Source organism: Prosopis cineraria, unplaced genomic scaffold, assembly GCF_029017545.1.
Source record: "Prosopis cineraria cultivar Desert tree isolate PC_DT_omini unplaced genomic scaffold, ASM2901754v1 PC15, whole genome shotgun sequence".
NCBI classification, from domain to species: Eukaryota; Viridiplantae; Streptophyta; class Magnoliopsida; order Fabales; family Fabaceae; genus Prosopis; species Prosopis cineraria.
The window spans coordinates 2,781,997-2,923,460 of record NW_026555346.1 but is presented as its reverse complement, the minus strand read 5'-3'; the positions used below and the strand labels follow the sequence as shown (position 1 = coordinate 2,923,460).

The following is a 141,464-nucleotide window of genomic DNA, read 5'->3' as shown; positions in this document are numbered from 1 at the left end:
TCACCAATGCCCTCTTGCCCCCTATTTGTGTCATCATTCATGGTGGTTTTTCATTCCCACCTGATGGCAAAATGAGGTTATTAAGTCCTTATAGACATTGAAAGAGCAATTCAATTTTTGATAGATCTCACATTTACCATGGATACTAAGTAGTTGCACATAATCATGCATTACATATATTTTTTACGAATTTTTCTTCGTCATTCTAAATCTCTCTTTCATAAGTAATAAAATTGAAAGAACTTACTACACTTTATTTTTCACGAAGTTATGGTTTCATAGAGTTTGTTAGTTTTTGAAGTATTTATGGTAAATTGTATAATAATTTGTTAATTATTTTACAACTCTTCAAGTATATTAAAATTGAATGAAGAGGAAGATATATATTGTTGCTGTTCTTGAAATCAATGCAAATTAATTTTTCTTCACTCCACGTATATCTTGACTCTTAGGCAACTCTTTGTAAAATTTTGTTTTGAAAAGTATTCTTATAATAATTTACTCATAGTGATTCAAATTTCTTAATTCTCAATAACATTTTAATGATCTATCTTTAATTTTAAATTTTTAATTTGAAAATTTGAAAGTTTTAATTTATATATAATTGTGGAATGCTAGACTTGATCAACCACGGTGACTTCCCTTTGAGAGTGAAAACAAAACATAGTGAAGAAGATTGGTGGATGGCTAGGCTAAAAGTATGGAGAGGGAGGCTACCATTTGGTTTTGGGCATTCAGGGATTCATGATAAGTTCTTTATTTTTTTATTTTCATAATTCTGTGCTTGTCTTATTGGTTAATATTGTAACTTATTTTATTTAATTTTTTTCATCTATATTAGTTAATATTCTAAAATAATTTTATTTTAGGTTACAAAAATACAACATGCATAGCATGAATACCATACTAGTTAATAAAAAAACCAATTAAAAAGGTAATTGTTGCACTTGTCTTATTGGTTAATATTACAATTATTTTATTTAAATTTTTTTCATCTGTATTAGTTAATATTCTAAAATAATTTTATTTTAGGTTAAAAAGATATAACGTGCACAGCATGAATATCATACTAGTTAATTAAAAAGCCAATCAAAAAGGTAATCGAAGTAGTGAATTTGATTGCATGAAACTCACTTTTTTCACACCCTCAAACTGTCAATCGGGTAGATTGCTTGCTCATCATTTAAGAAAAAATTCATTTTAGGCCGCTTGACTCGACACAATAAAAAAAAAGTCCTTAAAGTTTGAATTTCATTGCAAACAAAGAGCAGTGAAATAAAATCAAAATACAAACTAAAATTATCTTATTTTTCCTAGTGAAAAATTAACTCTACGTACAAAAAATTCTGATAAAAAAATTAACTACTTGAGAATGAACAATTTTATTGTGAAAAATTAGCAGCTTTATTTGCTATGATGACAATAATTTAAATAAAAATAAGTGAAGCTATGCACAGCAATAACTCTTGTTGAAAAAATAATTATTTCAATACGAGAGACGAACAATTTCAGTATAAAAAATTTATAACTATTTTTACTGTAACAACAGCAGTAAGAATAAAATCAAGTGAAGTTATATATACAAGCAAATCTTGTAAGAAAAATAATTACTTCAGTATGGATAATAAACAACTACAATACAGAGAATTTACAATTATTTTTATCGCAAAAATAATAGTAAGAATGAAATCAAGTGAAATTATGTACATAAACAACTTTGTTAAAAAAATCAACCACTTTGTACAGGAAATGAATAATTTTAATATGAAAAATTTTCAAGTGTTTTTTAATAGGCTTAAGCCATTAGGGACAATGAAGTAATTTTAATTTTATTTCACTACCCCTAATCTGTAATGAAATTTTAGACTCCAAGGAGCTCTTTTTTTTATTATGGTTTGTTAAAGGATTTAGACTGAAATTTTCCCAGTGATTGAAACTGTAAAGTTGATTTCGTGTCATATTTGTTCCATGTTTCCAATTACATTGCTTCACTTCCAACCCTTTTGGTCAGGAATTTTGTACGTGACTGTTTGATAATTCAAATATATTGAATTGAATTGAACCCCAAAACGATATGTATAGGATATTTCCAAGATGAGTTGTGTGGAATTAAAATTCTTGAAACGAGTTCTGGCCAGGAAAAATTCTTGAAGCGGGTTCGTTGATAGTTAGCCCCGTCAAATGATCGATCTCATCTCCACATTCAACACTATATATGGCATATATCAACTGAGACAAACAAAGATCTAGATCACAACAGCTGTGATATGTTAATTAATTTAATCTCTTCATCACACGGTGTTCAATTAAAGCACTTGTCTAGTGGTACTTAATAAATTTGTTCCTCTATTACTTGTTCGGGCCAGAAAAAATTATGGGAAAATGATAGAAAATCATCCTAAAATATGCAAATAATTATGAGATCTTGTGAAATGTCATACTTTTTTTTCAAGTTCTTAGAGACCTTCCTAATATTAGTGATTTTTGATGAAATGATTAAAATACTCCCTAAAAAGTAAACTCTTACTAAAAAAAATAGTGATTAGTTTAATTTTTCAAGTAACGACCACTTTCCTTCTAGCAGTGATTAAAATTGAAGAAGCAATTATAACTTTCTTTGAGCAACTCCTTGCTGCTCACATTAAAAAAAGTTGTAATTACTTATTTTATTTTAATAATTGTTAGAAGAAATATAATGGTTACCTAAACCAAAATAGTTATTGATATTTATTGTGCTTAGACTTCAAGGAATAAAAATTTGCATAGAAAAAATTGCAATTACTTGTTTTGTTTAATCATTATTAGAATAAAAGTAATTAATATTTAAATTAAAGTAGTCATTTATATTTATCTCACTTGGATTGGACTTCATTAAATCAAAAATTGTATAGTAGAAGTTATAATTGCTTATTCTATTTTAATTATTTTTTAAATTAAAACAATTATGGATATTTACATTGAATTTCAATGAATAAAAAATTTATACATGAAAAGTTATAATTATTTATTTCGTTCTAGTCATTATAAAAAAATAATCATTGTCTAAACTAACATAGTCATTACTTTTTTAGGGGCTATAATTATTTTTTAATTGTAAAACAGAAGTATTGTAATCATTTTATAAAAAATTATTAATGTCAAGAGAGGTCTTTAAGAATTTAAAAAAAAATTATGGTATTTCACAAGATTTTATTACCATTTGCATATGTAAGGGGCATTTTCGTGCCATCCTCTTAAAAATAAATAAATAAATTTCTGACAACATAAATTTCTTGCACATCTATGATCATATTCCGATACAAAGTCCAAGCACCAATGTTTCTTGTCTTGTCATAGTTTAATTTAGGTATCAGCTGTATTGCCTAAGTATTAATTGGGCCAGCAATATATAGCAGTGTAGGTATACATGCAAACAACTCGATACTCTAAATTAAACATTAATCCTCACTGTCAGTCTTTTTCAGTATTTGCCCCAAAAACATATCACTTCTTGGTAAATCCCGTTCAATATTCTTTCCGTACCTTGTTACCCTAAATTAAACAAGCGGTGAAGTTTTCAAAATTAAACCGTGCCTTGAATTGTTACTTCCCTTTATAAAATATAAGATATTTTTTTAAGTTAGATATTTAAAAATATAAAATATTTTTAATTTTTAATATATAATTAATATATTTTAAAAAAATCATTAATGAATAAATTACTAGACCATTTACCTTTACTCCTCGCTAAATAAAGGAAAACATGAAAATATAATATAAGTTTAAAGCAAGAGGTAACTGACTTATTGAAAAGTATAATTAAATTTAAAAATATTTTATATTTTTTTAACGGACAGTGGATATCATAATTTGATACTAGTCAATCTACAACGACTCAATGGAATTTTGGAAAAGGTGGTCTTACACCCATATATAGTTGCCCACTTATATATGAGATTGTTGGCTTCTTTAATAATGAGCTAGGTACCTAATTCACGTTTATGTCGCCCAACGTGAGCCTCGAGGATCGATTCCTGCAGCCTGAATACTTTTTCTTTTTTTTTCCCTGAATTAACAATAGTCGTGTCATATTATAAAATTTTTGTGAAACATGATTTATCTTTTTAGCATTGTATCTATTCTAATGCAAGTAATAGTAGATAGGGTCCAACTATATGTGAAGGCACTTCTCCCCGCTTTTTGGTTGTATATTCTGGGGGCAAATAAACAGTGAGAAACAATTTAACGTGAGAGGTTCCAGCTGAATATATATGATTGATGAAGAAATTTAATTAATTACGCAATATTAATTAGGTTTAATAAAAACTCCCAGCCGCTTCATAGCAATAATTGAATTTGGCAGGAAGGGCAGGGCACGTACGTACACGCCTGGTGCATCCAGCCAAAGCAACGGTAATTTTTGAAATAAGGACAGAAAGCCAGATCAGAAGTGGAGCCTGAGGCAAGCAAGAAATAGCCGCAATGTAATAGTAGAAATAACCGACGGGATGAATTACAGGAGATAAGAATAATTAAGATGCGACCCATAAGCGTAGTACTCATTGATCATATACACGCACACAAATTAAAGATTATATAGATGTATGTAATGTATATTCCCTGCAGGATCCCTACTATATATCTGAATATTAAATAATTAAATGATAGCATGGGCGGCATAAGATAATTATGGAGTGGTAAAAATATGGCGCATATTGGGAAAGATAAATTGAATGATGAAAATAAAATAGTGAAGGATACAAATACATGACAATGATGAAAGGAACCAGATGCGAGTAAGGGTGGAGGAGAAGAGCGGAGCATAATTAAGAGCATTTTGGATTCAAGGGTGCTCCTTTAAAGAGACGCATCATTCTAATATCTTAAATAACAATATGGCCTCTCCCCATTCTCTCTATATAATCCTTCTCCCCATTACTCCCCACACCACACGCAGCTATTCTAATTCCCCTCCCTCCTCTCTCCCGCTCCGCTGTCGTTTTGCTTCTTCAATTACATATTCATTTCAAAGGTACGTGTGATCGCCAATCTTGCATCTTTTCTCTCCTTTACTGTTGTTTATTTCCTGCACTCGATTGCATTCTATGGCCAATGCGTTCCATTTTCCATTCCCAAAGACAATTACAACTAATTTATTTCTTCAAATTTCCCATCTATTAATGGATGTCATTGTCTTCCGATAAATCCTAAATTTCTCACTCTCGCTTTATTTAATTAGGGGCATTTGAAAAATATATATTTAATAGTGCAAGAAACGTCCAGTGATTTGTGTACCACCAAAACACCCGAACAAGTATTTAACATTTGAAGATGGAGGCAACATATATATATATATATATATATATTAAGTGAGCTATGTCTTAAAGCTCATTTGAGTTAGTACACGCCTTCAAACTTAAACAGCACTCACAAATTACTAGCTAACAATATTCTTATATTGATAGTGAAATTTGAATCAATGAGATTGTGATTCAGATGCTCATCAAGTTGATCATTTTTTGTTGGATCAACAAAACAGTTTCTAATACAAAGGTACTTGTGTCCAAATAAATTTAATGCTCTAGATGTCTTGCAATATGACTTACTATATGCAGGATCATGAAATATTTCAAAAATAGATGGCCTGTAACTGTAATAAAGATGGGAGGGAGCATCTATTTATTCCCACTCTTAATTCTAGTGAGGCGAGCTGCATGCTCTAGCACAGACTACGAAATTGGCAACGTGTGGGAAACAGATTGAAAATTATTAAAAATACCTGTATTTAACTTTTTTGGTGTCATCATCCGATTTCATTAGATAGAAGCAAGTGAAAGATACCCCAAAATCAAAAAAAGTCAACTCAAATTAGTATTTTTAGGCTCAAAAAAAAAAAAAAAAAGAAGCAAAGGAGTTCAACTTATCCTCGACCTCTTCCGAGTCTTGCCTTCCGTTAGTTACTATGTAGTTTGCAGTGGGTGTATTATACTCCCTCCTACGTTTTAAATTATAAAATACTTTTAAAAAAATTTTCACCATTCAATAAAATTTCTTAAATATAATTAATAATTTTATTTTTTAAATAAAAATATAATTTTTTTAAAATATTTTTATTTAATATATTAAGAAAATGGAAATTAAACAAAATGAGGAGGATAATATTAAAAAAAATTTATTTAATAAAATTTTTTATTTTTAAAAAATATTTATATTTTAAAATAGAGGGATTACTAGTATTATATCATTTGTTTTGTATTAATTGCTTTGAAAAAAAATAAAACAAAACAAAAGAAAGCACACACGGATTGAGTGACAGGGGCTGGAGAAGAAACAGTGTTTGGAGGTAATTGCGTCACGTGGTGTCCTCGTTGCCTGTTGAAGCCCCGTTCGGTCCTCCTTCCTCTCTCCCCCACTCTTTATTTATACCCCATCTTCCCTCTTCATTGCATCACAATCACAATTCACAACACGCCTCTCGCTGCTCTCTCATCTCTCTTCCGTCGTATCCTCCCACCTCCACACCACCACTTTGTCCTCAACCCACGCTCTCTCCCTCTCCCTCTTCCTCTCTGCGATTCTGTGAGTACTGTTGGGACGTGTGTCTGTGTCCTTCTCCCTCTGAACCAGGTTGATTCAACTGTGGGACACTCACTCCTCCTTCTCTCTAACTCATCAATTCAAACTTCCTCTTCCCTCCTCTGCGTCTTTTTTCACGCTCCCGTCTTGCTCCCGCACAGCTAACGCCCGGGGTGCCTTCCTCCCGCCTCCAACATGGTCGAGAACGGCACCACCACCAACCGTCCACCATTTGAAGTCTCCATTGACGTGGCTCATCAGGGCGGCTCCAAGTGCTTCGACGACGATGGCCGCCTAAAACGAACTGGTAACTTCCCCGATTTCTTCCCCCAAAACCCCCTGCCTCCTTGTTCGCGTGCTCGCTTATTTTTCTCATTGGTTCATTATGTTTTGTGTTCGAGAAAACAGGGACCGTGTGGACCGCGAGTGCCCACATCATCACCGCCGTCATAGGCTCCGGCGTGCTGTCCCTGGCCTGGGCCATCGCTCAACTTGGATGGATTGCGGGTCCGGCCGTGATGATTCTCTTCTCTTTCGTCACTTACTACACCTCCACTCTCCTCGCCGTCTGCTATCGTTCCGGCGACCCTTTAACTGGCAAGAGAAACTACACTTACATGGACGCCGTTCGATCGAACCTCGGTATGTTCAGCTTCTTCTGCCTGACTCGATTTATTTAATGTGTTGGTCCGTGTGAAAATTTCCAGCTTAGTTGGGTGGTTGTGTGCGTTCAGGCGGCTTTAAGGTCAAGATTTGCGGGCTGGTTCAGTATGTGAACCTTTTCGGAGTCGCCATCGGATACACTATTGCAGCTTCCATAAGCATGATGTAAGTATGGAATTGTAGTTATGTTTGGGAGAGCAAGATGTTAATTATTATGCTCATCGGCTCTTTTGGATTATTTTTTTAAACACAAAACAGGGCAATCAAAAAGTCTAACTGCATTCACGAGACCGGGAGCAAAGACGAGTGCACGATGAATGGTGATGCGTACATGATTGCATTTGGGATCGCGGAGATTATCGTGTCTCAAATTCCAGACTTCGATCAACTGTGGTGGCTATCCATTGTAGCTGCTATCATGTCCTTCACTTACTCAACCATTGGGCTGGGCCTCGGTGTTGCTCAGACTATTGGTATGATTCAATTACCAGTCTGATTACTACTCATAAATTTTACTTTTTTCCCCTAGTATTTTTAATTCTATTGGGGATGATGATCTCAATTACACTGATCATCTGTTCACAGAAAACAAGAGAATTAGAGGAAGCCTAACAGGGATAAGCGTGGGTTCTGTCGTGGGCTCTCAAATGGTGACGGAGACACAGAAAGTCTGGAGGAGTTTCCAAGCTCTGGGTGACATAGCCTTCGCTTACTCTTACTCAATGATCCTCATAGAAATCCAGGTATATTCTGTTCACTGCACTTTCAAGATTCATACCTGTGAACTCATTTTTGATGACGGAGAGTATGAAACTAAAAGAAGCATGTGACAAAAACAGGACACGGTGAAATCCCCGCCAGCGGAATCAAAAACAATGAAGAAGGCCACTTTTATCAGTGTTACAGTGACGACACTTTTCTACATGCTATGTGGTTGCTTCGGCTATGCTGCATTTGGGGACTCAAGCCCAGGAAACCTCCTCACTGGTTTCGGCTTCTACAAACCATATTGGCTCCTAGACATAGCCAATGCTGCCATAGTTATCCACCTAGTCGGTGCTTACCAAGTTTACTGCCAACCTCTCTTCTCTTTCATTGAGAAAGCAGCATCAGATAGATTCCCAGAAAGCAATTTCATCAACAGAGATATTGAAGTTCCTATCCCTGGTCTCCGATCACCCTACCAACTCAACCTCTTCCGATTGGTCTGGAGGACCATTTTTGTGATCATAACCACTGTGATATCGATGCTTCTCCCATTCTTCGGTGGCGTTGTGGGGTTTCTCGGAGCTCTTGGGTTTTGGCCCCTCACCGTGTATTTCCCGGTGGAGATGTACATAAACCAGAAGAGAATACCAAAGTGGAGCACCAAATGGATCTGCCTCCAAATGCTTAGTGTTGCTTGCCTCGTCATTTCTTTAGCAGCTGCTGCCGGTTCTATTGCCGATATTGTCTCTGAACTTAAGACTTACAAGCCATTTGTGGTCACCTTATAAACGACACATACAGTGATGATCGCCACAGATAAGAATTTCAGACACGAGAGAGAGAGAGAGATTTCAATTCTTGTTCATGTGTTTATATGAAACCTAGGATGGTGATCTTAGTGTTCGTTACTTAGTAGCCTTTCTTAATCACCGATCCTCTTATTTGTATTTTCTTCTCTTTTTCTCTTTCAAGCGTCCTCTAGCTCTGTAACTCCGCTATGCAATCCGATGTAAAATGCAAGAAATGGAGCATTACCTCAAAATCTCTTGCTCGCGTTTAAAATTTTCCTTCCAGTTGGTCGGTAACTTGATCACTTAACACGACTCTTATTATTGCTTCTTAAAATCCAATATGAAAAAAAAAACAGATTCAAATACTCTAAAATGGGTATTGGTAAATTTCAATAAAGTTTTTTTTTGAAGTATTTTTAATCATTTTATTATTTTTATAAAATGTACAATTTTCTTACAAAGTAAAGTTTTACATAAATTCATCAATGTTAAATTTAGAGGGTTTAAATACATTAAAAACGAGATTAATTAGACCCGTTGGTCTAGCTAATTGTAACATAAAAATGCAGACTGAAGTCAAGTGTGAATGAATTTTTCGCCAAATTCTTTTTGCAGATTCCAACTTGACAGTGTATAAATATGTACGGTTTTACATTAATAACGCACGTCAAGATATATACGACATATATCCACTATTGGTGGATATCAATAATTTCATTTTCTCAAAGCACTGCTTTTGAAGAAGGATTCAAACGGTAGATTAAAAAATTAAAGCGTCGAAGCTTAAAAAATTAAAAGAGCTAGCATAGTCCTGTGCAGCATCCTGCGATTTACTTATTTTGCATTGACAGGCATTCCCGAAAGAATAGAGGAGTTGAGAAAAGGACTCGAATTTTCCAGAAGCACATCGTAACCCTTCCCCCGCCCCCCCAACCCTTTTCTATTAAAAGAAAATAACACAATATATTCCATTAGGTGAATGATTGGTCAGGAAGATGGGCCAAGCCGCCAAGGAGAAGTTGGTTGATATGCAAGCACCAGTGTAGTTGACATTTGCATTTGATTATCAAAGGAAACTAATAAATGGCCAATATAATCAAGCACAGGTAAACGAAGACGCAACTACTTAGTTAATTCAATAGATAGAATCTCATTGCCCGCAAGAATGGAGCGTTCAGGAAAGCAAAACACTTGTAAGAAAGAAGAGAAGAAGAGAGAAAATGGCATCTTTATAAGATATACATCGAGAAAAGAATGAAAAGTGGTGCCTTCATATGCACCACTGAAAGTGCACATGTATGAAACACACATCATAATGAAATTGTAATTCGAAGACGGAGGGAATCGTATTCAATCTGGACCATCCATTGCACGCCGCATACCCAATCTCACTCACCTCCATCCAAACTTGAAAGCGATGCCTCACTGTTGCAGCCATATGTCTTACATGCTTAGGGTCACCTGCCCCTCTGCATACACAATAAGATAATATCTGAGAGAGTACTGAGTGGGGGTGGTGCTGATCTTGATCACCTTTTTATCCATGCAAGAGGATCCAACGTGCAAGAGGGCCGTTTTGATCTTGATTTCCAAAAGCAAGAAAAGAGCCAAGCAGGATATGGTGCTGTTGGTGGACCATTTTGGTCATTAGATATGTAAGTAATAACTAGGATGGATCAAGAGTCATGTGAAGTGGCACAGATTGAAAGTGATTCATATATGTACAACATGATAGGAAGGAACCCAGCATGTGGAGAGAGCCCTTTCTTTATTATATTTGAAAACAACAGCTTTGCTTTGTTGATCTTCGGTGATTTCCTAGTTGAGCTCTCCTCTCTTGGAGTTCATATTTGTAAAGGAATCTTCCTCTATGCAACCGGAGAAAGTCCCATGGGAATCCTCTTTCCATTATATTAAGTTAATGCCTTGTCCCTTTAGAGGGTTGACCTCTTAATGCCCATGGAAAGGAAATATACCTATTAGGCTATTACTATTAGTGACAAGTTCTCGCTTTCCCACAGCTTCTTCATTGGTGCATTAGAGGGAAAGAGGAAAAGAAATGGAATTTGGCCTTTTAAGATCACTAATTGGTAATTAATATAAAATTTGTTTGAAACAACCAGCAAGCTAGGAGTTACAGAAAGCCCTTGAAAGGGATAAAAAGAGGCTACACACACACACAAATGGTGGGGTGGCTACCGCCGGAAAGTCTGCCTGAGAAGTGGTGGGGCCTGACACTCAAGAATTCTGGAGTGCTGATTTTTCTACTCGCAGTGCTTCGCATGTTATTCTCTTTTTGACTATGAGGATTGTTAGTGGGTAAGTGGGCGATAGATAACTGAGTGGGACTATATGGGAAGTTTCTGAGCTCCATACTTGTTGGCTTTCAAGTGTGACTGCTTTATCTTTATGACCAATAAAGCCATTAATTATTGGTAATGGAGGATTAAACAAGAATCTCCAAACACCAAGGGAAAGCCCAGATTCATTGGCCGCTTTAATTTACAGCAGAATCCACTTTATATGCGCAAATGATGATTTCCAGCTAATACAATAGGCCGGAAATGACTATTTTATGGTACTCCCAGGGTCGGACTTCTGCTCTATTCCTCCTTCTTCATTGTGTCCCCCCCCCCGGGTCCCACTTATATGTATGTATATATGTCAATATCACAGCAAAATGTAGAACGAAGTGATAATTCATCATTGTATGATGAAAAATATCTTTTATTTTCACTTTAATATAAGATGATGATGGAATCGTGAATATCTCGTACATTTTTATCCAAATTTTATTTCCAGAACACTCGGAACAAAAATAATTTCAAGTAATGTTTGGATTTGAATTTTAAATTTTAAATATATATATATATATATATATTTAAATTTTTTATTTCTGTAGCATAACAAATTTCAAATAAAAAGAAAATGAAAATGGGAGGAGAGTGAGAAGGGAGTCATTTTGAACTTTTAAATAGCTAAGATGTATAGAAGTTTTGAAATTACAATATATATATATATATATAACATTTAAAATTTTTTAAAAATTCAAATAATAGATTTGGTGCAGTTTCAAATACCAATAGACCCAAACTCACTGTCAACACATTTGCCCAAATAAAACCACTCCTTGGCATACATCTCACCTAGACACACTCCTCCATAGTTCAGATCCCCTCCACCCCACCTTCCTTTCCCTTCTATCCATGCTTGTCTAGATCAATGGTTGAAATTTAATATCTGTAAAAATGATTTTTTTTTTCAATTTTCCCTCTATTGTAATTCTAATATAATTTTGATTTTAATAATTTATATGTATTTTTTATTTATTATAATTTAGTATTTGAATAATAATTTTATAAAATATTAAATTTTAACAACCCAAATATAATATAATAATCCCCACGACGTGAATAGGAAGGAATGCGCAGAGAATTTCTTGTAGTTGAGATGCTCCCCCTAATGAAAGTGGGCAGGAACTATTTTCAATTTAAATATTTATAAATTCATCAAATATTAAAAATAAAATGCATCAATTTTTTTTTAACTTCTAGCTCGTCCTTTTTATTATTGCATATTCAATGCCTAACAGCTCGAGAAGGTTGCAGATCATTTGGAGTGAAAGGAAAAAGAGAAAGAAAAAGAAAATGACCCTAAGGCCCTAGAAAATGTTTCTGAGGCTCTTTTAAAATTTGTCGCTGTTGCAATTTTGCCCCTCCGCCCCTTTTTTGCGTCTGGAGTTGGATCTGTCGATTTTCGCTTTTTTGTTTTTAGTGGGAACCTTTTGCAATTATTTATTTGAATATTTGTGGCAAATAGGCCAACATTGACACGCATTGACGAGGGGTCCACATAATCTTACACTTTAATTTTTCACTTGGGTCTCATGGCCCAAAGTAGCCAAGTGGTCCATATCTCTGACATCAATTATTTTTGCCAAGGCCCTGTCACTGTTAATTTCCCTATAAATTTATAAATATTTAATTTAATTCTTATCTCTACATTTTAAATGATACTATCATTATATTATTTTTGCATTTAAAAAATATATTCAGACAAATAAAACTAAAAGTTAAAAAATAAAGGATATATGATGTAACGTATGTTAATCATGAGAACTAAAATGAGTGCCAGATTATGAAAGCATATATAACATTTGAACAAAGTTGTAGAATCGAACAAAATAATTTATCTTTAACCATGCAAAACTTGACAAAATTTCACAGCACTGTGGCTAAAAGAGTAAACAAAGCCTTCATGGAAAGCCAAATAAATAACTAAATAATAGGAAAACTGAAAGACCCAAAAGAATTGAACTTCTCCGACATGATTTAAATCGTCTAGCATGCAAAATAATGAACAGCATTTTTTTGGGTGTTTTTTTTGGGAGAGTTGATCTGAGTGGTAAGCGACTCTGTTTCGCTTAAAGCAAAGTCTCGAGTCCGAACCTTGTGTATGCAGAAAATTCCTGCTAGAAGACTCATCCACCATGCCAGGTGCGCGACACAGGTCGGATCCGGATGTAATCGAGACAAAGCTTCGGTGAACCAGATGGGCTACCCAAAAAAAAAAATGCAGGTGGACACAGAAAGAGAAAGGTCTGGATTGAACTGCAGCCCACTTGAGAATAAGCATCTCTAAGATGAAGGATATAGATGGGAGAAAACAGACTGAAATGACGAGATATGGAATTCTAGTTGAAATTTGTTTTTCCAATTCCCATGCAATAAGCTTTAAACTCCCCAGTCGTATGGCACAATTGGAGGACTTTTATCGTAAAATCCACAATTTCCAGAGTCTCAAGTACCAACCATCTGCGAAAGCTAATGAAATGAGCAACTGTAGCTGTCAAACAATAACGGTGGATATATTTCCTGCCAACTAATTTCGATGCACGATCACACCCTCAATTTCGCAATAATTTAAGAGGGCTAATCAATCTAAATATGGTTCTCTATCAACATATAACCTGCTTAGCTTTTCAATAATGGATAGAAGAAAAACCACTTGCAATAAAATAACCAATCGAGGAATCATAATCACACAAATCACTACTTCAAAGCAAAAATCAATTGAAGAATTTCTATTGTTTCATCATATCAAGAGAAATATCATGACAATAGCTACAACTTGCAATCGAATGAATTCTCCCCTTTCCCACTATATATGTGTATGTATGTATGTATGTATCATGTATTTCTTTACGTCTGATAAGCTCTTGTTTACATGACGTAGGGGACTGGTTTAAATTTACAAAGAATCCTCAATCAACATTACTCTGCGTGACGATTTTCTCAGCCAACCGATGCCAAGAAATATTTATCCCAACAGTATAATAATCTATCAGCTGGCAGGTGAGTTAGTGCCAAGAAAGAAAAGGGGCTTGTCCTGGATAGGTATATTAATTCCCAAGAACAATTCAGCCAGGAGATCTAAGAAAGCTCTTCTGCATTGAACTTGTTCCAAGCTTCCTGTTTCGTAATCAGAGAAGTAAGAAATACAATAAAGGCAATAACCATAAATATGACACTCCAATATTAAATAATAAAAAAGAAATGTTGAAACAGTTTTTTTTTTTTTTTTTAATAGATTGAAGATTCAGGAGTCTGCTTGGATAACCACAGGACGTGCCCGATCTTCAATTGATGTCCAACAAACTCCAAACCATCATATATCGTTAACTAAAGTAATGTCCAGTTAATTTCTACAGCAGTAAAAAGGTAGAATATATTGGCCTGGGCTACACCAGTTTAGGGGAACGGATGAGATTAGTTCACTTCTGGCTCAAGACTCTTAAGGGCATTAGTAGCTATAAAATATATATATATATATATATATATAAGTGTGTTTAGATATGAAAGTGAACAATGCTAGCGACAGAAGCTAGGTAGATTTTCTAGTAAAACATCTAACATATCAGAAAACATAAATAGAATAGTGACATTTAACTTTATTTGGGGACAGGTAGAATAAATAAAGGACTCCTAAGCAAATTAAATTATTTCTTATTTATATAACATACCTTAAGGATGTCAAAAACCTTCTCTGCAATATATTTCTGTTCAAGACTAGCACCTTTTTGTTGAACTTTATCTGGGTGAACGCATAGTGTTGCTTTTCTATAAACTTTTTTGACAGAAGCAGAAGTAATAACATCTGTCAGAGACACCGGCTGCCAACCACATTCAGGCCAGAGCACCTGCTTATAAATTCAAGAGACAGTTATCACAGGAAACAATCATTTATCATGTCAAAATACAGCAACGAGATCTCCTTCAGTATTTGCAACTGCTAAACAGGCTTTTGAAGGTAAAAATATATGGAAGTAACGTTGTTTAGAAGCATCATAGTTTAGTTATTTATATAGTGCAGTCTTTTTCTGGGCTGAAATTCATATGGTGCAGTCTAGATTATCTTCCTCTACATCTAAAGCCCAATCATTTACCATCAGTGGACAAGCTAACACAAGAATGTCTCAACAGACTTTGGAAACAACTGAGGAGAGCATCAGCAAATCACAAAAATCATACACTATCTCAAGTTTCCTTGTAGAAGGATAAATGTATCTTTCTTGTCAAATAGTTATTCAACAATTAATCAGATCCGTTCATCCCTTCCTAAAAGATACTTCTGACTAGATTTTAATGCCATGAAATAGACGCATCTTATTCAATATATTTTATTTGGCCTGCCATTAATTTCACAAGTTACATACAATTTAAATATAAATTAAAGAGAAACAGAACATTCAATTTGCTCATCTATTCAATATACCCAACATGTAATCTACTGTTCCTTTGCATTTGTATCTTTTTCTATTCTGGAAGGAAATTTATCATCCTGCCTCACAATTCCTGGTGACCACTTTTCTGAAATCCAAGCCTTAAATAAATGAGTATACAAAAAGTCTGATGGATCCACATCCACTAAGCCATCACAGTCAAACCACCTGATGCCTCTATTTCCTTTTTTCATACCATGATAATCTGATTTCTTACAACAGCCGCTAAGAAAGCAAATCATACCACATTAAAAAGTACACATCTTCCCAAAGCACAGCAAAGATTTTACAAGCATGATAGCAAGAGAACACACATATTGCAATGTTGACAGCAAAGCCCGCATATTGCCTTCTTTCCCCGCAGTCCATTGCTTTATTTCAGCATCCAGAGTTCCAGCGATTCTCTGCCAAATTAAAATCAAATTCTACACTAAGAAAATGCAACAAAAATACCGGAATAAGAAAAACATAAGAATGAAAGGCATAACAAACCACCCACAAAATATGTCATGGAACCATACTGTTCAGATAATCTAGCAATTACAGAATCAATATCTGGAAAATGATACAATAATATCCCTTGGAAAAAAAATCTCTGTGAGTAAAACACCATAGAAACTTACACGCCTCTCTTCTTGCTCCATTGTGGTTTGTAGGTTCCGCTGCTTCATATCAGCCACTGCCTTTGCCTGAAAATATGACAACTAACTGAACAATAAATCACCCTAGCAAAAACCTTTTAAAGAAAAGCCTGTTCTTTTATGATGCTAAGTTTTAATGTCCGGTATATAGTTTGAAGTACGAAATACAGAGATGTCATGTGCTCCAGGTCCACAATTACAAAGATATTCTAGGCCAAAAATGGTCAAATGCACTTGTGCAAATATCTTATGCTGAGTCTCTAGTCTCTGCAAGACCAAATAATAAACAAGGCTAGGAAACAGGTAAAAAAACATAATTTTTGTAAAGATAATATTACACACCGCTCGCTCTTGTGTCCTTTGATGACGTCCCAGTCTTGCTTTTCGTCTTTCCTCGTTGTCCCCATCAACTTCGTCAAATTTGGATGATAAGGAGGCTTTTGCAACCAAAAGGAACAGATCAATATGCTGTGAAGTAAGATAGTCAATAGAAACTGATACACTCAAACAATAACTTACAATCAAACATCAGTGCAAGATCATCAAACGATGTTGACAACGAAGATTTCTTCATACTGGCTGTGGATCCCGATGGCACTCTTTGAGGCACTTCAGGTCTCCTTTTGTTTTGCATCCGGGCATCAAATGTTTGATCCTAAACAATGCATCAATTAAAAAATGAAAATAAAAAACTGGACTGAATATGATCTGCCAGTGTTGCCGAAACATTTAAACTCGTTATTTTAAAAGCTATTACCAATGTCGTGGCCCTTGACTTTGGTGCACTGCTTGATCGAGAACCCGTGCTGAAAAATGATTCAAGATCATCCACGGTTTTCATTTGATCCACTTTTGCAGAATCAGGAGCTGCTTTACTTTTGTTTGTCTTAGCCACTGACTTTTGTTTAATTTCACGAGCATGAATATGGGCTCTAGAACTATTCTGCACCTGGCCCATGGCAAATTTCTCAAGTTCATCTATTGATGATGATACAACTGAGCCGTTAACTGCATCATAAAAAATTATGGGAACTACTTATTGAAGTCAATGATTAGAGCCTACAACTGTTCATGGATCTTAACTTGAGCATTTAGAACAACCTTTATTTATATTTAAACCATTAGTAGGTTTTGGTGGAGGTCTCAATGATGGGGTATTGGAGCTGCCTCTTGTGCCTCCGTAATTATTTAACTTCCCCATCTGTTCTAGTGGGTCTGCGAATGATCTTGAAGACTCACTTGTTGAGGTTGTTTCAAATACCAAAAACGGGTCATCATGTGAAGTTATCGTCTGCTTCCTAGGCCTACTCACCTCGGTAGGTGCTTTACTGAAAAACCAAATAAGCATTAACGCAGTGTGATTAATCGGATGGTGACAGCCACAAATGGAAAAGTTTAGGGAAAATGCACATCTTCATTTGTAATTCATGTAATAAACAATTTAAATCACTTGCAGATGGAAAAGACATGTTATGTAATCAAAGCACACACACTATGTTATGTTTCCCTGCAAGATTATTATCAAAGCTGCATTTCTGCCGCATATATAATACATCCTTGACACATCTATCTTTCCAGGAGAGAAATGATCTTTTGGCATTTATTTTTCACACCTCTCAAATTTGCTGAGAAAACGATATTATGCTTGTAACTTGCGAAAAAATGTCACAGTTGTCAAATTTGTACAATTTGCTAGTTCCCGTGCTATTGCATGCCATTATTAGCTAGAAGTCAATATAAAAAATATTAAAAAAGGTGCTGCATTTACACCTCAAAACTTGGTGCGACAGAATAATTATGATTAATGAGAACGGAAAAAATTGTGCTAATCACCAGGGACCGCTACGCCAGGGGACATTCGTACCCCATGAAAAAATAGGAAGGTCTGGACTCCATGTTCTTATATCTTATCATATTCTCCAAAAAAATTATAGCACTAAAAATTTCCTTCAAAAAATATAATTATTCGAAGCTAAATTGTAAAAATTATTCACTTGTGATGTTATTATTAGAAAATCACACGCGAATAGAAGAATGAATAAGCGTACTATACCTATTGTTTGTAATACTGCTCCCACCAAATCCAGGTATCAAGTCATCAAACGCAGGTACCGGCTTGGCGAGCGACCCTTTCTTGTTAGAAATTTTGGATTTTGATTGCAGCGAACAAATTTTATCTAGTAAATCGACGATAGGAACATTCTGCTTGGTTGGCGAAGGAAATGCCGGAAGGCCGGGGTCAATTTTGGCAGGAATCGAGCTCTTAAGTTCAGGTATTCCACCAAATATCTCATCAACATAACTATTCGATGCTGAAGGCGTTGACACCGGATTATTCGACCCCATGAAAATTGGATCATAATCAGATGAATCGCCATCACCAGCATTCGATTGAGAGGCGGGTTTGTTTGGAACAGCAATCTCATCACCGAGACTCCCCCAATTCTGGGTTTTCTTATTGCCAATAGATCCAAAAGCTAAATTATGATCGTCGAGAAAAGAACCATAATCAAAAGAGGGATGTTGAGGAGATCTTGATCCATATTGGGCAGATTTGGAGTGTAGACTTGGATTGATGCCGAAATTTCCTGTTTGCGAGCCACCGCAATTTGTGGTTTGTTTCGCTGATGCCATAGGAGCCGATTTTCCTTGTGGCTTCAACCCATAACTTGCAGTTAACACACCAAACTGATCCATCTATGAGGAAAACCACATTCAACAGCTGGGAATCGATTAAACAAACACTAGGAAGAATATCAAAGGAAAAAGACGTTTGCTTGGCCAAAGAACAGCTGAATTTCTCCAGCTAGAACGTTCAGATGGTAACTTCAAGAAAAAAAAAATTAAAAAAAAAGGTCATGTATTTATATGGAAATCAGTAATGTGAGGCTCGGGATCCGAAAAACTTCAGCGAAGATGAGAGAAAGAAAGAGGGGGAAACGAAGTTCGTACAGTGACTAGGTTTTTTTCTCCCAGCTTCCTCAGATGGCGAAGCCGAATTGGCGGGAAGCCCGTGATAAAAAAGGAGAGAGCAGGCAAATTTTCCGGGATTATTGGAGGGGGAGAGGAGGAAATCCGATCAGCGGAGCTTCTATATTTCGCCCGCTCTGCCCTCCCGTTTTTCTGCAAAGTGTAAAGCCTAAATTCCCATGCCAGCAATTGATGCTTCTTCAACAACTAAAGAATAAAGTGACGGTGGACCTTGTCAATAAAATAACACGGAGAGAGAAATAGAGACGATGGTCGTGCGAACCTTACGCGTTGATCCGATAAATCAATGCGATATTTATTTTAATGTGTATATAGTATTTTAAATTATTTATTAAATAATTTTTTATTCAGAAAAAGAAATTATAATAAGTAATTCCTTCCAATTCTATTTATAAATTATTTTTATTAAATTTATTAATATCAATACAATAACAATACAAAAATTAATTATAAATAAAATTTTAAAACTAGCTTTTAAAATAAAAATACAAAGCGTATAATCAATTAATATGATATTATTTTTTAATATCTTTCTCTCCTATTTTAAGATCTTTATAATAAAAAAGAAAAAAAATTGATAATAAATAAAACAAAATTTTGGAAGATGAGCCAAAATGAATAAAGAGCGTTGGAGTTATAAAAGTAAAGGTATTTTAAAAATTTAGTCTTAAGATATAGACTCACCATCAGTTAAAGATTTATATTAAAGATAAAATTCAACTTTTAAAATGCGTTTAATAAAGCTGATCGGAAGGGGTATACTGGTATAGGAAGAACAGGTAATATAAAATAATAAAACACTTCAAATTCAGAATTTATAAAATCGATAAAAATTATCTAAATTTAGTGACATTATCCCGTCATGTCATTTCATTTGTTAATCATTTAACCACCAGAGGGCTAATTACAGCTTTATACGAAAATGAATCATTGAGTCTTTCCCTCCTGCAAGCCGGACATCCTGATTAAAAAAAGCCCTGAATATGAATATACATAGCCTCTACCCTTCAGTCGATAGTCTATTTTCTGTTTAAAAAAATAATTAAATATTTTTAATTAAACTTTACTCTTGAAAAAAATAAAATAAATAATTATTTTTAACTGATATTATCTTTTTATATTTTTTTTATTTAATAAAATATTTTATTTTAAAATGAATATAAATAATTTATTTATTATAATCACTCAAAAAAGAGTATATGACAGTCCCTAAAAAAGAGTATATTAATTAACTTTTTACAGTGAGTATATATATATATATATTTCATCCTCCCCACATCTTTTACATGTTTTAAGAAAATTTATTATATTATATTATTTTTTTAAAAAAATAATGAAGTTAATTATTTAACTAAAAAATATTACAATTTTGTTTGCAATATAGAGATACCTTATAAATTAAAAAATTAAATATAATTTTGTGTAAAGTTAAAAAAAATCCAAATTTTTGTTTATATTTTTATATTGAAATTGATGGTTATTATCATCATTATTTATCTATTGATTATTAAAAAATTCAAAATATCTAGATACTTTTTATTTTGTCAGCCTAAGTGTTTCTTTTTCTCTTCGAAGAAAACGATTTCTTGCACTATGCTGAAAATGTTTTGAGCTCGTATGAAAACCCAATTCAATAAATGTCGAAAGCCAATGTTAATTGATAGGAAACATATAACTTTCAATTTTTACACTTGATATGTGATTTGTTATTAATCTTTATATTTTATTTTTAGTGTTTTAAGTTCTTATAGTGTGCTCCATCTTCACTTTAAATCCTCATTGTAACATCTTAATTTAAATTTTAATAGTTAATTTGGGTTAATAGAAATTTTGAAAAATATTTAGAGGTAAGCAAATTAGTAGAAAATAATTATTAAATCTAACTTAAGATATAATTCTAAATTAAATTTTTTTAAAAAAAATAAATTAATTAATTAATTAAAAAATATATTATTAAACTATTATTATTATTATAAAAAAAAGAAAAAGGTATGAATAAAAAAAAGGGAGAAAAAGAAGTGAACTTTCGTGCTCTCCGATGCAATGGTTATGTTTATATAATAATAATAATAAAAAGAGAAAGAAAAGAGAGGAAAGAGGAAACAATAAAAAAAAAGTTGTGGGACCCACATTTATTTTTTAAAAAAGCCACCGTTCTGTTCTCATTTTCCTTCATTTCCTTCCTCTTTCGTGTGCGATCAGAGAGAGCGTCTGTGAGCGTGTGTCGCCGGTGCGAGAGATCTGAATTTTTAAGGTAAGAGTTTTTAATAGGATATTTAGGGTGTGATTTCAAGCTTTTCAAGATCAAGTATGTATTCTAAAAAAATTTTTTAGTGATCCTTCCTCTTTGGTTTCTGAGTTTGTGGTGGTAAAAAATTTAGGATTTGGAAGAGGGATGAATTTATGTTGAATAAATATAGTTTTTGAGGTTGTTAGTAGTATAATAAATGTTCTAGAGTATAAATTTATTGATAATCTTTAAATTTGTGGCTTATGGATCAAATTATAAATTAGATCTGAAAATATATGTTGATTTATTGAGGTTTAGATGATTATTTGGGATGAGAAATGAATTATTATGGCTATAGGATTATAATTCTAAACTAAAAACTCAATTTTTAATTTTTAAATATTTTAGTTGCGAATTTATAAAATAAAAAGAAAATTTTGATAATAGAAATTAGTTTAAAATTTAATTTTTAGATTATTAATGTTTATTGATGAGTAAAAGAGGAGTTAAAAATTTTTCTTAATAGTATTAACTCTAAATTTGTATAAAGATTGAGATTAGAAATTATGTCATATTTTTTAATTCTATTATTAGAATTATTTTATTAGTTTCAATAATTGAAACTAATATTTATAAATAATATGTTATTTGTAGATTGTGTTGTTGGTGAAAATTGTGGTAGGAGAGAAATTTATAAGGAATAATTTATTAAAAAAGCCACGAGGTAACCATACTTTTAATTTGTGATTAGTGTTACTTCATGTTAATTGGGTAATTATTGAGAAAATTATGAATTTTGTAATATTGTATAATTGTACAATATTATTATGAATTTATTTGATTATTGTGGGAGGTGTTGGGAGACTTGCTATTGTTGTTATATTTATATGCCACATGATACGCCCTTGTTGGAGCTCAATAGGTGGCTTGTAAGGGCTCGGGCTAATCTACCTTTGGCCGGGTAATTTAGCACCGAGTGAGGGCTACAGCTCGAGGTTAATTGAGGGATATAAGGATGGTTGTTTGTGTGTATTGTAATATTTCTTATATTTTGTTGGAATTATATTATTTTTTATTCCCACTTAGTAAGCACACACTTAACTATTTGTACATACAATCATAAATTGGTATTGGTTACTGGAACTTTTGAGTCTCATTATGTGGTTAACAATTTTCAGGAGAAGAGCCACGAGTGACACGTGGAGGAGTCCCAGAGGCTTAGTGGCATAGATCCACTATCTCTTTTGGGTATTTAATTTATGATTTATAATGTGTTATATTACTGATATTATGGCTTTTTGTTTATTGACAATTATATGAATATATAAATATAATTATGCCTTTCAAACTATTTATATTTTTGGTACACTTTAGATGACAGTAATTTTAATATTTGATTTACTTTGGATTTGTTAAAATGGCATGATTATGATGCCAAATAACTGGCTTGTTTTGAAAGTTAACTAAATTATTTATTTTACTTATTGGGAGTATAAGGATGGACAAATGTGATTTAGCCTAATGGCATGTGGGAGGTAAAAATTTATCTGAAATGTTGTATTGTGCAAATTTAAGCCAATTATAAAATATTTTTATATTGAATTTATTGATATAAAAATGTGTTGGATGGCTATAACCCAACTATGGTTGAGTTAAATTATTTAAAAAAAAAATTGGTGTGTTACAAATATACTTGACTCAATGGTACCAGGTTCAGCCTCAACTTTGTTATGTAAGAGAGGTTGGAGGATCGAATCTGGGGAGGCTCTCCGCAAGGGGAATAATCCTGCACACTACTGCGGGGAAGCTTCTGTCTCCTGATGCTCATCGTAAGGGGTGGGGTCGCCCTTGTTATGGGGCCTGGGGGGAGAGTGTTCAGCACCGCAAAAGACCTCGGAGAGGCGGGGTGCGCGGAGGGCTGTTACAGTAAAAACATTGAGGAAGGTGCTATTATACAGGGAGCTTAATGGTAAGGAAGCAAGGTGACCACTATTAATATATGACTATACATGCTTCATAATTTTTTAAGTGTATTTGTTTGCTTGGCAGTAAAAGTGTTAAGAAAAGTATGTTTTTATTGTTTAGAAAATATTCACCGAGTAGGATGATTATTGCATGTGTAAATAATGTATTTTGTTTGGATGTGACTTGTATTTGGATGTGTGTGCGTGTGCGCGCACGCGCGTGAACTATTTAGCTGTGTTTTTGTCTGGTTGCTTTGAAGCATAAGGTTGTTTGGAGAGGATGTTTTGTCTGGAGTAGACTCCTACCACGTGGTAAGCCCTTATTTAACTCAATAAGTAGCTCTTTAGCTTGGACCAACTTACATTTGGTCAGATAATTTTGTTTTAAGCATGCAGTTATGAGGGACACAGGGTGTTGTCATACTAAAATATCATTTGTTTGGTTTTTATTTGAATATCCATTATTTGGAAATCACTCTGTACCTCTCACTTAGCAATCGCATGATAGGTTGCATTACATGCATATTTGCATATTAATTTTGGATACTGAACCTTTTAAGTCCTACTCCTCATGGATAATGTTTTCATGAGGAATGGTTCAACCAAGGAAGCACCAAAAGCTTACTTTGGTATGAGTTGACACCAATTAGCCTATTCGGCCCTTTTTAGTCTAGTATATGTATGCTTGCCAGCTTTAGGGCATTATTTTGAAAATTGTGAGCATGTGACTCGTATTTGATATAACATGTAATTAATTGCCACAAGGTTATTTTTGTGACATTTGTAACTTCTAATTTATACTCTTGGGTGCCAGGTTTTAAAGTGAAAGACATCATGATTTTGTCCACATTATTGCAATTCTTATATGCAGTAGCCCAGTTATAAGATTTTCCATACGCGCGTGTCTTGTAATAAGGGGATATCATTGGTTGGTGTACGTTTAAGTTGGTCAAGTGTCCCATGCTGTGATTTGAAATTTTAGTGTTGGTTTTGAAATGTGGTTGGTATTTGAAAATAATGGTTTGAGTTTGTATGGATAAAATTCTTGTATGGAGGACTTTTGATACCAAACGAGAGCCAATATTTGAATTTCAAAATAAGCTTTGAGTGGACACTAAAATTACTTAAATTGGGATTGTGTGCCAAAAATTATGTACATCAAAAGTCTTAATTTTTGACAGTTACACAATGTATTAATATAGTAATGTGCGCCGCAATACACTTTACAAAGAAAATAACATCTTCTTTGTGCTATATGCTGACACGTGACATCCATCCTGTGACATATGGCCCAATTTTTTTTAGAAATACCTTGTTTCAAAAATTTACTTATAAAATGGACCATTTGAACCCTTTTATAATTTAGTTTTGGACAAATTAACCCATGAGAACCACGCTTCGCCCTTTATTCATTTGCGAAATGTTTATCAATAATTTACTACTTGTTTTTAATGGGATCATTAGATACACTTTATTATAAACTTTCCTTAAATTATCATGATAGAGCTATTTTGCTTGGGTTGATTCTCTCTACTAGGATAGATTCTTTTCTACCGCGGTAATCTAATAACAAAATGTTTTAATGTAAGAAAGACTATTTCTACCATGGCATTTTTTATGAAAATATCCCTCTTCCTCCTCTACTGTTCCTTTTAATTTCTTCACCACATCACAAACACATGTGATTCAAATGTTCTATGAAGAGGTCAAAGAGAATCTGAGACTGATCAAATGTGGCAGAAGGGAAGCAGAAGGTTTTCAAGTGCGACAAGAGTAGCCTCACCAAGTTTTGCTCTAATGGTTCAATTTCACTAGCCTCCACGTGATTATTCTCTTATGGAGGTATTGCATCACAGGTGGGTAAAAAAAAAAAAAGGGTGACGTGGATGCTGCCTAAAATGCTACCCGAGCGTGATTAAGTCAGTTAACAATTAAATGTCTAGATTTATTAATTCAAAATGACATTGTGCCATTTTTTAAATGTCAAGTATCGTGCCTTTAAATATTTTAACATATCAATTACATTTCGCCAAATATTTCATGAATGGATTGGCACTCTTAACTCTTTAAAAAATTGTCCTGAGAGAAAAGAGGTGGGACTACCACTCTGTCTCTGGTTAAGATGTTTAGTTTGCTGCAGTAGAGATTTTTTGTTTCAAGTGAAAGAAATTCATTTTCTTGTTAATGTATCTTGAATCTTATGAAAAAATCACATTAACATAACTACTTTCAATGAAAATTTACACTTTTGATTTTGATCAAATAATATTGAATATCATGTAACTGTATTAAAAAAAAATTGTCCATTGGCTATGTGATCCATCATCCACGTGCGATGATTGAGCTAATCAAACCCTCCCTAATGCTCCCTTGGGAGGAAGAGGATTTTATTCTTTTTTTGTAAAGGGCGAAAGAAAAAAAAGGGAGGGGGGAGGAAAGAAATCAGAGACTAAAATTGAAGAACAACAGAAGAAATCAGAGACTGAAATTGAAGAACAACAGAAGCAAGGGAGACAATTTTCCTCTTCACGTGCCAGGACAATGAAACTATAAACGTCTAGTTAACGAAATTCTGGCAATCTCCTCAATGGGAGAATAAATTTCACGCATTCTCTACCATACTTTGTGTAAGTATTATTTGAGAACTTCATCCTTTAACAAATACATAACATTCAAATACTATGCTTATTCTTTCATTATTATTTTTGTTTTATTCTGACATAAAAAACTCCCTGCATTACAGAGATTATTAAAATAAATATACACAATTCAAAAAATAAAGCAAAGCAAACTGCAATTGTAAAATTATAATAACTTCAGATGTTTTAAATTTAACGAGTCATTTTTTCGGAAAAAGGCAGTTAAGTCTTTTTTTGGGTGAAAAAAGGTAATTAAATCTTAGTTGTCAAAATTTAATCTATTTCGAATAGCCTAACAAGATAAGGGAGAAAAAAATACAGAGATACTAGGTTGATTACTCCTTTCCAGCTTCGATTTAACTTACTAGTCTGTTTAGGATTACAAAAGTTACTTTTAAATAGTTTACATATTTTATAAAGAGAGATTTCGCAGCCATTTGTTTCATTCTATTTTATAAAAAAATCAGTTAATTTTTTAAAAATTTATTTTGTGAGATTTTATTATGCTTGTTTAAAATTTTGAAAATATTCAAAATTCAAAAAAAGGAAGATTTTTAATTATTTAAAGAAGTTATAGGGTCCATTTGTTCAAGATTAAAAAAATAAATAATTTTTAAGTAGTTTAAAGATTTTATAAAAAAAGGTAAAGGTCCCATTTGTTTAGGATTAAAAAAAATAATCCTTCTATTAAAAAATATGACGTATTTTTAACTAAATTTTACTTTAATAAAGTAGTTATCTACTTTTAAACTAATCCTATCTTTTTATATTTACCTATACTAAATACCATACAATAAATATAAAGTCATTTATCAATAGGAATACTTTTAAAAAAGTAATTATTACACCTCAAAAAACTAAAAATGCCTTACATTTTTTAACATTCAATTCTTAAAAAAATACCTTATATTTTTGGATGGAGGAAGTAATTTTTAGATACTTTAGAGATTTATAAAAAGAGATTTAGTGCCCATTTGTTTAAGATTAAACATAAGTGATTTTTTGATAGTTTAGATATTTGGGTTAATGAGAAAAAGGATCTTGAACTATTGTTAAAAAAATCACCTTGGACCTTGAATTTTTAAAATATACAAAATAAATTTTAAAATTTTAAATTTATAATAAAATAAACTTTAACCGTTAATTTTTTTAACATCATTACTATCCACTTAGGTACTGTAACAGTCAAGGTAAAATTTGTTAAAAAATAAACTCTAAACAATACTTGTATGGACAATAACACTATAAAAAATTTAACGGTTAGAATTTATTTTATTATGAATTTAAAAATTTAAGATTTATTTTACATATTTTAAGAGTTAAAGGTCTAGAGAAATTTTTAAGTAAGAGTTTAAGATCTTATTTACTCATTAAATCTAGATATTTTATAGAAAGAGATTTATTGTGCAGTGTTTATAAAAAATAAACATTATTTTATGTTTGATTACAGTGATAAAAAATAATTATTACTTAGTTATTTTTAAATTTTATGCTATCATCCTTGATTTTTGTTTTTGTAAAAATAATTTATCATTATATTATTTTAAAAATTTATAATATTTTTACATATTTTACCTCTTTAAAACACTCTTTGTCATTTACAGCATTATATTATTTTTAGAAGTTACCAAAGTATCTTCTTAAAGTAATCAAGAATTTTTTTTCAAATTCTAATTATTTTTAAAAGTTTAAACAAATATAATAAAAACTCACATAAAACAAATGAGCTCAAACTTTATAGAGATTTTATAAAAAAAATAGACATTATTTTATATTTAGTTACAATAATAATAAAATAATTATTAGTTAGTAATTGTATTTTATGATATTTTTACATATCTCGCATCTTTAAAATATTATCTCTTTTTTACTGCATTAGATTATTTTTAGAAGCTACTCAAAGTGTGAGTAGCTTCTCAAAATAATAAAAAAAATTATTTTTTTAAATTCTGATTATTCACAAAAGTTAAAACAAACATAATAAAAACTTATCAAATAGATTGTTTTTCCAAAAAATGAGTGATTTTTCATGAAATAAATTAAAATAAATGGGCCATAATGCGATATATGAGAAAGAGAAAGTATTTTAAAGAAATAAAATATACAAAGATATCATACAATTTTAAAATAATATAATAATAAATTATTTATCATAAAACAAGAATCAAGTAGATATTATAAAATTTAAAAATAAATATCTAATAATTACTACCAAATATAAAAAAATATTTATTTTTTATAAAATCTCTATAAGATAAAAATTTTTTATAAAATTTTTAAATTATTTAAAAATTACTTATTTTTTAATGTTAAACAAATAAGCTTTGTAAAAATTTTATAAAAAAATATATATTATTTTATGTTTAGTTATAATTATTAAAAAAGTGATTATTAGATATTTATTTTTAAAATTATAATATCTTCTTTGATTTTTTATAAAAATAATTTGTTTTTTAATTATTTTAAAATTTTATGATATTTTTGTATATCCTACCCTTTTAAAATATTATCTCTCATCTGCCTTTTCACGAGTAACTTCAAAAATTTAAACAACCATTATAAAAATTTACAAAATAAATTTTGGAAAAATTATTTTGCCAATGCATATATTTTTCCTTCGTTTTTAATTAGACACCTGCGCTTTTGTTTTGTCCTTTTCACACACTCCTTTGTCTCTCCTCAATAAGCTCCGATAGCCGTTACAGATTGAAAAAATGGTTTAGAGCTGAATGGACTAGAAGACCCCAATTAATCTAAAACATTGAGGTAACATTGAAGACGCACACGATATTTCAAGCTCATTTTTTACTCCATTGAACCTCGACTTCGATCATTCTATAATCTATACTATAGCATTTTCCATCACAGAACGTCCAAGCGTCTTATTAAAACTCAGAGACGAACATTTAGGATTATTGAACGATGGAATGCAGCAGTACACCGAAACCTAACGTTGTAGTTTTTTACAGAAGGAGTCGTGTCACATAACAAGAAGCAGCAAAGAAGTTATAAGGAACAGACAAGCAATGAGAGAGAAGACTTTTTTAAAAAAAAAGTCGAATGAACGAAGTGCACGCATGAGAGTGAATCCCGACTTAATTGAAGCCCAGCAACGTAATTGAAGACAAATGCTCATTGCATGTATGATAAGATTAGTTTGTCGAAGTTTGCCTATGATGCATCCTTAAACCAAAAACACTAAGAGATGAAGCTGACCCATTCAAATCGATGGGGATTGCTGCACTTTTTGGTGAACAGAGATCACCCGATCGCATTTAGGTTGTTGGAGAATGAACGAAAATAGATTCAAATTAATCGCATGACAATCATCGCTTTGCAAAATTCCTAATCGTCCTAATCCACAATTTATCGGTCAATCGAAGATTGAAGCCTTGTTTTCTGCTGTAGAAGCATTATCGCATGGAGATCTTTCTTCCCCCTTTTCGAATTTAACGTCCGTTATCTCCCGTTTGCCCTTCAATGCACCTTCTAATTTGTAGGGGCCAATAGAACTAGCCAGCAGAAGTTAAAGGAGTGAATAAAATGCAAAAAAAAAAAAAAAAATGGTCTAGGTACCTAACTAAAAATCAGTGAAAAGTATAAGTACCAGAAAATTGGTTTTTTCCCATAATTTTTTTAAATAAGTATTTTTTTTTATAAAATAAGTTGAAAGAAGCTGCCCCTAATTTATTCACTTTTTTTTTACCGCCGGGTGCAAGGATGAAAATGAAAAACGGAAATAAAATGGCAGCAAAAATTACATCAGTTGAACAGCGTCCAGTTATATTTTTCATTTCCTCAACTAAGTTGTCAGCCACTCCTCATCGTAGAAACTGGTGTACTTCGACCGACAACTTTTGTTAATTGTTGACCGAGAATCCCCCCAACAAACATTTCGGCCAGATCAGTAACACCTGCAAATTGTTTTTTTAGTTTCTTACTTCCTCCACTCTCATCTATGACACACGTTTTAGGAATATTTATTTAATTTTATTTATAAATTACAGTGTAGTTTTTTAAGAAATTTTTAAAAAGATGTTTTTAAAATTATTTTTGAAAAAAATAATATAAAATTTCTTTTTAGATTTATTATAAAAAATTATATTTAAAATTTTACATATTTTTATTTTTTATATTTTTTACATTAATATCGATAAAGTTAATAAAAATAATTTATAAAAAAATTGGATAAATACATTTTAAAAGATTTGAATACATTTTCTTCAAAAAAACTGTTTTTTTTCCCCAATCTGTTAAAGTTGTTGGCAAAAAGATGCATTTAAATTGTTTACTTGCAAAGTCAAAGATGACCTCTAAGTAAAAAAAAAAAAAAAAGGATTACTTTCTAGATATACCCACGCTTTGAATAATTTAGAGAACATACGGGTTCAAACTTTGAAACCGCGAGGAGATTAAACAAAACAAAAAATCTAAAGGGAAACTAGACAAGTGCAAATACTTTGACTGATGAGAATGGTCTCCAAGCGGCATTGAGAAAACTACAAAAGAGAAAGGCCTGCGTAAGTTCCGGACTTGAGAGTCCATATTATATACTCCTCCTGTTGATGTTATAAAGCTTGATGTATCATTATCATCTCTATCTAAATTTATCAAGTACAACATTTAAATTTTTTTAATTAAATAGAAATATAATCTAAAGTTTATTTATATAAAAAATTTAAAATTTATTTTATTTTTAGATAAAGTTAATTAATTTAATCATCCTTTCAATGAATAGTTAGAGGACACATATATTAAATATAATTTTTTTTCTCTCAACGCTCCTGTTCAACTAACGTGCCCCAGCGTCGATGTCACAGCATGCCGGGGTTGACTGAAGAGATTAAGTATTTATAAAGGCTCACTTGGCCTAACACGAGCGTTTCTCTCTCAGTATCCTCCGTCAACAATGGCCAAGCCATTGATCTTCCTCTCCCTCCACACCTCCCTCATCTTCACCATCTCGCTTGCTGCTTCACCTCCTCCTCCTTCTTCCTCCTGTCCCTTTGATCTCACCTACGTCCTAACCTTCCCCTGGGACACTTCAACTTGCCTCCAACTTGACCCAAAAAATGGAACCCAACACTGCTGCCAAACCCTCCTCAGCCTCTTCGGGGTTGGACTTGCTCAGCACCTCAAAGATACCTCCGTCTTCGAACTTCCCGATGCAAACTCTTCCTCTTCTTGCCTCTCCGATTTTAGTACCAAGCTTGCAGCTCTGTCAATCCACGCCGATATGGTCTCTACTTGCTTCCATAACTCTACCCAGTTCGTTACCAATACCTCGAGCTGTGCAGGAATTGAAACCATCCAAGATTTTAATTCAAAGGTTGGCTTGATGTCACCTCTTGATACATCTTGTAATGGTGACCTCACGGGGCTAACTCGGTGCGGTATTTGCCTTGATGCTGGCTTGAAGGTCACTTCCCAATTGAGTGCTAGGGATCCAAACTCCACTAAATGTTTCTACTTCACAGTCTTATATGCTGCTGCTATTGTTAACAACTTTGGTCCTAAAGATGTTAGAACAGCTAGTTGCATACTTGGTATGCCTCTGTCTAGTGCTGGAAGGAAAGGGTCGTCTGACAGAGAACGTACTCTGAAGCTGAGTTTTGGGTTACTGGGCGCTGTTATTGGTATTCTTCTTGCTTTTGTTCTGATTATTATCTACAGGAAGTGGGATAGGAGGAGGAGGGAGAATATTTATCACAGGGAAGTTGTGAGCAGCGTGAGGGCCAGCGTTTTGCCTTACACTGGGGCGAAATGGTTTCATTTGTCAGAGCTTGAAAAAGCCACCGATAAGTTTTCGCAAAGGAATCTGATCGGTCAAGGATCTGATGGGATTGTGTACAAAGGGACTCTTCAGGATGGTGCTTTGGTAGCAGTTAAAGAGATTTTTGATTTGGAAACCAAAGGGGACGAGGAGTTTTGCTATGAAGTGGAGATCATCAGCAAAATAAAGCACAGGAATCTTGTTGCTCTTCGAGGTTGTTGTGTCACTAGTGACAACTCCAAAGGTAAAAGGAGATTTTTGGTTTATGATTACATGCCGAATGGTAGCCTCAGTTACCAATTATCCGTTTCCGGAGCTAACAGGCTAACATGGCCACAGAGAAAGAACATAATTCTCGATGTGGCTAAAGGGCTCGCTTATCTGCATTACGAAATCAAACCCCCAATTTATCACCGTGACATAAAGGCCACGAACATACTTCTAGACTCCGCAATGAAAGCTAAGGTGGCAGATTTTGGATTGGCCAAGCAAGGCAATGAAGGCCAGTCTCATCTCACCACAAGGGTTGCTGGCACCTATGGTTATTTAGCACCAGAGTATGCTCTCTACGGGCAACTAACCGAGAAAAGTGATGTTTATAGCTTTGGCATTCTGATTCTCGAAATCATGAGCGGAAGAAAGGTGCTTGACACTTCAAATTCATCGGTTCTTTTGATCACAGACTGGGCTTGGACGCATGCGAAATCAGGCAAGATAGAGGAAATATTGGACGAGTCAATAAGAGAAGGAGGGCCGAAGAGGATAATGGAGAGGTTTGTTTTCGTTGGGATTCTCTGTGCTCATGTGATGGTGGCTTTGAGGCCTACTATTTCTGAGGCCCTCAAGATGCTAGAAGGTGACATTGACATTCCCAATTTACCAGACAGACCAGTGCCTCTGGGCCACGAGTCCTTTCAATCTTCTCTTTTGTATGGCTTTCCAGGGAGTGGAAGATCTACACCGTTCAGTTCATCCGTTCAAGTGTGAGCGCAGTTTAGATTGGGTCAGAATTAATTTACATCTGGTCAGAAATTCACGCCCCCACCCACGATTTGAAAGTTCAATTTAACTTTCAAACGCGTGCTATATCCGACACAATTCTTTCCCTATTTTTTTTTAATACTGTAATTGTGGTGATCTTTGATACGAGCGAGAACGTATACAGAAGAAGGCATATTTGAATACGTTTCTATGTTACAGTCAAATTAAACTCGAACTGCAGAATCTACTTCTATATTTGAGCATGACTCGAATTATTTATTGCCATGAGTGTAACCCCAGAGATAAACGCTTGTCGTTTTTTTCACTTGCTGCTTAGTTGTAGTGGAGGACAACATGGCCCGATCAAACAATTGTCATCGTCAATAGTTACAACCAAACCAATTGTTTTACTTTTGCTTCAACGTATGTCCAATCTCTTAGATATGAAATTTCATGCCCCTACTGGATGTTTGTGGCCTCCAAAACTTTAATGTATTAATAAGAAGGTCGTCAAGTACTAAAGTGGGAAAGGAGAAGGATTTATGCATAATATAAAAACAGTACTCATTAATTATTCTCTTTTAAAATTATAAATAACATGACTTATTTCTTCACCTAAAAGTTTGGTTGTGATAAGATAAAATGGCATTTCTTTTTTAAAAAATGGAGAGAATATTTTATATTTAAAAAAATGAGTTAAATATTAAAGAATGAAAACTTTACTATAATTCACCAAACCTAACTTCAGAAGATTTAAATCACACACATTTATACATTAAAGATTTTTCAAGAGGAAATTATATCTTTCAAAAAACAATAAATGCCAATTGCTGATTACTAAGTTAGTTAAAAAGTTAAACTTTTTAAAATGTTCAGGTCAAAGTCTAATTGTATGTTTAGATTGCAAATTTTGCAATTGAAGTTAAAATTAATTGATGTTAGCAAATCAACATTAGGAAAAAAATTCATCTAAATGTGTCGAATTAGTCTTGGAATATTGATTGATCAAGTTTAAAAAAAAAATAATGATTATTTTATCAAATCTACATCCATTCTTAATTAGTCAAGAGTCTAGAGATTTTGAACAAAAGACGATGACCAGGCAAGCAAGGAACCCACAACAAGAAGATACTAAGGAGACAAGAACAAGACATGTAAGTAGATGACCAACCATGTAGGTTTGAGGGCTTGATGATGGATGACAAGAGGATCTCGCGACCTATATTGTATGAACGGGCGAGGGGCAAGTAGAGCAAGATTGAGGAGACACCAAGAGCCTTGAAGGAAAACACAACCTCCACGGGCAATGACAGCAATGAGCATGGACATTGTCAATGATAGCAATAAGAAGAGGTCGGATGCAATGGTTGGTGTTTAAAGGGTGAAGACGGCAAAAGTGAAGCAATGGGTGGGTGAGGTGAGAGGACAATGAGAGACAAATTTAATATAAAAAATATTAAATGTCCTAACTTGCTTCAAAATGAGCATTGAAAAGTTCCATCTATAACTTCTACTGAAACAGACATCTCCTCTAATGTTTTCTTTTTTTAATGTTTTTATGCCCAAATAAGACTTTTTATGTTGCAGCGGGCTTTTCCCCTAACCTAAGGTTAAGGGTCACTAAAAGCTAGCTCAAGGGCAATCCAAGCATAGCCAAATCTTTAATGGTTTACAAAGAGTGTTTTTTTTTTTTTTTAACAATCCATAATAAGCTCCACTCCATCATTGTCAATTGAATTAGTCTTACATGGCCATACTTCTTTTTTTTTACTCGGATTAGATATGTATAGAGAGGGATTAGGTAATTTCAATTGAACTGCCAACTACTCTAATGATTTTATTCTTTTTTATTTTTAAAAGAGTAATTAATATTTTTTATTGTTCAATATCTCTTTTTATTTGAGGCAATCTTGTTCAAAGTATGATTGGATACTAAGTGTGGGCACCTTTCTTAATGAGAATTTAAACCTTAATTATTCACATTGCTTAATTAGTGTTTTTGATTTATAATTTGTATACTTTTAACCTAATGAGCAAGAGGAAATAAAGAACAATGGACAAATGAATATTAATATATCTGCACTAAATTTTACTTCTATTTTAAGTTAATAATCATATTATGACTATGAATAATTATTTAATTATTATTTCAAGAACACATATTTAAAACATATTAATTATTCCATGAAAAATTATTAATCATCAATACTCAATCTAACATTTGAGTCATGAAACGATATTTCAATGGGAAAATGAGAGTCAAGTCTTAGAGGAGGTTAAGGGCAGTTAGGTTCCTGACAACTTTTTAAAAAAATTAAATGTAAATATTAATTTAAATAGTTATAAATTTAAAAATTTTAATTACAAATATGATATCTAAATTCTAAATATAACAATTAGTCTATAATTCAAATTCTTATTTATAATCATTTGAATTAATATTTACAGTTTATTTTACAAAAAACCTTGTCAAAAACTTACTTGTAATTAATTCATACTTTTGGGATGTTATTATCATTTTCTTTATTTTTATTGCTTTTAAAAAATGCACATAAAATTATAACTAAGTATAGATTGAGGAACATTTAAAAAATATTATCTTATTAAACTCGATCCTAAATTTTTTTTAAGTTTAGCTCAAATTATTAATTTTATTGCATAGCATGGTAAAGAAGATTGATAAATAAAAGAGAGAGAAAGCAGGGAACATAAAGGAGGGAGAGCAAGAGATTGGGACTTGCTTATAATATTTTATTCTAAAAAATACGATCTAAAATTTTCAAGAATAAAAATGATCCAAAATTAAATTCACAATGCTCATAGATTTCAAAAAAAAAAAAAGGTTGGAGGCAAAAACTTCTCAATCCATATAAAAAGTTTTAAAAAATGCAAACAATGAGACTTACATAATGGTTGTCAAGCACATTAACATGTGGGATTTAAAATGACTTATATAATAGTTATTCAAGACACAAATGATTTAAGGTATGTTTGGTTAAGTTGGGATGGCCAAAACCAATGTTGGAAAGTTAAAAACTTATTTGATCTTGTTTGGATTAAAAAAAGAAAGTGAATAGGTGTTCAGGGATAAACAAGGGCTTTTAACGAAGCCACCGAGCATTTAGATCTAGCTTAAATTTCTCATTGGATTTCTATCTCTTCATTTATCTTTAAGTGCTTGATCCTTCGCCCTGCCTCCAAACATTCACGAGTTTGAGCTCTTCACTTCCTTCTCATCGATGCAAATCTGACAGGAGATTATGCTTACTACCGTTGTCGCCATCTGATCTTTCGTTGGCTGTGCCTCAATGTCTCATCGATGCCTATCCTGTCTCAGTTTGCTCGCCTCGTCCCTTCTTTCTTCTCGTGTCATTGCTGAGCTCAACGCCACCATAAATATTTCCCAAATGTTGGCCTGAATCTGGGCTCTCCTTCGATTACCAGTGGCGACATGGAATGGAGGCAGTGAAATGGCTTCCGATGAATGGCCGAGAAAGAACACAAAAATGAAGTATTGAGAAAGTGAACAATTGGCTGAAGGATTGGGAAGCTCTGTCACTATCACAAGTCCAAGCCAAATCATTCGAGGATAAAATTTTATATTATATTATAATCATAATTAGTCATATATCTTAATTCATTGCTTTCCATGAGATAAATAATTTTGAAAAGCAGAAATCCTGCTTTGATTTTAATAACTTTCTATTTATTTTCTTAAATTTAAAATTTCTAATAGTTTTTTATTCATCAATGTATTTTATATTTGTATTTGACTAACACTACTATTAAATAATATTAAAATTAATAAAAATTAAGTTTTACAGTAAAGCACGAGCTAGATCATTTTTTAAGAGTCATTGAATTAATTACTCAAATTATGATTATAAAAAGAGGTTTTTTCATAACAAAATTAATTTTAAAAAACTAAATTAAAATTAAATAAATAAAGTAAGTTCAATTAATAAAATTATCGAATACAAATAACACAATCCAATCAGCTAAACTTCATATTCCTCATCCACAAAATAAATTAATTTTATTTAACTCTATTACTTTGGTTTTATTATATACTTTTTAAATTATCATTCAAGAATTAAATAATAAATTAATTAATATTTTTTAACCTATAATTTAATAACTGTTCTAAGTTAGTCACATAAAAAATAAAGCATGAGTAATCATTTAAGCAAGCCGAATTACCTTTGCATTATTATATCAATCGATTATAGCAAACAAAATTTCAGATAAAATATATAATTTAAGAATCATGCAACAAAGTTACTCTAATCAGTAATAACAATTAAAACATAAAATTCAGAGATAGATAAAAAAATAAATTAAAATAAAATTATAATAGAATATTTTTTAAATATTAAATATTCTGATTAAAGTTTAGAATTATGATTTGTAATTTTATATCAAAAAAAATTAATTTTTTAAAGAATTAAAAATCAAACATCACTGCATATTAAACGCCTGGCGATCGCTGCTGCAAGAGGAACTCACGCCGTGCCTCTGCTCCTCCTCCTTTTTATTCAGAAGTGGTGCGTCGCTTCCGCCACCTCTTCATGCTTAAAATTTAATAATTTAATAAAATATCAAAATTATTTTAAATAATTCTAATAAAAAACTACACTAAAAAATTCAAAGTAAATATAAATAAAATTGTAAAGATTTAATTATTGACTTAATTTTTAAATGTGTCCATATTTTTTTATTTAAAATAATTTTTATCAATATTTTTTAAATTAGATCCACAAGATCTATACAAACAAAATAAAATAAAATAATAACTATGCAAAAATATCAAAAATATAATTTATATTTTAAAATAAAATATTTAAATAGTTAAAATTTAAAAATAGAATATTAACTAATAAAATTAAATAATATTCAATTAAATTCAACTAAATTCAAATAAATGTTTAAAATTTAAATTAAAAAAGATAAAAATATATAAATTTTTTATTTACTATTGACTGTTTTTAAAAAATCATAATGTTAAGGTAAATATTTTTTCCTAAAAATATTAAATTCTTCACAAAAATATATGCAAAAAAACTCATGTATATTTTTGTCATTATATATCTTAATTGACTTTTGTATGAAATTATCAAAATAAATTTTAATTTATCTAACTGACTTTTAAAAAAATAAGTATTCAATTACAAATTAAGTTATAATTGCAGACTTTTGCCCTAATCTTAATTTGATAACTTCAATTATAATTTTTTTTAATCCAAACATATATTTATCATTAGTCAGGTCAAGGCATTCACAAATTTTAAAGATAAAGTTGAAGGACGCAATCCTAAAAATATATTTAGTTTAAGGGGAGGGGAGGTATTTTAATAAATCTTTGTTTGATTTAGGAAGGAAGGGGAGGAGAATAAAAAATACGTTAACAATTTTATTTTTATTAAATTTAAGTTGATTTTTATTTTTTTCTTTGAAAAAATCTATGATATTAGAATTTATTAAGTTTTTATTTTAAGAATATGAATTTATATTAATAAAAAATTTTAAAAAAATACATTAATATTATATTTTATCTGCGAGTCTATTAAAAATATCAAAATTTTATAAAAAATTATATAATAATTTTTGTAAGGTGATAAAATTTATTTTATTATAAAAAAAGAGAGAGAAAAATAACTCATATTTTCTCTAATTTTATTTATAAGTCACTTTTAATATATTTTATTAAAATTAAAAAAAATTTAAATTTCATTAATTTTATCTTAAAATTTAACAAGTTTTTATCATTATCTCTAATAAATATTTCCTTTATTTTTATTTATAGAAAAAAATATATATTATACAGTTTAAAAAATCAATTAATTATATTAATTATATCTAAAAATAAAAAAATCAAACTATAATACTCTTTATTAACTATGTTAACCAAGCTTTCATTAACTATTTTTTATCAGTATGAATAATAAAATTATGAATGATAATTTAAAAAGCTTGTAATAAATATTTATTAAAAAATATAATTTTGTTTATATAAAATAAGAGTAAAAATATAAAGAAAAATATTAAAAATTAACAAATATTTTATAAATAAAGTCAAATTTTTTTTCTCTTTCTCCTATGAATAAAATTAAAGGAGTAATCTTTCAACATCAAAGATAATTTAAAATTATCATCTTTTTAATTATTATTTTTTTATTTTTTTTTTAAAACCTCAAATTGAACACTAAAGTGACTCAACAAACAAGGGCTCCCCTTCCTCCCCTCTCAAGATTTCCCATCGAAGGCAAAGAAAAGTTGAAGGGCGACGACGTATTTTGCCAAAAAACGTTGTTTAACGTTGGCGCGAACAAACTGTGAAGCCGCCAAGGATAGACCGTCGAGGAAACCAGCGGCCAGTTTTTTTTTTTTTTTGTGGGGGGGGGGGGGACCGCGTGTGTAAAGCGTCGCCGGCGTTAATAGCTTAGAATTGAGTCTCCGCGACGGCGAACAATCTTAGTTCCGATGGAGTTACCGGAGTGCCCCGTTTGCCTTCAAACCTACAACGAATATAATACAATTCCTCGGGTTCTTGCTTGTGGCCACTCGGTTTGTGAAGCCTGCCTTGTTGAACTTCCACAGCGTTATCCCACCACCATCCGCTGCCCTGCGTGCACACAACTCGTCAAGTACTCCGCTCAGCAAGGCCCCTCCGCCCTTCCCAAGAACATCGACCTCCTCAGACTCTGTATTGAACACCCATCTACTTCTTTTGATGTCTCGCAGAATTCGAAGCATCATTCCGCAAAGAACGGTGATGATCACTATGAATTTTGTCCTCGGTTCTGGTCAGACGAGTTTTATGCCGTCTGGAAGGATTGGATTCTCCCCCACGACGTTGTTTCAATTGAGTCCGAAACCCCTGGCCGCGATGGCCCTGCTCTTGGCCGTCTTCTACGAGGGCGATTCATTTCAACTTTTTCTTTGAACGGTAGAGTTTGCATGAAGAAAAACCAGAGCCTGAGCCTTGCCCCGATTGCTTCTTTACGGCCCATCAATCGTTCTAAGTTAAAGCTTAGCTATGAGGCTCGAATTATGATGTGTTTGGAAGGGATGAAAGAGGTTCAGAGGCATGAGTTAGCATTGTTTCTCGAAGCGTCCATGAAACAGAATAGGATATGTGATGCTTATGGCTTGTGGAGCGACTTAGTAGATGGTCATCTATATTTAGTGTGTGAGAGACACAATGGTAGTCTTGCCGAGAAGTTCAGTGAGTTGAAAAGTGGGTTTGTCGGTCTCGCTGGAGATGCTTTGAATAGAGATGGATTTGTTAGTTTTTCAATGAGAGGTTTGAATATTTGTGAAGCTTTGATTGCTCTGCACACTGAAGGTTTGGTTGCTGGATATTTTGGACTTTCTTGCTTCTGTTTTGATGAGCTCGACGGCATTTATTTTAATTTGAATGAGGCATTAGAGAAGGGAAGGAAGGTTCGTTTTGATCTAATGGATGCTATCTCTGGTGGCACAAGTAATACATATAAGCAAGAAGCAATTTTTGAACATGTCTTTAAATATGAGGATGTCATAAGCCCAGAGGGTTTGTTTGAATTATTGCTGAAGGAGACTATTACTCTAGAGAGTGGGCGCACAAGATACCCCGTTGGATATAGCTCTGATGTATGGTCATTGGGCTGTGTGCTGCTGCGCCTCCTTTTTGGAAATGCTCTCCCCCAGTATGCAGTGGAAATGAATGGGGAGAAGGAAGGCCTTGACCTTTTAGCTAGTTATATTTGTTGGGCGGAGAGAATTGATTGCTTGTTGGAAGATAAATTGGGATCAGAGTATTTGTTGTTGAGGCAGACTCTCAGCAAATGTTTGAAAATACATCCAGGAAATCGCCCAGATGTGGCAGATGTGAGAAAATGCATTTGGGATATGCTCATCAAACCTCCATTTGATGTTGTTGGCACCTTGGAGGTTGCAATAGATAGAAACAGCGCAAATTGCTGCTTGATTCTGGGGGAGTTGTGTCAGTTTCCCCGACAATCCTCAACACTGCAGAGAGAGTGTGAGTTGCAGGACAAAGAAGATGGTGGTGTACCAAATTTTGTTCAGGACGGGAAGGAGAAACCTGATGGAGATTTTGTAGGGGGCCACTCGAAGGAAATAACTGAAGTTAAAGATCTAAGAGGCCATCTTGATTGTATCACCGGATTGGTTGTTGGAGGTATGGATCCTAATTTTAGTGTGTTATATATATATATATATATATATAACATTCGTTTTTGAAGAATAGTGATTATTTAAGGATATGGTGTGTCCGTACAAGGGAGTGGAATGTATTCTGTTGTTTCTCACTGGTCCCACCTTCTGGGAATTTCTCTCCTCCCTGGCATTTCTGTTATTGTGCCTTTTTTATTATTGCAGCCATTGTAGTGGGTCTGGTTATCTTACCGCTTATATTAATATTTCCATAGCTATTTCCCTATTTTGCAATCTTCTTCTGAATTTCAGTGTAACCAGGCCTTATCAGTGCTCTTGAATTATCAATGAATATTAATCCTGAATCTCTGTGTTGCTGGGTTTCCTTTTGAGAACGTGGCACCTTCCTTAAATGGTTTCAAAATCTTTGAAAGTGCTTGTTGGCACTTTATGGTACGGTGCAACATTGAAACCTATATTGTAAGCTTAGTTCATCAGTGTCTGCATCATGTCTGCTTTACCTTTGCGAAGGCTAGTGTTTCACTTGAGCGGTGCCTGATCTGTCAGGGTTTGTGGTGATTGTGAGTGGATCATAACCATTACACACATTTGTATTTAAATGGCTTTGTTCTTGGTTTTGCAGGGGGATTTCTGTTTAGCTCCTCGTTTGATAAAACCATCAATGTATGGTCATTGCAGGTAACACTCCAAAAACACAACCGTCTGATAAGTGATAACATTCCGCTGGAGGAATAATCTCATTTATAATATTGTTATGAGGATGCCATTGTTGCTGTTGTCGGTGATGAAGATTCAGTTGTATAAGCAAATTTACAACTCCTTGAGCTGCATTGGGTTATTAAATTTCCTAATCCCCAGGGATAGCTTGCAATAACTGACTTAAATGCTTGCTACGCAACATAGAACGTTAATTGATTTATAAATATGACAAAGTTGTAAGGGCTATGTGGTTGTTGCCATGGAATAAAAAGGCTATTATGATACGAGCTCTTTATCTTTTATTCTACCAATGTGATTTCTCTGTATTATGTAGGACTTTTCTCATTTACATACCTTTAGAGGTCATGAGAATAAAGTCATGGCTCTGGCTTATGTGGATGGAGAAGAGCCCTTGTGCATAAGTGGTGACAGCGGAGGGGGTATATTTATCTGGGAAATAATTTCCCCTTTTGGGCAACACCCATTGAGAAAGTGGTATGAGCAGAAGGATTGGCGTTTTAGTGGGATCCATTCTATGGTTGTTTCAAGAAATCTTTGCCTTTACACTGGTAGTGGTGATAAATCAATAAAAGCTTGGTCATTGAAGGTGAGTTTGAGATTTGCATTGTTATCTCATGTTATAGCTGGAAAGAAAAATTTGTTTGAAATGAATTTTATGGATTTCTGTACATTTTCCCAGGATGGAACTCTAATGTGCGCAATGAATGGTCATACATCTGTAGTCTCCACACTAGCATTATGTGATGATGTTCTTTATAGTGGTAGTTGGGATGGTACCATTAGGTTGTGGAGTCTTATTGATCACAGCCTGTTGTCAGTGCTGGGGGAAGATGTGCCTGGAGAGATGAAAGCTGTCCTGTCTATCACAGTTGACAGACATCTTCTCGTTGCGTCTCATGAAAATGGATGCATAAAGGTATTTACTTCCTGGAATCGATGAATCGTGTACCACTTGAAACTAATACAGGCACTCATTTGGCATAACTCATGGCTTCCATTGCTGGGTAATATTGGTTTTATACTTTGCTAATGTAGGTCTGGAGAAATGACATCTTCATGAACTCCAAAACATTGCATAGTGGTGCCATTTTTGCTATTAGTATTCAGGGGAACTGCCTCTATACAGGGGGTTGGGACAAAAAAGTTAATATACAGGTACAGCCGTGCAGGTGCAAAATCATGTACTATTGCGCTCTGTTATTTGTGTCGAAATATATGTAAAGTCCGTTTGCTCTGTTAATTCTTTTATTGTTTTGAAAATTAATTGTTGGTATTCCATTTTTATATTTATTTCATAAATTTTTTCCAACCAGCATATAAGCTCATTATCGAAGTTGCTGTAGGAATTGTCAGGAGATGAGTTTCAATGGGTTGTCAATTCAGTTGGATATATTCCTTGCAGTTCTGTTGTAACAGCTATGCTATGCTGGCAAGGAGAACTATTTGTTGGGTTTGCTGATAAGTCTGTCAAGGTAAGTCACATCATCTACTAATTATTTGTCACCTGGCCTCAGCTCTTTTTCTTTCTTTCTTTTTTTTAATGAGACAGGAAGCTTCTAGATGATGCGTTATGCATAAATTGAAGATTGGTTATCTTGAAGTTTATATTTTTAGCTATTGTGTTCATTTCTAGTGATGCAGTAAGTCTCACCTCACTAACGGAGATTTACTATTTTTTCAAGCCAAGCAACCTGAAATAATGTCAGTTTGCACTTTTCTGATGCAAACGCTATTATTGGCTGTAAAGTGAGTGCCGTGTGATGTCAGAAATTTGGCTCTATTGATGACAGATGTTTCATGTTGTCATTTTTTCATTTGGTTCTACTTGAATATTTCTGAAAGTTTTCCACTATTTTCTCTTGATAGATGTTACATGAACTTTTCCTCATATATAATTATTACAGATCTTGTCTTCTCTTGTAAGATTACACGTCTATTTTAACTTCCTCATCTCTATCACCCAATATTGTTTTTATTGTCCCTTTAATGGTTAACATTTACTCGCATTTAATATCATTTTGCTTTACATCAGTTTGATAAAACTTCTAAATTTTTTAGGCACTTTGAAATTACAAAGAACTTCTGATGCCTTTCTCCACTTGAGCCAAACTAGTTTGTATCCTATGTGTAGCACCTTCCTCAATTTCACCATCATTTTGTAATATCAATCTTTGATACACTTGTAGATTGTAGATGTAGTGTGGTCTGATCTTCAATATTTACCTTCGAATTATTTTAAACTTGTTAGTAAATCTTTAGTGTAAGCATTGTAAAGATGCCACAAAAATTTTTGCGTCGCACTTTTAGCAATTAAACCAAAACTCTAAAAATGATTTTTGAGTTTATGGTTATTTTACTTGTCATCACTCTTAATTCGTTGTTGTTTATGCATTTGAATTATCAACGCTTGGCTGGCATAATTTGTTGTTTGATTCCTCCAGGTTTATCACTGGAATCGGTAGTGTTTCACGAGGTATGGTTCTATTTCTAACTAATCAGTTTTTCACATTGGCTTCGTTGAGTCGCATTCGAGTCAAATCCATGCTAATTCTCATGTCCCCCTCCCCCTTTAGGTGTTAATAATCTGTTTGAGTGGAGCTAGAATTGACTGGCTTACAAGAAACAAGAATGGTGGGGGGAAGAGATGCCCCATTGTTGTTAAGTTCAAGAACTAGTGCTGTTACTGGCGCTCCCAAGTCCTAACCCTCCTGCTAGGTTGGCTTCCTCTCAATCTCAAAGTATCCCCTCTTTTTTCCATTCAATAAAAGATGGTATTCCAGCTGCAACACTGAAGAAATCAATGACTGGTGAAGCAAACTCCTTGCCTCTTTTACTTGATATCTATCATTCCATGGTTTTTTATCAAGGAGAAAGTTTAGGTAGTTAATCTTATATGCTTAAGGTAATTTTAATCAAATTAGGACAGGTGGTTTTTACACGCATTACTCACCGCTAATTCTTGTTATTAATATTTTTGGCAAAAAGAAAAATAAAATAAAATAAAATGCACTCATTCTAATTTGATTAGGAAAAATTACTTTAAGTACATGAGTGTTTAATTTTTCCCCCAAGGAATGCATAAAAATTACAACAAATATTTGCGCATCTCTTTTTCTCCTTTTTGTATGTAATTTTATGCATTGTAAGCTCCTTTTTGTATATAATTAGAGATAAATGCAATTTCTGAGTTCCATGTTTACTTGCTTTATGTTTCACGATTTATCTATTGGAGATTTTTTTCTGAACTAGTTTTTTTTTAATCTCGCGCTGTGTTTGTTTTCTCTATTCCTCATCTCGCTCGAAATCGCGATCTCTGAATCTCAACCTCTCCGAAGATCGAAACACACTCAAAGTCTCTCAAATCTAATCTCTGGAATCCGTATGGGCTACCAGCTTCCTTTCTATGTGAATGAATGATGGACAGACAGTAGACCGAAAATGGGGGCGTCAGGGCGTGTTTTTTATCTAATTTGGATAATTGATTTTAAATTTTAATAATCAGCGCGTTCCCAAATGGGAGAAGAATGGGCCATAATATGAAATTTGATGTCCATTTGCACAGTTGTCAAAAAATGTATGTAAAAATAATTGCTGGGGCAGCGGCCCATCCTCAGGCCCTTTTTGTTCTTTTTAAGGCTACGGCCCCCATCCTCAATCTAATTAAGTTGCGCGCCTCCGTGGATGCCTGTTCTCCCCTAACGCCTTAATCGAGGGAGAATTTTAAAGAACGAACGTAGTTTTAGCAGGTGTTCGATCTTTTAAACTATTTTATTTTCGGCAAAAAAAAAAACTTTTAAACTATTTTATTAATATATTTTTGGTTACTATTGTATTAATACATTTTAAACATAGCGTGAAGTTTTTAAATTATTAAAATAATTTAATCAAATAATTTTAAAAATTTAAAAATTCTCTAGATGCGTGAAAGTTAACTTAATAATAATAATAATAATAATAATATACAAGCATATCTATGTTTGTGTTTGTATCTTACAACGCTGAAAATATTTTTAAAATATTAATGTAATGATTATTAAGTAGAAAATTATTTTTAAAAAAGAAATGAAAATGTATTTATTTTTTAAATATATTTCTCTTTTGTTGAAAAATAATTTTTTTACTAAATATTGCATAAGTTTTCACCTAAGAAATGGTCATCTATATTTATAATTATAATTTTAATAAATGAAAAAAAATTCAATCAAGTAGCACCATTTATTTCTAGGTTTCATTTAAGACAATTTGAATCTCATTTTCTTTAACATTATTTCATTTTTACCATATTTTTTTGGGGCAAAATTTCATTTGAACCGTCTAATCTTGTATCAATAGGCTAAAAAATATTGTTATTTATAAACTATGAATATGAATATGAAAATGAGCGATGGAATTTGCGTCGTCTAACCTGAAATTGTTGCTTCTTGAGGGTGACCCGATGGCGTCGTCCGGCGTAACATGTCTTGCCCGTCCAGCAAATTGTTCTTTCCTTTCCTTCTTCGGTCTTCGCTCTCCAGGCCCGTTCTGAACCGGTGTCAGACATTTTAGTTATCAACTGGCACATTTAATGATTCAAAGCTCTGTTTAATCTCTTCCCCTTGTTCAAGTTTAGGTCAGGTAAAAGCGGAGCACTGCTATGGCCACTGTGCCTGCGCTCTCAAATTCGTACTTTTTTGCTATAAAACCTCTTCCGAGAGCAACTCTCTTAAATGGCAATGCCACCTTTATTGTACCATCTTCTTCTGTTTACCCCTGGCGTCGGCTGCCTCGACGTTGTGGCAGGTGCACGCCTGTTGTTGCGTCTGTGAAGGTGTAGTCATGTGCTCTATCTGCCCACTACTTGTTTGTTATTGTGCTTAAGTGATGATTGTATATTGTTTCAGGAGAACATTGGCCGCATTAAAAGAACTATCAACGATTACGCGAGCTTGAACTACTGGGTTGTTTGCGACTACTATCGTCTGGTGGACTCGGTCAATGCCTTTGAGCCGCTGATGCAGAGACTCTCTGATGAGCAGGTTGTAAATTTCATCATGAAGATGATCACCTCTGTATACTTAGCCTGGATTTAAAACGAATTATTGTCGCCCGCAGTTGACTGCGAAAACCCAGGAGTTCCGGCTCCGGCTTAAGCAAGGGGATTCGCTTGCTGATATTCAAGCTGGTTCGCGTCTTAACTCAAATGGTTTGGTCGGAGTTCGATGTTTCAATGTCATTTTTTTTTTATTCAATGTAATCTTTCAGAAGCATTTGCCGTTGTTCGTGAAGCTGCAAGAAGAAAACTTGGAATGCGCCATTTTGATGTCCAGGTTTCTGTCTCACTTGGTCGAATGTTTTGCATAGATATGAGCAGTGGTATCTGAGTTGTTTCAGCGGTGCATATTTTTTTCGCTAGATTATTGGTGGAGCGGTGCTTCATGATGGGTCCATTGCCGAAATGAAAACGGGGGAGGGAAAAACATTAGTTTCCACCTTAGCGGCATATCTTAATGCCTTGACTGGCGAGGGTGTCCATGGTATGCATTGTTGGCGTTGAAATTTGACATGTCTAGTATTTTTTTAGGTGCAGCTATTCAATGCTTGACAAGAAAAACTGGACCTGCTTCTTCATTTGCTCTCTCTCTCTCCATCTCTTTCGTTGCAGTGGTAACTGTCAATGATTATTTAGCTCAACGTGATGCTGAATGGATGGGTCGTATTCATCGATTCTTAGGTCTTTCTGTGGGTCTTATTCAGGTAATCAAGACTACCAGGTTAATAAAGTTAGTCTGGTGGCAGGCTGCAATAAAGCTTTTGTTTAAATGATTTAATGTATGGACAAGCCTTCTGGCAAACGCGAAACAGTACAAATTATGGACGAACCTGTTTTGATTTTCAATAATATTTATTATTTCTGTAGCAATGAACGTAAACGAGAATCTTACTAAATGAACAATCGTAGCATGGCTTACTTTTAAATTTCATTATCTGATCTTTTCAAGCAGAGGGGGATGACTGCTGAAGAGCGGAGATCTTATTATAGATGTGATATAACATACACCAACAATTCGGTAATTACATTATTCATTTGTTTCTTATGTTGTCATTTTACTTGTTATTTATTTTTCCACTTGATTTATTTACTTTTTTATTTTTCCTGCTTCTTCCCCCAGGAACTTGGCTTTGACTACCTACGAGATAATCTTGCTGGAAGTAGCGGACAACTTGTGATGAGATGGTAGTGTATATTACTTGGGCAGTCAGTTAATATATATTTTGAATGCTAAAGGAATAATTGTGAGTATTCTGTCTGAAAACAGGCCAAAGCCATTTCATTTTGCAATTGTTGATGAAGTAGACTCTGTCCTGATAGATGAAGGAAGAAATCCTTTGTTAATTAGTGGTGAGGTAATTAACTTTATATTTAGCGTTGTTGCCCATCAATTTCTTTAACATCTATCAAGGTTGGTGTTGTTTAAATGATCATTTTGATGGAGGGAGCTCAATGATAGGTTGATTCTAGCTGCCATATCTGTATCACAGGCTAGTAAAGATGCTGCACGATACCCTGTTGCTGCAAAAGTGGCCGAACTGCTTTTACGGGGAATTGTGAGTACGATTTCTTGCAATATTTTTCATATGTGGTTTTAAGGACTGTAAAACTGAGAAAATAGTTATCTGCACTGATTTTGATGACAGCATTATAATGTGGAGCTTAAAGATAATTCTGTCGAGTTGACTGAGGAAGGAATTGCTCTTGCTGAAATGGCTCTTGAAACAAATGACCTTTGGGATGAAAATGACCCCTGGGCTAGGTAAATATACATATAAGCTGGATGTCTTTAGTTATTAGGTAAATACTGTTCATAGCACTTGTTTGCCTGTTTTGCAATTTGGTAGAATCTTGAAAAAGAATGAGTAGAAATTGGTAAGGGGAAGAAGAAAAGGTTGAGAAGAGTAAGGGTGTTCTTCTAGAATCAGAATCTAAACATAACAAGTTAGGAGTATTTCCAAATATGTCTGAATAATACTTCATTTCATATCCCAAGAGTTACATGAGAGAATATTTAGAACAAGACACAATAACTAACTATAACCACCTTGGCTTATCCTTAAGAAACCAAAAATAACAGCAAATAACTGAAAACTAAAATAAAAGCCATAAAACATAAACAACATCACATAGGACTGCCACGTCTCTTCCTAGAATAAACCAACAAGGGACGTTGGTTCCTATCACAATTCTATTGCTTTCTCTGGGAACATAGGTAATCCTCTCTTAATTGATTGTTTTTCTATTTCTCTCTAAACTTTTTTATTTTCTTGGATGAAGTGGTATAATACTAAATCTAGAATAAGTAGAATTTGCTCGTTCCTTTTTGCTTCATTTGATTTTGAGTGATCACAGAAAATTTTTGGGCCAAAAGTACTGGATCTGTTCTGGTTTAATTAGTGGCACATTTATTTTATGTTTTCATGTATGCATGGTAGTAAGCGGTGAGTTACTGCAGATTTGTGATGAATGCTTTGAAAGCTAAAGAATTCTATCGCCGAGATGTGCAATACATAGTCAGAGATGGGAAGGCCTTAATTATCAATGAGGTATTTTTCTAAAGGTTTCTTCATGTTTTCGAAGTAAGGCATTTTTATGCATACATCGTGCATTGTGGCTTATCATGTTCTCCCCCCCTCCTCTTTTGTAATAATGATGTTCTCCTTTTCTTAACTTTCTATTGATGTTGTATTTTTATGTACTGTTAGTGCCATTTAGAAGTGAAATAAACTAGTGTTCTGCACCAATTATAATGTGGGTTTTCCAAAATTTTGTTAAGATCTAAACACTGAACTCTCGTGCAGAGTGTTCTTGTTGGCAAAAAGTTTAATCTATGACGTTTGATTTCTTGTGTATCCACTAGCAGTGTACGACCCTAATTTTAGTAGTTAATGACTACCATTCTATTGCTGATGCTTCTATATGAATCTGGTCACATGATGAACATAATTGATGCAAATTTTCAGCTGACAGGAAGAGTTGAAGAGAAAAGGAGATGGTCTGAGGGGATTCACCAGGCTGTAGAGGCAAAGGAAGGTCTAAAGATTCAGGTATACACTGTTCTTGTCTCTTCTCATTTGTTCTATGACGCCTGTGATCAATATTTGTCTGATTCTGAGTTTCACTATTATCTCCCTGTACAGGCAGATTCAGTTGTTGTCGCACAGATCACATACCAATCATTATTTAAACTCTATCCAAAGTTGTCAGGAATGACCGGAACTGCAAAAACAGAAGTAAAGATACTATATTGTTCTGTTGTTAAATTTGAATGGTTAATTTGCAATTTCCATTCTAAATGTGAAATGATGTATTCTTGAAAAGAATAATTTTATATATCATTGCAGGAGAAAGAGTTTTTAAAAATGTTTCAAATGCCAGTCATCGAAGTGCCCACTAATCTCCCTAACATGCGAAAGGATTTACCTATCCAAGCTTTTGCTGTAGGTCATTGTTTATTTGTAATTGCTACTTTTTTATATAATTTAATTTTCCCTTAATATACTATACTTTTTTCTAAGTATTTAATGCTTCTCTTATTTATCATTTAAGACTGCTCGGGGGAAATGGGAGCAGGTTCGCCGTGAAGTTGATTATATGTTCAGACAAGGTCGTCCAGTCTTAGTTGGGACAACTAGGTAAATTTTGTTAGTTGCCTGTTGATTTATTTTATCATATAAATGGCATTTTCTTTCTTCTTTTTCATAATAATAAATGGCATTTTCTCATCTAAGCAATGCATTGTTTCTGGGGGAAGTCAGAACGGAAACGAGGAGATTAAACAACAGCTCCTAATATTGATAGGATTTATTCATTCATTGTGAGCAAAATATGCTCCTTTTTTTGGGTGTTTGAAAATCATGATAGATATGTATTGGGATTGAGGTGTTTTGTTTTGATAAAATTACATGAGGATACCTTATCTTGATACCTTATACCTTTAGATTTATCCTCTTTCTTTCTTCTCTCTGATAATATTTCTTTTTTATAAAAAAATTATTTGAAGCTGGCTCTTATAATGTATTATATATTTAATTTGAGCTATCAACATACATGTTTCATTATATACATACATCAGTATTAAGCAGGCCAGAATTTGTAATTCTATTTTTTTTGAAGTTGCCATATTCTCATTGGGTGGAAATTGAATCAATTGAAGGGAAGTTAAATTTTAAAATGATTAATGGTGGTATAATTTGCGATAGTTTTAAATATTGCTGTCTATTTGATGTTACATTGTGGAAGAAAGTGGCCTTTGTGGCTTTGCATCCCTTAGGTTTTAATGATTATGTCCTGACATTATGGCATTTCTGCTGGGTATGAATTGCAAAATCTGATTTATATCATATTTTTATTTATTTTTTTGCTAGTTAAAAGCCTTTTTTTTTTGGCACATCATATCTTCTGGTCCCACACCCTCATCTCTAGTTATTTATTTATTATTTTGATCATATGATGAAATCTTGACTTCTGATGTTTTACTTGACCATATGGGATCTTTGGATATTTATTGTATTTACACCTCAACTTTGTACTGAGCTTTTGTTGAGAGGATAATTGCATACAAGCTTCTTTCTTAATGCAGTGTAGAAAATTCTGAACTATTGTCTGGTTTGCTTAAGGAATGGAATATTCCCCATAATGTCCTGAATGCTCGACCTAAGGTATGTGGGGTACAATTATCTGGTATCCTTGAATTCAAATGCTCTCTGTCATTGTCATTTGACTTACCAGATAATTTTTTATTATTCCTCTCTCATCATTTTGGTTCCCTTTTTTGCCTCTTAAAAAAATCAGTATGCTGCAAGAGAAGCTGAGATTGTTGCACAGGCAGGACGTAAAAATGCCATTACAATCTCTACAAATATGGCAGGCAGGGGCACCGATATAATCCTTGGTGGAAATCCAAAAGTAGGTGTCCCAGTGAGATGAGTTATTTGTGGCTAGTGTTCTTTGTGAACTATATATACTAGCATATTTTTTCAGACATCTTAAATCATAAAAGCATTTGCATATCTTCTACGATATGATATATCTGGTTTGAAGTGTCACTTTGGCATGAGTTTTGTCTTGGATGTGACTGCCTACTCTTTCCCCCTTGCATAGATGCTCGCCAGAGAAATTATAGAGGACAGCTTACTTTCATTTTTGACACCAGAAGCTTCTAATGTTGAACTTGTTGGGGAGGCAATTTCACAAAAGGTAATCCCTTTGGTTACTTGTTGGAAAATACGTTTATTTCAATCAAGTTGTTTTCGCATATTTTATTTGTTCTGTTTTGATTGAGGTTTATTTTTTGTTATGTTTGAAGAACACTTCTTCACTTTTAGAACTAATTTAGATGTTTTGTTGTGGTTAAAATTAAGATTAGTTTGTGTTCTGTTATGATTAGGTTAGGATTAACATTGTCTTTTAGTTTTGAGTATGTGCCAACTTCTACATTTGCACATGATTGTTGTTCAATATAATAAGTGCAGAGAATTAGTAAACCCTGAATTTCAATACTTCTATATTAATTAGTATTTTTCTGGAGTTTATGTCTTAATTAATGAAACTTTTTTGTACAGGTGCTTCCAAATATAAAGGTTGGATCATCATCACTGGCTTTATTGGCCAAGACAGCCTTAATGGGTCTGGGATTCTATTCGTTTATTTTTTTCGATTTTGAAGTTTGGTTCCTTTTAGTCGTCATTATTATATAAATGAACTCAAATGTAATATTCTTTGCAACATGATTATTCAGCTAAATATGCATCCAAAAGCGAAGTCAAAAGCTGGACATATCAGAAGGCAAAATCTTTCATCTCTGAGGCTATTGAAATGAGTCAGTCATATAATTTGGATGAGTTGGAAAAGCTTGCAAATGAAGAGTTTGAGATCTATCCTCTTGGTCCAGCGGTAGCACTTGCTTATTTGTCAGTTTTGGAGGATTGTGAAAAGCACTGTTTGAATGAAGGATCTGAGGTGAAAAGACTTGGGGGCCTTCATGTAATTGGTACATCTTTGCACGAGTCCCGAAGAATTGACAACCAGGTGGGTATTTAAACATAGTGATAATCTAAGTGGTTGCAATGATTCTTTTGAGCTTTCAGTGTGTGCCATGGACTCGTGGCTTCATGAATTTTAGTTACATATGGTTTTAATTCATTTATGATAATCTTTTCTCCAGCTCCGTGGCAGAGCTGGAAGGCAGGGGGATCCTGGATCAACACGATTTATGGTCAGGTAGTATATTACTACTACTACGTGATTTTGATATATCTTCTTGGTAGTTGTCACAACTCTAGACCAAGCTAGGACTTTGAAGCTTTTTACTGGCATGCCGTATAAGAATTTTTGTTCCTCAGAACCTTGTCTAAATGTTTCAACCTGTCATGTCCTCTCATTCACATTGATTATCTTGTTTAGGCCCTTTTTTTTCACAAAATATTATTGTAATCTCAGTAAAAAGGGATAGTTTGCTCTTTATCTTTACTGTAATTCTCCCTCTTCTTATTTACTGAAATAAATGATCAAAAACAAATTTGTGTTAATACAAAAACTGGATTTTTTGGTCCATTTAAGTGGCTATACTGCTATTGGATATTTTTTCGAGCCTAGCTGTTCAGTACTTTGTCATCTTACCCACTTCTGATAGGATGACATAATACAATTTGTGGTCGATCAAATTATTCCTTTACACTGGGGTACTTTTGGCAGTACAAGTATTGGAATAAAGGGAAGCAGTTTGGTTACGATACAATGTTGTATATTAGCATTGAGTAGTTAATATGGATAAGTCTACTTGTAGCTATCAAGAAACATCATCCCTATAGTGTGAATATCGATTTTATGGAACTGCAAGGTCAATGTAGAATTTAGAGTTGTTTATGCGCATTTAAAGTTTCTTCTCAAATACAAACAGAATTGCAGCAAGCTAGAAACTATTTATTGCCTTGAGTATAATTTGTCGTTGAGGTAAATCTTTGAATTGGGGTTCTACCTCGTTCTCTGCTATTGTTTTAGTTTAAGATATGACTGTAATTGTATCTTTTTTTATTTCCTCAATTATTGTTTACTCCCATCAATTCAATGGTGGGAGGGACTGAGAGTAAGGTGTGGTTTGCAAAACAAGGATAGCCAGCCAACTCTCACACTATATCATCACAAAATAGCTTGCAGGATGAAATGTTTCAGAAGTTCAATTTTGATACTGAATGGGCAGTGAGACTTATATCAAAGATTACAAATGATGAAGATATGCCAATTGAGGGTGATGCCATTGTCAAGCAGGTCACGATTTATATATTTTGCCTTTTGATTGATTTGGACGTTGTTTTTTTCCCATCTATTGTTATGTTTTCTTTTCCCAGACCTCTTTTCCTAAAAATATTTATTCGTTTATTGTATGTTGCACTTGTTGAATATAATCTTCCAACAACTAACTGGAGTTATCATTTCTTTAGCTCTTGGCACTGCAAATTAATGCAGAGAAGTACTTCTTTGGTGTGAGAAAGAGCCTAGTTGAGTTTGATGAAGTATTAGAGGTGTGTTTCCATCAAGTAGATATTTCAAAACATACTCTAGTTGAAATAGTTATTTACCGTCTAGAAACAATTTTCAGCTATTGAAATTTAGATTTCTGTGACGCAGTAAAGTGAAATTATGAGTATTTTCCATAAGAGAAGATTTTAACCTTATTCCTATGCAAACTTTGGTTAATTATAGCAACAGTTTTTTTGGGGTCAAGAAACTCCCAATTCTGTAGGGGAAACAAGAAAGATGCAAAGTTTAGCCTTGCTTTTAATTTATGACTATTGAACTCAAATCTTCTCTACTTTTGTCGTTTTTTACCATTAGACTGTATTTGCTGATGTTTTGATCCTTCATAGATCAGACTAAAGGGCTTACATCATATTCATGATTTGTGGAAACTCGGGGAGGATCTTGTATAATTTGGATAAATATCCTTCCCTGGCTTCTTTTTGAATGGAAGACTAGATGTTGGGGATTATCTTCACTGTTAAGTGAAATCTACCTTTTTCTTCATGTGAAAGTACAAAATTAGTGGCAATGGCACCTGCTCTTTTGTGGGATTTTGCTATTTATCTGGATGGTAAAGAAGAATGCCCGCACATAAATAAGAATAGGTAAGAAAGGGGAAAAAAGAGAGAGGAAGCTAGAGAAACAGAGAGGGAAAGAATGAGAGAAGAGAAACAGAGACCAAGAGAGAATTCTGAAATTCACTAACATTTAAAGTCAGCTAGTTACACATGACCTCCTTTCTTTTAATAGGATAAACCAATGCCCCTAACCTCTGTAACTACCCAAGCTAACCCTCTTCTTTGTTTTACAAATTACATATTTCATGCATTATTCATTAATCCATCTGAAGTTGAATTTATGGAATGCATTCTAGTCTTTCAGAAGTCTTAAAATGATCGTTTAGAAACTAATTTGTTTTACTAATTGTTCTACTGTCAGGTCCAACGAAAGCATGTTTATGACCTTAGGCAGTTAATTCTAACAGGGGATGCTGAAAGTTGTTCCCAACAAATATACCAGTGAGTCCCTTTTAATTCTCATTCATGATGACTAATTTGATGCCTATCTTACTTGATAACTTGCTTTCAGGGGCTCCAGCATACTGACAATTGTAACCTTTTTTATAGTTTTGACATATGGGGCATGAAACTTTAGTCGCATAAAGCAACAAGTGTGATTCAGGAAAATGACGGTAGAATTATTAGCATTTATTTGGTGGGATGAGGATGTATCATGTTTCGTTTTGGAGTTAAACGAGTTCCTTGGCATTCAACTCTGCTCAAGTTAGAATTGTGTATCTTCTATTTTCCGTTCTTCCCCTTTTCATGCTCATTCAATTTTGCTTAATGTGCAACATTGATGTTGATTGATATATCGCACAAACCACAAACAAAATGTGTGGCAAGCATTTTTAGCTGAATGTCACTGGATATCGCCAGATCCATTTGAATAATCTTTGTTGTCCAGTTTTGTTGGTTGTCAGGGCATATTGTTGTATTTATTTTCCTTCCACTGTTTCTTCTTTTCTCACCCACTTCCCTCCTTATTAAATGATACACAACGGCATGGGTTTGAGCCTAAAATTTTTTGCAGTTTACCCAAACCTCTTACTAGTTACTGCCATCCCACACTTAGTGGCTCCCTTATAATTTAAAGAGAATTTCTTGTAGGTACATGCAAGCTGTGGTGGATGAGATTGTCTTCAGTAACGTTGATCTACAAAAGGTGGCTAAGATTTCCTCTAGCATGACATGTTTTGCAATCCACCAGTTCCTTTAATTTATTGTTTTGTGTGGGTGTTGTAGCATCCAGGTAGTTGGAATTTGAGTAAGCTTATTAAGGAGTTTATGACAATTGGTGGAAAGGTGTTACATGGTAAGCTTATTATTCTTCCTTTTATCTGATTTTGGCGCGAAGTGATATGTACTGTTATAGTATAATAAGCTCAAATAGAATATAGCAGAATCTTTTGCAGGGATTTCTGGAGACACTTTGCTGAAATCACTTGAACGATTGCATGATGTGGGTTCCGTTGATATTGTCAACTTTTCTCTTCCAAATTTGCCAGCACCTCCAAATGCTTTCCGTGGAATTCGCCGGAAGGGATCTTCATTGAGACGTTGGCTTACTATATGCTCTGATGATTTAATTGAGTGAGTTAATTGCTCCACAGTAGATACAGGAAGTTTACATATATTCACAAGTTACCCACCACCTCTGTTGTGTCTAATGTAGGGAGGGAAATTTTCGGACAGTCAGTAATCTTCTTCGCAAGTACCTTGGAGATTTTTTAATTGCTTCATATTTAAATGTTGTTGAAGAGTCTGGTTATGGCGAGAGACATGTACAGGAAATTGAGGTCAGCTATTTTTGTTGGGCTAAATTGTATTTTTAGTCTTCTAATTTTATACAAAGTTCCAGTTTGTTTCCTTAATTTTATAAAGCATTTTTAAAATCCTCTAACTTTAACACGGTTTATTTTAAATGATTATTTTTTGTGACAATCATTGTTATTTTAAAAAAATTAAACTTAATATGTCAACATTTAAAAATGTTTTGTTAATATTTAAAAGTTAAATGTAGGAATTTTTTGTGGATGAAATTAACAGTATTCAAATTAAAAAACTAAAAAAATATTTTATAAAACTAAGAGATTGAAATAAAATTTTGTATAAAGTTAAAGAATTAAAGGTGCACTTTAGCCTATTATTTTGTCCGGGTGATGTTTGGTTATCATTTATTAATTAATGAACACAGACTAAAATTGCCAACTTGCTGCAGTAGTGCCAGTATTGTGTTTTAACCAATTAATATATCAGCAGAATTGCAGCCAAAGTTTTTTTTTTTTTTTTTTTGGTTGGAAACTGCAGCAAAGGATTGTAAGTGCATAAGGCCTTTGTATTAGACACAAGACACTAAGCGGCGCTTCAGATTTTGTCATGTCGCCATGTCATTTCAATATCATGTCTATGTCATCACTTCCTAGGTTAGGAACACTAGTCCTACAACGTCTTGTATGTTTGCCTTTACAACTTCTATTTCCTTCTTTGAAAAAAAAATATTATTTGTTTAATTTATATTTTTTGTGATATGCAGAGAGCAGCTCTTGTGAAAACGCTGGACTGTTTCTGGAGAGATCATCTTGTAAACATGAATAGGCTCAGTTCAGCGGTAAATTTTCCTTTTGCCCTGTCCGACCCTTTTGAGTTTTCTAATCTCTTATTAGCAAAGGGCTTATCTCAGAGTTCTGACAGGTAAATGTAAGGAGTTTTGGACATAGAAATCCTCTTGAAGAGTACAAAATTGATGGTTGTCGGTTTTTCATCTCAATGCTTAGCGCAACCCGAAGGTTAACTGTGGAGTCACTGCTGCAATATTGGGCATCTCCAATGGAATCCCAAGAACTATTTGATTTCTAACTGTTCAATGCTTTGAAATGAAGGTAGATTATTTAAGGGCAAAAGCAACTTTGCGAATCAAACTTGTGCTTGTTATTCTCTATCAGTATGCCTGCAACAGTTTTTTTCCGCTAGTCGTGTTACATTTCACCTACAGCATGAGCGAGTTTCATAATATGGGGGCAGCGCCTGGCAGGTTTTCTCTTTCATCTTCCTGGATGCACTGACAAAGTCTAGAGGATGGTTTTTCACATGGTTCCTTTTTAACAGCAACGTTAATATGAGGGATAGTTCTTTACCTATTTGGTGCCTTTGCCTGGATGTAATAATTTTCTGTTGCTTCCCAGAAGTGAAGTTTGGTCATTCCTAAAGGAGGCTTAGCATTTTGCTGCGCCGCAATCTTCTGTTTTACAAGGAGACTTTCTCATCTTGCCCTCCGCTTTTTACCTATCTCACGTCCAGCGTGTACCATTACTATAGCTGATATGTGTACATAACGTATCATGAATGCTTGACAAAGCCCGTCTGTGCCCATGAGGGCCAAAAGTGAAAGTCGTGATCCGGCATCTTCATAATTTAGGATTTTATTCTTGTCATTTATTTCTGCATACACAGGTGGCATGCAAGATATACGAAGCTTATTTTTATATAAAATTTAATCACTTATACAATTTACAGTGTTTTATTTTATATTTTTGTTGTTCTTCCTCATCTCCATTATTTGAATGGCAATATCATAGACGAACAGATTCAGCGGTAATCATGTTTAACCGGCTGACTGAGATGTGAATGAGCACTGCATGCAAAATACGAGTATACTACTTTAGTTCCTATTATATTGTAAAGTATCTTTAATCATCTAGTTGGAATTAAGAAAATATGGTTATATCATTAGTTTTGTTTGTAAATTAAATAAATTTATGATTTTATCGTATTTAAATGAACTTTTTCATAGCTGATCACTTTAAATAGGATAATGTTAAAAAAATTAATTAATATTTTGAGTTAATATGCAATTTGAATTCTGAGATATAGCTTTAAGAGCAATTTGAACTTTAGTCTTTAAAAAAAGTGTATTTTAAAATTTAAACAATTAAAATTGTGATAATTTTGCCTCTATCGTTAGCTTTCAACAAATATTTGTTAAATTTATTTGAAGAAAATTATACTTTAAACTTCATTTGACATAAGTTTGTTGAAAGTTAATAGCAATAATAAAATTGCCCCTAACTTTAATTGTTTAGAATTTATAATGCACTTATTTAAAAGTTTAAGGTTCAAATCATCCCTAAATTATAATTCAGGGTTCAAATTATATATTAATTCTTTTTTAATTTAAAAAAACATGTTCTAATCAATAATAATTTAATAGTGACAGAAAAAAATTTATTTTGCATATTATATCAATTTTTAAAAAGGTTTTGTAGGAGTGTGTTAAGTTTTTTTGTTTGAATTGATTGATAAAAGTGAAAATTCATAAAACAGAATCTAATGCTTTATGATAAATAAAGAGAAAAAGAAAAAAATATATGAAGAGAAATCTATTTTAGATTTTTTTTAGGAAATAATAATATTTTTTCACTGATATTATTATGAGAGTCCGTTGTGCCAAAGAAAACCAAGAAAAAAAATATAAAAATGCGCTTATAGTAAAATATATGTTACGCTCTCATTGTTACCATTAAATCACTAATAGCCTATCAAAACTCCACCCAGTAGATAAAAATAATCAACTTTAACATTGTCTCATTTATACCCCCCATACTTTCCACCAAAAATTACTTTACTCATTATTACAATTTACAACCTTTTTTTTATATAGTTTCATCATCATCAGCATCATCATCATCCTTTTCATTTTTTTTTCATTCCTTCTTCTCATATCTTGAAAAATTTCTAATATTACTATGGGTTAACATGTATTTGAATTCTAAACTATAGGTCGAGGAGCAATTTTAACCTTAAACTTTTAAAAATGTGTATTCTAAACTCTAAACAATTAAAATTGGAGCAATTTTATTCCTACTATTAAATTTCAACAAATGCCTGTCAAATTAGGGCCTAAAGTATAATTTTTTGCAAATGAGTTTGACAGAAGTTTATTAAAAATTAACGGTAGAAGCGAAATTGCTTTAATTTTGATTGTTAAAAGTTCAGAATGCACATTTTAAAAATTTAGAATTAAATCATCTCCAACCTATAGTTTAATGTTTTAAATTGCATATTAACCCTAATATTTCATCAAATAAATTACAATAAAGATTATTTATTTCTTTTCAAAGCTGGTTCATACTAAGGATTGAAGATAGTATTACTTAGGCTAACTCTAGGCGTTAATGGTGAGATGGAGTGGGTAAAAATTTAAATTCAAACTATCAAGAGCAACTATAATTTATACACAACAATTTATTATTAAACATTTTTTCAAGGGTAAAATTAAAGAATGACATGTGCATAACATTTATGCTGGCCAGGGATGCTTTGTTCATTAGTTTCTTCTAGGCTTGCAACATGTACAGATTTTTTTCCCCTTTGAAAAACTACTGAACAATTTTATAGGCGATTTCTTAATGGTATAATCCTAATTTCATTTGAAAAATTCATCATTTGAATTTGCAAAAATTGGTGAGCATTTTGAGCATACAACACAAACCATTGACAAAAAATTGTCATATTGTAGTCCCATGCATACACACTATTTAAGGTGAGTTACATTGTTAATGACTTGTTAATAACGTGGTTTTTTATAATTTAATATTATATTTTGAATATTGCTGAGTGGAAACATAGATATAGAAGCGCTGATTATTGAGTTGAAAGTTGAAACTTGAAAGAGAGCTTTACCCCATCATTTAAAAATAGTAACGGCGGCGAGACTGGGATTCTTTAAAATTTAAATAAATATTCAGCATGGGAAATTAGCCATTATAGTTATAGAAACAGTCCGCTGAAGTCATTATAGATATAATTTTTGAAGACGATATATTATCATTATTTAAATAAAATTTATAACAACCACATGGAGTAAACATAAGATGGTAAAAATTAATGGAGTCAGATATGATGTCTCCTTTCAATTCTAACTATAGGACTTAATTGAATGATTTTTTTTAGTTTTAAAAATAGGATTTTAATTTTCTTTATTTTCTATATTTAATTATTTTTTTCATATTACCCTAATTAAGTTTATTGTTTTTGTTACTTTCTTTTCCCTCGCATTTAATACCCTCATTAAAAGAGAAGTATTTTAGAGAAAGTGATACATATTTTTTACATAATAATGACAAATGACTAATTTAACAAATTTTCTTAATTTCTATGAATTACTGAACTAGGTCTAGAAATTTAGAATTGGGGGAAGACATCTTTATAGTTTATGTCATCCCGTTCGAACGCTTCCAAGATAATCGAAATGTAAATTTATATTTAAAATGCAAAATGTAGTTTATCATTCAGTGAATCTTGCAATCAGTTGACTTGGTCGCGAAACTTGTACCAAATAATGTTTAAAACATTGAAAACAATAAATTTGGCTTCAGTTTGCAATGAAAAATCACCAACGAGAGCTAGGAATTGTGCGGAGACGAGAAGACTAAATTAAATTTATTTTTTTAAAAAAGTAGGCACATAAAAAAGTGCGGCAAACAAATTGAAACCAAGTCTATGTACACTGTACACGCACCCAATACCATGTGTGTGTCATATAAGTTTGGATTCTCGTACTTCTGCTTCTGCAGCTTGTGCCATTGAAAATACAGCTGAAAGTCTGGAACTGTTAACGTTAAAAGTTTGATAAAATTTTTGAAATTTCTCTCTAATTACACTCACCATTTCTCTTTCCAACTGTATTTATAATTTTCTCATTTGAACTGCAGAGAATTTGAATTATTGTCGAATTGATCATTCAGTGAAGTACTTTTAAGCAAGCATTATGCCCGACGTTATTTCTTAAAATAAAAAATAAAGCAATTATCAGAGGACTTTTTTTTTGGTTTAAAAAAAAAGGAATTAGATTGCTCTTGCAAACGACTCAATTATAATTCATATCATGCACGTACGTGGGAGCACACACACTCTCTCTTTCTCTCATATTAAAATTTGTGTCATTAGTACGCTATTTATGTAGCTTAATCAGATTAAAGTTTTTTTTTTTGTTAGTTACATATATTTTCTTATTGAAGGCAATGATATTCAAAACACTGTCGGATATTAAATGTGGATACATTTTTTAGTAAAGATTCAAACTTTAATTTATCATGTTATAAGGGATTAATTTTTTCTGTTAGATCCAATCTGATAATAAATTAAAATACTAATTAGTCAAGAATAAGTTTATTATACATTCTCCTTATTAAATGGTTGAGATTGCCGGCAAAAAAGAAAAAGAGGAGGTGGGGGAAGAGTGGCTGAGCTTTAGCGTTTTATGTGCTAATTCAAAATGAACCACAGTGACAGTACATATTTATTTTTCTGGTTCCCGGGCTCCTTCCACCTCGGTGTGGCTTCTCTCCATTGAAAAACTTCCCCTACCTCTCCATTGAGACAGAATAAATCTTTTAAATAATTTAAATTTAATATTTTTATCTTTATTTATATTTTTAAAATATAGAAATTATAATTTTTTTATAAATATACTTATCAATTTGATAGTTCAAATTTAATATAATAAATGTAAATTAACTTTTTAAATATATTCTAAAAGTGCAAATATATTTTGAACAAAATAATAAATTTATTTAAAAAATTAATATTAAATTTAAACCATTTATATTAAATTCGAACATTAATAAGTATATTTATTAAATTTTTTTATATTTTTATATATTTTTATTTTAAAAATAAAATATTAAATATTAAATCTCGACCATTCAAATTAAATCTGAATGGTCTAAATTAAGCTTGTGCCTCAGTGGAGAGGCAGATGAGGCTTTTCTTAATGGAGAGAAGTTGACTCCTTCCACCTCGTGTCTTGTCTGCTTTCGTTCAACTTGGATTTTTTTTTTTTTTGCCCTTCGTCATTCATTATTGATTATTTATATATTTGAGTTAGGATTTTTGACTTCAACAGATGCAAAATTATTGCAATAGACAGGACTGCAAGTTTGTAAGGAACAAAAATTCTATGAATATTTAATCTTTTGTTTCCTAAAATATCCCTTATAATTAATGTCAACTTAAAAACTTTAGTACTGAAATATGAGAGAAGAAGTATTTAATTTAGAAACGATAGTATTAAATAACATTTATTTTTTTTTAAGATCCTTACTTGTCATTCTCACAAAATAATTTTGATTGTTGGTTGACCTGACAAAAAAAAAACCTTAAAAATTAAAAAAAAGACCAATATTTTTGTTGGCCTTCTTATGTAAATTATTGGATTTTTTATTGTCATTTTCTATCCTTTTATATAATTTTAAGCTTGTGATGGCCAAAATTAACTTTTATTAATGGTAAGAATTAAATTGTACTGTTTTCAAAACTTAAAAAATTACAATAAAAAATAAATTTAGAATATCATATGTTTCTCAACTTATAATTTAAGTACAATTTATTCTTTTGCTTTCAGAATTTTAGAGAATCCCTTCTCTTATCCTCATCATATTTTGATATGTCGATAATTGTCTTTTAGGTACTATGAGAATAACCTTTGATGGGTTAAAGCTATAACTTGAGCATCGGAATCAAATTACAAGGCCAATGATTCAAACTCCAAAGCCATGCATTTAAAGGGGGAGGGTCTTTTCGTTTCTTTCTCTCCATTTTCCTCCACTTCTCCATCTCAACCATCCATTAATTCTAATTATTTAATAAAATAATAAGAATGGTTGAGATGAAGAAAGTGAAGGGAAATGGAGAGAAATAGAGAGGCTTCTCTCCCACATTTAAAGGGTTATTATTCATGTGGGTATACTTGAATTCATAGAAAAAGTCCCTAGTTAGTAAAAGGGAGAATGACAAGAAAGGACTTTATAAGTATATTAATATTAAATTAGAATTTTTCAATACTAATGTTTTTATATTTAGTACTTCTTCTCCTATATTTCAGTACTAAAATTTTTTATTTTTAGTTTACTGAGAAAATTTCACGTAATGCTTCATAGTATTACCAATTGACTTTGACCCACGCATGCTTTTTCAAGATTACAAGAATTTCACCACTGAACATTGACAGACAGATTTTCAGGCAGTTTTAGGGTTAAGGAAGGCTTGGTCAGAGCTTTGTTTAATAGTGTGTGTGTGTAATATTAAACACCTCTTTTATGTTACATTACGAAAACTTAAAAGAATAATTAACAAACCACTCACACTCCATCTTCTTATTTTTTGAATTAGAAAGGGCAAATAAATTCTTGAAGTACTAGCGAGATTGAATCCATGACCTTTTGCCACTAAGGATGGAAATGTTATTGACACTTTTCTATTCTTTTTTTATGACAAAAATTTTAGATTTTAACTTTTAAATTCAACTACATTATTCATGTGATTTGCTACAACTTTTAAATTAATTTTATTAGATTTTACTCCTCCCATTTAAAATATAAGTATTTTCTTTTAATTAATTCTGATTCAAAATATAAACAACTTAATGTTTGTAAAAACAAAAAAACTCCATTTTGCCTTTTGTATTTATTAATCTATATGTTTGTGTTTGTGAATCTATAGTCTTCTTCTCATTCTTCATAAATTAAAATTAAAGGTAAAAAAATAATATATATTTTTATGAGAATAAGAATTTCATTGAATATATGGATTATTGTTAAAATATGCTTATATTTTGAACTAGATGAAGCATAATTTATATATACTACAAATGTACGGAGATTAATTTTGATCAACTACTCAAAAATAATCCCTCACCTAATATTGAAGTGAATAAACATACCTTATTGAATGATCATGCATGAGTTATGTAAGAATGAAGAGCATTGGAAATGAGGAAAGAAAACAAATGAACAAAGAACAGTGAAAAAATATTATATCTTAATTCAAAATTTTAAAATTTAAGTTTACTCACTCAAATAATCTAATAATTTTTCCTTTGTTTTTAGACTTCAAATGATCGAAAATGGGAGAAGAGAATATTAACTCAAAATCTTAAAATTTAAAATATTTTTTATTTTGTATTAATTATTAAACTAAATTTTATTAAGGGAGAATGACAAATAAGGATCTTATAAAAAAATTAATGTAAAATCAAAATTTTTAGTACTGAAATATAGGAGAAGAAGTACTAAATTTGAAAACATTAGTATTAAAATCATCAAAACTTCATAACCATGCAAAGCTAAAGTGGCTTGGTTGATTTTGAACTGTAATGTGAAGGCAGCAGTGCCTTAGTGGAAAATATATATATATATATATATATATCAAAGTACTTTCCAATGGTGTGATCATGGAAGAGAACCAAAGGGGTTATGTATTAATTAAACGAAACAACTAATGGTGGAAAGTTTAGAGATGTGCATGGACAGAGCATGCGTTACAGGCCAGAAGTTCCCCGCAATCAAACCATTTACAACATAAACTTTTTAACCGAAAAAGGAAAGCGATATTATGGGCTTAAATCCAAGATGACCGGAAGCTATTCTTATAAATAGGCGAAGGTGACCCTTCTTATCAATCGTCACAGAACAGGCTAGCTAAGTTCAAACTCTCAAAAACTTCTTGCTCTCTGCTCTCTCTCTGCGTAACAAGCATACACCAAAGCATCAAAGCTTTTCTGTATCTTGCTCAGTTCTATTCTAATGGCAATTCCCGTGATAGATTTCTCAAAGCTAAACGGGGAGGAAAGGGCCAAAACTATAGCACAGATTGGGAATGGGGATTCTTCCAGGTACTCGTGTAGTTTATTATTACAATGGATGGCTTGTAATATGTTCAAGGCCTGAAATAGAAATGGGTACATACCCGCCATATTTGTGGCTTTCTTGTGAGGTACAGAACTTACACACTGTTTACAGCTGGTCAACGATGGAATTCCAGAGGAGTTGCTTGAGAGGATCAAGAAGATTAGCTCGGAGTGCTATGAACTGAAAAGAGAGGAAAACTTCAAAAGCTCAACGCCAGTGAAGCTACTCAATGAAATGGTTGAAAAGAAGAGTGGTAAGAAGTTGGAAAATGTGGACTGGGAGGATGTCGTCATTCTCCTGGACGACAATGAATGGCCAGAAAAAACTCCCGGATTCGGGTATATTTCAAAACCACTGGTTCTTTGTACTAAAAACACAGCCAGATATCCTTAGTTTTTTAAGAAATTATGTTTTTGTATAGCTTCAGGAAGACAGGAGTTTACCAAATTTTCAACTTCTCCACAAGCGCAAAAATATACTGAAAAACCTTTTGAACTTTCTGCAGGGTTGAAAATAGGAACTTTAAATGATTGAACTCAAAATATGAAATTAAAAATTAAGACAGAATGAGTAGAATAGCAACATGAGTTAATAACTAACCTTTCACATGATGATACAGAAACCACGGCAGAATATCGGTCTGAGTTAAAGAAATTGGCAGAGAAGATCGTGGAAGTGATGGATGAGAATTTGGGGTTACCCAAAGGATACATCAAGAAGACATTGAATGATGGAGAAAGAGAAAATGCCTTCTTTGGTACCAAGGTCAACCACTACCCACCCTGTCCTGATCCAGAGCTTGTGAATGGCCTGCGAGCTCACACTGGTGCAGGAGGTGTTATCCTACTCTTCCAAGATGATCAGGTGGGTGGTCTTCAAATGCTCAAAGATGGCCAATGGATTGATGTCCAACCTTTGCCAAATGCTATTGTCACAAACACCTGTGATCAGATTGAGGTCCTAAGCAATGGTCGATACATGAGTTGTTAGCATCGGGCTTTAGTCATCCAAGATAGGACCAGGGGATCAATTGCTTCCTTCTTCAATCCATCATTTCAAGCCATCATATGACCTGCGGCACAATTGGTGGCAAAAGCAAACCAAGCAGCAGCTTACCCTAGATTCGTTTTTCATGAATACGCATCTGTCTATGCTGAGCAGAAGTTCCTTCCAAAGGAACCAAGGTTCCAAGCTGTTAGAACCATATAAAAAAATGGACCCTCTTTTACTCGTGGCTGATGACTCTTGGTGATACTGATGTAGGAAATACTTGATGCCCAAAAATTAACTTGGCAGCCAAGTTGTCCTTCTCTTTATTTTTGGAAGAGAAACAAAAGCTGTAGTAGGTGAAAGTAATCACTGTTTTTCCTTGTCTTTTAGAGTGTTGATTTGTCTTGCCATTATGGCGGTGAGAACTTGTGATTCCGTCGAGGTTAGCATGTATAACAGTACTATCACATATATTCTGCACTTTATATTTTTTGGATAGAAACTTCTCTCTTCTTCACAGCAACCACCAGTTATTCTGACTCAACCTATCACTAGAAAATTTAGACAGAAGACGACTCTGTTATCAGCAATCAAGGTTAACCGGCATCTAATACAACAAATCATACCTTCCCTTTTCATTTCGTAAAGCATCATTATCACCACTAGAATCAGTTTGCATCATTATCACCACTAGAATCAATTCATGTTCTTTTGCTTCTTAATCAAGTACATACATATTTTGAGAACTCGGCAACTGGCCAAATACAGTAATAAGTCTTAAATACTTGACAGGGAAATGGTACATGACGAAGTTTGAAATAATTCAGTCAACTAGGAACAAACCATAAGAATCATCTGCTTCCCTGTATTGTGCTGCAGGAAGTTAAACTTTTCAGTCACAGAATTTCCTGCTTCCAAAAAAGATTTTATAGGGAAAGACCAATCTAGCGGACAATGTTTGACTTTCAGATGTACCCTTATCCTCCTAAGAAAAACATATCAGTGCTTAAAATATTGTAACTATACAACAGCATCTTGTCAAGATAACGTGGAAAAGCAATTGGCAAATCCTATCTTTACATGGGAAGCCAATGTAAGAAACTGGTACTATCAGCTAACTCTTGAGTTCTGTAATCTAGATGTATGTATAATCTGTACAATAGTTACACGGGTCCTGTCTTCTCTGGAGAATAATACTCAAGTGTTTTTCACGCTCACATACTTTATAAAGCCTTCTGATCAAGCCTTTCGTTCCAATTCAGACAGCGAATCAAGCTACGAAACCAATCACCCGTTTGGTCAAATTTGTTTACAGTGGGAAGTGGATGCTGACTCATAGATATTCGAACAGAATCTCCTCTCGAAAGCTGCTGCCTTCTCTTCCCATCAAATGAAACCCATGCATTGCTTCTTGCATCTTCTGGAATCTGTTAATAATAAACCCCAGTTAAGTCACATCCTAATTACAAAAACCAATTGTCAAATTATAAATAACTCCTAATTATCATTCTGGCACAGAATCAAGAACATCCGATATCCATTTTCACCACACAGAATGATTAGCTTCACCTTTAATTCCAATTGAGCAGAATCTGGAAGTATAACTGGTCTGAATGAGAGTGAATGTGGACAGATTGGGGTAAATAGCATGCAAGGAACATTTGGATGTACCTGTTGCAATTTTTTTTTCCAAATTAGCAATAAACATTACAGTAAACAATGGTGAAATCAGAAATGAAGCAACATCCATCAAGAACAAGAAAAATAAAATCTATTAACATCACATCTCTAAGATGGTATTGCTATGACTTAGATAGATTTTTCTCACCGTTTTATTTATTTATTTATTTATTTTGGTTAAATCATGACCCTGAACACCATATATCCATTTCTCACTCCATCCTTATCTTACCAACCGAGTTAGCCTATATAACAGTTTTCGGGGACTTGCTTCTCTGCAGCAGCCAAAAGTTGCTGTGATGTGAGAAAAGACTGAGAAGGATTACTGGGCCCCATTAACAGGTTTGGCCCGCCCACCTATCTCAGTCTTTCTCTTGCCTTGCAGCATGGTGCAGTTGCCGCAGGGTTTCAAAACTTCAGTTTTTCTTACTTTACTGCTAAGAATATGATATTTTTCCAGCTCCACAGATTTTGCAGCTGCTGCAGGGTTTCAAAACCTCGGTTTTTTATTACTTTACTGCTAAGAATATCATATTTTTCCAGTTTCACATATTGTTTTAGTGCTCAAGATGGTGTTGATGGTATTTTAATGCCCAACCAAGGAGGGCGACTAGAACAAGATGACACACTTGAATAATGCAGTAATATAAAAATTCTCGTGTGTCAAATTGATAAGACATCATCTTTCAATGAAAAAGGGTATTTGTCCCTGAAAAATGAAAAAGGAAACCACCACCTATAAAGCTATGCCATGAGTGAGAAGACGCTTAAAACGCAGTATCCCACATCCGCTGCTGTGTTGAGAGATTTTAAAAGACTGTAGGGGAAGCTTGGATGAATCGATAATAGAAGGTCATACAATAACAACAACAACAACAACAACAATAATAAAAGCATATCAAGCCAATTCATGCTATCAATTTTATAAGTTTAAAATATATAGGACTAGAAATAAAACTCAAGCAAAAGCTTACCATGGAACCTCCAGCAGCTGTAGAATAGGCTGTACTTCCCGTTGGGGTAGCTACAATGACTCCATCACCTTGTACCTGAAAGTAATAACAGTCATCATACATGAAGAATCGATAACAATGCTATCTATTGGTGTTTAGAGATATCAAATACTGAAAATGTCAACAGTCCTGATCTACAAAATAAAGTTATTTGCAAATTTGAAGGGGTGGTGAAAAAAGACCTCTTAGTTAATAATATTTCCAAAAGCTTGATAAAGGATAAAGCATAATAGCGTCATACAATCCATGTAGCCGGCCCCACTTAATGGGATAAGGCTTGTTGTTGTGGTGAAAATTAATGAAACTCACCTTGGTTATAAGTCTACCATGTTCATAACATTCTATCTTTGAAAGGTAAGGGTTAGATCCCCGATCAACAACAACCTCATTAAGGACATCAAATACTTTCCCAGGCACTGTGTTATCCTTACGAAAAAGTTCACATCGGAGACGCATTCTGAGAGTGATGTATACCCCATCTCGTGTGGTATTTCCATGGATTACTTGACGTAAGTCCTGCTTGTAGTCTTCAAACTATATGCAGAAGACAAAATGAAAGTCAAATAAATTACTGAAGAGCCGCCTACATTACTTTATGGCTCAAGATATTGTCCAATTGATGAGAAGTCAAATAAAGCATACATGATGAGAAGTCAGAAAACCAAGGGAGCCAAGGTTAAATGATACAACAGGGGGAACAGCATCCCTGAATATATTTGAAGCATGCAGTATAACACCATCTCCACCCAAGCATGCTACAAAATCTACTTTCTCGTGCAGATCACTGTGTCAAGGCATTTGATATGGTAAGAAACTAGCAGTTAAAGTGCAGCTTCATCAGAATTAAACAATATATTATTGCACATAACGTCACAAACTCCAGTACCTGGTATCATGACTGTAGAAGGTCTGAACAAATCCAAACCCTGGAATCCTAGCAAATAGATCATGTACATCAGGTTCCACGAGAACGTTCATTTTCTCTTGGTAATATAAAAAAGAAGCAACCTACAGGATAGAAATTGAAACTGAACTGAGAGTGGACTTAGTCAAATTAATAACAAAACTTGATAACTTAAGTTTTTGGGAGAATCACTGTAAGGAAATTTTTGCAAAAATATGTACCAATTCATCATATTTTCATTTAATGTTGACTTATGTTATTGACCAAACACAATAACCAACTTGTTTAACCACTTTCATTGTTTAAACAATGTAATCAAATATACTTTGAACAATCAGTAAAAATAATAAATATAATTAGATTACAGATTAACACATTTGATAATACCCGTCTCCTCGAATTTTGTAGCTCCTGAATTTTGAAAACCTGAATCCATCTCCTCCCCTGGTGTGAGGAGAACTACCTCCATAAATTTTTATGTTTTTCTGTCTACTATCCCTTAAGTATGTTAACTTAGCTATAAATAACTATCTGCATTTATTCAAATCTTTAGCTTTGCAAGTAATATGGGACAAATTAATCCATAGAAATTGAACACATGAAAGGGATAGACGGAATGCTATAGCTGCTGATGTAAACTAATATCCAACCTTCAATCATGAGGAACATCAAAGTATTTGATGCAGCAATGACTCGAATGCAAAACTTTTATCAGAGAAATACCAAATAGCTGATAGATTGGTATTAGATAAAGAGGATAAAATTTGGGAGCTGGTCAGTTTAAGCCCAGTGAAGGTCAAAGATTTCTTTTGGCCTTTTAGTTGAATGAGCATAACTTGTACAATCATGCTCCCCAAATCATTGCCTGACATATTTACATCTAAACCTTTTGCAAATATATTGCTCCAAAACATCAAGTTTGGAAACTCTGATGTCTGGATCACTGAAATAACGAAGAGGACATAAGCTTAGCACTGGCTTGCTCCCTGACATCTATTTAAAAGATAATCACCTGTTTAGCTTCTTCCATCAGTTCTTCCCCCATCTTTTTCAACAGTAATACAGTCTTTGGCACAGATTTCCACATAAGCATCTGTTGCTGGGTGCTTGGATGAGAGAAAGCTAAAGAAGATTCAGTCACTTTTTCTCTGGTACAAGAAAATCCATCAGTTCGTACTAGGAACATCTCTGCTTTCTTTCTTGACTGCAACCTCACAACACCCGTTGAAGATGCACACATATTCCCTTCAACAGGTCCTGAGTCTTCATTGTGTAAGTCTATTCCAGAGTCACCTTTACCATCTCCACCCCTTGGAGATTTATTTGTGACATCATCAGAGCGTCTATTCACAATAGTAGAGACATTGGAAGTCGGCATGGAATACATATTTCCTTCACTAAATCCATTTATCTTGCTCTTAACATCATTAGAAGTACTTCCATTCACTGACTTAGAATTGTCAGTGACTTTAATCTGTGGAAGAGCTGACCCTTGGGAACTTATTAGATCCACAATTTTGGGTACATGATTATAACCATTGCTGATGATCACACCCCCATGAAACCTGCCAATATACACGTTCCTTGAATCTGGCAAGCATTCCAATCTTTTAATCTTATAATTAAAAAATAAGTGCGGTGAGATCTTCCCACTTCTCAAAAAGCTGGACATCTCCTTTTTAGAAAAGACATCACGAGGAGGAATCTGAGCTTTGAAAGGATTAATCTTGTTGGACAATCCTGGAAATGATTCCTCTCCTTTAGCTGCAATTGTGGCTTCTGACAAAATGCTGTAGTTATTAGTGGATTGACTAAAGGTCCAACTATTTTGCATGTTTTGGTCATCAATATCATTCTCTGGGGAGGTACTTCTATCACATGTTACACCCAAATTCTCTGATAATGAATCAATATCCTTGTCCAGAGAGGATCTCTCTGCACTCATCAAAGAGTCCTGCAGCTTTCCATATCCATTTGTGTGGTGTGACAACTTATCATCAGCCTGAGATGCAGAGCGAGTCATGTGCTGCTTCCACCTGGAGACCATGGCAGATGTTCTCCAAACTCCTTCCTTGCTGTGAAGATAGATAGGCCTTTTGCTGTAGTCTGAAATATAAGATGCAAACCTGACAACCTGATCCATTGTAGGTGCAGTCTTAACTTCTACTGGAATTTTAACCACTTCAATTTTCCCAGATGCAATAGCATCATGAATAGCTGCTTGATAGAAGTTATCATTGACAGTCTCCGCTCTGAGATCTATAATAGTTTTATATCCTTGATCCAGTAACCACTTCAGGCCTTCTTCTGTTACCTGACCACCCGTCCAAAAAGCTGCCTCAGAGTTAAACTTTGTGTCCTCTTGCAAAGTGGATAAATAAACAGGACTCCAATTTGCAAAAAGTGTATGGCAAGGATGATTGTCCCCACGGGGAAAACCAGAATCATAGCAAACATTCTTTAGTCGCTGGAGTTTCCTCCATACATCCAAGCTTCGATTATCATCAGGTGTCAAATAATTCTCAAGAGCTACATGCAAGCTCTCACAACACCTTTTCATCTCACTCCTAAAAATGGCAAGTGGGGGAAGCTCATCCTCCATTATGCTTACTTCTGCAACACGAAAGGCATTCATAATTGAGGATCTACCAGAAAGAATATCTTCCCTGGCTTTGTTCACAAGTGAAACCATGCATCCAAGGACAGAGACTAATTTATCTTCCAGTTGAGGTTTCTCCTCAGATGGAACCTCATATGAGACACTACATTCACCAGTCATTGGGTTGCATAATGCATCCATTAATGCTGAATGAAGCCTTTCAGAAGTTCTAAAGATCCTACAGTACGCCTCTACTTCAGCAATATCACCAGGCATTGGTCCCATCCAACGCAACTGTGATGGATCATGTGAATGAAAGGAATTCAAATTCTGAAAAGAGAGTGAGAAAATAAATTTGCAAGAAAATGTCAGTCTACGGCCTGAAACTTCTCCAGTCAATTCTTTAAAGCATAAATTAAAAAAATGAAGACAAGGAGACAAATAGATGTATATTAACGGACTAGAAATTATCCTGGGAGTTGAATTATATATTCCGGCTTATAATGCAAGCAGCTGTTTTGTCAATAGTGTATATCTCAACCACCAAAGGGCACATTCTTAAAGAACTGAAAGATGGACTCTGAAAATAGCTAATGGTGCTTCTTTTAAGTATTGAATTTAATATAAGAGGGAAGATCGGGCAGCTCAAATGAAAAAGAAAGCCCAAGCAATGAATCCAAGAGAAGATCACGGCAACCAGAGCATGATACGTGGGTAACCAGGTCAGCATATTCAAAATTAATCGAAAAAACAGTGAAGCGATCAACAAGATGCCGTATTATAACATTTGAACGAATATAAAGTAAAACAGGCTTTGCCGAATAAATATTGATTTCGCAAAACTTTTTTAAAGCACGATCACGCAAAATCACCCCTGGATTTCCAGCCTTACTATCATCAAAATATCTTTGGGGCACCAATGGTGATAAAATCAAACCCTCACAATCCCACAAATGGCCATGCAACTGCACATAAAGGAACTCCAGTAACTCAAGCAATGTATCAATTAGCAACCTTCCAAAGAAACGAGCAAGAAATTCAAATTTCAAAAACCATCAATCTGAAAAGGAAGAACATTGTTGAAATATTATAAAAAGTAGGAAGCAAAAGGACCTGAGAATCCAATCCGAAATTTAACGAGAAGGAGTTGGAAAGCTCCGCACTGATAACGAACTTGAGCTGTCTCATCGGCCTCTCTTTCCTCTGAAACTCAAAACTGAAGACTGTGCCACTGCAAAAGGACCGAGGAGGCTTGAAGAAACAAAGATACGAAGGTGAGATCACGGCGGTGACCGGCGAAGGAGGAAGACTCATGTCGACTGAGAATGCCATGTGACACGTGCAGAGACATGCTACCATGGGAGTTTACGAAGGAGGATCAACGAATAGATTTTATGTTTGTTGTTTTTTTGTGGGAAGTTATTTGGAGTGGGAAGTTATTTGGACGAGAAAATAAACGTATGAGCTTTAGAGTGGATAATTGCAAAATATGCGTGGATATCGGTATTGGATTGCACCAATATCGTGTTTTCGTGGTGGAGACTGGAGGGGCATCAGATCTGATAGCTTTGAATTGATGGATTGCTGTCTTGACGCTTCCTTCAACGTGTGTGTGTGTGTGAACTTCTCCCTATATTATAATTTTAACTCTATTAAACCTTAAATCTTTTAAAATATTAATCCTGTATTTTATAAAATAAACTATGAAGACTAATATTTTAAATAATTAAAACTACACAAACTAAATTAATTGACTCGAAATTATAAAAATTGAAGTAGAACCAAAGCTAATAAAAGGGAGAGGGAGGGTAGATGATTAAATGAAATTTTACTCTCAAAATTTTTTCACTTTTAAATGAAAAAGTTGAGAAGTTGAGAAAAAATATGGTGAGCCTCACATTTCATTTTTTTTATTTTTCTATCCTCTCACTTTTTCTCTCCTATTTAAATAGGAAAAAAGTTATTTCCTCCCATCTATTTTTCTATAATAAAGGCAAGTATATCTTTCCTCCGATTTAAAATATAAAATTTTTTTAATAATGATTCACATATTAATAAAATTTTTATGAGAAAATATATCTATAAATTCTTATAATTTTTTCAATTTTAAATTACATCCATACAATTTATGTTTTTAATTAAATTTTTATAATTTGATCAATTAAAATTTTTAATTCCTAAAAAAATAAAATCCTTGAATTTTTTCTTTGAAAAACAAAGTGAAGAATTTTTATATTTTTTTGAATGATTATATAACCTTAGAATTAATTAAATAATTTTTTAACTCAAAATTTATATAATTAGGTTGTTTTTTAAAATATTTCTTATACTTATAGAATTTTTATAAAAAATAATTAAAATTTAAATAGCATATAAAATAAAATTTTCATTTTTTATTTTTGAATAAAAATATTAAATTAATTTTTTATGAACTCCAAAAGTATTTTTGTTTGAAAAATTTAATAATTTATTATTAATTTTAACCTTCAAGGATTACTATATTTAATAGACCAAACATTAATGGCTTGATTAAAATAAAATATACTATAGAAGCCAAATTTAAAATTAAGGAAAACTATGAAAACATGCAGATTAGTTTTTTCAATTCTTATTTTCATGAAAATATATATTATTTTTCTTAGTTTCAATTTATGATGAGTGAGAAAAATATCATAAATTCATAAAACAAGAATCTAGGTTAATAAATATAAGAGATAAAATAATTTTTTTTACAAATATTAAAATGTTTATATTTTAAACCCAAATTAATCGGAAAAAAAATGCTTGTATTTTATATGGGAAGGGAGGGAGAATGTCTTTAGTTTGGAAAAAGCTGTATATAGATTTAGATAACACAAATGTAAAATCATGGGCAAGCTTCTTTTAATTTTTTTTTAAGATAACACAGAGCTTCTTTTAATTTGAAATTCATCTTTTTAAAACATAAAAATTAACCAAATGTTTGTTTTTAATTTAAGGAAATCATTTTTCTTTGTCGTCTATTTTTCTTCTCGTTCAAACCCAAGGTAAAAAGTAAAAACTAAGCTGTTTGGCATACTCCTTTTTTTTTTTTGGGTGCAAGTGTAACTTTTTAAAATTGATGTGTATTTTATTTAAATTTAGTATAAATAGGCAAAAATATCCATTAAATAATTTGTCAAAAGCATCAAGTAACTTGAAATCATAAAAAAGGCAAAAATACTTATAGCGTTACTAAAGTTAGTATATAAATAATCAAACCATTAACTTGCCATAACGTTCGTTAGTTTTTAATATTAAATACTGATTGTGCTTATCATATGTTAATGTTTGATGTGAACTAAAAGAAGGGCAAAAATACCAACAAAGTTATCGGACAGGTGTATCTATCAACCTAAAGTTAAAAAAGGACACGAATAGCCATAATGTTACTCTAGTAGCAATAGTAACCAATTCATTGAATCTTTTAAATGTTGACCGTTTAGTTAACATATAAGTAAAAGTTGACCGTGTTTCACTGACATGGACAAAAATATTCTCAAGTGGTATTCTACGAAGGTTAATTAATCATATATGAATACCACATGAGAAAAAAAATTGACCAAATAACAAATTAAATCACTCACTTCTTTACAGTAATGCTTAAAGTCAACTGAGGATTTCAAATCTTATTGTGAACAAAATCGCTTAAGGCTGTGCCAATATTCTTAAGGTAGGTGGCGTAGGTGTGTGTAATCACGAAGACATTACAAGCAGAAACAACCTCCTTCATAAAATGCTTGCGTTCTTTATAGTAAGCCAGAACTTCTCTATTCTCAATTTTTGATTGCGTGCAACTTATTTCATTATATTAAATATCAAGTTTTGTAAATAAAAAAAATGAGTAGAGATAGAAAAAGTGAAGAGTTGGGATACATAGTTTGAAAAAAAAAAACAACACGCAACATGTATTTTAATGAATTAATTACTATTACATTTGCTAAAATAATGTTATAAATACTCCTACATTTTTTTTTTCATTTTAAACTATTGAATGTTCTTGACGGACAATTTCATAAATATTTTTGTTCTTTTTTAATTGATGTTAGCAAATATTGATATGTGATAAACACAGTTAACATTTAATATTCAAAACTAGCGAATGTTAAGGTAACAATTTAATAATTTTTACATCAACTTTGATATCGTCATGAGTATTTTTATCTTTTTTTCTCACTTTAGACTATTGACTATTGACTATTGAATGCTCCTAATTGATCACTTGATATGTATTTTTACCTTTTTACCCTTTAAATTTATAACACGTGCAACCTCCCAACTAAATATTTATTTTGGTACATTCAAAACTTTTGCATGTTGTTGTTTGAGAAACAGGGCCAAGCCCAAACTATTTCGTTAACCACAAACAAAACCCAGGAGAGCACATCCTACAGTATTTTCGTACACAAAAAAATTATTACTTCTTTGTTTTTTTTTTTTTTTGGTAAAAGAGAGGGCATAGCCCTAGAGTTTAAGTGAGAATTACAAAGATGGGGATTGAGATCCCAAACTATCAGAAGACACTAGGCTCCTAACAAATGCTGGAGCAACATCAAAATAAGTATGAGTATGATAGCCCTTCCTTAACAAGTTCATCTAGAACGAAGACTAGAGAGAAAGTGAAGACCATCAGCTTAAGGTGCAAAAGTTGCACTCTATGCGGAGAAAGGTTCTTCTGTGCAAACCTAATCAGTCTTCAGGTAGCCCCCCTACCCCACCCTCTGACTTGGCCCATGAGTCCGACATGGACCATCGCAGCTCTGAACCATCTTCGATGATATTATTTAAAGGCCCAAAATGTAATAAACTTAACAACCCTTCTCCCACTCGTGTTTGTAAACCATCAGCCCTATGCCGCATGAGTCAATGATCACTGTACAGTTGTTTAATCTTTGGCCGAACATGATAATTTATTTTTCCTTAGTTGGGATTAGCTTTATAATTTGTTACAAAGCAATCGATACAACACGCCTGCAAACAAATATCAATATATTCCCCTCCCCTCTCCTCCCGTTTCCACCCTAGCAAGCAATGACGTATGGGAGCAACTTCTCTTGATCAACACAGTTAATACTGACCTGCTGCCATCTCAACACCCTTGTTAGCTGACCCTCGGGTTGATCTTTTCTAAAACTAAAATCAATGATGCAGGACATGATTCTCTTTCATTATCTTGTAAACGCACATTCACTGTCGAACCATCAAATTAGCACACGCTTCTAGATCTTCCTTCAAGGAGCTGTCCTAATGCTTCAAGCCATACTACTACGTGTTCGGACTCTGTCGATAAGCATTTGTCTTCCAGACAAATCTTCTTCATAACCAACAACCTGAGTTTGAAATGCAGCACTGATTTTCAGGATTGAATCATTAAGAGGAAAGCAGGATAATATACACACGGGATACCGACATTTGGTCACAACTAAGTGCAAGCAGGAGTTAACAAATCTTTGTTCAAGTGACAGACAGATCTTGCAGTTAAAAATCAAATTGGATCTAGTACTGAGTTGATAATAAATAGAACAGAAGAAGCAAGCGAACCAAAATATATATATGTATATATATATAAAACTTTAAATACTAAGAGGAATTGCGTGTGATTGCCAGACAAAACCTGAGATTCAGTTTGTGTTTCACTAAAATTATCATAAGCTGCTCTTCCATCTCGAGAAGCAACATCATTATCCTCGTTTCTTCTACTTCTGGAAAACAAATCATAAGCTCAATACAAACAATAACAAAACAAATGAACAATGAATAGCTTTCCTAGTTCTGCAGTCAATGGAGTTGAAATTTTAAAAGAAAATACAGAGCCGAGCTAATAAATTGATCAGTCTTCTCTCAGAAACAGACAGAACATAGATAGAAAAACAGTATCCGGTGAGAGATGAGAGAAAGAAACAATCATCCTTTGATCAAATCATCAATGCGAAAATAAAGGAGGAGAAGGACAATAATAACAAAAGGCCATATAATTTTTACCGAGGATAACTATGTAAAATAATGACAACTAAATGTCAATTAGTGAAGAGAGAAATATATAGAGCTTGCCTGTTCAACCAGTGTTCAGAAAATCCAGTGACAGTATGAGGATTTGATTGATTTTCATCCAGAACAGAACAATCAGATGAAAAATTCTATTCTATCATCAAGGATTACAACTTGTTGAGAAGTGAAAACTCAATCATATAATGTAACAAAATGAAAATGAATATGCTAGAAGGATACGTTACACTTATTCACGGTCTTCCTCGGAGATGTCTGATCGTGCATCTTTAAGTGGAAGAAGCAAAAGCGTTAAGTTCAGAAGTAAATATGGACATAATGGAGCAAATGAACATAAATTATTGATATTCTACATTTCAAAATACCATAAAAAAATATTAGCAGTTTTACCTTACTAGTCTGCTCTAACAAGTCCTCAATTGCAGCAGCGACATCAGGAGCAGCTGGAGAAACCTCACTAGTAGTATCTATTAGCATGTTGTTTCCAGTAGAACTCATATCGTAGATAGGAGTAGCTGAAGCTACAGGAGAAGGCACTGTAACATACAGGCCAGACTCTTCCAAAAGCCTTGCCTTTTTGCAACAAACACTTGATATTTTAGCATCAACCCCATAATTGTTGACTTGACTACCCACACTTTGACTTGAGATGTTTCTCAAATTTATCAATCGACTCGCAAATTGGGCAGAGCTGTCTCCTCTAATGCTATCAGCCGGGTTAGGAAATTGACTCACAGTAAACACTCCTGCCTCTTGGTTCTCTTGATCTTGAACAGTGACTTCTTTGGGTAAAAATTGGTCAACAACAACAACTTTATTCTGAAAAAATAAGCACATCGTTTAATAATTCTTTTGCTTCCCATCAAAGGCTGAAAAACATATGCTCCTTTCGGTCCTATATATTAGTCACCTTTTAGAACAATTTGATGATCCTATATATTAGTCACTTTGCATAAAAAGATGAACCATTAATCAGCTTTTTTCAAAATTACCCCTATTTACAGCTACCTAGGATTTTTTTTCCAAAAAAAAAAAAACTATGCTTTTAAAATAGGGGTAAGCTTGGAAAGTCATTTCATTTTTAGATCATCTTAATAATGTAACTACCTCTCCTCGATCCCAATGAAGTAATTAGAAGTGCCACATATTTAGGAGTCAGGACTAGAGGGCAAACATATATGATTCACCAGGATATGCATGCAAAACATGAGTAGTTTACAGACGACCATGCATCCAAGCTCCTATCGTTCCACACAGAAACTAAATTGAATACCTGTTTGACACATTCAAATATCCATTCAGCGGTAACCACCTGGATCCCCCACTTACAAGCTGCCTCATACTTGGGCCCATTGATGAATTTGCATAATAAATGTGTGACTTTCTTTGTCAACTTCTCCACAAATGTAGCTCCAAGAACAAAGCACAAGTTCCTCAGCAGCATTCTGTCTTTCCCCTCATATTGAGAAACACAAAACCGAAAGCTTTCAAACCCAGGCAAGGGTATACAACAAGGGAGTGGAGAATAAAGAATGTGACTATCAACATCCAGCAAGCAGTCATTCTTCAACAAAGACATCAGAATACAGAACAACATCAACAATAATTAAAAGGCTGAATGGTACAAACGAAGTAAATTGTTAAAGAATCCAGTTGACAGCAGAAACTTATTATGGATCCATTAATGACTAAATAATGAGACAAACTCCAGTTGATTACAAGAAAAGACTAGTCAAATCATGATAAAAAAGTATTAAGCATAAAGATTGAGATGTGATTTTATTTTTATAAACATTGAGACATGTATTGTTAAGAAAATCTAAGAAAAGTCAAAGAAACGGCATATAGATTTATGAACACTATATATTAATGATCACACAAACTAATTTACCAGTAAGAGCAGTTGAGCAAAGAAAACCGGAAAAACTTTGGCAAATGACCATGGGATCTCATTCCTTCTTTCCTAAGATACAGGGTAAATAAGCTTTTGCAATATTTTACTCCTTCTAGTCCTACATAAAAGTCATCTTCAAGACAATCCCTTTTATAAATAACTTTGCATAGAAGGATGGACTATTAATTACTTTCTTCCAATTTTCTGAGTAATGTAAGAGGTTGCATGTGAGAGAGATGAATGTTTTAAAATATTATGCATTTAATGAGTAAATTAGAAAAAAAAAATTCTTCTTTAGATAATATCAAATGATTTAACTCATGCTTCTTGATTCTAGTGAAGTAATTAGAAGTACAAGAAACTGGAGAGGAGACAAGAATACAATATATGGATTATGTAAAAATCAAAATCTAAATATATAGGTCACGTTTGGTTACTAGAATGGAATTGAATTGGTTGAAAAAAATAAAAATAAAAATGAGATAATCAAAAGGAAAAATAAACTACACTCGTAAAGGAAAGGAGTAGTTTAATTCATGGAGTTGGAAATCATGATTATGAAATTTTTGGATGGTGTGATGATTCCTACATTTATAATATATAGTAATGAGTTTTATTATATTTACCATAAAGAGAAAGGATGTTTTAGTTCATTTTTGTGTTAATTTTTTCAATCCATTCCATTCCATTCGTTTTTGGTAACCAAATGTGACCATAGTGTTTGCAGCAATCTTTTAATGAATCTGTTTTTCCACAGTCTCCTAATTAATTGTACTTCTGAAGTAAAAGCCAGAACAGTTAGAAAAAATCAAGTTTCTTCTTCTCCAATCAATCTATATCCCAACTTATTCACATTTAAATCAATAACCAAATGGGAAACTGCAAACATTTAGCAAAAAACAAACCAAAACAGGGAAGTTTACATTTGTGAAATAACCAGGCTTACCTCTAAACAAGATCGTATCCAATGACTGGAAATGCACGTTGTTTGGGAAATATCTTCCAACCTACTTGTTACACCATGACACTCAATAGTATAATGGGCATTCTGTTTTGCGTGACCATCTACTAACTCACCTCCCCCCTGACTTATCCATTGAACAACCTCATCTCTCTGTGAAAAGAAACCAAAATTATATAATTACTTGAACAGAAATCTCCTATTTGCCAAATTTTATAAACATTGAAACAAGGTTTCTTAATTTTAATAAAATTTGGCAAGTTAAGTTTTAATAAAAAAAAAATTGTTTTAAGAAACAATCATCTAAACAAATGATGCAAAATTTAAAAATATATACAGTTATATGATAATAAAGGATGCATGGGCATCACTTGAAAGAAGTGAACCCAGCCCACTTTATATCTAGGTTTCTTAAAATATACCCATTTTTTGGGATTTTTTCTGGCTCATATTCTCTTCTTGGAGCCAATCCAGACAAGCTTTTCAGGTATGATAGGAAGTCATCATTTTAGAAATTAGAGAAAATAAATTAGTAATTTAGTATAAAAAGAAAAATGACTATAATATAACCAAGCAATGCAAAACACAAGTATTTGACTATGAGGTCAAACCACCAAATGGTTATCACCATCTAAATAATCTCTTCAAAACTTCTACAGAACTTCAATGAACATCTACAATGCATAATCAAAAGTTGTTACCATATAAAGAATATATACACATTATCATGTTCAGACGAACAGGTATGGCCACATGGGGAGCTGAAATTTCATTTATGCCTCGTTTGGTACAGGGAATTGTTTTTGGTGAAAGTGAAAGTGGAAATAGAAATGGAAGTGGCATTAAAAGTGTTGAATTTATTTTATTCAATAATTATATTTATAATGTAAAATTAAAAATATGCCCTCACCCCCAAAAACACAGCCCTAACCCAAAACTCGCGCTTGTTGATTTTTGTTGCCGGACGCCACACCATCGGAAAAGGCAAACTTTGCCAGAAAATACAATGAAAGTTGAAATCATTATTATCAAATTGGAAAAGAAGAGGCGAAATAGGTAGGAAAAGTGTGCATTTTAGCAGGTCCACCACTATCAAAGGAGGAGCTAATAATCTCTCTCTCACACATCCACCTCTACATTTCCGATCTAGTAATCTCTCCTCCGCCTTATGGAATTTTTCGGATATTGCTTGGAACTAGAAGTCAAACAAAATATAAATTGAAGGTAGAAATCAAAGAGGGAATCAAACCAGAAATCAAAGATAGTCACCACTATCTGTCATTGTCCTCGATGGACTCACCACCATTCGTCATTGTCCTCGCCAAAGTCACTGCCATTGCTATCATCACCGTCCCTTGTCAATAACAAGGAGAGATGGTGATAGGGCAAAATTGTCAAACTTGAGGATACAACGGAAGTGGAACTGGGTTACATATGGGGGTGCATAGGGAAGGGGGTCCTATCATTTTTTATGGAAGTGACTTCCACAAGGAAGCTAGTTCAAACATACCAAATGTGTTAAATTTAGGATTCCACTTCTACTTCTCTACTTTCTTTTCACTCCTACCAAATGAGCTTTAGTTTATTGGAATGAGGTTTGTATTTTTATTTTAATGACAGTTCGAGGTTATCATATAAGATATTGCACTTGGATGTTTAAAAGGAAGTATCTTGTTTATGAAGGTGGTTTGTGGAATTAGAGTAATAGCATCTGGAGAATAAAGAGGTGGTTAGATGAATCCAAACCAGCTGAATGGCTAAAATGTGTCTTTCCTGATATATTCTTGGAAGCAAAACATTTAGGACTCCTCCCATCTATTATCTATCTTTTCTCAAAAACTTCCTCTGCGTGCGTTAGTTCATTGACTCCCAATGTCAAAACTCACAATTAGAGTACAAGATCATATCATATTTAATAAACATAGACAATAAAAACTTACTCTCTCTTCAGGGAAAGAATTTGAAAAACAAAACATCCTCCCGCAGAAAACTGTTGATGGCTTCACACACTGAGAAGAGTCATTAAGCATCTTCTTTTGACCCTTCATTTTATTATTAGCAACAGGAAGTTGCGTTTTCTGAGTTGACTTGTCCATTGATTTAAGAAAAGTTTGATCAGTCACATTCATCTCCAGCTTCTTTTCTTCTTTTTTCTCCACAGATAATGGCATCACAACTCTAGAGTCCATACTAGTTATCAACTGATCAGCCTGCAAGCTTTGATGAGTGCTGGGGCCTTTACCTTTATTCATGCCCATAATTCCAGTTACAGCTCCTTTCACAAAAGATGCTGAACCTAAAGCAATCATAACAAAATGAGTATGTACATCAGAAAAGCATGGTTATGACCACCATTAATGAAAATTTAACACAACAAGGTTTAATTAAAAGATTTCTCCTACTTGCGCACAAGTAGGAGATAACAGATGCAGACCATAAATGTGTACAATCGCACATGATAAAAGTGGACCTTTAGGAAGAAGAAGATCTTGGGCAATGTGTCTCTTTAGAACAGGGACTTCTTTCTTTTCATGGTCACAATCTTCAAGCCATGTAGTTTTAACAACGTAGATGATACCCAAAGCAGCAAGACTCCTTACATCCTTCTTTTCTCTGAGAAACACATCATGGGAAGGGTAACTATCAAGCCTAACTATAAGAAAAGGGATACAGTATTCCAAATAAAGCCCATCAGAGAGCCACATTTATGATGGTAGCCGCCAGGTAGCATTGAAATAGTGTTGTTTACACATGAATGCAAAGGAGAGGCATGGTCAAGAAACATAGAGAAGACGTGCATCTATAATATTTCTGGAAGACATCAAACTAGACTTACATTTCTGAAGGGGTTCCGATCACTATGTGTGTCAACTTGTCATTAAGAGACATATATCTGGATCCTCCTCCTTTACGAACCATATTAACTAGTTTACGCATTTCAGAAGCTTCAAAGCCAACAAGTGATATCCTGCATTCTGATAAGTACAGATCATTATCATCAGATTCAGAATCCCTGGCTACAGCACTGTCAAGGTTTGGGTCATTATTGGGTTGCACTGGAGGTGCTTGAGGATCTGTCCCATTAACAAAGATAGGAACATCTGAAACGGCAATAGAAGTGTTCTCTGACTGTGTAGCATCTGGATCTCTGTCCGCAAGCTCAGCAAAGGAAACAACAGGCATACATGAATCTGGAAGTCCAGATGATGCAGCAGATTGCAATTTCCCGTTTTCTTTTTCTTGGCTATGTTGTGCTGTTAAATTATCCATAAACATTCTTTGTGAAGATACAGGTCCTTGCTGAACGGGGTAAGACTCCTCATTCAGACATGCTATTCATAAAAGAATAAAAAAAAATTATGCTTGGTTGTCAGATATTGTGGGTGGAATCAAATTATGAAGGTCAAAATACAAAAGGCACTGCAACATAATGCATTGCAACCAAGAACTGACCTCTTCTGACAATAGACTGATCAAACCATTTCTTTGTCACAATATGAATGTGACCCCATCGTTTTGCCACCTTATATTTGTCACCTTCAGGAGCTTAAGAACAGTCAAGAACACAATTATCCACGTAGTTTAAAGAATAAAGACATTTTTTTGAGTTTAAATACTTGACTTGCTCAGAAAATGAGAAGAACGTGCTTGGTAATGCTGACACAAATTGCACATAAAACAGTGTCTAAGGCAATATAATACATGTCACTGCAAGAAGAAAACACCATATCAAAGGATCTTATATATCTTTTAAGGTGACTTTTTGGCAAGGACAAGAAACAGCATCCTTAAATGGTTCATTCATACAGGATAATATGAAATGAAGCCATTGCTTCAAGTTCTTCGCAATTGAAGAGCTGAAGCTACAACCATTAGCGAAATTTATACATAAATGCCCATTCTAATAGCTTTAAGATTTCCAATTAGATGTATCTTCGGTTCCTCCCAGTTTAAACTCACAAGTAAACAGTAGCTGTCAATTGAATGAAGAGTTTTTGTAAATATGAGTTAACTGATTAAAAAATGAATGGAACATATGCTCCTTAATAATTTAAGCCCTTAAAGATGATAGAATATATACTAGCAGATATAATTAAACTATTACAGATTTAAAAGAGTAGACATTTACATTAGTTCATGTTAAAAGCATGAGACTTCTTGTCAGTTCAAAACTATGAAAATAGTATGATACAATTGGCACTCAGTGCTAAAGTCATGTTTATAGAGAATGTTATTGACAGTCCAACTTATGCAGCTGACCCCTAAAATGTAACAAGAAACATTGTTCAAAAGCAAGAAGGGTGCTTTTTCCTATTCTTGGACAATGGGTGAATATTCACATAATTTAAACAGAGATTATTGTTTAAAGAAAATACAGCAAGGATATATCAGAAATCAAATGTGTGCACTTCTTCGTTAGCTCCGCAGAGTATTTCCCACCATTCTGTACAATAAGCATCTCAATTTTTCTGCGCTCATCTGTATAAAATGAAAACAAATTAGCAGCAGAAAACAATATATATATATATATATATATTATGAACAAAATCAACAGATAACTAAAACCTGCTGGAATTCGGGTAACACAAATTGTCAACCCAGAAAAGGGAAGAATCCTGTATGACTCTTGGGGAACAATGCGATGCTCAATGGAGCATTGCTTTAACCAATTAAAAGTGACTATTGGTTTCTTCAGCATATTCAAAGCCCACTGCCAGATGTAAAGCAAGTTAAACATATTAGATTGTACAGCATCAATTTGAGCTCAATGACATTTCAGACCATCATGAAGATCCATTTATGTCATTGAAAAGGGTTAATGATGTATTAAACGACAACCTATAATTAAAACAGGCAAACAAGATTTTGGTATCTGTAACCACCGTAACTAATTCACTCATCCAGATACAGTTGAAATGTCGCCAAACCCATTATGATGGGCCAAGAAAGAAGCCTTAACTCTTTCAAGATTTGAATCAGCCACCAACAGTAATTTGGGTTTAGGACTTAGCAGAACTGGCTACCAAACAATGATTTGACAACCACACACACGCACACACACACACACATTAAACTGTTAATAGATGTCATCAAGGGTCATAAAAAATATCTAACTTCCCTTGAATGATAAAGGCATTATCTAAGGAAAAAACCAAGCAGCATCTTGTGTTGCATAGAAATAATTTGGACTTGTAGGAATTAGAAGAGATGAGGGAAAAGATGAGACAAGAACAGAAAGATAGGTAGAGGCAGAGAGGAATGAGAGATTAAGAAGAGGTTGAGAGAAATGTAGGAACAGAGGAAATTCTATTTAGTCATGGCTGAGATAAACTACAATTCAAATGCCTTAACATATATATAGGCTCCACCCGCTTACCTCACCCAACAGCTAATCACAGCACCGCTAAACCGTTATTCAAATCTAACTAACTAACATTTTACAAAACTATAACAATACCCCCCCTCAAAAGATCCTTGCCCTCAAGAATCATTGACAACAAATTGAGGAAATTTTTGTTGCAGCTGATGTAGAGGCATCCAAGATGCTTCCTCATCAGGTAATTGCTTCCATTTAATCGGAACTTCAATAATAATCCGTCCCTTCTTTCTTCCAACTCGCTTTTGTAGAATATTTTCAGGTTCTAAGGCTGGAGGCAGCTCTAGCCAATCAAGATGGGGATGCCTTTGCTTTACTTTAGGGTTAGGACAAAGCTTTAATAGAGAAACATGGAAAGTTGGGTGTATTCTTGATTCAGCTGGTAGCTCTAATTTGTAGGCAACAACACCTATTCTTGCAATGACCTTATAAGGACCAAAATATCTAGGAGCTAGCTTTTGATTACTCCTTGCAGCAGCAAAAATTTGTCTATAGGGCTGCAACTTGAGGAAAACCCATTGACCAACAGCAAACTCTCAATCTGTCCTATGAGAATCAGCCTTCTGTTTCATCAGATTGGCTGCCTGATGAAGATGATGCTTCAAAACAGCTAGCACAGCTTCTCTAGCTGAAAAAGTCCTGTCTAAAACATCCAAAACAGAACCATTAGGTAAATAAGGACAACGAATAGGGGCTTTCTGACCGTATAAAAGTTCATGAGGAGTTGCTTTCGTGGCTGTATGAAATGTGGTGTTATACTACCATTCAGTTTGTGACAACTACTTGCTCCAATCTCTTGGTTGTTCCCAACACATACATCTAAGATAGGTTTCTAAGCACCTATTTAGGACTTCAAATTGTCCATCTGTTTGAGGGTGATATGTGGTCGAAAGTTGCTGCTTAACTCCCAAAACCTGCAAAAATTCCTTCCAAAATCCACTCACAAATATAGGATCACGATCACTAATAATTTCAGCGGGTGCACCATGCAATTTATCCACATTATCCATGAAAAGTTGTGCTAAAGAAGAAGCTGAATAAGGATGAGTAAGAGGAATAAAATGGGCATACTTACTCATTCTATCAATTAATACCCAAATTGTATCCTTACCATGAGATTTAGGAAGTCCTTCTATAAAATCCATTGTAATACTTTCCCAAACTCGACTTGGAATTAGAAGAGGTTACAACAGCCCTGGAGGAGCAATAGCTTCATATTTACAACGAGCACATGTATCACATTGCTTGATAAAATCTGTCACATCATTAATTAATTTTTTTCACCAAAATAATGCCTTAATTCTATGATAAGTGGCTTGAATTCCTAAATGCCCTCCTTGGGAACTAGAGTGTAGCCATTCCAAAATTTGTTGTTTCAAATTAGGCTCATTCCCAATTACTAGCTTTCCCTTCCTTCTCAACAATTCTCCATCCCAAGAAAAATGCCCCCATATACCACTATTTTCTTGGGCTTTCTTTTGTATTTCTGAAACCACAGCATCACTTCTCCAACTTCCCTTGATTTTGTCCAGCAATTCAGGAGAAGAAGTGTCTAAAACCATCTGCATCAGTTGCTCTTTGGGTATTCTTGAGAGAGCATCAGCGGCTGAATTATGATTCCCTTTCTTGTATTGTATTTTGCAATCAAACCCAGCTAGTTTTGCAACCCAAAAATGAAGTCTTTAGCTTCTGTCCAAGTAGATATTTCAGGCTTTGTTGGTCAGACCTGATTATGAACTGTTTCCTCTCAAGGTACTGATGCCAATGAAGGACAGCAAGAACCACCGCCATTAATTCCTTTTCATATATAGAAAGGTGCTGGTGTCTTTCAGCTAAACCTTTGCTAAAGTAGGCAATTGGCTGCCCTTGCTGCATTAGTACTGCCCCCACGCCAAAACCACATGCATTTGTCTCTACCACAAATTCCTCAGTAAAATCACGAAGAGAAAAGACAGGTGCTGATGTTAATACCTCTTTGAGAATATTAAATGCTTTGGAAGCCACTTCTGACCATTTGAACCCATCCTTCTTAAGAAGGCAAGTTAGTGGCTTGGCTAAAGCTCCATAACCCCTGACAAATCTTCTATAATAACCTGCCAATCCTAGAAACGCCCTTAATTGCTTCATAGTCTTGATAAATAATTTGGACTTGTAGGAATTAGAAGAGATGAGGGAAAAGATGAGACAAGAACAGAAAGATAGGTAGAGGCAGAGAGGAATGAGAGATTAAGAAGAGGTTGAAAGAAATGTAGGAACAGAGGAAATTCTATTTAGTCATGGCTGAGATAAACTACAATTCAAATGCCTTAACATATATATAGGCTCCACCCACTTACCTCACCTAACGGCTAATCACAGCACCGCTAAACCGTTATTCAAATCTAACATTTTATAAAACTATAACATCTTGATTACATAAACAATCAAGAAAGCACATAAGTTTTGCAAAGGCATGAAGTGCTAAATCCAATCAGACTGTGACCTGAAGAAGCATAGGCTCTGAGTAGAGGACACAAGAATTTAATAGCATTAAAAAGACAAACACAAAACCCATGCCATAAAACTTAGTATTGCAGGAAGTATATTTTGTTTGATACAGTGATTCATCCAGGAAAAATTAATTTGCTTATCACCTTCATATACAATACTAATTGATTTGACTCATGTTTAGTATATAACTTGCATCCCTCTCAGTCTCACAAAAGTACTTTTTGCTCCCAGTCTAAGCAATCATGCCATCAATTTGTATAATTACAAAGTGTCACATCACCCTCTATATTACAGGCCAGAAAGAATGCCACATAACACCAGCTGTATATAAGCCTAGGAGTTTCACTCTTTGGAGGTTCGACCAAGTCTAGTTATTACACACTTTAGAAAAATTCAAGCAACAAGAAAGTTATTTATGTTGGCATTAACATGCATAAGAATCTTTGTGCAAGCATGTAATACACTGAGACAGATATAATAAACATGACAAAGAATAAAGAGAAGTGGTTAACGTTGAAGAATAATATGGAACATGAGCTTCTTTTACAAGACCTTGTACTTTGCAGCTAAAACATTTTTCACAATCACAAAGTTTACATCCAGTGATGCCTTAATGTGCAGAATTCCCCCCATTGAATTTACTAACTCTCCTATCTTCATCTGCAACACAGTACATATTATAAACATCAATAGAGAGCAGAAAAGTGGGTGGAGGAAGTAAGAAGATAGTTAGAGCAAGTAACTAAAACGTGAAGAGAAATGCAACAGTAAGAAAATTTTACAAAATTCTAATACCTTTAAGAAAGCAAAACCGATCAAGAAAATCTGACTTACAAGTTATTGCTTCTTTTAAAAAGCAGATAATAGTTAAACCTCACCTAATTTTTAAGACATTGATTTTCACAATTTTTTATTTTTTATTAGGGAAGGTTCACCAATCAAGCATTTTAACTTTTTTTGAAGATTAAAGAGGCAATTAATAGAGAACCAAAGCAATAAACCATAAAGTTGACTTAAAAAACAGAAAATCACGGCTAAAACCTGAAATATTCACTCATAACATGAATGGGACGCTATGCAAATCTATTAATTTTAAGACATTGATTTTGAGCAACCACTTTTTGAGATGTTTATAACACAGATATACACAGACAGATTATATCCATCATATCGGCCAAAAGAAAATGCCGTGAAAATTCTAACAATAATTTAATTGAAGATAACAACCAGAAAAAAGAGCAGGTCATCTCTTAGTTATTCCAAAACCAGGGGCCTAAAACAAAAAGGGAAAAGAATAACTGTCATACAAAGAATGCTTGTCAATTTGCTAAGAGAAAATGAATGGAAAATAAATAAATTAAAGCTAGCTTGTGGTGATAATATTTAAAATATACAGTACCTTCTCATCCATATCAAAACCAGATGCAAGTACTTTGACACCGTCCATGGCAAGGCAACAAGTGAAACCCTGTTTAGGCAGAGGTCTCTGTTCTTTTGCACATGAAAGCACACACTGAGGACCTGCCCAAGAATGAATACAAAACTCAGAAACACCATTGGTCCTAGCCAAAAGAATAACTGATATTCGACTAAGGAAATCATGCTGGGGTAAAAATACATACATACATACATACATACATATATATATATATATATATGGAAATCATCCATGCTGGACAGGTATAGGGTAGCAATAAGTGCTGTCCAATTCAGACGAACAATCCATCAAAATTCAAAATGACTTGTTAAATAAATAATAACAACATGCCTCGTCAGATTCTAGAATGCCGACCTGGCACCTGGAAATGTCTAATGCAAATAATAATGCTTTTTCAACCATCAGATTACAAGGTTCTAAGCATCTAAAAGCAACTTCAGCTAATTACACTACTAAAAGCTCTTCAATCAGCTTTGAACTTGCCTATTGAGTAGGAGGACGAAAAAGGAAAATAAAATTTCAGTTAACACAGCCAACCAACAAGAGCAGTAACTAAAGTTTTAGCATGTGGAACCTTGAAATAAAAACTTACCAAGCAGATTACAACCCCTGGCTTTAAGATCCTCAAGTTTCTCCTTCAAAAAAATTTGGGAAAAATATATATCAGAAATGCAGAAATCGAACTCAAATTCAACTGAGACTAGTAATCGCAGGACACCAGGGTATTACGTGATCGTGAGATATGATGTGATAGTCGTGTGGCCCATTGCGCGAAGGGTCGCAGCAAAGATGGACGCGTGCGCCATTATTCTTAAGCGCGTCGTGGAGTGTGTCGAAGACTTCCGGCGGCACGAGGTTCCGTGACATGAACACATTCGCTCCTTCAAATGCATTCGTCCGTAGCATCTCCACCGACCAGCTCTCTTCCTCACACACTCTAGGGCAGTGATCAGTACTGACTGTTACGACTTCCTTCCATCAAAAAGATTTCGGAGAAGAAAACGAAAATTCAATAGATCAGGGAGTGTAAATTAGGTTTACGAAATTATTTTAACGAAAGGGTGAGAGAACAGGCGATTTGTGCGAGATATGGAAAAGGAAGGATAACATGAAAACGCGGGAAAATGAATTCAGATACTTCTCCGCCCGAACTTGACAAATATGACGGAATCATGGAGCTCATTTTCTTTATCCATCTATAGGAAATGGAAATGGAAATATCTCGGGAAGAAAAACACACAACCTTTTCAAGTTAAACGAATTATAATTTTGTCCAATGGACATGCATAATAAGAGTTATGTTTGGTTACACCAAAAAGAAGAGTTATGATCAGTCATGTTTAAGATACACGTTTGTCAAGAATCGGAACTTTTTATGTTAATAAAGATCAGAGTCGTGCGCAGATTTTCTGCATTTTATCGTTAGATATAATTTGACGTTTTATTTTTTATTATTGTAAAAAATACAACGATAAAAGAAAAAGAAAAAGAAATACTGTATGCAAATGCAAGCTTTCTCAAAGTCGAGTGAAATTATGAAGAACAGCCCACATTGTTGAAGGATTGGTTGTTGCAGAATCCATCAAAAATGTCCGTGGCTTCTACAATAGGCCCAACTGGAACTCAAGAATCTACAGGGTTAGATGTGGGTTGACATGGGAAGTGGAGGAACAAGAAGGCCTTTGATTGATGATGCTTCAAGTAAGGTGGGTGGAGCTAAAGTCATCAATGATTAAGTGATGGGCATAGCATTGTTTAGTGTGAATTTTTGAAAGTGAAGAGGAAGTTACAAGGGGAGCGGCAAGATTTGATGGCGTAATTAGAGGGGAAGACGTCTGATGGCCAGGCGGCTTTAGCAACAAGATGAGGCGTGCTGGGCACAAAACGCTGAGGCATGGCATGGGGAGTGAGTGTGATCGCGACCGAACCTCATGTAACACTCAACTGGGTTGCAGGAATTTGGTGGCCATGCCCCGAGAAAACCACGAAGTTGGTGGAACTGGTAGATGTATCCTGAAACCGACAAGGGAGCAATGTTATGAGAGGGGAATGGCAAGTTGTTACTTGTTACTAACCACACACTCAACTGAAGTAATATATATACATATATGTATGCATGTGCGCGCGCGCGCAGCTAACTGAAAGCCAATTACATTACGATATATGTCATAACATGTAAATCTGAATTAACTCATCCAGTAAACTGTTAAATCATTAACTTAATATCTTATTTAGTTTAATAAAATAACCAATTTATGACTATTTTAATCAAGACTCATTACAGTTTCAACCATTAATTCTTGAATAAATATCTTAATCAATTTAATGATGGGTTCAATTTTAAGTATACCAATCACAAGAACTTAATCATCGCAAAGAGGTCATCTCTTTCACGTTCAAGATAGCATTGGTGCTTCGACACAAGAGTTTGACTTTCAATATAGTAGTTTCTTAGGGGCCAAACATTTTTTACTCGTATTATGGTTGGGGACGGATCTTGGGGGACACGCAAGGGCACTTGTCCTCCTTTTGAATTTTTTTTTTTTGATAATTTTTTTATCTTTTTACTTGGGAAAAACAAAGGTGCAGATCTCCCAAAAGAAGTCTCTCATCTCAATCTACTATTACTATTACCCCTCCGTACAAATAATGCCGGAAGCAGTGAAAAATCATTAGAACGAGGAAATTCGGTAAGCGGAAGGAGCCGAAATTAAACCCTATGTATAAACCCATACTCCATAGAACCTTGCAAGGACATCTAATTACAAAAAGTGGACCATCATTAAAATATAATTTACTCCGAAGTGGGGGATTGAGAGAGAACAAAAAATACGGGATGAAAGCCCCATGCAGACATTTTTCCTGTGCAAGCCTCCTAGTTGATATCACGTTAACTTGACTGCTCAAGACTTGGAATAGATGTCGGCTGCAAGTTCGATTCAAGGGGAACACCAGCAGACTGCTTTAGGACCTTAGGCCTTTCTTCTCCCAGCAAAGAACCCAGCTTTTCAGGACGGATATGAGGTCCCTCCGATTGCAGTTCAGCTTTTCTGTTTGCCTTCTTTCTTAGAACGCCATCCGCTATCCTGACATTATCCCGGGGATTACTCGAACCTGCTTTAACTTTCTCTTGTTTAGGACCATTCATAGAAGAACTGGGAGCCCTGGCAGTGGTGATTGTATTAGAAACTTTTCTGTTCACTGAGGTAGAAGCATGACTGCTAGATTCTGGAGCTAATCTCTCTCGCATGTTGTGATGCAAGGCATCACATCGAAGATTCCCCTCCTGCCTAGCTCCCAATTTTTTTTTCCTCTTAACTTTGTCCTGATCCTAATTATACACAAGTCAACCAATGAGATAGAACTCAAACATAAATGACACCATCCTGTGAAATATAACATTCTGGCGGTGCTCTAGTCTGAGGGGGAAAAAACTAAAAAGAAGTGCCTCAATTCCTCACGAGGAGGAAAATATTTGAGAAACTCTTCTTATTTTTGTTGTAACTGAGAACAACAAAAAAATGCCCCTTTGAGAAAATAACACATTACTATTCGCTGGAAAAGGCATACCTTATGTCTGTTGTACAATGTTTTGCGCCTCTCTTTTGATCTAGAAATTGCATGTTTGATCTCATGGTTGTCCATGTAGCCATTTGGCCATAATTGCGCAAGCTGAACATGAAGTGGTACCCAAGTGTCAAAAAATTGACAAATTAAACAATTTATTATCCCCACATTCCATTTTTTTAAATAAAAAATGCATAAAGATTGAATTAGACATGACAGAAACTCCATGTTCAAAAAATAAATGGCACCATGGCTCCTGAAAGTGTAGATAACTGAGAGAGACATGAGAGAGAGAGAGAGAGAGAGATTAAAGTGTTTCTATCCCATTAAATGCTCAACACGCAACCCTTTTGTTTTTTACTCGCAGAAAAAGCAATTGAAGAAGTGGCTGGCAGTCTGTTGTGCATTTTTATTTTTTGGTTACATAGGAGGTCCATGACCTGGGAAGAGAAATTTGGAGTAGAGAGTAGGGAAGCGCTAGTACTAGTACAATGCAAGACTAACGAAGTAGAAGTAACATAATCTCTGATAGGCCAACTGAAAGGAAAACAAAAAAAAAAAAAAATTTGAATCACCTCAGCATAAAATTTTCTGATTTGCGGACCTGCATCTTCATCCAACCCCTATAACAATTACAAACAATATTCATTAAAAAAGGTTTTGTACAACCAAAAATGCTTTTGAAATTAACATTTAAACTTCCAACTCTTGTACATCAACGAAAAGGTCATAGAGATCACAAATCTTATCCTCCAGTGCAGAGTCCATACTAAGCTTCCTTGCAGTTAAAGCCTTTTCATCAGGACCAAATTCTTGATAATCACCAGATGCTCCACCTTGTTGCTGCAACTGAAATACTTAAAAAAAGTCATCCATCTCAAATTATACAATAGAAACTGTAAAACAAAATTATAGTCCAAAAACTGTGATCACGACACAATGCACATATAAGAAGATATGCAAAACAAGAGTCAGGATTCAGCCACAAGCAAAAAGATAAAATAAAATCTATTTGCAGTTAAATGATCTATTAGCATTCTAAAGAACATATAACATGATATTGGAAAATACAACAATCATAATTTCTGTGTGCAACTTCTGAAAACAATATAAAAGGTTCTAGTTCTTTAGAATTCAATGAGTGAAAATAAAAAGCATGTAAGCCAGATTGCTAATCACGGGTAAGGAATGAAAAGGCTAGAGTGAGTATAATACCTTGGATAGCAGTGAGGATCCTCGCACCTTAATCATTTCAACAACTTCCTTCTTTATCTGCTGAAACCTGTTATCTTTCTCCTGCTTTGCTGACATGCTCATACTTACCATCACTTTTAAATGTCTCTATAGCAGGAAGACAAATCATTAGAGCAAGTAATGGTGAAACTAGCAGTAAGGCGAACGTTAAGACTATGCTATCTACATTAATGAAACTAGTGGTAGGGAAAATCCACAAGGCAGATTAGTTTTTGATTACACATTGACCAAATAATATAACTGAAATAGAAAATGTCATACTCAGTCACATCACACTGAAGTACTTGATCAAAAGGGGAAAAGAGAAGGAAGAAAGGAAGGAAAAGGCAACATTTTCAGCATATCAGATAACTAGAGCAATCCAAATGCAAATGCAAAGCCTTTGAATATTTCACGTGATCAGTAAAAAAGGTGGAAGAAAATTATCAAGAAGAAAAAGACTAAAAGCTCAAGGCTGAAGTTTTTAAAGTAATTAAAGATTCAAAGTCAAATTATATATAGTATATTGATTAGTCACTAAAACCTATCTGAACTGAAAATAAAAAATAAGGTCACAAAGCATAACTGGAGGATCATTAAATCATATCCTAATAATTGAAATTACAAAAACTTGTGCAACGAGGCTAGATTCAAAACCTGTCTTTCCCACCCATTCAGTGATAGGGGTTTATTAGTTCTTGCAATTCCTAGAACCCGTAGCTTACTTAGTAACAATATTACTATTAAATTATTATTTATACAACAATACTGAATAAGGCTTGGGGCAGATGTCTTGTCTTAAGAGGAAGAATAGCCATGGTCTCAACTTTACAAACTTTTGGGTTGAAAAATCAATAGTAATATTAACAAAATATATGACATGAACCATCAACAAATTTCCCAAATAGTAGCATTTCAATAAGAGTACCTTTCTCGGCCTTTTGGCTAAGATCAAGTGTAGCATTTCAATAAGCGTACTGTTAGAAGTTCACATAAAAAATTATTCCAAATCCTTCTTTGAACAACTGGTTATGGTTATGGGCCATGGGGTGAATCACTTCTTTACAAGGTACCAAAGCCTTTAAGATTAGGCTATCAAGAGTTAGATCCTTGCTGCCCTCATTTGAGTAATTAGATTAAATTTCAGTACAAATTAGTGTAAGCTTATGCCTTCTCCATTCTTCATGCCTTAAAAACTTTCAACTGGGAAGGTGTGTTAGAATAAGTATCCAAAACCATTCCTACACTTTCTCCTAACTTGAGCTGATGGGATAAATTGGCTGTAGACACACACCAACATTCCATTTTTCCATCTTAGCAGGACACTATCCCCACTGTAGAGTCACCTCACACTGTTTATGTTAACAAGGCTGCAATACCTTCAGTGTTCTAAGCTGAATCAGGTGCCCCAATATACCCATTAAACGGTTAATTAAATCCTTTGATACTTTTCCATGGCTTGCCTGCAACGGTAAAGACAGCATAGTTTATAATTCAGCAATAATATAATAATATCAAACAGTTAAAAGTCCTTCAATGAAAATGGAACACAACGTCGTATACATGCTTAGAAACACAATATCAAGAGATTAGCAGGTGCCATTACAGCTATTCTAGCAACTTTATCGAGCTTTAGCTTTATTTCTCTAGGCAATCTCCTTTTGACTGCCTGAGATACAGTATCAGCCTCCTGGCTTTCCCCTGCAGGTGGCCTTGCTGTAAAGTTAGCACCGCCAGAAAACAAAAACAAAAACAAAAACAAAAACAATTAAGCATTTGCAATGAACTCCCATCTATTCATATCTAAGAGAAATGTGAACTTCATTACAATAATAAAACTTACATTCCACTACCATCTTCTCTAGCTCACGAAATGCCTTTTCAAGCACTGAAATTTTTGGCCTCACACTAGAACCATCTTTCTTGTGCATATAGTGTGATTTCTGCAGAGCATTTGAACAAAGTCATCAACACAAGTTACCAAAATTCTTCACATAGTCACAAGCATATTTATTATAGGAAGTGGCAATAAATGTTAACATATCAACAGTCAATCATTACAGATTTCATCATCCACCAAGACTTTCTTTCGGTCCATGATCCCTTTCCACCTGATTTCCCCTCCTCTACATCTATATTTTCATCACACTGTACTTCCTCTTTCATCATGCTAACATACGTATCTATATCCAAAATTTCAGGGGAGACCCAGGGGTGGAACTCTGTCTATTGAAGTCTTATAGATAACTTTTAGGTATCACTTATTAACATAAGAACTGAAATTAAAAATGTTTAAATACAGAAAAACAGAAGGCATCAACTTACTGCTTTTTGCATGGCAGGCTTGCCCTCAGAAAAGTTAAGATCTGGCAATTCACAGGTCCTATTTTTTTCTTTTGACCGACCATTACCTTCCAAATCGTCAGTATTACTAGAGGGTTTTCCAGTTTGGGACTTGGAGTGTGCACCAGAACTTTTTTCATGGTACTTCCGTTGAGAAGCATCAGATGATGTGCTTGCATCATTGTGTTTGTTGCTCGTGTTCTTTAATTGAAGGACTCCTGCATTCTGTTTATCAACATTCTTTGCTTCAGACACAGAAATAGGACCGTCATCATAAGACACTTTCGAAGAGACAGAAGAATCCAATACTGGTTTGGTATCAACAGTTCTCTTTTTTGAACTGATTCCCAGGACATCCAATCGATTCTGAAATTTTGATTCCTTGTAATTTTCATTAGGTACGACCAAATTTTGTGAGGAATTAGATGTATTCTCCATTGGTAATGATGCTGGTTTTCCGGTTGCTGCCTTGCCCAGTTTTACATGTTTATTTGATCCTTGACCTTCATAACTTTCAGCAGTATTCTTCAACACATCTTTTTTGCGCCTTTTCTTTGGGTGCTGGTTAGCTGATACTGATGGTTCACTTCTAGTAATTGAGAAAGGAAAAAAAAAAAAAGGAAAATCATTAAGAAAATTAATGCAGAGTTTGCAGACAAGTGACACAAAAGTTAAACCATGAACAAGAAAAAATCCATTAAGAACTGACAGAAGCATGAAGAACAGGCTCACTACAGCAGATCAACAAATAAAGGCATGCACATTAATTAGCTAAAAATATGTATAACTAATGAAAACCTCCTCAAGACCAAATACAATTCTTCCAGTAAACACAGCTGAGAATGGTAAACAATTGTTAAGCCATGAAAGAAGAAACAATGAGAATGACAACCACGTACCTTCTTGCTTCAAAATAAGGGAACATACATTGGTTACATCTAGTATTTACCTTTTAGACAGCATACCAAACAAAACTGCTATCAGATTATTAGTTTAGAGAAAGAATGATAGACGTACAACAGCCCATGTAGCAACTAAGACTCCTCAGTGAACCTAGTAACACCAACCACAACCCTAAAGCCAATCTTACAATAAAGCAACCACTTCAAAAACTGCAATAAACATTATTGGCAACACGTATAGCATAAAATACAAAGAAGAAAAGGTGGAATGATTTGCTAAATATAAGTTATTGGGAAGAGAAGAGTAAGGAGGTACTCAAGCCAACTATTCAGGAAAAATGAAAGAAAAACTAAACTAAATTAAACTTACATGCGTTCCAATTTCCCCCTATTGACAAAGAAGCCATCATGTTTAATTACCGATTTATCAACCTCAAAATATTCATCCTGCAGAAAGGATAGGAAACCTAAAACAAAAGTAGTATACATGTGGAGGGTACATAATACAAAGGATATTTCTCCAGTCAGCAATCAAACCAAAACAATATACAAAGATACCAACCAGCTCAGCATCATCAATGAAAGAGTCTTCTGTATCATACTGATCATCATCAGGAACATCAAGTAGATCTTCCTCATCACTACTGTCCTTACCCTGAAATATCATCATCCGAACACGAAAAATTCCCCTGAATAATTAAAACTTTAATGCACATCCATGATATGAATGGATAACTGAAAGTGATGTGATGCTAGTACCAAACTCAGCAACCATTATATACACATACGCACCATGTAAAGACGTTCAATCTTCTCTATTACAGCACTGAAACGGTTTGGCTGGGAAGCATCTGTTACTTTGTTTTCAGCAGTGGGACCCTATAAAAGATGAGCAAGGTTTAAAGCAATTAAGTGAAGCATACAAACCAATAAAAGTTCGGAAATAAATTATCCTAAATTTTATACTAGTGATGCCGAGGATAAAAACAAGAAACAATGCAGTACAAGACATGCTATTATTTGGAAGTAACTAAACATAATAATTTAGAGAGACAGTAACATCCATTACGAGTCTGAAATATATTTAAATCGTCTATAATTTTTACTTGTACTCCAGATATTTGATTTAAAGAGGTAAAATACTTGTGTAGAAATTAAAAGACCTGAATTATTCTGGTAAGCAAACCTGAGGGATCCGAATTGTAATTATGCCAGGTGAGAAACCACGCCATCGACTTACTGCTTCTCTTGTAATGCTAAGTATGACGGATGGTTTTGGGAGGAAATGCTAACAACGAAAAACGCGAACTCTGGTAGTGTCTTAATTATAATGTATGCATAATTCTTGTTTTTTTTTTTTTGAAATGCATGTACTATTCTTAAAAGAGACGGACGCATTCTTCGAAATCACATCAACAGGGAAAAAAATCGGATAGTAGAGAAGACAGAAAGTCTCACAGGAGCGATTCTTGACTCCAGGGCGGGGCGTGCATTGGTGGGATATTTGGGGGCCGAAGTGGATCCATTAACCTTGTTAGCGTCTCTCATCAGCTTCTTCCATGAGACTATGGTAGTCTCTCCAGGCCGGAGCTCCACCGTAAAAATTAGGCGGTCACCCTTTTTGGCGAACGACGATGAAACCCTCGCCGAATGAACATCACAAGTAGAAGCCTTCTCTTCCATAATCAAAACTAATTAGTCTGGCCTCGAAATGCTGGGGCTTCTTACAATGATTCACTAATTAGGGTGGGAAAACATAGAGGCTGAAGATTAAGCCCTAAACAGAAGAAATCGGTTGCGGAGAAATTGCGCGGGATTCCAAAATAAATAAATAATACATCAAAAAAAGTTAAGAAAAATAAAATTAATTAAAAAACTAATTAAAAAGGAGTCAAAGGTATTTTGACTGCAATTGGACTTGGTCACAACTCACAAACTTGCGAGACGCGGAACGGCGCGCTGCGCATCATCGGTTGATAATACTTAATAGTGTAGTAATTAATTAGTAAGTTTAGTAGAAAATAGTTAGTTTTATTTATTGGTAAACATTTATTTTAATTGTACAATAGTACATCCTAAAAATCTCTCCGTCTCTGTTCTCATTTCTCAGCAAGTCCATCCGACATTCCGACTACACTCCCGTCGAGCGGTGACTTCACGCTGAACCAAAAGCTCTTTCCCTCCCTCCAAAACCCATGACCACCAACCCCACCTCTTTACTCCTCTTCTCCTCACCTCTTCTCTCCCCAAAGTTGCTCTCTTCAACCATATCACTACCCCCACCCTCCCAATCCCCTCTATATGCCTTCTCTTTACCCTTCAAATCCCATTCCATTTTAAACCCCCCCGTGGTGGCCTCGCCATCTACTAGAAAAAACCCATTTTTGGTACGCTCCGACGACGGCGACGGCGACGCGTCTGGCCCCGATGACTATGAGATGATGGATCCGGACGAAATGGAGGAGGTGGACAACAAGAAGGACTTTGAAATCGAGTACGACCCATTATCTGGCGCTCTGGCGCCCTCCGCTTCTGGTGGCGACGAGGACATTGAGATGGTGCAGAGCAAGAGCTTCGTGTCAACGCAAGGATGGGATTCGGAGATGGTCGTGGATTACAGAATTAACGAAGAAGAGTTTCACAAGATAAGCTTATTTGACTGCGACTTCTTTATAAGGAAACCGCCAGACCCCGATAACGATGTCTATGATTTTAGGGAGGTTAGTGAGTGCAACCCTACCCTTCAAAGGGCTTGATTTTCCAGGCTGTTTTATTTCAATATATAACCTTCTTCGCCTTCCCTGCGGAAAATTTTGTTGTAGATGTATGTTACTCCTCCGGATACGGACGTTTATTCTATTCCTAAGGTTCTCGCTCCAATGCCTCAGAAGGTTCTGTTCTGAAATCTGTTTTATCACTCATCTTCTCCCACTAACAATAAATTTTCAAACGTGATGTTCATGATATTATGTTTCATGCACTGAAGTCATTAGAACTTTATGTCTCTTTTAGAACTCAGGAAATCGGTGCTGCAATTTTCCTACCCAATGTCTAAAACCGGGGAAATATTTGAATTAGTTGCCAAAAACATGATTGTAGAATCACCCTCATTATTCATTCACATTGATATAGAGCTGCTGTTTATCAATTGAGCTTTTTTCTTTTTCCCCCTTTTCAAATGCTGCTTCGGCTAATTGAGACAGAATGTGGCTGCCTTGCTTGGTTCATCTGTATATTGTGTTGCTGTAAGAGATTATGGAATCAATAGTTCAAAAATGAACATTGAATATGCTTAGCAATTTAAGAAGCTGACCAAAACATAACATGAGCAATCGAGTGCATTCAATGAGCTAGTTCTTTCTGTATCTCATTGGCCCTTATGCATATTATAATTCCTGATTATTCGAAATTTGGTTTTACCTGTTTCTGTAGTACATTAGATGCGCCAAAAGTGATTATGGATGCTACAATGTGACTGAGCCACCAATTGATGCACCACGAGATCCACTTTATAAAACTACAAGGGAAATCCTGAAGGTATATTAATTGTTGTGGAGCCCTTGGGTACATGTGAAATTATTTGCTTTTTTTATTTGACCAAATGTGTTAATCTTATTGATAGAGTACCAAGTAGCATGGGATAATGGGTGATGTGGGGTAGTTATAGAAATATTAGGAATAATTATTATTTTCAAGTTATTTTGATATTATCTTTTTAATAATACTTTTTAGATTGTTTTTCTGTTTTGTTGAGTGGTCCCTAGATTTAGGAGTAGTTGGTATTGTAGGTTATGTGAGTCATTTTATTTATTTATTTATTTTTCTGGTAGTTATGCCCCATTATCTGAGTTATGGATTAATGGAAGTATTTTTAGGAATTATTAATTATTTTTGTGTCTATAAATAGTAAGGCACAACATGTAGAAATCATCTGAAAATATAATCATTATTTTATTATATCAGTGGAGATTCTCCTTTGGCTTTATTAGTTGTATGAGTTTAAGATTCTTGCTCCTCTTCTATTAAAGACTTTCCTTTATCTTTATTAATTTATGATATTAGATTCTGATTTCATATTTTAATAAAGATTTATCTTCCTTATTTCTCCCTACCTATTTTGGATCCTATCATAAACGCTGCTCTTACCTTGAGAAGAAACTTTATCAATAATATGAGTCAAAAAGTTGATGTAATTACGACTGAAAGGAGGCACTCATTTGTTAATGGTGTCGCGCAGCTCTCACTCAGCTGGCTTACTTGCTGCAGGTTTTCTTGACTAAACACTACAAAAATCGGAGGTTGGGTGATCCCGAGTTTGTTCTGGATTTTGAAGAAATTTATGTTATTGATTCAAAAACCAAGTCAATCACCAGGGCAAAAGTTCTGGTAAATAATTAGTTTTTTTTTTTTTCCCCTAGCTGCTTCTGGATAATTTTCTGCCGCTTTGTTGCAACTTGCAATTACATGTCCCTGATGCGGGACGTCCAATAAAATTGATATGATACCTTGTCAATATAGATAGAGTGTATCACTCATGCAGTGCTTCTGCTATTGGAAAGTTTCAATCTTCAATTTATTAGAGATAAAAGAATTGTTACATGTAGAAATTAGTAGATGAATTATAAATATATAAAGTTTAGGATGTGTCTAACCAAATAGCTTAAACTATTTTGGTGAAGTAACCCATTCTTGAGCATACTTAATATAAATAATCTAACACAAATAACTAAGTTGAATGAATGCCTTGTCTACAGCGTTACTGGTGCTTGCAATTTCCTTACATCTCATATGCAAATTATTGTACCTTTCATCTTGAGCAAGTTATTACTTTAAATTCCTTGTTTCTCTAATGTGATCGTAATCCTAGTTGCATTCTTACTTATCCTTCTTAGTATTGTATCTTGCACACCACCTTAGTGGCTGAAAATAAAGAATCCGACAGCCAAGACTGGATATCTGTCTTACTTGTCTCTTTCAGTTACAAGTACTTTAGTCAGGCTTATCTACTAGCCGAGCAGTTCTTGTTCCCTCTTTGCTTTGAGATAATTATGAGTGTGAATAGTGATATGTGATTTTATTAGCATCAATGTTTAACTGTTGGTACGCTTTACAAAGGTGACAGCTCCAGGGGGGAGAAATAGAGATAGGAAGAGTGACTTGCTTGTTATACGAGATAATGGGAACTCCTTCAAAATAATTCACGCGGTAACTATCTCTTTACTGAAACTGTTATTGGCATGCTGTGCATGAGCTGATTATATGTATTTTTTTATGTGCAGAGTGAAAGAGATGATCCAACAACTGTCATAGAAAGGGAAGAGTGGGCCAAAACCAGGCGAGACATGGAGAGACATCTTAGCAAGCTTCGAGACTTCAGCGTTTCTAATTGGTTTTGATCAGCAATCAACATTATGTCACAGTTGAAGACTGCTTCGTGGTTATTAATACCCGGTGTGATGGATGAGTGATTTGCGAGATCTACTGAGGCAGTTCCACCAAGGACGTACGAGCAATGGAGAGATCAATCGCAGTCATCACGAAGTAACAAGCTGTATGCTCCTCCGTTTTGTTATTTGGATGGTCCTACAACGCCGTTTGCTTGCCGATTTCAACATCATTCTGTTTCTAACGTTCTGGTCTATCATCGGAGAGGGTTCTGAGCCTCTGTATGCTATCAATCTAATCCACGAGAGTTCTGACTCTGGGCCTTTGAACCCCGATTCCATCATTCTGTTATTCTGTGACGCTTGTGGTATATGGCTCTTGGGTTGCAGTTGATTTCTTCTCCTTCGAGCTTGCTAGTTTCATTGAGTTTGATTTGCCTGACAAGGCCTGTATGGGATTGGTTTTGGTTTATCCAAAAAAAAAAACTAGCTATAATAAAATATTTATTTGATCCGCAAACATTAATCTGCGTGTGAGCAATGCTGATAAAATGTATTGGAAAAAAAAATGTTGATAAAATGTATAAAATTTTTTTAAACTTCAAAGCTATTATAAATGATTTTTTTATTTTTAAAAGTTTAAAATTAATCCTCCTAATTTTTAATTTTATCTTTCAAAACTCCTTATTTGTAATTATATTTTTGTATAAGAGTTAAAATGTTATTTTATTAAAAATGGTTATTAAATAAAATATTATATTGTAGAATTATGATTAATCAATTTTTTGTATTTTTGAAATAGTTGAGACAGCCAAAAAAAATTATTATCATTATATAAAAATTTTAAATATTTACTTTTGTAAGTTTTATCCATTTCACTGTCATTAATGATATAGTTTTTTTATATTAAAGGATCATAAAATAATCTAACATGATAATAATTAAAATTTTAAATATTTTAATCATGTCTATTATATTAATCTAATTTAAAAAAATAAATAAAAATTTATCCTTTAAAATAATAAAGCTATGCACCAATGATAACAGAGAAAAATCAATAAAGCTAATATAAATGAAAATATTTAAAATTTTGTACCATAATAATAACATTTTTTAACAACTAATGCCTCAACTGTTAAAAAAATAAAAAATTAATTATAAATGATTCTACAATATAATATTTTTATTTATTGATATTTTTTAATTAAATGATATTTTAATTCTTATAAAAAGAATAATATAATTAATAGTAGGAGTTTAAAAAATAAAATTAAAAGTTAAAGGTGTTACCTTTAAATTTTTAAAGGTAGAAGGGATTAAATGCAATTGCCTTAAAATTTAGGGAAGCATATGCATTTTAACTTCTTCTTTTTTTTTTAATTATTGACCGGGAAATATATCAAGACTTCCTCCGAGGATCCGATCAAACCTAAGACAGAAGCATAAAGAGTAGCAGTAAAGGGTGGTCCCATGATGAATCTCACAAAGCAGTGCAGCTACCTTGTTGCAAGATTTGAAGATCCAATGAAGTAGGGGAAACATCTTGATCTCACTGCTGATGGGCCCATGTTTTGAGGCTAGTATCATTTGCTTGGGCCATAGTGGTCCAAACTTAACCCCCACAACCACAAGGACCACATGGTGATTTCGTTGAAAGTCCAAATAATCTTCACCCTCCAAGGCTATCTTCTCGTCAACGCACCAGCGTCCCGGGCCACCGCAAGTAATATAAGAATATAACCTTTTAGTGGTAAGTGGAGAACAACTGCGCAACTACGGTCTATGGGAAAATTCACAACGCACCAATTCCGTAAGAGTCAGGGCATGACAGGGCAAGGAGAGAGGAGAGGTTTGCTCTCACGGTCTCGCACGAGTGGTCTGTTCTTTGTAGAAGAGAAGAACTGTCCCTTCGCTAATTTGCAGTGAAGTGAAGACATAGAATGGACAGCATAGATCATTCATCTTCCATGCTGAGATGGATCACGTTTAAGGAAAAGAACGCCTTGCTTTTTCCCGAGAAAATATTCATGCCATCGGAATGCTAACCCTATAAGAAGGCGTGTTGAGATCAACTGAAAACTATGCATATATTAGTTAGGAGATATTCAATTCCTTCCCTTTTAGAGATGTGCCTATGTTTCCAGTCTCTTGCCTCGAGGCCTACCGCTTTGAAAAATTATCATGAAGTGAAATTTCAAAGTTCTTACGTGCAAAAGAAACAGTGAACATTCCTTTAACCTCGGGTCATATTGTAAACTCTTTTAAGGTCTCCTTCCTTATTCTATATAGCCTGCATAGAGCAGACGCTGGAGAAGGTCATTTACTCTCATTTTACCCCACCTAATCTTCTGATGACGGGACTCTCTTTTATAATACTTTTTTATAATATGTAACGCATATCCGGGGTGTCTCTGCTCATTTTATTTTATTATATTAAAGAAAGATCTACGGGCATGGTCCAAGAGCGAACAAAAGAAAAGGGAATTTCCTTATATCAAGTCGGCCAAGTAGATCCTGGCACTTCCGCCCTGACCTCTTAGCAAACCTATTTTTGTGGGTTTGACTGGTTACCTCCCGCGTTAAGCTTCCCGGGATTAACGTGCTGCTGATTGAGCTTATTAACCAGGAAGATTGTAGCCTAACAAGCCAATAAACTTAGAAAAAGGCTCACCTGATTATTATATGCAAGTATAAAAGAGTCAGAAAAATGGACCGAGTCTGTAAGGTCAGCCTATTTAAGCTCAATAATTATTAAGGTTGGGCTTAAGTTTCAGAGCTTTAAAATAAAACGCTGCCTTATAAGGGCTAGCCTTAATGGGCCAAGAGCCTAAACGAGCTAGCCCTATAGAACTAAAGGCTAACCTGTATATAACCATTTGTTTATTTATATTGTAAAATATTATTTATTATGATAATATTATTAGTATTTTTTATAATGTTTTAAATATTTAGTTGTTATAGTAGTTTTTGTAAAATTAAAATTTACAAAATACTTTGGTTTGTTTAATTTTTTTGGATAAAGTTTGGTTTGCTTAATTCTAGACAATAATATACCTGGACAAAAAAGTAATTGTTTGATCTAATTTAAATTCTAGATAATAATTTGATTCATTTTACATATGTGTATTAATATTTTTAAATTATATTTTTTAACGATAGATTATTTTTATATTTATATAATTCTATATTGTATGACTTAAATTAAGAATGTATAAATTTTAATGTTTTATTATTTGAAATAAGAAAATTTTTCCATAATAAAAATATTCTTGATATTAAGAATTAAGATGTTGTTTGCATAATTTAACATTAAAGTAAAATTTTATACTACAATGGAATGAATAAATTATTTTTAATTTAAAAATAAAAAAAAAAGTAAAAGGGTTTGAAGCTTGTAGGGCCAACCCTAAGCCCATTATACTTAGGGTCGAGCTTGAGATATAAGTCCTTCAAATGAAACTGGAGCTTAAATGGGTTAGCCTTTCTAAGCCCAAGCCCATCAAGAGCTGGACCTTGTAGGGCCAGATCAGTCCGTTTTTTTAGCTTTATAAGTATAGCCTTCATACATGTCCTGTGGCAGAAGCAATATATACATATATGGTCTCCCAATAGTTCGAGAAAATTATATTGAAAAAATTATTTTGCATGATATTTATGAAATTGAAGAAAACGTTTGATCACATTTTATCTTGTTTGGTTAGAGGAAAATGGGGAGGAGGGGAGCGGGAGCAAATTTTAATTTATCCATTTTCTAATAAGAAGAAAGAAGAAGTTGGTTGATATTTTTTAATTATTTTATTATAATTTTCTCTTACGTTTTCCATCCACTAAGATTTTATAAACCCATCTCTGTCTGTCTCTCTCTTTTTCTAAATCAGACCTCCTATCCTTCATCTCCCTCGAAAAATTAGAGCTTATAAAGTTGTCGGCACTAGAAAATGGAGGAGCGGACTTATTTTGAAGCATCAATATGCAACAGTTTATTTTCGCAGCTCACATCGCCATCAGTACTATGGCTCTACGATATTTTTTATTTTTTATTTGATTGGAATTCTTTAAAAAAATTATAATAAAATCCCTTCAAATTATATAATTTATTATTTTAGTCCATTAAAATGTCATAATATCAATAAAATCTTTAGAGACCTCTTTATCAATAACTTTTTTATAAAAAAATTAAAAATAACAAAATTCAATCACAACTTTTATTTAAGAAAACACAACTTTTGTTTTGTAAATCACAAGAGTTGAATAAAAAATTATAACTTATTAAGTATAATTTCTGTTGTTGAAAACAAGCACCAATCACAACTTTTGTTTAAGAAATAACAAATTTTGTTTTGTAAATCACAAGAGTTGAACAAAAAATCACAATTTATTACATATAATTTCTATTATTGAAAAATAAATTCTCAAAATAACAAACTCTATTTACAACTTTTGTTTAAAGAATCACTTTTCTTTAAAGAATCACAAAAATTGAACAAAAAATCACAACTTATTAATAAAAATAAAATGATCTTTTTGATAAAAAAAGTTATTGACAAAGAGATTTTTAAGAATTTCATTGGAATTATAATATTTAAAAAAACTAAGTCATATATCAATTTAGATAATTTGAAGAAATTTTATTATCATTTTGCCAATTTTATATATATATATATCTAAAGATTTTATTCAAGTTCTATGCTTGATAGTGTTGCTTTTTTTTAAAAAAAAAAAATAAGGCCACAGCATAACCATGCAAAAGAGACAATATCAAGTCATGTCTAAAACCGTAAGGTCTCTACAATCAAGCGGGCGATTATCGAGAATTCAAGTGTCTAAGTTGTCCCAAGAAAACTAGCAAGCTAGCAAATTGGTCCATCTATTAGCTTCTTTATAAACATAATTAAAGGTGATCATCTAATCCTTCATGATGATATCTCTAATGTTCCTGATAATGTCAAAAAATGGATGTCATTCAAAAAAGTTGTGTTCAATGAGTGATGTGGTTTCTATGGAATTCATATGGATATTAACTTTGTAAAATTTAGTATTCTAACAAAAATTGAGACCATCAAGAATCTCCATAAGTTTACCTGCTGTGCTAGGATAAAAATTTAAGTATTTGGAGAATTTTTCAATCCAATTGCCTTTATTATCACTGATGATTCCTCCGCACGTAACAACATCATTAATGCTTGCAAATCCATCAATACTGAGCCTAACCCATGCTGCAGTTGGAGTCATGGTGCTGCTTTGAGTATAGAATCCTAACCTCCTCTTGTCATGTCATGCAACCGAGTGCTGGGCTGCTGGTTGCAGTTTCTAGCAAACACCAACTCTAAAATATTTCAAATCGGAGGTGCGAACTGGGATTCTTGTCACCTGTAACATAGTTTGTTTTCCGATGTTTGATTGTTTTGAATTCTTTCAAATAAGTTGGTAATACTTGACATCAAAATGTTTATCACCAAAATAAACACATGAATATTAAAATTTTACAAGAATTTCAAAGCGGTTTAGTCCCTCCTATTTGCAGTATGACATTGACAATCGCCTGGTTAATTGTTTTATTTAACTGCTATTTTGCAATATAGTTTTTTTAGTTGTTTTCCAGAACAAAATAAAAAAATTGTCCTTGATTATGTTAATTTAAAAATAAATTTAGAGTTAAAAATCGGCCAGTGTAGTCATTAGTGATTAATAGTGTTAGACTGTTAGTTTATGATAGTGGTTTCTAATAATAAATGTAGTGTATTTTAAAAATAAGATTCTGTTTTAATTTTTTAAAAAATGAGAATAGTTTTAGAAATATTTAAATCTAAAACTCTTGCTTCAATATTTTTTTATTCTTATTTTAAAAATAGAAAAATAATTTTTTAAAAAGCAAAATCGAACCTGTCATATATTAACAGTGCTCTTGTGCCCTTTAATTTTATACACCTTAATTGCTTTGAAAGCCGACCATAAAAATAATAATAATCCCCATAACTTTTGATTTGATGTTTAAGATTATTTAGCTTAGTCAATCAAACAGTCATCGCAAAAATGAATGCGCGTTTAATTTAAACACGTAAGCAGCCTCGAAATACGCGGGTGCTCTGCTTACCCCTTGAAACCTATAGTTGTACTAAAAGCCCCAAAATCCATTCCTCTCAAATGAACACGGAGAAACCAATGGTCAAGAAGGTGGCAGCAGAACTCGCAAAGCTAAACCAAACAAAGAAAATAGTTGTGGTGGGTCACAACCCGTAAACAAACCCTTCCTTTCTGTGCCACTCAGAAAGTGATTCATCCGCAAACCCACAATGGAACATTGCACCATTACTTTTCTTTATCTTCCCCACGTCTTCTGATCCATTAATTGATAGACTGGAAGAAAGAAGACCACAGAAAAAGGAGCCGAGTAGAAGAAGACGAAGAGAATATCGGTGACTGCAGATGGGGAGGGGAAAGATTGAGATCAAGAGGATCGAGAACTCTAGCAACAGGCAAGTGACCTACTCAAAGAGGAAGAATGGAATCCTAAAGAAGGCAAATGAAATTACTGTTCTATGTGATGCCCAAGTGTCCCTTGTCATCTTTTCTTCATCTGGGAAGATGCATAACTACATCAGCCCTTCTACCACGTACGTAAGGGATCGGACTATGTTTTTCTTTCTTTTTATTGATGAAGTTAAAGAAAAAGAATTATGTGCGACCGCGGGTAGGAAAATGTTTCAATTTACTTTTATTAATTATGTGGGTTTGGGAGTTAAAGTTCTTGTTTTTGGTGGTAGGTTGATTGACGTCCTGGACAGGTATCAGCGAACGTCTGGGAAGACGCTCTGGGACGCCAAGCATGAGGTAGCTAGGTTTACTCTGATATGCATATGATGCTTTTTCCATATGGGTAGTCAGTCATATTGCACTTGTCTTGCACTGAAGGAAGAAAGCTCAGTTCTCTTGCTAAAATTATGTCGAGGGACATGAATCAAGAATTCTGAGTAGATCCACATCCGGAACTCTTTTATTTGAGTAGATCTACATCTGACACACGCACACAGCACATTGAAACCTGCGACATCGACTATGAACAGATCTGGGTATTAAAATGATTCACTTGCTTCCTTTCCTTTGTTACGAAGGAAGAAAACGAAAAACTGAAAAGGATTGTAGGAGTTTGAAGGAATAATAAACTGTAATAAAATTAGGGATCTCCTAGCTAGCTATTTGGTAGATCTCTCTCTTGACCAGCAGTAATTCATCTTATGTCCACACACTCGTAGATGTCAAGTCCCTTTAACTTCTCCTAAACTAAATGGTAAGGTTTACAACAATATTGTTGTCTTAACTCACAGAACCTCAGCCATGAAATTGACAGAATCAAGAAAGAGAATGACAGCATGCAAATTGAGCTCAGGTATTTAACGCTGCGCCATATTTCACCATCAGATCTTTCTCTCTTACGCGCTCGCGCCCGCAATATCTATGATCAAATATACGTTTTATTTGTTCAGGCACATGAAGGGGGAGGATATCACGTCGCTGAATTACAAGGAGCTGATGGCATTGGAGGATTCTCTTGAAAGCGGTCTCAAAGGAGTCCGCGAGAAACAGGTTCTTTTTTCCAACGATGTAACTCTAACTTGTTTGTACTTGATAATAATATTAAGCTTTCCTCTCTCATATCTCCTCTCTTGTTTCGGTTATAGATGGAAGTGCACAGGAGGTTCAGGAGAAATGTATGTTGGAAAGCCTTAATTGATATTTTAACTATATTATATTATATTGCAAAAGAACACTGAAAAATATTTTTGAAACATTTTACACCTGCATGTATCAGGGCAAGATCTTGGAGGAGGAAAATAGGGAACTCAATTTCCTGCTGGTAAGTGGTAGTTATATGTAGCTTTTGTTTGAAAATTAAGGCCATACCGGTTTATGTTTTATATAACTAAAACACAAGCCCGTGTGTTTTGTGAGATGCTGGATTATTTGTTATAACTTGATTAATTGCTCAGATTTTTGCTATTTTATATATATTTCAATATTTTTCATGTCATGATTGCGCGGACGCTACCGGAGTCTAACATGTTGCTAATTTAACGGGTGAAATTGGGGCACAACTAAGTGAAGGGAACCTAATAATATTCACTGAAGCTCATATTTGCGCGTAGTTAGCATACATTTTTATTGATCACTCTACATATAATTTGATACCAGCTTCAGAAAACGATGTTTGTTTAAATGAATATGTTCCTCCTGGAAGCGTTGCTATTGACCAATAGTTTTCCTTCTGCATTATTTTAAACAGCAACAGCATTTGGCAGTGGAAGGTGTGAGAGACATGGACGATGGGTTCGATCAGAGTATTAGGGATTTCAATTGCCAGATGCCATTTGCCTTTCGCGTGCAGCCCCTTCAGCCAAACCTTCAGGAGAGGATGTAGAACATATATGTGTAATTGCTATGCCAAGCACCTACTTGGCTCTGATCTCTTCCTAAGTATAACTAGATTAATTAAGAACTTCTTGGCTAGTGTGAGCTACACTTAATTAATTGGAGCACAGCGTGGGCTCGTCAGTTTCTAACTTAAATCAATTCATTAATATATTTCGGTGGTAAACTCGTTTGAACTTGGCTTATTAAACTCATCATCAGTGTATTTTGGTGTGTAATATTAAATATTTCCAGCTTTTCCTTATCTATCATGCATAGTAATGCATAATTATTGGAATTAATTGAGCACCATGCACCGCTGATTGAATTAGAAGAAATTCTTAGATAAACTTGATCCGCCACATCATTTTAGATTTATCATATTAGATTACTCTAAGTCACCTAAATAAAATATTATGTGATATTATTTTAATTAATTTTATTCTCATAACAGGATGCATACTTAATTTATTGTTATTTGTTTTTGTACTGTCATTAATGTTAGAATCAATTTATATTTAACACCATATAAATGTTGTGTTTTTATTATACAGATCACAAATGATGTGGTGACTGATCTATTAAAAATTTCTTTTGATTTAGGCCTGTGTCATAAAGAGATCTGAAAATATTAAACCTCATCTGCATAATATATATTCATTTGTATGCACACAACACATTGAAATGGATACATACATACATATATATATATATATATATCTATTGGACATTTCTTTGTAATTTAATGAATTTATTTTCTTCATTATCGATGCAATATTGGAAGTATATATAGCCTGACTTTTGAATAGGGAATATTTGAGTCTCTCGCCATGCGATACAGATGCTCATAGTCATATCCATGTCAAGCGAGCTGACTTCGAACATCAAAAAGAAAGAAAAAAAATAATCCTACAGTTGTCTGTGTGTGTGGATGTTCCTGAGACGTAAAACAGAAGCAATCGACTGGTGATAGAGTGGGAGGACATACCTTTCTGGGTCTATTTGTGCGCGGACTCTGGCTTGGTCCTACTTCTAGGAATCCCTAGTGCCTTCGTACTTCGAAATTTTCCAAGTGCTTTGCCCCTGAAATCTGAAAGAAAATAGAAAATTCCGAAAAATATATGGTTGTCATGTCTGAACTCTAGCTACTAGATATCAGTAGTCTAGAAGAAGGACCTAAAATCAATTAGCAAGCAAGGAAAAGTTGAACGCCAGCAATACACTTATAGCAGCGTATGTGTGCAGTGTTTCTTTCTGATGAAGACGAGAGATTTTCAAAGTTCAAACTTAAAATATTGTTGCATTCGGCAGTGCACGTTGCTTTCCTTTGCCCTCGGGTCATGATGTCAAGGAGGTTTGGCTCCAATTCAACTAATTATGTATCTTTCCGTGTAATATATGCCAGACCTACGTACCAAAAATGTGAATTATTGACGTGTGAGCAAGCGACATCTATCGATTTTTTTAGTCAAGGGGATACTTTAGTTTTTATTTGGAAGAAAATATAAAGTAAACAGGACAGGCTCAATGGTACTGGAGTGAGTCCTGAGATGGAATTTTTAACTTCAGTATTTAAAACATGGATCCGCAATCGGCTTTTCCTCGAATGAAATGCAAAGTTTCTTAAAAAAAAACATCATCTACCTTTCAAATCAAAGACACTTCACGCAATAAGTCATCGAGTTGAAGCTTTGTCTAAAAGTATGGGCAGACCTAGTCTTGGTAATTTTGATGCACGACCTAAACACAGCCGAATTTCGGTTCTTTCATTTGTGGTTGGAAAACTCCCATTATATTCCTTTACTTGTTCGGACTTTACTTTGAAAGTTTCCTTTGCTAATAGTAGAAATCACTATCCTTAAATTCCTTGTGATTTGATGGTTGGACCCCTTTCTTTGCAATAGATTATCGTATTATATTATATTTCACCAAACCCTAGAAAAGTTCATAGCCGACTTCAATACAGATGTTGTGATTCTGATTTTCCTAGGGCGCGCCTAGAATGCCCAGGAGATTGATTTCCTGTCATTTTTTTTCAATTTCAAATTTTATCCAATAAATAAAACTATGACATATACTTAAGCTAAACTGAATATCACATATGACGGGTGTGAGTCACTTGAGTCTAATTTAGATCGTAAAACATAATTTTATCTTTCATATCTCGTATTAAATTCTCCTACACCTTGTGATAAAACTTAAAACCAAGAAAATTAAAATAACAAGCTTTGTTATATGTGACATACATGATTGGTAGGCATTAGAATCATGGCATTATAATTAGTTAATTACGTGACTCACAGTAATTTTATCGTGTGCAATGCAAAAGTTTGATCTTTAATATTTTAAAAAAAATCCAATCTTTACGTACAGTGCTATATATCTTATCATTTACATTATGTTAAATTCTCCTACTGATTGATACCGAAACCTGCACCCAAGAAAAATACCCAGACTATATCTCACTAAACCAGTTTTTTCATTAACACTACTAAACCAGCTTTTTGTAGTACATCACTGATATTAATTCAAACAATCAACCAACTGAAAATATCCGGAAAACAAACACTTTTAAAATATTAAAATTGAAGACCACGGTAGAGGAATTGATCCAATGGTTAAGAAGGTGAAGCCAGCAATTACTTAACAAATCCAAAAATAAATAAATAAATAGGGTTTGTCTTTATTGCAATCCATAAACGAACCCTTCGTTTCTGTGCCTCGTATAAAGTTCTTTATCTACAAGCCCGCAATGGTAAGGGTTTGCTACTGCATTTGTCTCTGTATCTCTCCCCAAATTTTCACCATTAATCCAAAGCAAGAAGATCACCAGAGAGAGGGGAAGAGAAAGAGTTTGCCGAGAGAGATGGGGAGGGGTAAGATTGAGATCAAGAGAATTGAGAACTCAAGCAACAGGCAAGTGACGTACTCGAAGAGGAAGAATGGGATCTTAAAGAAGGCGAAGGAAATTACTGTTCTATGCGATGCCCAAGTTTCCCTTATCATCTTTGCTGCATCTGGGAAAATGCATGAATACATCAGCCCTTCAACCACGTACGAAAATTCCCTTTATTTTTCTTCTTTTCCCCTTCCTTTGGCTTCTCATTAGTTGTTGTTCTCATCACACTGGGTTTTATTTTGTTTGGAACCAGCTAGGACATGTATAAATGATCTCTTGTGCTAGAAAATATATCTTTTCACTAGTAAACTGCAAATCATACTCACTTTATTTTGTTCTGGGTTTGGCTTTTTTTTTTTTTTTTGAAGGTTGATTGACATCCTAGAAAGATATCACAAAACGTCTGGGAAGAGGCTCTGGGACGCTAAGCATGAGGTTGGTATATGGACGTCCTTAGCCTTTCTCAATTTGGCTTATTTGGCTAGATCTTTTTCAATTCGGAACCACCCTCCTATGTAAATCAGTTCAAGGGAAATTAATAAATGACTATTTCTTTGCCCAATATATACATGGTGAGGGGCATGGACTTTGAATCTCTTTTCAGATCTATGTTGGTCTGTACCATGCATCTCCTTGTATAATTAACATCGATCGAATCAGGTACTAGATAGTTTTTTCTTTAATTTAAAATGATAAACAGGAGCAAATAAGAAGGTCATCGATCTATATATATATGTATGTATGTATGTATGTATGACCAGATCTGGGCTAGCTACTGACAGCTAACACACGCGCATAACATTTTCTTCTTATATATATATATATATATATATATAATATATATATACCTCCATCTGTTGGTTGCAAAAAGTGAAAGAGATGAATGGCGGCAGGACTTGGAATTAAATCTATAGAAATGAAAATGTGATAAATGTGATCGTGATGATTCGACCTTTAATTTCTAGACTGACATCAAAATCAGCTAGTCCAATATATATAGCTTTTATTATTGCTTATTGGTCATATATGTTTCTTTTGAGGATTTCTAGCTTATTTATGCAAGCATGTGTAACCATGGCCCCTTTTTTCTTTCCTATTCTTGGTAAAAAATGAATTTCATGTTAAAAGTTGCATCAATAATCTTGCTGAACTCACAGGACTTAAACAACGAAATTGATAGACTCAAGAAAGAGAATGACAGTATGCAAATTGAGCTCAGGTATAAACACAGCTTTGATTTCATTAACTCTCTTTATATATACAGGTCTTCATCGATCATCATCTCTTTGACCATGTACGTTTGTTTCAGGCACTTGAAGGGAGAGGATGTAAACCAGCTTAATTACAAGGAACTGATGGCCCTAGAGGATGCCTTAGAATGTGGCCTCGACGGTGTACGGGAGAGACAGGCAAATAAATCTGATTAGTGATTACAAAGCTCATTTACTACTTTCTATTTCAGTTTTTGGTGCACTGGCCTATCAGGCGATGCTTACCCCATGCTTTATAAAGTTTTATATTTTACTGGGTTAAAATTAAAATATCTTCTCAATTTAGCTTCTGCAAAATGAAGAAATAAGTAGAGCTTGAAACTGTAATGTAATTGATTCTTTTACAAACAAAAAGTATGCAACTTATGTAGAAAGTAATTAACGTGAATATGAATAAACATGCAAGTCTTTAATGAAAAAAGTTCCCTCACAAATTAAGTGAAGAGTATATTGTCTTGCCATAAAAAAAATTGAAGAGTATATTGTTAATTCCTTTTTAAGAACCGATAAAGGGCAGCAATAAGGATTTACACAATTTTATTTGACATGTAGAATTGCTGTTTTTACGCAGATGGAGATTTACAGGGCACACAGGAGAAATGTAAGTTTGATTATGATGATTACATTTATAATTGTACATTATAATGTGCAAGTTTGTTTACATGGCATATGTTGATAGTTTATATCGAGACTCATTCAGGTAATAAGAATAAGGTGAAGCGTGAGTGTAGGCCAGGTAAGAGTCCAGACCCTTCCACTCTATTGGAAAAAAAAATGATACATGTCACCTGCATGTATATATGCCGGTAATAACTAAATTGTTACGATGAAAACTTAGATTGTGTTAGAATATAACCTACATAATTTAATATAATTAAGAGTATAATTTTGTATATGAAAATAATTTTTAAAATAACAATTACTATTTGAGTCATGAAAGACATGATGATACGATAAATACAAAAACATATTTAATTATTTCATATACTATTTTTAACTCGTGAAAACAAAAGCCCATGCATGCCATGCACGCACATTTAAAGACGTACATGCACAAGCTGCACACATGCATGATGCATGCGTGATTTACACCATCCTCTGATGGTACATATACAAATAGGGAGGGATTATGATCTGGAGATAAAGTATATTGTGAGGGCAAACTTTTTTTTAACCCAAAATTAATTATGCATTCTATAGTGGACGTATGTTTTTGGCACGACAGAAGTAGATATATTATTTAGTCTATCCATTTCAACCTATATATAATCGATCCAATCAAAATTTCAACAGTACTATAAATATGGATCATTAAAAATTAATTGTCTCTCACAGATTTACAGCAGGAGAGGGGTGTGTCTGACTAGCCAGTGGGACTTCTTTCATGAAATATTTACTGATCTGATTTTTCTTTTAAGCATTTACTCTTATGTCAAACTTTATTAAAAATGAAACGTCCGTGACTTCTAAAAAATATATTTTCCATAAAGTTTAGGTCTTAAAACATTCGAAAGAACATGAGCGAAATGAGGGCATTTAATGTAGGATCAAAACTGGAGGGGCCACATCTATCTTTTGCTTAGAGAGACCTCTGATAATAATGTATATGGATATTTGCTTTTCTGAACATTATATTGCTGATTAGGGCAAGATCCTGGAGGAAGAGAACAGGGAGCTCAATTTTATACTGGTAATTCTTTGATTCGTTACTGCTACTGTCACTAACCCCAAAAACACCTGCTCAACGTACAGTCAACACATATAACTACTAATCAGTATACATAAGAAAGGAAGTCCTATCTAGTCGATCCCTAGATGAGAACATATATTTTTGTCAATGATATCTGAGACCATCATAGTGAAAGAAACAATCTTTTTCCGTGAGCAGCAGCAACGTTTGGCTATGGAAGGAGCGAGAGAATTGGAGAATGGATTTGATCAGAGCGTGAGGGAGTTCCATTCCCTGATGCCGTTCGCATTCCGCGTGCAGCCTATGCAGCCAAATCTTCACGAGAGGATGTGAGACAGCTTCCTGCTGCCTGCCTATATAACTGAGTTTCTGCATTAGCTGTCACAAGCTCTCTTCAATCATGAACTAGCTAGTTCGCTTTCTAGGGCTGGTGTGTGCTCTTAAGTGAATAAAGCGAGTAAAACTTTGGCTTCTGATTATCAGTATTATACTGTCGTTCTGTGTGTTTTTACAGTCAGCGTGGGTACACACACACACACACATCCTAGCATTGCTGCTGCTGCATGCATGAGGCGGCGGCTGTGCATGGACTAGAGAGTTCGTAGTGGTGATGATGTGCAGACACTTCTATATTTCATATAGATGCTATGTGCCGCTGGTTATACATGTGTTTGTCTACTTAAGCCTTGATGTCGGGCTGATTTTATTTATATCTAAATAACGAGACAAATAGATTATCCCAAAAAACATACTCCCTCCTTTAAAAATTATAAAGTATTTTTTAAGAAATTGGATGTTTAAAAATATAAAACATTTTTAGTCTTTCGAGGTGTAATCATTATTTTTTTTAAAGTGCCCCAATTGATTAATGACTTAATTTATATTTATTATAGAGTGTTTAATTGGGGTAAATATAAAAAAATTAATTTAGTTTAAAAGTAGGTAACTACTTTATTAGGGGTGAGATTCGATTAAAAATACCTTACACTTTTTAACGAAAGTAGTATATGTTTTCCTCAAGGTTCTATTTTATTTATAGTAAATAGTATAGTTGTAAGTCTAGGGTCTCTTAATCCATCATTTCAATGCTTTATAGAGGCTTTGTTGTAGTGGGTTGGTGCATATACTTTCATTTCATGTTTTCAGTAGCATTGTCTGAACTATTTATCAAATATAAGCAAGTATTTAATTCTTTATTTTTTTTTTTACAATTAAGGTAGAAGTTAACGACGTAATCGCAATCGAAGCTCACAAAAAAATCAAAGCCCACAGACAGTGCCCTAAAAAGAACCTCTCTCCTAACGTCCTTTGCACCCACAAATAAACTGCTTTTAGGGTTTCATAAGGCAATGCAGAAAGGCACCTGGCTACTAGAAATAATTAAAGTAGGGAATATAAACGAAAATTCAAGCAATGCCATTATATGGGAGGAAGCAAAACAAAAGTGTAGGGACCTAAAACACTGGAAAAAAAGTATAGGGACTAAAAGTTATGTTTATTTTAAAAAAAAATATGCTAGTAGCCATGCGTTTTAGGAAAACTGTGGCTAAAGCCACGTTTTTTTTTTTTTAAATTGTGGCTTTGTTTCCTTTTTCAAGAGCCATAGCAATGATTTCTTACGAACCATGACTGTTTTTTTCATGATTGATATAATCATGTTTTTTACAAAAGTTGGTAGTAGACTCTATCACATTTTTAAATTGTGGCTATTAAACAAACCAAATCATGCCTAAATGTAGGTTTAGGTTGTAGTGGAGTGGCTTAAGTTTGTTAAAAGACATTTATAAATTTTTCTTGCATATGCCTTTCATTATCCATATCCTAAACATTACTTTTACATACAAAAATTGCTTCACTTATTTGTTTAGAGTATTGTTACCATGGTAAAATGAGTTATAAATTTCTTATATTGAAGCCGTTCATTTCCCACACAACTTGTTTAAAACCCTATGTTCACCTATTTATATTTGAAGTTGGTTTTTTTTTTCTATTGAATACATTTGCAAGCGAGTCATAAACGAGTTATTCATTCCCCCATATATGTTGTTCTTTTATATAATCGAACTTGTTGATTTGTCCAGCTGCTTAAAAATCTAATGCATATGGGCGACAATAAAGGCAGCATATATAGTGATTGCAGAGCACAAAGTTAGTCATTTTTGTGTGGCGCTTAGTGCTCAACTCCATTGATGACACCTCATTAGACCATGCAATCCTTCATTATCCCCCTTACGTCATCTACCTCAACACCGTCGACGCTGCTCCTCCTTACTCCATCCTTCGCACCATGTTCAAAAACCAAGTTTATAAGTCACGCATGCCTACGACCTCTCTAAAATCTTTAGCCTATCCACCTTCGACCTCTGAAACCTGAGTGGGACTCTCTCCTATTAGAAACTTAAGCCTAACTTAATGCTCAGCAAGGTATTTGCTACGTCGACTTGGAAGGCCTTGGTATCATCAACCTTAAGACCTTGAACATGGTGTAATACTCTAAATTTTTAAACCAAATTTTTTTGCAAACTAACAAGTTACTAAACTAAACTATTAATATTGAACACTTATTATGATAGAAAAAAGACTAATGTGGTAATTAAAGAATAAAACCCCTTTTTAAAACTCTGCCACAATAGAAAAGAATTTGTCATATAAATAAATCACTTCATAAATAATCCACCACGGTAGAAAATATCTGCCACGATAGAAGGCAGTTAACATGATAAATAAACTCTACTATAATAATGATAGTAGCATATACCTATTGGAAAAGCAAGGTGGAACCATTTGCATCTAAGGATTTTATAGAAGCAATCAATGTTCAAAATCAAGTAATGGTTTTAAAATAAGAATTTAGCATCGAAGCCATGGTGGCAAAATCCTAAATAATTTTTTAAGCAAAATTTTTTGACATAGCAATGTGACCCAAGTGTGCATCCAAAATAATAGAAAAATACTCAAGTCAAGACACTTTCCATGCAATAAGTTATTTAATAACACCCAAGTCAAGTCTAAACAATTAACACTTAACCTCATCCAAGAATAGCTTTATGATCTACACTTATTGCAACATGATCACATCCATGCATCCTTACTAATTACTCAGTAATCCCAAGCAAGTTTGACTATATTACTAACATCTCAAAAAGCAGTTAGGACTATGAGGGGTAGGCATGATCCTCATAATCAAGCATACAAGTCAAGTCTAAGGCCATAAAGGATAAATAGAATCCTCATGGCACAATATGCAAACCAAGTTAAGGGCTAAGAGGGATAAATAAAATCTTCTCGACCATATAGAAGAAGCTAATCAAAATTAGAGTTTTCATGCTTTATAGAATAACATATGTCCTAAATTAGCATTATATCCATTGCATAAATAAACAAAGAGATATTATAAAAGGTGGTGTCTCATATGCTAAAACTATGCCATAGGTGCTTCCTTGACCAAACTTGCTCCCATAAAAATGTTAACAATGGGAAATGAGATTTAAAAGTTTCAATGACCAAAATCAATATAAAATGATAGATACGGATGAAATTATTCATGAAATTGCTAAGCAAGCACATAAAGCATTTATTCAAACAAACACTTCCAAACAAACTGAACAATTATTTCTAAACAAACCCTAAACCCTAAATAAATGACTAAACGTTATATCCCTCCTTACACTATATTTGAAAGCCAAATCACCTAGTGAAGGGTAAGTTGGACCAAGCTACAAGTCATTTATTAGGTCTAAAAGAGCTTACCGCGTGGTAAAGATTATCTAAAAAAAAAAATCCCAACAATATAGTATTTAAAGATATCCTGACAAATCATGCATAATTAAAACAATCAAATAGCTTTTATGCTTTTAAATAAGAATATCTCAATATAATACATAAAAAATTATTTTAATCTACTTGGCAATAATTCCAAACAACTACATGGATACATATAATTCCAAACGATGTGATTTTTCCAAGATAATAATTAAACAACATATAATTAATCATATCCCCACACATTAATAATAATTACCTTGTGTTTTAGATAACAAATTTCCCTTCATCTAATCTCCTGATCAATACGATCTACACATCAATATAAAAATATATAGTATTAATTTTATAGTCAATAATAACACTCAACCTTAATTAAAGAGTTAGGAAGTTTAAGCCTAGCCCACACCTAGTACTAAATCAAGGCTAGCACCCATTTTAACCATTCCAAAAATTCTATCTAACATCCTCTTACTCTTATAAGCTTTAATTACACCTTCAATCAATTTGACCATCGATGTTTCATTATTACATAACCTTAAAATCTATCCTAAAAACACCTCAAAAATAAAAAAATTGTCCTTGAGCATCATATCATCATTCTAACACCTTAAAAATACTTTTCCATACTTAAATAAACATCTAAACATCCAAAATAAACCTTACAGGTTAATATCCAAACAAAACATCACCATCTAAGTATAGGATTTGACTAAAAATCTTCAAATATGAATTTCAACCATAAAGAGACGGTCCATAGCATTTATTAGACTCTCAAGAAACTTAACAACCATAATAAATCATTATAATTTCAAATTAAACATCCTATAGAAAACTCTAAATCAAAAATCCACCTCGAACTCAAAGAAAATTACATAGAAAGATAGCTTAAAGGACCAGAAACTTACCCCAAGTGGTTGCTTAACCTAAAAACACCTTTAACCCACTGGATTTTGTGCCTCAGTAGGGTCTTGTCGAAGCTCCCTCTAATTTCTATCATCTCTCACACGTTTTTGTCTGAAAACAGAATCAGGAATGCCTTTAAAAAGGCTTGTTCATGCGTAGTTAGGAAAAGTAAAAACTTGTTCGTGCATGAATACCCTTTTAATAAAACGGGTGCATTTTTAGTCTCCATCCACATGGAGTCGTGCACAGTTATGAGCACTTCTACCTGCAATTAACCACCTAATGAGCCTAAATTACCCCTTTTTAGCCCCATTCAACCTAATAACTTATCTTGAATCCTATTTAATACTTCTACAAGGGTTTTTTGGCCAATCAAACTCATAATTAATTGCTTAAATATGTCATTAACCTGAAGCAACCTCAAAAGTGTTTTTATTCCTAAATCTCACCTCAAAGTAAATTTCAAATCATCATATTAAATCCTCAAGCTTTCAATTTATTTCTTAAATTGAAAATCAGGATGTTCCACGTGGTCCATCTTGATGACTCCACATCAGGTGAGGTCATGATGAGAGGAAATATAGTGATGAAAGGATACTTGAAGAACCCCAAGGGAAATGAAGAAGCTTTCACAAACAGGTGTTTGTGTGTTTGTATCGCATGTTTTTTGCAAATAACTGAAGAAGTTTTTTTACAAAAAATTAAACGCATGTTAGTTTTGTAATTCTTCTCGACATTTTAATTTCATTTCACTTTCCTTGATGTGAAGTGAAGTTTCAAACTTTAAAGAGATTTCTTTAATTATGTCTAGTCAAGGGGTTTGGATTGAGATTTTTTCTTAAATCTATATTGTCTAAAATACATCTAGATAGTCAATTTATAAAAATTTTAATATTAAATTAGACTACTCAAATTATATTTGTATTGTCCAAGATACGTTTGGATAGTTAATTTGTAAAATTAAAAAAATTAATATTAAATTAGCTAGCCTAGATTAAATTTGTATTGGCTAGATTAATCATGAATTGATTTATTAAAAAAATTTAAATGTGATAAAAATAAAAATAAGAAGCTTTAAGTTTGGACAGTTCATATCTCATCAAGAGTGATGAGTAATCTAGTGTTCATCCCCTGATGATCACCGAAGATAGTCTATTAAAAATACCTAAAAATTAATTTAAAATGAATGGCATATATCATTTTGAAATAAATTGAAGGCCCAGATCAACCTTTGGGCTAATGAGCATAGAATATGAACATGTCATATTCTATCTCTACATGCATTGAGAATGAAAATTAGTAGTTAGTTAAAATAAATTTTATTTCATCTATTAAAAAATATAAGGTATTTTTTAAAAGGATGAATGTTTAAAAATGAAAAGCATTTTTTGTGTTTTAGGGTGTAATAAATGTGTTTTTTCCCCCAAAATTCTCATAATGAATAAATAACTTCATATTTATTTCAAAGTAAAACACTTATTAAATGAGGACAAATATGAAAAATTGATGTTAGTTTAAAAATAATTAACTATGTACTTTATTGGAGGGGCAATATTTGATTAAAGATACCTTATATTCTTTAATAGAGGAAGTAAATGCTCTTTCACAGACGCTATATTTATCATATGATAAGCGAATATTTTTGTTTTCCCGAAAATCCTTGCTCTATAATTCACAAGCAGTTTGGTAAAAATTTACTAAAGAGGTTTGAGATACTCCTTCAATCTTATTTATAGGGTAAAAAGAGAATTATTTTTGGTCTTATTTATAAATCATATTAAATTTTTATTGTAAATTTTCTCTTTTTTTCTACACTGAATGTTGAAGAGAGAAGTTATGTTGTTAAAATATACTCTCTTTGTTTAAAAATGTAAGATATTTTGAATTTTACTTTCAATAAAGTAGTTGTCTACTTTTAAACTAATCCTATCTTTTTATATTTATTCATATTAAACATCCTACTATAAATATAAAGTTATTTATCAATAGGAATATTTTTTTAAAAAAAGACAATGATTATACTTTGAAAGACTGAAAATGCCTTATATTTTTTAACATCAAACTCTTCAAAAAATATTTTATATTTTTGGATAGAGGAAGTATGTGTTTAATAAGAACAAAGTTAAAAATTTATTAAATTTTTAGACAAAATTAACGAGGTTTAAAATTTTTGTATTCTATTTAAATATATTGCAAGTGACTTATAAATAGGATCATGAAAGTATTAATTATATCAATGATATTTATTTAAAATATTTATGTTTAATTGATTAAAAATGGCTTTTATTTTTTTTGTTTTTCAAGATATCTTCACAGATGATTTCTTCAAAGAATTTGAGTATTATTTAATTGATTAATAATTGCTTGCATTTTCCAAAGTAACTCAAGTGACAAAGACAGGATAATGGGTAGATAGAGATTAAGGATTTAAATTCTCATCGTATATTAAAAAATATCGTTCTATTTATGAACTCATTTTGAGTTTAATGAAATTACTGTTAAATTTCTACATACATTTTATTAGACCTGAGTAGTTAATTTTTTTAATATTTATTAGCATATTTAAAGGGAATTTAAATGTAAAAAAATAAATTTTTGAATAACTTTTAAGTCTTCTATGGCACCATTCGAGGGAAAGATATTTAATTCGAGTGAAAGATATTGTTCTGTCCTTTTTAAAAAAACGCGTTGACGTGGTAGTTTCAAACGCAACAGTTATAAAATTAAGATAGGAATATTTTTTCTGACCTGAAACAAATCAAGGCATCGAATAAACACTAAGCGAACAAATAAATAATAAATATTAAATAGATGATCCAAGGATTCCGCAACCCGGGGCGGAAAATTTTTAATGGGCGAAATCAAAAATCAAAATGAGAAAACCTTCTTAAATACTGACTACGAGTGCGTCTTGCGAATTTTTCCGGGTTGGTGGGGGACTTGTGACGAGGCGTATAGGCCAAAAGGGTCTATTCAACGTGGAATCGGTATTCGATCATTAGAAAGAACCTTCCTGTGTCATCTCCCTCAAACCATTTTGGTGTCACCACCGACCCGTCTCCCTCCCTCTGGCGCGAGTCACGCACACCCAAACCCATTCTCTCTGCAAGGCTAGGAGAGGAAAAACATTTTGTATTCTATAGATCATTGGGGAAACGAACAAGCTTCCGTGTTCTCTCTCTCATTCTGGGCAGGTATCCTTTTATCCGTTAATTTACTTGCTCTCCAAGTTTGTTTGTTCGTTTATTCTCTTTACTCCCATATAATGGCATTGCTTGAATTTTCGTTTATATTCCCTGACTCAATTATTTCTAGTAGCCAAGTGCCCTTCTGCACTGCCTTATGAAATCCTGAAAGCAGTTTATTTGTGGGTGCAGAGGACGTCAGGAGAGAGGTTCTTTTTAGGGCACTGTCTGTGTGCTCTGATTTTTTTCTGTGAGCTCCGGTTGCGATTACGTCATTAACTTCTGTTTTAATTGAGCGTAACGGTGAATGATGATTGTGCTCACGTTATATGGGTAGATATTGGGTGATACATTTTGATCGGTTGATGACCGGTTCTATTTTTTTTTTTCCCTTTGTAGTTTTTGTAAGTTTAATTTTTAGCCAGATATTCTGGTACGCAGCCAATGGCTAGCCGTAGTCTGATAGATTTGAATGAACTGTTTAAATTGTCATGGGCTTGTGTGAGAGAATGGCGATGGTAGATGAAGCCGCAGGCGAGTCTGTTATCATGCAGCATTGTTCGGAGTTTTCATTGCAATCTGTTCCCGTGGAGCGGTCCTGTTCAAAAGTAGGCTGCTCTGTGTTGGACTCTAACATTGAGCTTTCCAATATTCTGGATGGTTGTAAATATTTCTCTGCTAATGAAGAATCTGGTTCGGCATGCTGTGTTGATGTTACTGACATGCCCAGCAATGCTAGAGCAAGTAAATATGAAAATGCTGATATGTTGCTAGTGAAGAAAACCTCGGACAATGATTGTCATAACTGTTGCAGCACATTTTGTGGGCAATGTGAAGTTTCTAACTTGGAAAGTGGTAGCTTATGCTCAGAAGAAAAAACTCACAATCATGATGACTATCAACTTCCATCAGAGTTTAAATCTGTAAATGGTTTGCTAAAGGATATGAAGAGCAGCACAATCCTTTCTACAGGGGACACAATAGTGGCTGCGGAAGAAAAAAACAATGATGTTGGTTTGCTCACTGACGCTGGCAATTATATATTTGATTTCATTCATTCTGAATTTTCCATGGAATCAGAACCTATAACTGGCTGTCTAGTTAATTTTGACGAAAAGAGTGAGCAGGAGGACATTCTGAGAAATACAGATCCCTTGGAGGTTGTAGACAACTGCAATACTTTATGTGGGGTGAAAGAAACTTCCTGCAGGCAGATATCTCCTGCACAGGGTAGTGAGGTGCCTTCAGAGGCATTATATACAGATGCTTTATGTGGGATGGAAGTGGTTGTTTGCAACCAAACATCTTCAAAGGACAATTTGCCAGAAACTTCTACCTATCGTACCTTTTCTTCTGAATCAGGTCTGCCCTCCTTTGTTTCTTTAAATGATAACCCTTCAAAGGATGTGCCTGATCTCCTGCTCAAGGACAATAGCTGTGATATCAGTTACAATAGCAATGCGTGCAATTCTGGACAGAATGATAATGGAGGAAAACAAATTTTCAGAATTGATCGTGTCACTGGAAGCAAATGTTCAGACATTGTGTTATTGCCTCATCGAAGGAACAGTCAACGAAACAAATCTGTTTGCAAGCAACAGACTGGAAGGGCTCCAAAAAAATGCAATAAGCAAGCCAATGTGCCTCAACAGGAGTGGGGTGTGAAGACAATATCAAAGGCCACTAGAAAGAAAAGAAGCTGTTTCTCCAGAGCTGCTCGCTCTTCTAAGTGGGGATTGCTAGGGAACATTAAACAGGCTGTTGGAATGGATAGAGAGTTAAACATAAATAAAGTTATCTTTGAAGGATTGAGGAAGGATAGGGGCAACTATCAAAGTGGAAAAACAAATAAAGATAGTGCAAATTCTAGCATATTGAATTCAATGCCTGGTGCTTCAACTACTCGTATGCGTTTGAAGATCAAAGTGGGGAAAGGGTTTAACTTGTATTACCCGAACTTCTTGGTCCCGCAAGCCGTTGATGGTTTGGCTTCTATTTCCAACTTGGGACCTAGTTCAAGCTGTCAAAATTTAGTTAGTGATACTGGAGACAAATTATTTGATGAGGTGGTTGTAGGAAAGTTTGAATCTGATAAAAATAACCTTTACAAGCATGCTGTTGTTTTGAATGGGCAAGTTGCCAATAACAAGTTGGAAAGTGCTGCATTAATGGAGAAGTCAGATGCCAATGCAGAGGAGCCTTGTCTTCTGGCTCCTTCAAAGAAGTTGGTTGATGCATTGGTAGAGCCTGTTAATATTGAGCGTATGGATCCTGGAACTGGATCTTCACCTGATTCAGAAGTGATTGATTCAATTCCTGATTTCCAGGTGGGAGAAAGACATCAAAAATATCTGAATAATACTGATTTTGGTTCTTCTACGGAGTTTAATTTTGCTGTTCATGATACTGCTAGCAAGGGAAGGAAGAAGAAAGATAAAGTTGCTTGTTCATGTAATAGTAGTGTAAGAGACGTATCACCAGGTTTCCCAAGGAAAAATAAAGCAAAGTACTCAAAGAATCTTGAAAGTAAGAAGAGCTGCACTGATGTGGTTAGCTCTGTGGAGTTGCCTAGTTCCATTGATATGCATACATTAAGCATAAGCAGTTTTGTAGGCTATGGAGAAGTTCATACAAAACCATTGCACCTCTACGGAGATATTGGACTTAGAGATCCAACTGATGCTTTGGAAGTCAAAAGTAGAGTGGAGGTTAAGACACAGTGCTGCTTAGATATTAACAATGAAAATTCAGACTCCCCTGATACTGAGAAATTTCTTCCATCTGAGAGACATTTGGGTTGTAAAATTCCCAAAAGTCTTAAATCTAACAATGTTAGCCAGACCAAGTCTAAAGCTTCTGAGTCAAATAGCAGGAAAAAGACTGCTTTCAGACATGGGGAGAAACAGGGGAGATCTTTCACCAAGCATGGTGTTAAAGGAAAGAGTGTATCTGATAAAGTTATATGCGAATACCTACATGAAGGTAGCTCCATTTTTTTAGAAAGCTTGCATATTGATGCAATCACATCTATTTTTGAATTTTGAACACTTATTTTATGTGACTGTGCCCTTCATTTTGTTAAATTTTACTTGCGTTTAATCACTTTTTAGTCTTATGTGTTGTTTAATTTGTTTGAGCATTTACATGAAAATATGTTTCTTTTATTGGTCACAGAAAATGACATTGAAGACAAACGAAAGTTGGATTTTGGTGGAAAAATTAATGCTGATGGCAGCAAAGTACCAGCCAGTGTGTATAATCTTGACATGGTACCTGGTGTTGGTTTGAGGAAGCAGCATCCATCACCACAAAATGCATGGGTGCGTTGTGATGATTGCCACAAGTGGCGGTGTATTCCAGCTTCACTTGCAGACCTAATTGAAGAAACAAACTGTGCCTGGTATGCCATTTTTATATGGAAGATTTATCATTTTCCCTGTGATGTGTTTATCTGTAGTTTCTAAAAGTTTAGCTATATATTCAATTTGTCTTAGTGTAGAAATAGTTTTCTACGGTTGTCATTGGCTTTTACTTTATTGATCATGCTTCTTTAGTTATTATCTTTGAGTTTCTTATTTCAATTATATCTTTATATGTTTGCAGTTAGTTTCCTTTTTCATAAATATTTAAATATATAAAGTAGCACACGAGGCAAATTCCCTTGTTCATATTTTTCCCAATTTCTTTTAGTAACTTTTAAGTTGTCCTTTGTAATCTTCTTTTGAAGGACATGCAAAGACAGCGATGATAAAGCTTATGCTGATTGCTCTATCGCACAGGAAAAGTCAAACTCAGAGATCAATGCAGAGTTAGGATTATCAGATGCATCTGACGAAGATGATAATGAAGATTGCAAAAACTATAAGGAGCTAGAACATCGACGTCCAATGTGTATGTAATATTAGCTACATAGAGAATCAGAGATTTAAACTTGAAGCTAGACTGTTTTTGGAATGTCATTGTTACCTCTTCCTTTAGGTTTCCTCATTGTCTGTTGTTGCCATGCATTGCAGTTTCTCAGGAATCAACTTTTACTCATATTTCTGCCAATGAGTTTCTCCATCGTAGCCACAAAACTCACACTATAGATGAGGTACAAGTTGTTCTAATTCTTTCTTTTAACTCATGATTTTGACACTTTATTGTTTGACTGTGTTTTGTTTTGCTAAATATATATTAATGAGAAAGGTCAGTTATACTGGATCAGCAGTTGTAAATTTAATGGGCAAACTGGTCATATCAGTCTATTGGCTCATAGCAGCAACTTGGCTCAGTTATGTTATCATGATGGCCCGAGGAAGAATGTTATAGACTCTTGAATAATTTTGTTATGATCTCTAACATGCTCTCTTACATGAAATTTCATTTGATTATGGAGAATGGTAGTGACATGGAGCAAAGTCCAGACCACCTGGTTTTAGAGACCTTGCTATCTTGTTAAAAATATTTTGAGCTATTGGCTTATGAATATATATTATAATCCATTTCTTTGTGTATTTGGCTAGAGCAGACTGCCATATTTTTTAAAGCAATGCGCCCCCCTCCTTTTCACATCTCACTTGACTTAGGGGGTTTTATCTTTTGTTTTTCATATCTTTTCTTTCTGCTTTATTTTTGGTGGAGTTTTTGTCCTTTATTTTCTTTTAATTGTTTTCACGAAAAAGCTAATGGGAAATAGGATCTTTGATGTCTATTTAGATCTGATTGGGTTAAGGTGAAACTGATGTGCCTAAATATGACTCTAACTATTTCTGCCTGTACGGAAAGGGTGTACCTTGCAGAGGATTGGATGCATTACTGACATAATCATCAATGTAAAATATAAAATATATGAGAAGCTATATTATTCACAAGTAATGAATAGTGCGTTTTTAACCTTTTTTCTTGTTCAACATATGATGCCTAATATCTGGTTGTCTTTTAATTTTCACGGCAAGGATGAGGGATCATATGCTTCATAGCTATCAGTCTGATCATGGCATATGATTTTCTTCCTTTGTTCTCATATCAGTCACTGCTGAATGTATATTTAAGTATGACCAGATGGTGCTTGGGTTTCCAAGCTATAAGTTTCCAATTTGACTGTTAGTTTAATATATTTATTCATTGTTCCTATGAACTTTTATCAGATAATGATTTGCCATTGCAAACCACCTCCAAAAGGTCAGTTGGGATGTGGAGATGAATGTTTAAATCGGATGCTTAACATTGAATGTGTTCAAGGGGCCTGCTCATGTGGGGACCTCTGTTCAAATCAGCAGGTATAGGGGCTATTTTTCCTCTGCTTTGATAGTAGTGCTGACCTTTTTGTGCAAAAAGCATCATTGGAGTTCAAATGCCTGATTTCAGTTCCAGAAACGCAATTATGCCAAACTGAAGTGGTTTAAATGTGGGAAAAAGGGCTATGGGCTGAAGGCGATTGAGGGCATATCTGAAGGGCAATTCCTTGTTGAGTATGTTGGCGAGGTAACTTGGATGATACTTTTTTCGTCCTCACTGTTCACCTAATTCATCAATTTCCTTGATAGCATTATATAGGATATGATTTTTGGTGCTGAATTACTAAATGTTGGGGGAAGAAAGAATTAATTTAGGCCTTTAACAATATCATGGATGCAGTCTATTTGGATTAGTTGTAGATCCTTCTTCTTTTGCCTGTTATTTATCCTTAAATATATTTTTATTTAATCATGTGGATAAATTCATGTTATTAGCAATTATTGCAAACTAAGCTAACTTACTTTGAGTTAACCAGTGCCATATGCCCTAACGAGATCATGGAGAAAGTGGTCTATGCGTTTTTGTGCAATTGGAGTTGTTTTTAGTCTAGTTCTGAAGAGTGACTCAAAGTTCTAAACTTTTAGCCAAGAACCAAAGGATATCGTATTAATCTCTGATCCAGTCCTGCAATTATTGGGATTTAAAGCATATTAAGAGGCTCGGTCACTGTTTGATTCTTCTTTTTATTAAACTTCAGATTCAAATTTAATCATAACTGTGGAGGTGGCAAGGATAAGTTGACCAACTTAGAAAAATTCAACCGTCATTGTATTCATATTCTTTAAGATTAGAGCTGAAAAGTTGCTGATATTTATTGTTGAACTTATGCTGCTTTTTAGGGCTAGCTGAGGCTGTGAAGGGTATTCTGAACGGGTTGGAATTATTGTAAATGGATTTTGTCATTTCTTGTATAGTCAGCATTGACCCTGTTCTATTAAGGCACATTGATGCAAGGTGTTTGTGTCTGTGTAGTTGACCTTTAGTTAGATATCTTATTTGCGGCTTAAACAGGTGCTTGATATGCATGCCTATGAGGCACAACAAAGAGAATATGCTTTGAAGGGTCATAGACATTTCTACTTCATGGCCTTGAATGGCAGTGAGGTATGAATTTAACCTATGTGAGCTTACCTCAATTTCAATGAAATGAATTTTGTTACTTTCGCTGCTTCTAAGTAGTTCCAGTGGCTAGAAACATATATTTGTCGGTTTTCATTGATATAATTTTTTATTTAGTCGGTGACTTTTCCACTTCTGCTTTTTATTTACATTTCTATATTTTCAGGTGATTGATGCAAGTAAAAAAGGAAATCTGGGGCGTTTCATTAATCATAGTTGTGATCCTAATTGTCGTACAGAAAAGGTGAATACATCAACTTCTTTTTCATGTAGTGTTTTCACTGGAAGCTGCTCATAAGCAAATTTTCTTCTGTATCATTTGTAAGCAGAGCAACTTCTGTCAATGTGTGTATACGAGTTGTTTCTGTTGCGTAATTTTTATATCATTTTACATGTTAGTTTGTTCCTTTGTGATGCTTTATGATAATGTTAATTTAAGTGGACTGGGGCAGTACACTTCCAGAATGTAGCCCTTTTTGTCATTTTCTATGTATCAGCTGCTGGATCTGAAAATCCTGAACCATTTACATGTCTTTTTTCTTTCTCTCTGTCTTGTGCATCACTTGACCTTTCGTTCTCTCTCGCCTTTTACAACAGTGGATGGTGAATGGAGAAATCTGTATTGGACTGTTTGCATTGAGAGATATTAAGCAGGTATCCCTGCAGCCTATTCATTATTATTCATGCATTCGTTCTCAATTAGATTGAACATTTTGCAGATCCTGATTCCTGTTTGAACATTGGAGAGTATGAAAAGGGTTCATGTGAATTCATATTAATATTAGGGTAAAAATTTCTGACCTCCCCAGAATTAGCATTAAATACATGGATCATCTCTTTTTGAGAACAAACGTGGTATCTAAAATATTTAACTTTGCTAGGAATATTATTAAGAATATTCTTTTTCACAGTTGATATTTAACATGTAATTTTACTGTGCGGTTAACATTAACTGTAAAATGGATCAAGTGGCAGCATGTTCTTAAAATACAAGGGAGGTGCACGTGTATTTCTAAGTTGAAGAAGTCTACATATTCAATGCTAAATGTGCATAAATTTTTAAAATATAGGGATGCTCAAAGTATTTTAGCAGTGAAGTGAAATTAAGAAAGGATGCCAGCTTTTTATTTTTGGAGGGGGGAGGGTGGTAAAGGGATATTTATGTTATCTTCATTTCCTTGCATTATGAGGTTGGTTGAACCTTTTCTTTCTACCTTCCCCAGGATGAAGAGGTTACATTTGACTACAACTATGTCAGGGTTTTTGGTGCTGCTGCAAAAAAATGTTATTGTGGTTCACCTCATTGTCGAGGTTATATAGGTGGTGATCCACTCAATGCTGAAATCGTTGTTCAAGATGATTCAGATGAGGAATTTCCAGAACCTGTGATGCTTACTGAAGGTGATAATATTGAAGATGGTATGCCTAATACTCAATCATTGTGATAATGTTGATATATGCTGAGTGCTAGGCCTATGTTAAAAGATAGGAATTTATCTGACAACCCAACTACTACTGCAGGGCTAGGTGGTTGCCTGGAGAATTCTCTAAACCCTGCCTCTGCTAGCTCTCAGCTGCACAGCTCGATAGAAGTGGACAATTCAAAGGGCAATTTATCATCTTCCATTCAAGTGAAAGTACCTTCCCAGCAAATGGAGGATGTAACTAGCAAACCTATGCCTGTTTTGCAACAAGGATATGCAGTAGAACTAGAGCATTCTGACAAATCTTTGATTGCAAATATGGAGACTTCTTCCTCTTCATTTTTTAGCAAATCCAAGTATGAAGTAATTGAAGACAAACGTGGTCTTTTAGAATCTCATCTGCTTGTGAAGGCTTCCCAAATAGCTGGCTCTATTAAGAAGGGGAAGGCATGTGCTAACCCTTCAAATAATCTCAAAGTTGGGGTGACCAAAAGATTGCAGGTTCCATCCATCCAACATAAAAAAGCAGTGGAAGGTTCTTCCAATGGTCGTTTTGAAGCAGGTTTGTCAAATGCCTTAATTTGGTGAAATGGTTATTACATAAAGAACTTGTTCAATTGCTCCTTCCCCAAACCTGCAGTTGAGGAGAAGCTTAAAGAGTTGCTAGATGCAAATGGAGGAATTGGTAAAAGTAAAGTAAGTAACCTTGAGTTAGTTGCTGATTTATGCGTGATGGATTGCCTTAGTCGTATTGGCATTCAATTAAACTAAGATTGACTTAATATATTATAGGCCAACCTTAGATCATTCTTCCAAGGAGCAATTTAGAGGTTATCTTAAGTTTTCTAGGTGTTTAAAAACTAATAAAAAATTCTAAGACTAAATGCTAGATTTCTATACTAAAATGCAAATGAGAAAATGCAATTTAAAACTATCTAAATGGATGCTAATGCTAATGTCACCTAAATGCTATTATGCAATGCATAAGTCCTAAATTATGATTGGCCGGTTTTATGTCAAGAAAAATGAAATGTAAACTAAAAAAATTAATTAAATGACCAAAAGAATTAATTAACTAAAAATTAAGAAAAGTTTGATTCAATTTCAGTAAAGGGGACAACTTAAGATTTCACATGGAGTTAACTTTCCTTGCCCAATTCAATTAGTTAGATCAAAAGGAAATGATAGGAGAGTAGAATTAATAAATTCAATTACTTAATTAAAGCAAAGGGAATCCACAAGCATAAAGTCTAACACTTAATCTACTAGAGAACTCATAGTGAACCAAATGCTACAACTACGAATTAGGCAAATTAAATCTATTAAAACCAATGATGATTAATTCAAAAATAAATCTAGAAAATATGTTTAAACTATCTAATTGAACAATTAGACAAATTATCAACTCAATTGAACAATTAAGAGGCAAAAGGAACAACCAAAATTTACAACAAACACCACAATGACAATTAAATCAACAATGAGAACTCAACCATTAATTTAATCGGCAAAGCAAGGGTATGTAAACATAAATTTCAGAAATTCATTAAACACAAAATCAATCCAATTCAAGATTTAAAATATTTACAACCTAGAATTAGATTATACACAAGCATTACAACTTAAAATCATTTAAGACTAAATAATCCTAAACTCTTGGATTAAAAAGATAAATAAAAAATCAATCCCCAATGGTCTCCAAGTGTAAATTCTAGGCTCTAGCTTATTCCATGTTTATCCCAATTTATCTCAAGCTCTCATGATTGAAGCTCTCCCTCTAAACTCTAAGCCACAAGTCACGACAATAAGATGATTAATGGAATTGGAGTTTAATAAATGAGTGAATAGTTTGGAGATGAGGTGGTGTGAATGGGGATTGGTTAAATTTGGATGATGGTGAGGTGTACTGTGTACCGTGGATTGAAAATAGAGAATGGAAATGATGGAGTGATTAATTGGTGGAAGAATGGAAGAAGAGATGAGGAGGCATGAATGAATAGAGTGGAAGAAAAGAGACGCTGGAGATGGGAGACGTAGCTAAGGAAGGAAAGAAAAAAATAAAGAGAGAGCTTCCCTTTTCTCAATTCTGGCAGCTGGGTAAAATTAGTGAGAGGAAGAGAGGGTTTTGAGACAAATGATCTAATGACTAGTAGAGAGTTTAAAAAAAATGCCAGCCATTAAATTTAAAAAGAGCCAATAAGAAAAAAGATAAAAAGAAAAGTGTAAATTTTTTTTAATTTTCCTTAGTTGAAAATGCCCATTATACCTTAATATACATTGATGATTCCTTCCTTATCTTTTAAAACTTTGATCATTGGATGTTTCTTGGAATCCTAGAATTAATTTTCACCATCGAATTTTATTAATTGTGCTTTAATAACCTGAAAAGTCAACATGAACCTATTAGTGTAGATCTTATCCAAAATAAATCCCATGACTCAAAATATTTTCAAATTATTTTTTTAGCAATTATTATTTTCCACAAAATGGCCAAAAACTCAAATGATATATAATAATTCAAATTAAGCTTGCTTAAAGATTGGAAAAATTAAACTATGTTAAAAATAGGAAGATGAAATATTCACAGTTTAAGACCAAAATTCCAATAATTAATTCGAAAATATATTATTCTTCAAAATTGACTAATAATTCAAATAATATCTAATAAATCTAAATTAGTCCAAAATCATCATTAAAATGCATGGAAAAAGTGGGATAAAATATATAAAATCTATGATTTATCAATACGGTATTCCAAATTGTTAGATTTATCTAGAAGTTTGTGCATTATGCATGTTCCAGTGTTCTATTCCACCATTGAGATTGGTTTAGTCAAGTTAGGAAGCATGAAATTTCAGCCTCTTTTGTAATATTTTATCTCAACCCTTTTGTGTAAATTTATTCTAGTCCTAAATATAGCCTACTAATATGATCCAAGATGGATAGAGAAAAATAAGAAAGATAAATATTTAATAAAATGAAATCACAATCTAACTTCATAAATTAATAAAGAGAAGAGAAATCTTTAATAGAAGATGAGCAAAAATCTTTAACTCATACAATTAATAAAGCTAAGGAGAATCTCCATTAATATAAATAAATAATGATTTTATTTCCAAATGATTTCTACATGATATGTACCTCTATTTATGGACCAAAAAAATAAATAATATTTCCTTCGTTAAAAAAATGTAAGGCGTTTTTTGAGAAGTTGGATGTTAAAAAATGTAAGGCATTTTTAATTTTTCGAGGTGTAATCCTTGTCTTTTTTTCAAAAATGCCTTTATTGATGAATGGCTTTATATTTATTGTAGGGTGTTTAATGGGGGTAAATATGAAAAGATAGGGTTAGTTTGAAAGTAGGTAACTACTTTATTGGGGGGTGAGATTCGGTTAAAAATGCTTTACATTTTTTAACAGAGGGAGTAAGTCCTAAAAAGACTCCCATTAATTAGTAACTCAAATGATGGGGCATAACTACCTAAAATAAATAAATAAATAAAATTATTTTTATAATCTACAAGTATCCACTACTCCTAAATTTAAGGGCCACTCAACAAAACAGAAAATAAACTAAATAATATTATTAAATAGAAAATAACTTAAAATAGTATTCATTCTTTATATATCTCTAACTTCCCAAATTATCTATTATCCCACCATAATTAGTAATTATAAAGAGACTTTTGTTTGAGACTTTTGTCCATCATGGGATCATTTTGATGCTATAAAGAGACTTTTGCTTTTAGATTGCACTGCTGGTGTGAACTGGTTCTGATGTGGCTTCCTTGTCTTGGCTGTCGATGATTTTGCTTCATGCTTATAATGACCACTTTATTTGGCGGTAGCCTTGGGTATACTACTAAGGCTGTTTTGCAGTGAAATTGTTTTTTCACCATGAATTTTGCTATAACAGGATGCCACCAAAGGCTACTTGAAGCTTCTACTTCTTACTGTGGCATCAGGTGATAGGAGTAATGGTGAAGCCATTCAAAGGTCCTCTCTTCTTTTCCTTTTTCCATAATTTGCTTCTCTTAGTAATCTTATGCTTTATTAGACTTATTTATCCACTATAGACTTATGCTCTATAAAGGAATCTAAACTTTGGTTGCAGCTGCAGCAACCGAGACCTTTCCATGATTCTTGGTGCCCTTTTGGAAACTAGATCAAGATCAGTGCTGAATGATATAGTTAATAAAAATGGTAATGCATACTTTCTGCATACTTATCTCAATTTTTATTTATTTTTATCTCTAGTGAAAACTTGTCATGCTTTTGTCAATTTCAAATCATGACTATTGCTTTTCCTTTCAGGTTTACGCATGCTACACAACATAATGAAGCAATACAGGTGGGACTTTAAAAAAATTCCAATTCTGCGAAAGCTTCTTAAGGTTTGCAGATGGGAAATGACTTAAATTAGTTGCAAGTTATCTGCATTTTACTTAAGCGGTTATGCACTTCCAAATTCATTACTTTGAACCAACTGCACATCCTTGTTTTATTGCAAAAAGCTTCAGGATTTGAATGAAATTGAATAATTGACAAAAGTTCAATTGAGGCTGCTAGTTTGACATTGTAGAGTGTAGAGCCACTATTGTGAATTCCTTCATAGGTAGATCTGTCTCTGAAATTTCTTCAATTTCATGGCTCCATTAACAGAGTGGCTAGTAGAAATAAACCCTAATCCCTGAACCCTTGTCGAAAAGCTTTTTGATATTTGCCTGATTTTATTGGGTTTTACATGATTACCGTAATTTATTCCCCTTTTAGGTGTTGGCCAAGTTTCTCAATATTTTTCATGTGGGTGTCAATATATAACCCCACCTAGTGGGATAAGGTTTGTTGTTATTGTTGTTGGGGTCAATATATAGGGGAGGTGTTATCTGATATTTGTGTATGTGACAGTCCCATAGTCTCCTCTATGGTAACAGCGGGTGCTTTGTGAGTTAATTATAGTAGATCCCATGCATTTGCATAGAATCTAAAATGAGCTATACTTTGTGACTTGTGTATTGTTCAGCTTTTTATATTTTATATTTATTTTGTTAATCCTTCTTTAAGGGAGGTTAGTCTACAATTCATGACATACTTTAAATACACCTTTCACAGGTCTTAGAGCGCCTAGCAGAAAGAAATATTTTGACATCTGAGCATGTTAATGGTGGTCCCCCTTGCTGTGGAATGGAAAGGTTAGAAAATTTCAGCTCTGCGGCTTTTGTAGTTTACCTCCAATTTTACTTGACTTATTATTACAAAAACTAGTGTTTGGAGTTGCCTTCAATAAGAGGATACCTCTGAGTAATAAAGAAAAAAAAAAATTATGCTGGACTTTTTTTAATTATCTCAAATAATTGAAAGCTGGAGTCATGGATTTCATTAGTGCTTAATGTTTTAAATTCAAATGTGGACTTCATCAATGTCTTATACAAATTATTGGCCACCATTATGATAGGAATAGACCTTTTGTTCTAGCCATTTTGATGGGGATTGGCCTTCGTTGTTAACTTATGTGAGAAGCAGTAAGAACACAAGGGGTGACCATTACTATTGTATGAGAGGAAGAGGAAGAAGAGGGTAACATGTGCCCAGAGGGGCCAGTAGCAACAGAGGGGTTAATTGAAGGAAACTGACAGGATTATTCTGGCTTGGCCTTTTGAGGAGAGAGGTGAGGGTTTGAGCAACGAATATTGGGAGGTGGGGTCCAGTAGTGGGGAAACACGAATGTTCTCTAGGTTGGGAGAAGCTTAGCATCTCGGATACCTAGGAGCTGAGTATCTTTCTGCATTTTCTGTTGATTTGCATTCCCTTTACAGAATTGTCACCTCTGTAAAGGCTTGCACTCTGGCAGAGGACCTTAGCTTATGATCAATATAGAGAGAATTCATCGGATTCCCGCTCTGCAAATTATATGCATTTTTCTCTTTCATTTTTGACCCTATGAAATTGTGCTACTGGGGCTAAACCCCTCCCCTTTTCCTAATTTTTGGTTTTATGTGCAGCTTTAGGGAGTCAATGCTGTCCTTAACGGAACATGAAGACAAAGAGGTGTGTTTCATACTAACTTGTTCTTGCCCACTTTTTTCATTGATTACAGCTTTAGTCAGAGGTCTAGTGTATGTCACCTAGTAGCAAAACATGCTGTTTGGATCTTCTTTCTTTTTTTACCTCAGGTGTATTTTTCTTGTGGGTGAGAGTATATTTGATTGTATTCATTTTCCTCATGTAGGTCCATCAAATTGCTCGAAGCTTTCGAGACAGATGGATTCCCAGATCTGTCAGAAAACGTGGCTTTATAAACAGGGATGACTGGGGGGTGAAATCTTATAGGAGTTTCAGACACAACAGATTTTCAGCATCACTGAACTATACATGTGAACAGAGTTTTAGACCTACTGAAGCAATAGATTGTGCCCAGCTGCCATTGGTTGAAACAAGTTCAGTCAATGCTGTTGCCCAGGAGGGCTGCACTGCACCATCTCTGAATGGGTGTGAAATCAGCAGGCCAATGAGACGTAAACGTAAAAGCCGATGGGATCAACCTGCGGAGACAAATTCAGTTGTAGTATCTTCTGAGCACAAGAAAGGAGAAGTTGTCTCTGGGCAGCCAAAGCAAGCTGACGTGATTATTAACGCTGTTGATGTTGAGCAGAATATTTCTAAAGATGTTCCACCTGGGTTTTCATGTTCAGTTCGGCCTTTGGGTTCTTTGAACGCCTCACGAAACTCTTGTGATCTTCCCTTGCAACAGGCAGGCCATTCTGGTTCTGGATGTTCCTCTGATGCAGTTATAGGTTGTCCAAGGGAAAAATTTAATCCTTGCTTGCCTGTCTCGTATGGAGTTCCATGGCCTGTTATCCAACAATATGGAACACCTCACGCAGACATCGAAGGCAGTTGGATCACTGCTCCAGGCATGCCTTTCTATCCGTTCCCTCCACTGCCCCCATATCGACGCCAGAGTGATTGTCAATCTTCCAAGTCTACTGATGCTATGAAAATAGATCAGCCTGCAGAAATTGTGAAGCGATTCTAGCGGTCTAGCTAGTTGTTACTCGGATGATATGTCTCCCAGCACAACTGGTCTTAATGCTAAATACCTTTCATATGAGGATGATAACCACATTTCTACACCAATGAAGGGTTTCCCTAATGATTTGGAAAGGAGTTACTTTAGGAAACAAAAATGGAATAAATAAGATATACATCGACCATGGTCCAGGAGGAAACTCTAGGGATATAAGAGCAACTCTAGGAGTGTTTTGGATAATATAGGTGTAGTAGATGTACCAGAGGATGCAATTTGT

General features: G+C 33.9%; 11 protein-coding genes and 1 pseudogene across 32 annotated transcripts in view; 8 read left to right on the top strand and 4 right to left on the bottom strand.

Annotated features, from left to right (window-relative positions):
* The first annotated feature begins 4,885 nt into the window (after window positions 1–4,885).
* On the top strand, window positions 4,886–8,968 carry LOC129294522 (amino acid permease 3). 3 transcript variants are annotated; one of them, XM_054932949.1, is made up of 7 exons: window positions 4,886–5,011; window positions 6,717–6,862; window positions 6,964–7,197; window positions 7,290–7,383; window positions 7,477–7,691; window positions 7,804–7,961; window positions 8,058–8,968. In XM_054932949.1, exons 2-7 carry the CDS (start codon window positions 6,751–6,753, stop codon window positions 8,712–8,714), a joined length of 1,470 nt encoding a protein of 489 aa, XP_054788924.1. In that variant the 5' UTR covers window positions 4,886–5,011; window positions 6,717–6,750; the 3' UTR covers window positions 8,715–8,968. The 3 variants fall into 3 exon arrangements, with proteins under 3 accessions (XP_054788924.1, XP_054788923.1, XP_054788922.1); XM_054932948.1 differs by having other exon boundaries at window positions 4,906–5,011; window positions 5,595–6,862; XM_054932947.1 differs by lacking the exon at window positions 4,886–5,011 and having other exon boundaries at window positions 5,044–6,862.
* A 4,801-nt stretch (window positions 8,969–13,769) lies between these two features.
* LOC129294459 (auxilin-related protein 2) lies at window positions 13,770–19,335 on the bottom strand. 3 transcript variants are annotated; one of them, XM_054932852.1, is made up of 10 exons: window positions 19,092–19,331; window positions 18,193–18,836; window positions 17,241–17,467; window positions 16,897–17,147; window positions 16,659–16,794; window positions 16,482–16,576; window positions 16,122–16,187; window positions 15,813–15,902; window positions 14,740–14,916; window positions 13,770–14,188 (listed from the first exon to the last, which is right to left on the bottom strand). In XM_054932852.1, the coding sequence occupies exons 2-10, from the start codon at window positions 18,834–18,836 to the stop codon at window positions 14,150–14,152; spliced, it is 1,725 nt and encodes a 574-aa protein (XP_054788827.1). In that variant the 5' UTR covers window positions 19,092–19,331; the 3' UTR covers window positions 13,770–14,149. The 3 variants fall into 3 exon arrangements, with proteins under 3 accessions (XP_054788827.1, XP_054788826.1, XP_054788828.1); XM_054932851.1 differs by having other exon boundaries at window positions 18,193–18,965; window positions 19,092–19,330; XM_054932853.1 differs by lacking the exon at window positions 13,770–14,188 and having other exon boundaries at window positions 14,779–14,916; window positions 15,743–15,902; window positions 18,193–19,335.
* An 11,517-nt stretch (window positions 19,336–30,852) lies between these two features.
* Window positions 30,853–32,992, top strand: LOC129294487 (probable receptor-like protein kinase At1g11050). Its single transcript, XM_054932913.1, has one exon. It carries the CDS (start codon window positions 30,873–30,875, stop codon window positions 32,721–32,723), a length of 1,851 nt encoding a protein of 616 aa, XP_054788888.1. The 5' UTR covers window positions 30,853–30,872; the 3' UTR covers window positions 32,724–32,992.
* Window positions 32,993–38,970: 5,978 nt separating this feature from the next.
* Window positions 38,971–58,237, top strand: LOC129294484 (protein translocase subunit SECA2, chloroplastic). Of its 4 annotated transcripts, XM_054932907.1 has the most exons (36): window positions 38,971–40,899; window positions 41,518–41,573; window positions 41,929–42,201; window positions 42,295–42,531; window positions 42,651–42,770; window positions 42,959–43,087; window positions 46,496–46,630; window positions 46,707–46,776; window positions 46,857–46,921; window positions 47,008–47,128; window positions 47,257–47,348; window positions 47,597–47,662; window positions 47,765–47,829; window positions 47,912–47,999; window positions 48,135–48,200; window positions 48,291–48,406; window positions 49,103–49,193; window positions 49,611–49,694; window positions 49,788–49,880; window positions 49,992–50,087; window positions 50,197–50,282; window positions 51,230–51,308; window positions 51,442–51,555; window positions 51,751–51,846; window positions 52,212–52,275; window positions 52,388–52,677; window positions 52,814–52,869; window positions 53,799–53,916; window positions 54,090–54,170; window positions 55,108–55,187; window positions 55,839–55,893; window positions 55,974–56,043; window positions 56,132–56,321; window positions 56,404–56,527; window positions 57,265–57,339; window positions 57,423–58,237. In XM_054932907.1, the coding sequence occupies exons 1-36, from the start codon at window positions 39,198–39,200 to the stop codon at window positions 57,585–57,587; spliced, it is 5,508 nt and encodes a 1,835-aa protein (XP_054788882.1). In that variant the 5' UTR covers window positions 38,971–39,197; the 3' UTR covers window positions 57,588–58,237. The 4 variants fall into 4 exon arrangements, with proteins under 4 accessions (XP_054788882.1, XP_054788881.1, XP_054788879.1 ...); XM_054932906.1 differs by lacking the exons at window positions 38,971–40,899; window positions 41,518–41,573; window positions 41,929–42,201; ... (1 more) ...; window positions 42,651–42,770; window positions 42,959–43,087 and adding an exon at window positions 45,997–46,422 and having other exon boundaries at window positions 56,144–56,321; XM_054932904.1 differs by lacking the exons at window positions 38,971–40,899; window positions 41,518–41,573; window positions 41,929–42,201; ... (1 more) ...; window positions 42,651–42,770; window positions 42,959–43,087 and adding an exon at window positions 45,997–46,422.
* A 6,854-nt stretch (window positions 58,238–65,091) lies between these two features.
* On the top strand, window positions 65,092–67,004 carry LOC129294393 (1-aminocyclopropane-1-carboxylate oxidase 5-like; annotated as a pseudogene).
* A 165-nt stretch (window positions 67,005–67,169) lies between these two features.
* Window positions 67,170–74,106, bottom strand: LOC129294392 (NAD kinase 2, chloroplastic-like). Of its 2 annotated transcripts, none has more exons than XM_054932728.1 (8): window positions 73,716–74,106; window positions 71,016–72,896; window positions 69,986–70,107; window positions 69,742–69,883; window positions 69,409–69,633; window positions 69,061–69,135; window positions 67,976–68,077; window positions 67,170–67,833 (listed from the first exon to the last, which is right to left on the bottom strand). In XM_054932728.1, the coding sequence occupies exons 1-8, from the start codon at window positions 73,959–73,961 to the stop codon at window positions 67,630–67,632; spliced, it is 2,997 nt and encodes a 998-aa protein (XP_054788703.1). In that variant the 5' UTR covers window positions 73,962–74,106; the 3' UTR covers window positions 67,170–67,629. The 2 variants fall into 2 exon arrangements, with proteins under 2 accessions (XP_054788703.1, XP_054788702.1); XM_054932727.1 differs by having other exon boundaries at window positions 71,016–72,932; window positions 73,716–74,104.
* Window positions 74,107–77,016: 2,910 nt separating this feature from the next.
* Window positions 77,017–92,155, bottom strand: LOC129294174 (uncharacterized). 2 transcript variants are annotated; one of them, XM_054932357.1, is made up of 17 exons: window positions 91,516–92,155; window positions 91,379–91,421; window positions 90,748–90,869; window positions 89,901–90,008; window positions 86,048–86,192; window positions 85,869–85,960; window positions 84,935–85,028; window positions 84,318–84,813; window positions 83,952–84,094; window positions 83,422–83,777; window positions 81,467–81,634; window positions 79,900–80,082; window positions 79,017–79,445; window positions 78,849–78,893; window positions 78,672–78,757; window positions 78,235–78,322; window positions 77,017–77,950 (listed from the first exon to the last, which is right to left on the bottom strand). In XM_054932357.1, the coding sequence occupies exons 1-17, from the start codon at window positions 91,690–91,692 to the stop codon at window positions 77,873–77,875; spliced, it is 2,853 nt and encodes a 950-aa protein (XP_054788332.1). In that variant the 5' UTR covers window positions 91,693–92,155; the 3' UTR covers window positions 77,017–77,872. The 2 variants fall into 2 exon arrangements, with proteins under 2 accessions (XP_054788332.1, XP_054788331.1); XM_054932356.1 differs by having other exon boundaries at window positions 79,900–80,190; window positions 91,516–92,150.
* Window positions 92,156–93,394: 1,239 nt separating this feature from the next.
* On the bottom strand, window positions 93,395–100,765 carry LOC129294152 (ubinuclein-1-like). Of its 6 annotated transcripts, none has more exons than XM_054932306.1 (14): window positions 100,290–100,765; window positions 100,018–100,119; window positions 99,624–99,710; window positions 99,394–99,486; window positions 99,202–99,278; window positions 97,912–98,515; window positions 97,430–97,529; window positions 97,193–97,302; window positions 96,966–97,049; window positions 95,569–95,694; window positions 95,068–95,202; window positions 94,929–94,976; window positions 94,357–94,458; window positions 93,395–94,117 (listed from the first exon to the last, which is right to left on the bottom strand). In XM_054932306.1, the coding sequence occupies exons 1-14, from the start codon at window positions 100,512–100,514 to the stop codon at window positions 93,677–93,679; spliced, it is 2,334 nt and encodes a 777-aa protein (XP_054788281.1). In that variant the 5' UTR covers window positions 100,515–100,765; the 3' UTR covers window positions 93,395–93,676. The 6 variants fall into 6 exon arrangements, with proteins under 6 accessions (XP_054788281.1, XP_054788280.1, XP_054788282.1 ...); XM_054932305.1 differs by having other exon boundaries at window positions 97,912–98,518; window positions 100,290–100,764; XM_054932307.1 differs by lacking the exon at window positions 96,966–97,049 and having other exon boundaries at window positions 97,912–98,518.
* A 138-nt stretch (window positions 100,766–100,903) lies between these two features.
* LOC129294153 (PLASTID TRANSCRIPTIONALLY ACTIVE protein 6, chloroplastic) lies at window positions 100,904–104,735 on the top strand. Of its 2 annotated transcripts, XM_054932313.1 has the most exons (6): window positions 100,906–101,551; window positions 101,654–101,722; window positions 102,264–102,368; window positions 103,098–103,217; window positions 103,947–104,036; window positions 104,111–104,735. In XM_054932313.1, the coding sequence occupies exons 1-6, from the start codon at window positions 101,027–101,029 to the stop codon at window positions 104,225–104,227; spliced, it is 1,026 nt and encodes a 341-aa protein (XP_054788288.1). In that variant the 5' UTR covers window positions 100,906–101,026; the 3' UTR covers window positions 104,228–104,735. The 2 variants fall into 2 exon arrangements, with proteins under 2 accessions (XP_054788289.1, XP_054788288.1); XM_054932314.1 differs by lacking the exon at window positions 101,654–101,722 and having other exon boundaries at window positions 100,904–101,551.
* Window positions 104,736–110,364: 5,629 nt separating this feature from the next.
* Window positions 110,365–112,888, top strand: LOC129294648 (agamous-like MADS-box protein MADS9). Its single transcript, XM_054933094.1, has 7 exons — window positions 110,365–110,829; window positions 110,980–111,046; window positions 111,541–111,602; window positions 111,700–111,799; window positions 111,895–111,924; window positions 112,026–112,070; window positions 112,497–112,888. Exons 1-7 carry the CDS (start codon window positions 110,642–110,644, stop codon window positions 112,629–112,631), a joined length of 627 nt encoding a protein of 208 aa, XP_054789069.1. The 5' UTR covers window positions 110,365–110,641; the 3' UTR covers window positions 112,632–112,888.
* Window positions 112,889–115,333: 2,445 nt separating this feature from the next.
* LOC129294625 (agamous-like MADS-box protein MADS9) lies at window positions 115,334–119,164 on the top strand. 4 transcript variants are annotated; one of them, XM_054933056.1, is made up of 7 exons: window positions 115,334–115,675; window positions 115,889–115,955; window positions 116,678–116,739; window positions 116,830–116,929; window positions 117,363–117,392; window positions 118,437–118,481; window positions 118,683–119,164. In XM_054933056.1, the coding sequence occupies exons 1-7, from the start codon at window positions 115,374–115,376 to the stop codon at window positions 118,812–118,814; spliced, it is 738 nt and encodes a 245-aa protein (XP_054789031.1). In that variant the 5' UTR covers window positions 115,334–115,373; the 3' UTR covers window positions 118,815–119,164. The 4 variants fall into 4 exon arrangements, with proteins under 4 accessions (XP_054789031.1, XP_054789030.1, XP_054789034.1 ...); XM_054933055.1 differs by having other exon boundaries at window positions 118,680–119,164; XM_054933059.1 differs by having other exon boundaries at window positions 117,344–117,392.
* Window positions 119,165–126,068: 6,904 nt separating this feature from the next.
* Window positions 126,069–141,464, top strand: part of LOC129294371 (histone-lysine N-methyltransferase ASHH2-like) — a 15,750-nt gene continuing 354 nt past the window's right edge. Inside the window, exons 1-19 of one of the 4 annotated variants that reach the window (XR_008589377.1) lie at window positions 126,069–126,343; window positions 126,527–129,316; window positions 129,509–129,734; window positions 130,062–130,225; window positions 130,348–130,427; window positions 131,464–131,595; window positions 131,684–131,800; window positions 132,626–132,718; window positions 132,900–132,977; window positions 133,331–133,387; window positions 133,957–134,152; window positions 134,255–134,719; window positions 134,798–134,853; window positions 138,074–138,153; window positions 138,272–138,360; window positions 138,472–138,508; window positions 139,270–139,349; window positions 140,160–140,205; window positions 140,387–140,410. Coding sequence is in view for 3 of the 4 variants with exons in the window: in XM_054932687.1 (XP_054788662.1) it covers window positions 126,826–129,316; window positions 129,509–129,734; window positions 130,062–130,225; window positions 130,348–130,427; window positions 131,464–131,595; window positions 131,684–131,800; window positions 132,626–132,718; window positions 132,900–132,977; window positions 133,331–133,387; window positions 133,957–134,152; window positions 134,255–134,719; window positions 134,798–134,853; window positions 138,074–138,153; window positions 138,272–138,360; window positions 138,472–138,551; window positions 139,270–139,349; window positions 140,160–140,205; window positions 140,387–141,193 (5,337 nt within the window). In the remaining variant the exon portion in view is untranslated. Of the gene's footprint in view, window positions 126,344–126,526; window positions 129,317–129,508; window positions 129,735–130,061; window positions 130,226–130,347; window positions 130,428–131,463; window positions 131,596–131,683; window positions 131,801–132,625; window positions 132,719–132,899; window positions 132,978–133,330; window positions 133,388–133,956; window positions 134,153–134,254; window positions 134,720–134,797; window positions 134,854–138,073; window positions 138,154–138,271; window positions 138,361–138,471; window positions 138,552–139,269; window positions 139,350–140,159; window positions 140,206–140,386 lie in introns of all 4 variants that reach the window. The other 3 variants (XM_054932689.1, XM_054932688.1, XM_054932687.1) reach the window with 3 other exon arrangements.

Bases quoted from the DNA above. Each gene is read 5' to 3' on its own strand.
- LOC129294392 (XM_054932727.1), bottom strand. From the start codon at position 73,961: ATGGTAGCATGTCTCTGCACGTGTCACATGGCATTCTCAGTCGACATG. The intron at 69,884-69,985 runs GTACTGGAGTTT...GCCTTGACACAG, and splicing joins TTCTACAGTCATGATACCAG to TGATCTGCACGAGAAAGTAG. The intron at 69,634-69,741 runs GTATGCTTTATT...TTCTGCATATAG, and splicing joins GTTTTCTGACTTCTCATCAT to TTTGAAGACTACAAGCAGGA.
- LOC129294648 (XM_054933094.1), top strand. From the start codon at position 110,642: ATGGGGAGGGGAAAGATTGAGATCAAGAGGATCGAGAACTCTAGCAAC. The intron at 110,830-110,979 runs GTACGTAAGGGA...TTTTGGTGGTAG, and splicing joins TACATCAGCCCTTCTACCAC to GTTGATTGACGTCCTGGACA. The intron at 111,925-112,025 runs GTATGTTGGAAA...TGCATGTATCAG, and splicing joins ACAGGAGGTTCAGGAGAAAT to GGCAAGATCTTGGAGGAGGA.
- LOC129294625 (XM_054933055.1), top strand. From the start codon at position 115,374: ATGGTAAGGGTTTGCTACTGCATTTGTCTCTGTATCTCTCCCCAAATT. The intron at 115,676-115,888 runs GTACGAAAATTC...TTTTTTTTGAAG, and splicing joins TACATCAGCCCTTCAACCAC to GTTGATTGACATCCTAGAAA. The intron at 117,393-118,436 runs GTAAGTTTGATT...ATTGCTGATTAG, and splicing joins ACAGGGCACACAGGAGAAAT to GGCAAGATCCTGGAGGAAGA.
- LOC129294152 (XM_054932305.1), bottom strand. From the start codon at position 100,514: ATGGAAGAGAAGGCTTCTACTTGTGATGTTCATTCGGCGAGGGTTTCA. The intron at 99,711-100,017 runs GTTTGCTTACCA...CATCTTTTATAG, and splicing joins TTACAATTCGGATCCCTCAG to GGTCCCACTGCTGAAAACAA. The intron at 95,203-95,568 runs GTATTATACTCA...TAAGTATTTCAG, and splicing joins GATCCTCACTGCTATCCAAG to TTGCAGCAACAAGGTGGAGC.
- LOC129294522 (XM_054932949.1), top strand. From the start codon at position 6,751: ATGGTCGAGAACGGCACCACCACCAACCGTCCACCATTTGAAGTCTCC. The intron at 7,198-7,289 runs GTATGTTCAGCT...GTGTGCGTTCAG, and splicing joins CGCCGTTCGATCGAACCTCG to GCGGCTTTAAGGTCAAGATT. The intron at 7,962-8,057 runs GTATATTCTGTT...TGACAAAAACAG, and splicing joins TGATCCTCATAGAAATCCAG to GACACGGTGAAATCCCCGCC.
- LOC129294459 (XM_054932852.1), bottom strand. From the start codon at position 18,836: ATGGATCAGTTTGGTGTGTTAACTGCAAGTTATGGGTTGAAGCCACAA. The intron at 14,917-15,812 runs GTGTGTTCTCTT...ATTTATAAGCAG, and splicing joins TGCTGTCAACATTGCAATAT to GTGCTCTGGCCTGAATGTGG. The intron at 14,189-14,739 runs GTATGTTATATA...ATTACGAAACAG, and splicing joins AGGTTTTTGACATCCTTAAG to GAAGCTTGGAACAAGTTCAA.
- LOC129294484 (XM_054932907.1), top strand. From the start codon at position 39,198: ATGGAGTTACCGGAGTGCCCCGTTTGCCTTCAAACCTACAACGAATAT. The intron at 42,202-42,294 runs GTGAGTTTGAGA...ACATTTTCCCAG, and splicing joins TAAAAGCTTGGTCATTGAAG to GATGGAACTCTAATGTGCGC. The intron at 55,894-55,973 runs GTGGCTAAGATT...TGGGTGTTGTAG, and splicing joins GTAACGTTGATCTACAAAAG to CATCCAGGTAGTTGGAATTT.
- LOC129294487 (XM_054932913.1), top strand. From the start codon at position 30,873: ATGGCCAAGCCATTGATCTTCCTCTCCCTCCACACCTCCCTCATCTTC.
- LOC129294174 (XM_054932356.1), bottom strand. From the start codon at position 91,692: ATGCTACGGACGAATGCATTTGAAGGAGCGAATGTGTTCATGTCACGG. The intron at 86,193-89,900 runs GTCTTGTAAAAG...TACATCTGGCAG, and splicing joins TTTTAGCTGCAAAGTACAAG to TGGGCTTTGAATATGCTGAA. The intron at 77,951-78,234 runs GTTTTGTCTGGC...TTTCAAACTCAG, and splicing joins AAACACAAACTGAATCTCAG to GTTGTTGGTTATGAAGAAGA.
- LOC129294153 (XM_054932313.1), top strand. From the start codon at position 101,027: ATGACCACCAACCCCACCTCTTTACTCCTCTTCTCCTCACCTCTTCTC. The intron at 101,552-101,653 runs GTTAGTGAGTGC...ATTTTGTTGTAG, and splicing joins ATGTCTATGATTTTAGGGAG to ATGTATGTTACTCCTCCGGA. The intron at 102,369-103,097 runs GTATATTAATTG...TACTTGCTGCAG, and splicing joins CTACAAGGGAAATCCTGAAG to GTTTTCTTGACTAAACACTA.